At 38.3% G+C, this 144,179-nt stretch overlaps 2 protein-coding genes across 2 annotated transcripts; both read right to left on the reverse strand.

Moving 5' to 3' along the window:
* Window positions 1-3,477: 3,477 nt before the first annotated feature.
* LOC139711412 (sushi domain-containing protein 2-like) lies at window positions 3,478-81,897 on the reverse strand. The gene is made up of 23 exons (XM_071623327.1): window positions 81,648-81,897; window positions 75,179-75,303; window positions 66,697-66,786; window positions 61,133-61,269; window positions 60,364-60,460; window positions 59,024-59,161; window positions 57,640-57,805; window positions 56,322-56,585; window positions 55,033-55,170; window positions 52,309-52,468; window positions 50,353-50,500; window positions 49,733-49,896; window positions 42,928-43,193; window positions 41,871-42,023; window positions 41,205-41,360; window positions 40,126-40,271; window positions 38,142-38,268; window positions 26,422-26,685; window positions 18,746-18,907; window positions 16,221-16,382; window positions 11,785-11,946; window positions 10,865-10,974; window positions 3,478-4,655 (listed from the first exon to the last, which is right to left on the reverse strand). The coding sequence occupies exons 1-23, from the start codon at window positions 81,739-81,741 to the stop codon at window positions 4,596-4,598; spliced, it is 3,489 nt and encodes a 1,162-aa protein (XP_071479428.1). The 5' UTR covers window positions 81,742-81,897; the 3' UTR covers window positions 3,478-4,595.
* Window positions 81,898-103,635: 21,738 nt separating this feature from the next.
* On the reverse strand, window positions 103,636-128,593 carry LOC139707945 (sushi domain-containing protein 2-like). Its single transcript, XM_071619969.1, has 17 exons — window positions 128,587-128,593; window positions 120,552-120,670; window positions 119,463-119,570; window positions 118,216-118,455; window positions 117,406-117,552; window positions 116,051-116,222; window positions 114,061-114,324; window positions 113,368-113,680; window positions 111,637-111,781; window positions 110,644-110,792; window positions 109,304-109,575; window positions 108,833-108,991; window positions 107,864-108,040; window positions 107,144-107,289; window positions 106,368-106,494; window positions 104,576-104,809; window positions 103,636-103,847 (listed from the first exon to the last, which is right to left on the reverse strand). The coding sequence occupies exons 1-17, from the start codon at window positions 128,591-128,593 to the stop codon at window positions 103,636-103,638; spliced, it is 2,991 nt and encodes a 996-aa protein (XP_071476070.1).
* Window positions 128,594-144,179: the final 15,586 nt, after the last annotated feature.

Here is a 144,179-nt window from a genome sequence, read left to right on the forward strand (position 1 = left end):
TAAACGAACGTACACTATCAAGTCTTCAACTACATGTGTTTGATTTACAAAAACAAAATATAATTACTACGTGTACTAGTGCCTAGTATTCTTTAAAAGATAAGGAACTATAATATTGGCTGGTTTGGTCAACCAGAAAATGCCAAGAGCAGAACTTTCACTGTTGACATTTCACGATTAGTTACTTTCCGCTTACTGTTTCAAGTTTTTATCATTTTGCCCTGGTTTTCATTTTGGTAATACCTGAGCGTAGATCATCTTGCAAGTATTAAGTTGTTTAGCATAATCAGTAATTACATTGAAAAGGACACATAACTTTATTACTTCATTCTAACATCATGTTTCACACTTAATTGTTCTCTGCAATCTGAAAAGACACGAAAACCCTCGACTTCATTCGACGTACTCTTAAAACGGTCAATAGCATTTCAAATTTATCATGCATAAATATGCTTTAACACAGAATGCGGTAATGATTAAAATCTTTTCTCTTTTAGATCAGATTAACAAGACAGTATAGATTACTATGACCGCGGCAAATCGGTATTGATAAGTCTTCGCACTTCGTCTTGTTTGAAAGTAGATCACTATGAAATTGGCGTGATTGTCAATTTTTATATCCAACCACCCGATCCCGAAATGTTGGTATTGGTGAGTAGACCGGTCCTTTTCACTATTGTCAACGTCGTCGCGAGGGGGCGTCTTCGAAGGCGGTGCGCTGGAGTAACTGGTGCTGCGGCTGGCGTCGTCCGAAGACGCAATGCTCCGCGGGAGGGTCTCCGGAGTATTCGGCTTCGCAGCGGTGGGTGGCGACACGGACTTCTCCACCGTCGCGTCGCCTGCTGCGCTAGTGGTACCTTCTCGTCCACAACGTCACCGTGGTGACGGTCAGGTTCACCGCGGATTCTTTGGGTATCGCCTCAGGCTTCGGCGTGGCAGCGGCGGGTGCACGGTCTTTCTTCACTGGTTCCGGGCGGCCGTCATCAGGCAGAACTGCGTACTTGTATCTTCTTTAACACATTACGCCAGATATCGGATAAAGATTCAATGTTACACCTTTCTAAACTGGGATACACTGAGTTGCATTTTTCTTCTTTTCTTGGTCATAATTCAGGGGGGATCCAGGAATTCCGTAAAGAGGGGGCGCGTTTACAAATTAAAGTGGGGGGGTGCACGCACCCCTCCCCCATTTTTTCCTTTTATTTCTTTTGTTTCATCAAAAAAAAAAAGGGGGCGTGCGCCGGTTACAGTCCTCCCTGGTTACCCCCCTGCAATTGGTCTAAAGAATTTATTTCCAGCAAAAAAAAAAATGACAATTTGACCTTTTTAAGTAGTATGGCCTAATAATTACCATTCTAAAAACTTACGCAGTTCTGCCAGATTAAACGTCGCCAATTTTTTTGCGATCGTAAACTGGCAGAACTGCGTATCTCTCTCTATTCACGTGCCCGGGTTGATCAGCCAGAACTGCGTAAGTCTTCGGCCATGCGGGGGGGGGGGGGGGGGGGGGGGGGGGGGGGGGGGGGGTCAGGCAGAACTGCGTATCTCTAGCAGATACGCAGTTCTGCCTGATAAGCACGTGTTTCATGAGGCAGAACTACATATCTCTTTCGTCGTTAACCACGTGGTTTATCAGCCAGAACTACGTATCTCAGTCTATTTTCTGCGGGTTGTCTATCGGATTTTACCATCCATTCCCCTTACTATTCAGCGGATGCAGTGTCAAAACAATGAATATTTTAGATCGAGTACACATTTTTGAAATATTTGTTCACATTGTATAAAGTCATCATTATTGATTCACATTTAATTTCATTTTATCCATTCATTCGTATGTGAAAAATAACTTACTATCCCCAAATATTGTCCGTCTGTGTTCAAGTTGACTGGAGCGTGATGTCAGACAAGATGCAAACTATAACGTTTGTTAGATCTAGAAATGCTCTAGGTTTAAAAAACCCTAGATTGTAGCAAAACTTAATAATAAGGCAAACCGCATATTGACCTGTTTTGAAGCCTGCCAGTCGATGAAGGGAAAGAAAGTGGCAATTTCCCCCAAGAGTTGAGGGTCATTGCTTTTTGATCCATTGCTTTAGCGTGACTGTCGTCGCGTCTTTATTATATAGACCGATTCAATAAGCCAGTTCGGTGTTCCAGTTTGAGCATGAGCAGAAAAAGGTCATTTGTACCGAGAGACAGGTTGGTTATTAATTTCACTGAGACAAGCATCCTTTAATGCTATGATTATTCATGGATCCCTATAAATGGTGCCTGCCAGTACATCCACCTGACAGCAAGCCTAGTATTTGGCAATGTTAACAGAAAAAGTTTTGTCAACGTAGTCAAAACAGCAATTAAATAGATGAGCACTTCCCAAAGTGTTGATTGACGAACCATTCTGGGCACTTCATCTACACAGGTTCATTCTTTGTTAGAATATGAGTTCCATAAATTGCTATGTTAGGCAAGCTGCTGCATTATGTTGCTTTGAATTAAGTGAAGTGCCTAACCAACTGAGAAAAATGAAAGGTCATTTGTACCCATGTGCGCATGAGCTATTTCCGAACTGGCTTATTTCGATGACCTATTCATCTACCGCCGCTAGCGGCGCTGTATAGGTCGCCATAGCTGGGGGCCAACCGGGGCTTCCATTTTAGAAGACAAGTTCAGATCAAAGATTCTGATAATTCACTGATTTTTTTTGATTTATTTTTTTTAATGCTTGGTGCAATACTTATTAAAGTTAGAATACACTTCCTGGCTATACTACATCATTATGACAAACATTTTACAGCCTACACTACAGCTAAATATATGAAGGGTTTGTTTGCAAAAACCGATAAGTCCATTTTTGAAGATTTTGAAGTATGATCTCTGTCATAAAGTACAAAATAATACCTTTTAAATGATATATCGGTCTCTACATAAAAAGGTATATTTTTTTAGTTATGGTCAAAAGAAGCAAAACAATTCTTATTATTCTCTTTATTTTTCTTAACCTTTAATCGCAAATATCTCCATTTGGCAAATATGGACTTATCGCTTTTTGCAAACAAACTCTTCATATGTTTCAAGATGCGTGAAGTTCTCATGATGTTTTCACTTCTTCACTATAAAGTGTTCAGCATTGCATGACCATATTCAATTTTGGCCCTGAACTCTGAATTTGAATTAATTTTTGATAATGTGATACTATGAATATTAAACCATGAATGGTGGCAAACATCCGCTTCATAATCATATTAAGAATTATCATTATTATTATTATTATTATTATTTGGAAATCACTTTTGTATATTATATTAGGCGTTAGTGTGATTTTATGCAAAGTTACGCAGACCTAAAGCAGTAAAAGTGTTGGTTGTTGACATCAGGCGACGTAAATTAAGTTTATACGGCTTAGAAACGCCTAGATTTGTCTTCCGTTTGGTTTACTTAGCTAGGCTTGCCTGAAGTTAGCGACAACCGAAAATCTTGTCTGCACTCTTGCCTAGAATTCTAGACAAGATCTGAAAATCTTTAGACAGATTCTACCCCGCTGGCCCGAGTAAAGGAAAAAGCCTAAAAAGGTGTAAGTTAAATGATAAGTTGCTATTTACAGCGCCATATCTAGCTCAAGATTCTGATTCATTATTTGTATTTAATTATATCTGTTAACATCTCAACAGTCTAGGCTTACTAGCAAGACGTCTGCCTGCGCCTAGCCATACTTCTCCCCAGCGGTTTTTATTCTCTTACACAAATGTGAATATATGGGGCTTACACGCGTGTACCCAAGTCATCCCAAAGGAAATAGAGTCTACCTACACTCACGGATCGTACCGATATTTACCTTGAAATTCAAGTTTTGGCTACAGCCGTATGTCATCTAGCCAATCGCTCATAGTCGGTATAAGTTGATTAATTTTCTTTCTGTTTTTTAATTAGCTAGCGAAAAAAAGTAGACTCTAGTTGTTACAAGGCCAGATGCGTCGATCGCTGCCAGCGCCAGAGATAGCTTGCTGGCCGGCTGGCGCCGGGTGTTAAAAGCACTGGCTGCCGCTGGCACCCTTGCCACGCACGCAAGGAGCTTGCCGACCGGCCTGGATGGCCACCAGTTATGGCGTCGCCTTAAGACGGCGCACTTCCATGAACAGTCGCTCGAATCGGTCTATGCTCTGCCTGTGTCTAAGCTAGCTAGCTCTAGTTAGCTAGTTTACTAGGCACTGCTCCTACTAGCTTGCACTGCATGGTTAACTTCAAAATAACGCGCAGCGCGTTCGTCACTACCAACGCCGCGCACGCGCGTGTTAAGATATACCATGCCCGTGCGGGATGCAGGAACACATTGGTCCAAGCGTTGTCGTAAGTCGACTTACGCAGTTCTGCCTGATTAACATCGGAAAATTCATTCCGTATCTCGCCTTACGCAGTTCTGCCAGATTAATCGCCCTCTCTCCTCAGGAATTTTGACAAAAGTACTTTCTAAAAATAACCTTCTGTACCGAATCACAATTTATTTTTTGGCCCACTTGAAAGAGCATAAGAAAAAACACACAAAACACTCAAAACCTGAATATCAACCAAAATCGACTTATCAAGGGAGTTCTGCCAGATTACGGCAGCGGGAGCTCGGCACTTGGCTTCTTGGTGGTGGATGTTTTCTTCCCACTAGCCTGTGTAGAGCGAGATAGAGATGAAGAAGTATCAGTTAGATATGCTGAATCAAAACAAATCGATAATATAAAGTTTTTGGTCTCAAAACGAGCTCATTCTATTCTTGCCAATTTGAAATATTAGAGAATTTGTGATGCCCAAAATTACAATGTTAAGAAATGAATAATAAGGTATTTCTCATTATAACTGCAATAATATTCCTTATTATGTAACAAGTTAATGAGATATCACTGGAATTTGGTGATAGATTTACTTTAGAATGTTTAAAACTGGCATTTAACTCATTTTGCAATCAAACGTTTTGATATACACAACAGGTTCTGATACTCATTGACCGGTAACAGCAATGGACAAGCGATAGCAATAATTATGAAGCCAGGCAACATTACGGCTGAAAGACAGTGAAGAGAAGAAGGCAGACAAAGCACGCACAAAACACAATAGAACAGAGAAAGAAAATTCAGTGCCACAAGAATGACGTAACAAAGCCAACTCAGAGTAATGCGCCAATTAGAGCTATGTGCACTGGATAAGAGCGTGCTCATGGGAAGACGTCAAAAACATGCGGGCACAGGACAAGCATACATTTCGACTCTGCGAGACGATATTTGTATGACAGTAAGATAGTAACAATATCAAGATAAGTTATGTACTTTTCATTTTCTCACTTTGCTTTTAAAGTTATTGGCAATGAACATGATGAAAGTGACATAGCAATACATCGTGACAGTGTACATGATTTATTCTACACTACGGCGTTTTCCACAAAGTAATGGTCATGTCGAGTTTGATGAGTTAGACATGATGAATTCGTTGTGCTGAAATGCCCTTATACAATACATCGACAGAGTGATCAGTATGGTTTTGCTGGTAATGTAGTGAGCTTGCAGCATAGATGACCATCTTGTAGTTATCACACAGTTTTGTTACTTGCCAAGCGCTTGTTAGTTTGGCGTTTGAAAACAAAAATGTTGATGCAGATTAAATAACTTTCAAGAATATGTAGTACGTTGGCAAAGGTTTGCCGCCAAATGTCATTTAGGGGAGAATCGGATGGAAGATATCTTCGTAGAGATTTAAAACATACATATTCGCCCCCTATACAACAATTTTTGTTACCCTTATAACACGTAGATTACAGTAATACAACAAACTGAGATGAATAAAGAATGAAGAAATTTTCAATATGTTTGTAAAAGTTTACTTACGATCCTCATACCTATGCAGTGTACATCAAGACACACGTCATTCATCAAAATGTGACTATCCATCTGATTTTGATCCTTTCCCACCGAGCCCTCTATTGTTCTATCAGTTCCTGTTCTCTTCAACATAATCATCGTTGAAAAACTTTGTATCATTTGTGTCTTGCCCATAACGGGACTAACAGAGGCAGTCTGCTTACACAGGGCTCGACACTAACGGTAGCCCGGTGGCCCGGGGCCACCAAAAATGAAAGTCGGGCCACCAAATTTCAAAAAAGGGCAAAATTCAAATTTTTTTGAAAAGTATGTCAATAAATTCGTAACTTTTTGCGCCGGAAATTAGCAGTTAAATTTGTTCAAAGGATGGATAAAAAGGACTGAATGAATGCCTGAGAGTGAGTGTTGCAAGTTTGTTGAAGTTAATTTATGAGTAGATATGTCCAACTTCTAATTCTTACTATCATAAATCTTAAATATTTGACTCATTAAAAAAAAAAGGACTTTTAATGTTTTTTGTTGTTTTTTTCGGGACTCCAAATTTTTCTCTCAGGCCACCAAAAATTTGAAATCTAGGATTTTGGTGGTCCAATCGGGCCACCAAACAAAAAAGTTGTCGAGCCATGGCTTACATATATCAACAGGAGAGATCATTGGACGTGCAGCTGCATAATAATTACTAGCATTTTCCTTTTCTGATTCTGTACTTCAGATCCACCGAAATAAAAGAATAATAGTGACAGTCATTTAAAATGCCTAAAAAGAACTAGTGTATAATCAAGCACTTTCTATGACTTAGCGACTGCTTCTTTATCTTCCCTTTATAGTCAATTGTCATAAGTCATTACAATCATACCAGAGTTATAAAGCTTCATTACATCATAGCGAGTCTCATTTAATAGTTAAACCTTCACTAGTTGTATTGTGCTGTACAGTATTGCTGATTAAAGTTCTTAAGTGTTTGTAGTATATTGTATGTTCCTTGCTATATCCCTATTTACTTCTCAATGCGCCTCGGAACAGCTTTACTAGACATGCTAGATAGATGTCGCAATGTAAATGCGTTGTTAACATGGTTATCACTATTAAAGGTGCATAGTCCCGGTAGAGTAGAGGGCGCTGTCGATGATACTGCCGATCACCATCAGCATTAATACGAAGATTACCGAAGTTGAGCTGTCATCAAGAGGAAAGTGCGTAGGTGACATTGCTAAGTGTACGTTGCCTTCGTTGCCTTCGTTGTCTTCTCTGCGCATCGCGCAGTCTGTAGTAATGCCAGGGTGCGTGCATATGTCCTTCTTATTATGACATCACAAAAGAAATTTGCTAAAGCTGTCATCCCCCTCAGCCGAATCATGAGCCGAACTGTGATCGGACCACTGACTACAGTGAATCGGACTTCTTCGAACTCGGGGAAGCGGGCCAAAGCGTAAGCGCTATAAAGAGGAGTTGATAGCGTAGGTCTATATAGGAAACTTGCGCCGTGCGCCGGGCCGGGCGTACGCATTTGACTAAAACACAGGGACCATTCACCTTTAACTATCCATTATCATCATCATCATTTATATTACTACTATCATCCCTCTTAACATAGGGGATTATCCTTATCTCGAAGGGAATTGTATTGTTAAAGAGGGCATCAGGAACAGTCGCCTTTGTGTATCTACCTGGGCCATCGGAGTGGGTTTGTAGATTTGGGCCGACGGGTCTTCGTTTGACTTATACTTGGAGGATTTTCCCGACGCGTCAGTCCCGGTTTTTTTTTTTTTTTTTTCAGCGGCTCGGCAAGTTCCAGGTCCCTGGCATCGGTAGTCTTGGGTCGAGATTTGGATTTACTAGGGGTGCTCTGTGGTGGGAAGCGCCGAAAACTTCGACTTGGGATCAGCGGAGAGCAGGGGTTAGGAGTGACGAGTGAGGTGGAAGCGACAGGGCGCAGGAAGATAGAATGGTGTGCAGACACACATTCATTACAAATGAGGGAGCTATAGGGCGCACACATACACAGATGCGGAATTTGAGAAGTTCAGAGGCTGTTTATAATAGGCAAGAGGAGGGGCTTGGTGTAACGAAACATTAAACTCTCCTTCATCTGCCGTCATCATCTCAGAGCGTGACGAAAATGCTATGTATATTATATGAAGAGTTTGTTCGCAAAAACCGATAAGTCCATTTTTGAAGATTTTGAAGTACGGTCTCTGTCATAAAGTACAAAATAATACCTTTCAAATGATACATTGGTCACTACATATAAAGGTACGTTTTTTAAGTTAAGGTCAAAAGAAGCAGAAATTTTCTTATTATTCTCCATATTTTTCTTGACCTAAATCGCAAATGTCTCCCTTTGACAACTATGGACTTATCGGTTTTTGCAAACAAACTCTTCATATATATATATATATATATAGAGAGAGAGAGAGAGAGAGAGAGAGAGAGAGATTCTTACAGCATGGCTGGCTGCCAAGATGGTGAGAAATGAAAATAGGAAGGAGAGGGAGAACAAACAATCAGTGCATATGAAAGAAGAACGGACGATATACCACACAGAAGGCAGGAGAAATGAGCACGATTTTAAAGCGGATGCGCTCGGCCGCACAGTTTAAGGTGAAGCCGGCATAATTGGGCATGCACCTTTAGAGATAAACTCTTTGAGACTACCACATCAACGTTCTTGTCGTTCTTGTGTGTTTAAAGTGTTAAAAGAAAATGGACGATTATCTGCTAGCATTGACAATGGAGTATCATCTTGTTATGGTAATCAAAATGACTGAGCATTTTTAGTGAGTTTAGGCTTCAGGCTACTCTAAAGAAAGGTAGCCGACGACGGGCATCCGGGTATGTTGTCTGTTAAGACGCTCTTAGGGTAAAACCTTACCGGGTGAAGCCCCATGACGTCATCTTGGTCGGAAATCTCGAAAACAGATCTCGAAAACTGTTTAAGAAACAAGAAACAAGTATTTACACGTAAACGTATTTTAAAGAAAAATAGTTATTTAAGCGTCTGCGTAGCTAATACATGCCTGTACTACTAGCACACAAATATGCACAGTATACGCTTGCATGCTGCTGCAGCATCAGTAGATGATGTGATACGGGTTGTTGATGCACATTTCTCCCGTATCAGAAACGAACTGGCCAGGGGTTACTCAGTGAATTCGCTATATACAGTAACGTACCCGGAGAAGGTTTTCGAGCAACACATGTCAAGATGCATGTATCATCACCCGTGTTCTGATCATTTTCTTTTGAATGTTACCGGAAGACGTCCGGAGAACTCCCTGGTAAAGCCTCACATGACGGTGTACCAGACATTGAATAGAATACACTTTAATCGTAAACAAATGTATATTTTATGACGTAGTGACAAACATTTCCTGTAACGTACCGCATTCAAAGAGCGGGCTAAAATGTTTCGGTGCCGTTTTTTATGGTTTCTCAAACAGACTTTGTATTGAAAGTTACACTCTTATTTCTGCAGAGTCAAAATTTCAACTCTGAATCCGAGTCAAGAATGTTTCACTCCGATCCGTGTAAATTTAACACCAACCGTGTACTTTTGACTCAAATCCGAGTTATCATTTTGGTTATCGGACGTTTTACACCTGCGCAGAATCACATCAGAAATACCCAGCGCTGTGTACATGACATACGCGCGCTACAATTGGACAAAACATGCCATGTGTCCTATGTGACGTGGTACCCCCGCGAAAAAAAAGCGTCATTTCTCGACGATCCGCCGCGGCCGCGAGATGTCTCGCAACTTTTTGTCTTTAAGATGGACATTTTTGTGTGCACTTTTCTAGAGGAATGCGGAATGGAGGAATACATAGGAGTTTTCATCGGTGAGTACCCACCTCATTCACAACACTCATATGAATAATTGCCTGAAACATGGTCCAAGCAGTCAGTTTTCTTTAGGGCAAAATGAACTCTCGACACGGACACATTGACTGAATGGCGTTACCCGTAGGCGGCCGTACTGTAGCTCGTACCTTTTGTACGTAGCCCTGGGCTATAATATTATGCTATACGTTAGAACCAATCTACAATAGACGGGAACCTACCTAGCTATACCTCCTCTGTACATGCACAGAATACACATACGATCTTGATTGCTAATTGGAGCTACCGTATTTTTACGGCCGCCTACGGCTACGCCATTACCAGTCAATGTGTCCGTGTCGAAAGTTCACTGTGCCCTAAATAAAATTGACTGTTTAGACCATGTTTCAGGCAATTATTTATATGAGTGTTGTGAATGAGGTGGGTACTCGCCGATGAAAACTCCTATGTAGTCCTCCATTCCGCATTCCTCTAGAAAAGTGCACACCAAATCCGAGTCATTACTACACCAAAATGGGTTACTTACAATGCGGGAAACGACACCGTATCAGAGTGAAATTGTGATCTTTCCGAGTCAAATTTGACACTTTCCGAGTTAATTTGACGCCACAGAAATGACTCGGAAAGTGACTCGGAATCCGAGTGAAATCATTTGACTCGGAAGTCGGAGTAGCTTTCACTCGAAAGGAGTTGACTCCCAGCTGGCGCCATTTCCGAGTCACATTTCACACTTTCCGAATTATTTTTGACGCCGCAGAAATAAGAGTGTATCTTGATTCATATGAGTTTCAGGATCAACTAATAACACATCCTCTCTTCTTCCTATCTATAATTCCTTTAATTCAAATTCCTATAATTCCTTTCTATAATTATGCCACCAATCGAAAAAAAAAGAAGAAGAATACAATGATGCCTTCCAAAACTCTCTGTACCAATCAAAAATTTTATCGCAGCTTATACAATAATATCACGTCATTCCATATCACATTGTATTTCATCATATTGAATAAAATGTATAAAGTATAATACTTTTTTGTACATAAATACTTAGGGCTACATAGCAGTAGTATCATAATCTATACTTTTGAAAAGCTAATTGGAAACTCTCAATCCATTCCTTTTGTGATATTGCCATACCCTTGACTTCGCATAAATGAGGAGCTTACCTTGTTCTTGTTTCTCATGAACAAAATGATCATGATGACGGCTGCGATAACGACCATGAAGCCGATCGTGAGACCCACGGCCAATCCGACCACGTTGACACCTCCGCCAGCTGTCAAGACCAAAGGACAATTTTTAAGTCTAATAAGTGTCAGCCTTTAAACCCTACTTGCAGCAGAGCATCTGGAGTCTACACGTTTCCTTATAAGCATAACTGCATACTTAAAATACTCTGTTGGTAAAAACAACAAAAGGAAAAAGGCAAGCCGTTTAAAAGACAACCACCTCCTCCCTAAACTCTAGCACTTAATTGCCAAACAAATTGCTTCTATATGAGGCAATCTATACTACTAACATTGGAGGCATACATCACAGCAGTGTATTGTGTAGTTTAACGAAATTGTGGCATGAGCTCTTTTGCTCTCCTATGTTTGATATTTCTCATGTTTGTAAATAATTACGCTTCTATCTTCTAGTGCAATCGCAGAACTTTAGTTTCTTGCTTTATCAGAATTAAACCACAATCATAGGACTTTCTTGTGGAACAAAAATCACACTGGAAATGCCCGAAAGCGTATGTGTTTATTTAGATTTGATACTAGAGTGATATCCTAGTCATAAAGAGGCTTTGTTAAATAAGTGAAGCTAAATTGTAATATTGTATAACGATTTCAGATAAACTATAGTATAAATGATTTACAAATATATAAAAAATTTAACTCACTCATACACACTATGTAATGCTGACGTGGTTAATGCAGCAAAAATGAAATCAAATATGAAATGCACGACATCACACCGATTGTATACATTTACAACAGGTAGTCCTAATAGTCCACACATTGTTCATTTTTGCCCACCATCTGGCTTGTATAATCGTGAAGCATGTACACGTCATTTCCGTTTGAACTTTGACACTTACTGATGCAAGATGGCGTTTCACTAGACCACTGCCCGTCGAGACACTCGGACTGCCCGGATCCACTCAGGGAGAATCCCTCGTCGCAGCCGAACGTTGCCACCTGACCCGTCTCATCCAGCGTGATGAACCCGTTATTTGGAGGATCGAGGGGGCCACATGATTCTACATCAAGAACAAGAAACATGACAAAGACATTGAGATATGGAGAACGTCATGTAGCACTACCTGCTACAACTTACATAATCAATTAAAGGACAAGTCCACCTTCATATACGTAAGGATTGATAGAATGTAGCAATATTAGTAAAACAAAAAATCACACCTGATGCTCGTCGAGTGAACACGCTTTTTTTGGAGCTCTCTCCCGACACCCCGCAACCCAAGTATTCTACAAGCATGAGTAACCCAATAAAGAGCGGGAAAGGGGCAGCGAAGCGTCAACGACCAGATACTGGAACGCCGCCTAGCCCGGACGCGAACCTGCTACCTAGCATTCGGCAGCTGATGGACAGGCGGCTAAGTAAAATTCAGGAACGTTTCGAAGTCCTGGAACTGACATTGGAAAAACAAGTTAAGCGAATGGAATTTAAGTTCACTGAGCTTACGGAAGCCATCACGTTCTAGGTGAAAGAAACAGAAGAGCTGAAAACAAGAGTAAAAATGTTGGAGGCAAAACTGAGAGAAAAGGAAACAAGCCTTCAGGAAGATATAGACAGACTTTCTACCTATGTGGCGCGGGGGAATCTCGTCTTTCTTGGCATCCCGGAGAAAGGCGCGCCAGGGGAGGAGGACACCCAACGAGTAATGCGTGAGTTTCTCATCAACTCCCTAAAAATGTCTGCAAGCGAGATGGATGGAATTGAATAACAACGCATTCACAGAGTGCCTTCCAGGAACAAGCCTCGACCGATCAAGGCTCGCTACGTGCGCTTCCCGGACAAGGAAAAAATCCTCAAAAAAGCTAGAAATTTGAAAGGCACCAGCATGTACATTACACAGGATCTTCCACATCGGATCCGTTAGTCTCGGCGTGCTCAGATGCCAGCTCTGATTGCGGCACGGAAGGAAGGCAAGATGGCGTACTTTTCCAACAGCGAACCGGGTAAGCTTTTCGTGGATAAGGTGTGGGTGCCTGTCGCGGAGCAGTCAAAATTCAAAAATTATTAAAAATTCAAAATTACAGAATGTGTTAATGAGGCATGCTTAATTTCAGTTTAATCTGATAATCCCTTCATTGTTGTTACTCTGGTGGTTTACTTCCTGTTTTTTGTCCCATTTATCGCACAGCCAGTACGGTTTGGTAAAGATTAAGCGCTTGAATAGACACAGTACTTCAGTGCCTCTTTTCTCAGTTCACACTTTTCCTGAGTTTGTGCTTTCTTTCCAATATTTAGATAGGTCAGGAGAGTCCATTTGATTTGAGTTATACATCATTTTAAAGCTTAAAGTCTGCTCTTTGAGAATATGGTCTTAGCTAAGAATTCATGTCTGGCGACTTTTTGTTTGTTTTGAGGTGCAGGGTCACAATTAGATTATGGCAGCGGCTCCAAGTAGAGCGGTTTCAATACTTGTAAGGTTTTCCAAATTCCTAGGGAAGATCAATTATCATCAAAGGTGGTATAAGATTTCAATGTACTTTTATTTCTATCACAGTAATTATTTTGTTGGAGAAATTGGCATAATTATTTTCATTAGCAAGTGAAGAGTACTGCAATCTATTACCAGGGGTCGACGTAAGCGGTGGCCCTCTGTCCCCGGAGTGGCCCGGGTCCACTAAAAAATGATGTCAGACCTAAAAATGTATCTTTTGGTGGACCGATGGGGGGGGGGGGGGGAAATAAGATTCTATGATTGAAAGTGATAGTTACTTTGCTTTTATTTCAGGCCACTGCAGATCTCTTTCGGGTCTCTAAAATTTTAGATTTAAAGGGGATGGTAGTACAGTAACTGATCAGTGGGAATCAGTGGAAATGCTGGGGCATGATTGTTCCAATCCTTGTAGGATTCATGTAAGAGTACATAATATATCTATTGTTGTGTGAAAATTATTTGCTTCAGAATGGTCTCATATTCCAATAATGTGCAGTTTAATGTTTCCAGGTTAGCATGCCTGTACAGTGACGGGAAGATCGTAAAATTTCCCTATTCCACTTAGTGTAGAAAATACACAACAATAGGACTAGTTCTCTTAATCAGCATGACGTAATCTTTCTAACGAAAAGGTTTCGAGTAAAGTAATTCAGCATGGTATTTTTACACTTAAAGGCTAACTTCTGTGTGAAATCCATGATCTGTTGAGTCGTGTATGAGTGAGTACACAGTAAAACGAAATGGTCATTTCTCAAACTTCACAAGGATCTTTTCTGGGGGCGGGGGTCGGTGAAAGATTTTGACAAATTTTGTTCCTGGTTTACCTTTTAGAACTTTTGTTGTTCCGCCGTTTGACCCTCGAACCAATACTCGAGCATAACTCAAGAAGTCATTTTCATTTTCACACAGACGCTAGTCAATAAGTGTAGAAATATCGAATTGTTTCGCGCAAAACCTTTTGTCCAAAACTTATGCAACTTTGAGGACGGGAGTTTATTTCTTTTTGTAGTGTATACATAATCGCAGTGAATTTGCCATGATTGCTAACCTCCACTCAAATAAGAAAATAATGGTGTCGCCTTATTCAATCAGTATCCCCCATATTCACTCGTTACCTTTCTAGTGTCAGGCTTATAGCACGCAATTATATTTTTGAAATGAATTCAATAACCTTTACGCAGGCTGTTAAGAAGTTCGCATCAATGTTGAAGATATATATCCCTATGCTGCGTGCTATCTGATTGATTGATTGATTGATTGATTAAAAGGTCTTTATTCAAAATCATACTGAGTTATTTGATATGCTTAACTCTGAGTTGAATCACGTCAATGATTGGATTCAAAGTAACAATTTATCCCTAAAACTAAACAAAACTAATTTTATGGTGTTTAGTAATACAATCACTTGTTGACCTGGCTCAATTTAAATCACAGGAGTAAACTTACAACAGACAAATTCAGTTAAATTTCCTGGTCTTTTAATTGATTGTAAATTATCTTGGCAGGAACAAACAAATCATTTATGTAAGTTATTATCAAGAAATTGGGGTGTTATACAGAAGCTTATTTTCCCCATATTACGTACCTTATCTTCGACTTTGTTATTGCCGTATCTTCATTATAGCATACTGGCCTGGGGAATTGTTCCAAGTTACGCCTGGAGTCTATCTTTAGATTACAAAAGCGAGCTATAAGGATTGTCAATTGTACCAATTATTTAGCACTGACAAGCCCACTGTTCAAAAGTAATGACATCTTAAAGATTGTTGATATATATTCTTACTCCCTTGGGATATTTATGTACCAGTTAACTAGAGACGAATTACCTTATGCTTTCACTCCCATGTTTGTAAAAAATAAAGTTATACATTCCTACCCTACAAGACAAGAAAATTCATTTCACTTTTCTCCCGTGAGAACTGCATTTGCTCTTAAAACAATAGTACATACAGGTCCGACATTCTGGAATAGTCTTGACTCCGACATTACTGAATCGTTGTCACTGAATTGGTTTAAACGTAAACTTAAAAAAAATCCCTTGTGCAGGCTTATATCTAATAATACAACGACAACATGCAATCTTATTTGAACTCCCTCTTCTTTATCAGATTCGTTGTTTAGTTTAGGCGTTTTCACATCAGCCCGATAAAAATCCAAGCTCGAGATAGTTTTCGCAGAAAATAGTCAGCAAAATAGCGCGCTATTTCGAAACATCGGGCTGATGTGAAAACGCCTTATGTGTATTCCAGTTTAGCTTTTTGTTCTTTTTACTGAGTTATTTATGTCAAGGCTATTCCTGAATCTGAATCATTATGTATCATGTGCGTTTTTGCGCATTCTTACAGCTACGTAACTGTGTTGCTCGGGTGATAAGGAGTCTTGCAAGCGCAATACATGTGGCTACTTTGTATTTCGCTATGCTTTCGTATATTCTATTCCTTTCTCTTGCTCTTTTTGCTCTCTTTTCTTTTACGTCCCTTTCCTTCCTTTCATAGTTTTCGTTACTAGGTTGTTTAAGAAGACCAACACTTTCATATTATATACAGGGACCTATATATTACAAGCTTTGCTTTTAAGTAGGTCCCCACATATCATGTTTGTTGAATTGTCTTCTCTTGTATTCTTTGTAATAACGACGTTATGTTAAATCTTATGTTCAATCGATCGTATCATGTTTGATGTTTTGAGATGTGGAACAATAAAATAAAATAAAATCAATCAAATGATAATATATCTGTAATTGTATTGTGCTTTATTCTTCATGATTTCATGAATTTTGCCCACCATCTGGCTTGTATAATCGTGCAGCATGTACACGTCATTTCCGTTTGAACTTTGACACTTACTGATGCAAGATGGCGTCTCACTGGACCACTGCCCGTCGAGACACTCGGACTGCCCGGATCCACTCAGGAAAAATCCCTCGTCGCAGCCGAACGTTGCCACCTGGCCCGTCTCATCCAGCGTGATGAACCCGTTATTTGGAGGATCGAGGCGGCCACATGATTCTACACCAAGAACAAGAAACATGACAAAGACATTGAGACATGGAGAACGTCATGTACCACTACCTGCTAGAACTTACATGATTAATTAAAGGACAAGTCGACCTTCGTATACGTAAGGATCAGAGAATGTAGCAATATTGATAAAACAAAAAATCACACCTGATGCTCGTCGAGTGAACACGCATTTTTTTAGCTCTCTCCCGATACCCCGCAACCCAAGTATTCTACAAGCATGAGTAACCCAAGAAAGAGCGGGAAAGGGGCAGCGAAGCATCAACGACCAGATACTGGAACGCCGCCTAGCCCGGACGCGAACCTGCTACCTAGCATCCGGCAGCTGATGGACAGGCAGCTAAATGAAATTGAGGAACGTTTCGAAGTCCTGGAACTGAAATGGGAAAAACAATTTTACTGTTAAGCGAATGGACTTAAAGTTCACTGAGCTTATGGAAGCCATCACGTTCCAGGTGAAAGAAACAGAAGAGCTGAAAACAAAAGTAAAAACGTTGGAGGCAAAACTGAGAGAAAAGGAAACAAGCCTTCAGGAAGATATAGACAGACTTTCTACCTATGTGGCGCGGGAGAATCTCGTCTTTCTTGGCATCCCGGAGAAAGGCGCGCCAGGGGAGGAGGACACCCAACAAGTAATGCGTGAGTTTCTCATCAACTCCCTAAAAATGTCTGCGAACGAGGTAGATGGAATTGAATATCAACGCATTCACAGAGTGCCTTCACAGAACAAGCCTCGACCGATCAAGGCTCGCTATGTGCGCTTCCCGGACAAGGAAAAAATCCTCAAAAAAAGCTAGAAATTTGAAAGGCACCAGCATGTACATTACACAGGATCTTCCACATCGGATCCGTTTGTCTCGGCGTACTCAGATGCCAGCTCTGATTGCTGCACGGAAGGAAGGCAAGATGGTGTACTTCTCCTACAGCGAACCGGCTAAGCTTTTCGTGGACAAGGTGTGGGTGCCTATCGCGGAGCAGTCAAAGTTCACCGACTGCATGCATATACAACAGGTAGGCAAATAACCCATACATCGCTCATTGCTCTCTGTCAACGAGTAGCATCTCAGTCATTCTGTAACAGGTTACATAATATCATTATCATGATGATATAATTTTTTCCCGTAAATGTTGTGGCAAGAATTACCTCATTTCCGTATGTCACATTTTTTGTAGAGGCATGATGGTATAAGCGCAGTTAAGTTTTACCATTACAACCATGACAACAAAACTAGTGGTAATGTAACACGTGGTCCAAGACTATAGGATGTAGTAGGCGAGCTTAATACCTCCTTGGTCACACCATTCATTAGTAGACCATAAACGTATAAGCACATAGGTTATTACAACAAAATTAAGCCCTACAGTGAGTTGTATGTTCCATAGACAACAACACACTACAAACCGAAATGATTATCTAATTGTCCCAATAATTCTTTGAAAATGAAGAAAAAACTTGCAATATGAAAATTGTTAGTGTTTAATGTTTTTTTCAAGTGGTTTTATATCCCGCCAAAGTCTTGTCCACAAATTCCATCGGTATTGTCAGGATAGTATGTCGGATGCGGTGTATTACAGTGACAGCACGTTGGGAGTGAAAATCAAGCCGATGGATATCTGTGTCATCATCCGCTAAGATCCTGGATACCAGGTGAATGTTAGAGATTGCATGGTGGTAGGAGAATATAGGTCTGGTAACTCTCCGAGATATGCCACTCCCTGAAGGGGTTGTAAAGGGGTGGTATAGTTTTGGTTTAGATAGGGTTTCAGGTTTCCAACTCTTTTTGCGAGATGACGAGAAAACTATTGTGCAATATGAAAGAAATAAACAATTCTAAGAGTAAACATGGTAAAGCTTAATCAGATAAAAATCGGTTTTTAAATGGCTTAGATATCGAAAACAGATATCCAAATGGAAATTGGGTCCCACCTTTTATTGGGACCAATTGTTTTACTTTATTGTTGGAAATCTCGGCCATTTCAAAACCAGTTTTTATCACATAAACGTTGAACTCCTCCAAGGATTGTATGATCTTCAATAGTCCATAGTTTGCAATTGCCTCGCAAAAAGTTAAAACCTGACTCCTCATCTCAGGCAAAATCAAACCAGTATATCATCCCTTTAATGGATGACACATCGACTGTTGAAATAAATGCAAAAACAAATTCAGCGTTTACATAAAAATCATCCCACTGCCATGCCACAAGCCACTTCTATTGCAACATCATGAACATGATATATCTGTAATTATATTGTGCTTTATTCTTCATGATTTCATGAATTTTGCCCACCATCTGGCTTGTATAATCGTGCAGCATGTACACGTCATTTCCGTTTGAAATGTGACACTTACTGATGCAAGATGGCGTCTCACTGGACCATTGCCCGTCGAGACACTCGGACTGCTCGGATCCACTCAGGAAAAATCCCTCGTCGCAGCCGAACGTTGCCACCTGGCCCGTCTCATCCAGGGTGATGGACCCGTTATTTGGAGGATCGAGGCGGCCACATGATTCTGCACCAAGAACAAGAAACATGACAAAGACATTGAAACATGGAGAACGTAATTTAGCACTACCTGCTACAACTTACATAATAAATTAAAGGACAAGTCCATCTTCATGTAAGGATTGAGAGAATGTAGCAATATTAGTAAAATCACACCTGATGCTCGTCGAGTGAACACGCATTTTTTTTTTAGCTCTCTCCCTATACCCCGCAACCCAAGTATTCTACAAGCATGAGTAACCCAAGAAAGAGCGAGAAAGGGGCAGCGAAGTGTCAACGACCAGATACTGGAACGCCGCCTAGCCCGGACGCGAGCCTGCTACCTAGCATCCGGCAGCTGATGGACAGGCAGCTAAATAAAATTGAGGAACGTTTCGAAGTCCTGGAACTGACATTGGAAAAACAAGTTAAGCGAATGGACTTAAAGTTCACTGAGCTTAAGGAAGCCATCACGTTCCAGGTGAAAGAAACAGAAGAGCTGAAAACAAGAGTAAAAATGTTGGAGGCAAAACTGAGAGAAAAGGAAACAAGCGTTCAGGAAGAGATAGACAGACTTTCTACCTATGTGGCGCGGGAGAATCTCGTCTTTCTTGGCATCCCGGAGAAAGGCGCGCCAGGGGAGGAGGACACCCAACAATATCAACGCATTCACAGAGTGCCTTCACAGAACAAGCCTCGACCGATCAAGGCTCGCTACGTGCGCTTCCCGGACAAGGAAAAAATCCTCAAAAATGCTAAAAATTTGAAAGGCACCAGCATGTACATTACACAGGATCTTCCACATCGGATCCGTTTGTCTCGGCGTACTCAGATGCCAGCTCTGATTGCGGCACGGAAGGAAGGCAAGATGGCGTACTTCTCCTACAGCGGACCGGGTAAGCTTTTCGTGGACAAGGTGTGGGTGCCTATCGCGGAGCAGTCACAGTTCGTGGAAAATCTCCGGGATGAGGCCAACGGTAGAGATGCAACCTCGAGACCCAAGTAGTCTGCACCTAATGTAAGTCTATGAAGCCTGCTGACAAAAGGAAAGCAGCGATTAGTTTTTGAGTGAACGATAAATTCACTTTGAAGGAACCCGAGAAACAAGGTGCGTAATATTTACACTGGCCTCCTGTTTTTCAAGCCATGTTAAGCTGTTTACTTGGCGGAAAGAACCTAGTCTTCGATTTTGTATATAAAATTATGGTCTGCTATCGTGGGAAGCTTACTTTGCATATTTTGGAGTGATGATTTAGGTTGTTTCGTGGTATAATGGAACGATAATATATCTTTTGTGTCATTAAAAAGCATGGTAAAAAAGGAAATTATGGTTTGAGGGAAGCAGAAATGTGAATGTGACATATAATGATATTAAAGATTTAATGAATTTATTTCGTTTTGTATAATTCTGATGAATGATTAGATTGTATACATTGCCAGGTCTTCACAACCCTGGCATGTTTTCCCTCAAATGAACTAAATTTGTTGAAAGTTGGAATCATACTTCAAGGCAGAATAACTAAATTACAAGGAAAATATGAATATTGTGTATGTATTCAATTTTATACAAATTGAAAAGCGAAGATGACAGGGTTTTTGCGTGGTTGGGATCTGGCCTTTCATTATTTGGCATGGAAATATGTGACCGTGCACCTCAAAACGAACATAAAGTCCCACACACTGATTTTGCGTGAGGACTGAAAATAAGTGAAATGGGTCAACCTAGCAGAACTTGACTTTTTCAGATTTTCTGAAAGAGCGGGTCTTCTTTTACATTATGCTAAAATTTGGTATCATAAAACGGGCAGGAAAGTGTGTTTTTTAGCAGTTTATCTCGAACATTTTTGATAGAATAGTGTGATTAGGTGTGTCTTTAGAATCCCTTTTTCATTTCTGAAAAAAAAACCTTGTTCATACTCTTCACTTTCAAATCTAATAACTTTTGAAAGGATAGTGTTACTGCTTTGAAAGTTGGCATTAATTATGGACAGAATATGTTAATGAGGCATGTTTAATTTCAGATAAATTTGATAATCCCTTCATTGTTGTTACTCTGGTGGTTTACTTCCTGTTTTTTGTCCCATTCATCGCACAGCCAGCACGGTTTGGTAAAGATTAAGCGCTTGAAGAGAAACTGTACTAACAGAGCCTCTTTTCTCAGTTCACACTTTTCCTGAGTTTGTGCTTTCTTTCCAATATTTAGATAGGTTAGGAGAGTCCATTTGATTTGAGTTATACATCATTGTAAAGCTTAAAGTCTGTTCTTTCAGAATATGGTCTTAATTAAAAATTCATGTCTGGCGACTTTTTGTTTGTTTTGAGGTGCAGGGTCACATATTTATAGTGTTGTTGTTGTTTCTTTTTTCTTTCTGTCAGTTCAAATTACACGGTGATGCATATCTGATTTGTTGATGATTTTCCTAATTTTGAATGAACATAATAAATTGCTTATACAGCTACTCAAAAAAACCATCACACACACAAAAAGATCTGTCACACTTTACTGTATACTTTATATGCATGGCCAGTGAATTCGGTTATATATTTAATTACTCTATTACAATATGAACGCCAGGTTTAATTTTGCCTTCACGTTGCAGGAATTAAGTCAATGCTTTATAACAAAATACTGTTTCTCATATTTTTCTTTGAATCCTCCTCTTGGCAGCAAGGTTCATAACTGCAGCTACTAGTAAACGGCGCTATTACACAATGAGGAGAGTGGAGACAGAAGAGGACAAGGTGCAGTCCATCCCGTCTACGTTTTCAGATGCCCAGGACCAGGGCGCACTTGCAGTGAAGGAGTATGGTATGTCAAAATAGGAAGCACGAAGTCAAGTAGGTCTCTATGTGTTCATGGTTGTGTCTATGCGTGCTTGCATTTGAAGTATCTGTTCATGTCTTGTTGTTCATCTCTCTGTCTGTCCATTCTTTCAGCCCCAAGTTAGTTTCTGTGCGATAACTTCAAAACATTCTGTATTGGCCAAATATTGATAAATGTTGGTGTGTAGTTGCATCATTCTGAAATACAGGTCAAGTTTTAATTCGCAATGTGCTTGCAGAATGTCACGTCTCCTTACATGTGCATATTAGTTTTCCTTAATAAATTGAAATACATCAAATGGATTTTGATTTGTTAGTGTGTAGGCATTTCAATTAAAACTTTACTTAATGCGATAACTTGAGAAATTGCTAAACTGATTTTACTGTTTTGTTGTGAGGTACATCACACTAAATTAAACAACTTCGTGATCACAATCAGCAGGGGCATCCATTTACTATGGACACACAACATGTCTAGTTTTTTTCTTTCTTTCTTTCAGAGAATATGAGAGATGATTTCTACCCCTCACAAATTCTATAGGAATAGATAATGATGACTCTGAGTATATTTATGATTCTGTTGAGAGTATTATGTTCCAGATCTTTTAAACACTCTTTAGTAATGGTACCAATTTTTGAATTTTCCTAATCTAATCAGTGTTGTTTGTCATTGAGTGGCCAAATGATTTATGGAATGCTTGTGAAGCGTGCACAAACACACAATAATTAAAGGGTGAAGACAGGTAATTCCATTTAGCTTGATTAGTGCATTTCCTATGTGGAATAGAAACTTGAATTATCAAGTTAAGGGAACTCTCATCATATCATTCATATGCAATTTCTTAATGTTCTCCATAGTCTAAGCTAAGAAATCATTAATTGCAAGCAAAGATCTGAGTCATTTGCCGGAAATTAAAGTATGGAGTATGTGTGCATTTTGAAATTTTGAAATTTCCATACTTCCATTTCAGGTAGCATGCTCTCTTTCAATATTCCATTTCCTCATAATTTGTGTGCAGTTTGCCTCGATCGATTGGGTCACACACGCTAGGCCTGATGGATGCATCACGCTAATTGCTCGAGTCGTTTTCACATTATCAAATAGCGCGCGCTAGTATTCCACTATTTCAGAAATTTCCCGAGTTGGACTCAAGAAATTTTCTCGAGCAGAGCAATACAATCAGCGCGCTAATTTGTGTTCACACTATCAAATAGCGCGCTATTTCATGATCGAGTTAATTTCCCAAGTCAGAAAATAGCGCGCTATTTCGAAACATCGGGTTGATGTGAAAACGCCTAAATAGGCGTTTTCACACAAGCCCAATAAAAATCCAAGCTCGAGATATTTTTTGATTTCACAAGTCAGAAAATAGCGCGCTTTTTCGAAACATCGAGCTGATGTGAAAACGCCTAATGGTAATGTGAAAACGACTCCAGAAATTAGCGCGATGCATCCCATCATGCCTAGCGTGTGTGACCCGATCAATCGAGGCAAACTGCACACAAATCATGAGAAATTTTTTGAGAGGGCACACACATTACTGATGCTGTTTGCACATACTCAGCTGTCGAATTAGTGCGACAAAAATTCGGGGTAATTCTCTTCGGGCTGATGTGAATAAGAAATGAAAAAGCGCTCTAATTCGCAATCGCGAAAAATATATCGAGCTTGGATTTTTATCGGGCTGATGTGAAAACGCCTATCATGTAAGGCTCAGGCGAACTCATCCGGCTGTGAAGTTAGGTTACTAGGCGTTTTCACATCAGCCCGATGTTTCGAAATAGCGCGCTATTTTGCTGACTATTTTCTGCGACAAATATCTCGAGCTTGGATTTTTACCGGGCTGATGTGAAAACACCTAATGATATTCAGGAATATGATTAGGTGCTAGGGAAGTCTTAATTTAGTAAGTAGAGATAGTTTGCTTTGTGAGGATGAATTTTAAGGCATACTTCTGTATGAGTCATTATGTTAATTGATTTTAGCTGTTTGTGTATAAGTACGGACGATTTGAAAATATTAGCAGAGAAACAATTTGGTTAGCACGTAAGACACACATCCGTACGGGGATTGAACTAACGTAGGCAAGCGGGACTGTCATGCTGAAGCGACTACCGACACGAGCCGAGGGATGAACGTCGCTAGCTGAGCCACACCCGCTGAGCCACACCTACTGAGCCACGCTTGCTGAGCCACATCCGCTGACGACCTGTGGTCTACCGGGCACGACGCTGGCGCAGTACCAACTACTAGAGGGGGAACACGAACCCGGAACCCAGAGCAGTATAACCAAAAGTTACGTGATTATTTCTACTTTGTTTTGTATTTGATATTTGATATCAAATCTTCGACTTTGTAAACAAGAGCAAAACTTGATTATTATCATTATTATTATTATTATTATTAAACCATTGATTTAACTGTACCTAATCTGTTTCGACTTTTAGATTACGTGTCAAAGTAGCAGAGTAAATCACAAAAAAAAAACGTTGCTTATGTGACACCATATTACACTGGGACAATTTTATCCAAATAGCTTCTATCCTGACCATGTTTCACTTAGACAATTTTATCCGAACAGGTTGTACGTTACCCAAGCTTGATATACCCGATATACAGTATATATAGTACATGCCTTTCACTTTGACAATCTTATCCGAATAAGTATAGTTTGTATAGGAGATTCAAACTTAAAACGTTTTACTGTGACAATTTCATCCGAGGAGGTATAGCTTGTATGGGTATGTAACCATAGCAATACATGTACTTAAATAATTCGAAATAAATATACATATTTGTTTTTATGAACATGTATGATTTTTTTTACTAGACATCGATTGATTGAGAGTTGGATTTCTTGTGTCAATTTTTACATAGTTTTGATTTGTGTTTGTGTGATGGAAGATGAAGAAATAACTAAGTGGAGGATTTGATGGCTGGAGAAATAAAATGAAATAAAGAATTAAAAATGAAAGTGAGATGTAGGGGGAAAATGTGTAAACAGAGGGTGAAATTACATATTTGTTTGAATAAAAACTTATAGCTTTTTCCCCCCATTGAATAACACTGGTGATTAAAAGTTGATTCAGTTCAAGTGGTTTTACATTGTTTTTGAGATGTGTTTGTGTGATTGAGGGCGAGGAAGAGACAAAAAAATTAGAGGGTGATGGTTGTGAGATGTTTGTGTGATTGAGGAAGAAGAAAAGACAATAAGTAGAGGGTACGATGACTGCTGACAGAAAATGAAAGGAATTAGACGTAACTGAGAAGTCTGAAAAATAAAGAATGGGTAAGTAGAGGATGAAGTGACATGGGGGAAAATAAACTGAAGAATTTGAAACGGCCTTGAAATAGGGAAAGTAAGAAAGAAAAAATGCATAAGTAGAGGTTAAGATATGTGGTAACAAAGGAATAAAATCAAAAATGTTTAGAAATTTAAGTTCCTAGTTCTTAATCACTCTTTTTTTACTATTGCAAGATACGTTACCTTTTAAATTGGCTTTGTTGAGTATCATTATTTCACATCCAACTTCATTAAAACCTGAAATCTGCTCAAAAATGAGCAAACATTCATTCCATAAATATGAAAAGATACATTGTTTATGATGAAATAGCAACGAGGAAACAAAAAGAATTCAATGATAGAGGAAGAAGCGTAAACAAGACACGAAAACATGCTGAGTCTATTATTATTGGTTGAGTTTTTGATGACCTCTTCGTTACGAGCAATAAGAAACAAAACTGGTTGAGATTTCCCTTAAGCTTCACAAAGGATTTGCCACGTTGCGCTAGGTAAGGAGCTACAGGAGACTTCCTGACAATTTTTAAACTTTTGCATTCGAACATCCATAAGTTGGTTACACTGGATTGCTCGATAGAGAGTTTAAGAATCTTTAGTGTTGAAATGAGGAATGTGAATGTTTTCAAAATCTATAGCAAATCAAAACTGTCATCAAGGATGATCGCATTACAGCCTCACTTTAAGAATACGTGATCGGATGCTCAAGGAAGTAGAACAAAAGAAAGACGTATGCATAAATACTACATAGGTGAACTTGTTAACCAAGCGATACTGTAATGGGATTACATTGCTATCTTACTGGAATATGTCTCTATGTGAGCCTCCGATGTAATCATCCATTTTCAGTGTATTACGTTATGCTTCCACATGAAAGGTTTGTCTTCTATAAATTCTACAAAGGAAATTATAGACTACATTTCACAGTCGATGTACGTACTGTACACTCAATTCAATTCAATTCAATTCAAAGGTTTTATTTTCACTTCTTTCAACAGAATGTACAAAAAGATATAGATTCGACATGCGTTTGAAGGAATGATACATAGATAGCAAAGAATAACAATTGTCAATAGTCATTACAAAATTAGGCATTTTTCATACAGACATATTTATACATTTTGAGAAAAAAAGTGAAGGTACCCATTCAAAGGACTATGCTTGTACAACGTGGGCACCTCACAGGAGGGAAAAAAAGGTGAAAACTTAACTACAAGTGTGAGAGATGAAAAAAGAAGTGGAAAGGGGGAAAGGAAAGAAGCAGAAATACAAGTAAAGAGACGAGACAACTAAAAACAAAAAGCCTAGATCAATCGATACATTCAAGATGATGTGAAATGATAAACGTAGATTCTCTAGAATGCCCCTTTAATGAATGATAGTGACATCGAGCAAGAGCCATGCCCATTGTTCGACTTACTGTCCTGTGGCGCCCTCCGCATCCGCTTATAGTCATCGTATGCTTGCTTCGTGGCTTTCCCCAGCTGGATCAGACCCGTGGACTGGACGTCGTAGATGCAGAAGACGTTGTCGCCGCACACATCCATGACGTCCGACGCGTTGAGATTTGGCGGTAGGCTGCCCTCGGGGGTTTCAAAGACGGGCACGAAGTCGTCGTCCTGATAGTAATCGTGATTTTTGCCCTGCTCATAGAGGAAGAGACTCTCCGGGCTACTGATGGCCCCTGGAGAGAAGAGAAAAGATGACAATTTTTGTTTTACTATGTTCGCTTTTGTGCTGTTCTTCGAGTATGCAGCCTTGCTTAAGGTGCAATTTCTCCTTCACTGATTAATTGGCAGTAATAAAGACGACTGGAATCAGATAAACAGAAATTAAAATAATTTATATACCTTCATAGAAATTGGACAATTGAAAATGAAACGGTAGAGGATTTGAAAATTTCTCGGCTTCAGACACAATCACAAGGGAAGCCAACCAATTCTTCATTTCAATGACATAAGGTGCGCACATCATCGCACCTCAATTTATCCATTGAGTTGTACAAGAAATACTAACAGTTTGTAGTAACACTACTACTGGCGTCAATTACCGAACAAAACAAAAACAGAGTAGCTATAACTAGTACTGTCGAATAAAGCATTATCTCTTATTCCTCAAAACTCATCATTCCGAAGGTAAAACAAAAAATCTTCATCACGACCTCATTTCGGATAAGAGAAAGTCTGACACTTGGCAAACTAGGTAGATGAATATTCGTCGCCTTAATTCTCTGGGTTTTTGTTTCATTTTACGTCCCTGTCCTAATACAGTCCGACCTCTCCTTCCGGTCTCCCTTTATCCGGATCTCTCTATTATCCGGATGTGATTCTCGGCGTGTGTTAAAGCCAAAACATAATTCTGGTACGCCTGCAAAAGTTGTAAAACTTCGCTCCCAAGTGTGAACGTATGCCTAGGAAATGTGCGGAATGACCAATGATGACGCTGTAATAACAAGATATTCGATGGGCAACGACGAAAATACGAAATATCAACCAAGAAGGTTCAGTCTCAGAACTTATCCGAACGGGGTCAGGCTAAACTCGGACTTGGGAATAACTCGGCCTCGCTTTGACGGCGGGCTGAGTTGTAGTGGTTGTCCCTCTGGATTGTACAGTGTTGTCTAGTACTATGGGAGCGGCATGTATACAAGTATAGACTGCTACAGAGGGAGGTGGTAAAACTATTTGCACCGAGCAACCGGACGGCGCACTCTTGCTTGCGCGCGTACCAATGGCCCAGTCTGACCGCGCCTAAGTGTTAAACCTGCTTGAGCGTGCACTCCGTATAAGGAAAAAATTGCCCTAGCAAGATGGCGACACAACACGGTAATTTGGCTGCACGGTCTCGTGTAAGTTGGGAATAGGGACACGCATTCCGCTATCTTTTAGTTCGGTTTGAAGTTTGAAGTTTGATTTCTTACTCAACGACCCTCATGGGGTATGGGAGTACAATGGCAATTGAAAATACACAAAATAGAACAATTTCAGACAAGAATTAACATATATAAATGTATAATACAAATATAAACAAGATATCAAAATACTTTTCAGATAAAATCTGCATAAAAGTATGTAATAAATAATATACTATACAGATGTAAATCTATCACATGAATTACGAACAATGCAGGCACTGTCTGATGCAAATAATCACGCAAAGGGTATATAAAATAAACTAAATCAAACGAAATAATAAAGTGCAGTAACTAACTAAAAAAAGACATTATTACCTTACAAAACCTCGAAATGTTTGACAAAGTCTTTTTCTTAGTGGAATTAAACAATTGATCATATTTAAATGTGTTAAGATACTTCCTATAATACTTTTCGAGAAATCTGTTACGTTCTGTCTTAAAGAAGGGACATCTACAAACAAATAATGAAATTCATCACCAATATCATTTTTAGAACAATAAGTACACAAACGTTCAATTCTTGGAATGTTTTTGTAACGCCCAAACACTATTGGAAGCTTATGATTAAGGCAACGAATTTTCATTAAGACGAATCAGATACTTTTCAAAGCATAATTGCTGCTTAAAAATTCTATAAACAGTGCATTGATTGCTTAACTCAACATCACTGTGCCACTCCTGTTAGCTCATATCTTATTTTCTTTGTATCTATTATTGTTTTGAATGAAGATAAAGATAGATTACTTCCTTGACTCTTCCACACGTCAGAAAGGCCTAAGCTATCAAGAGTATTCTTTGTTTTGAGAATCCAACCCATCTGATTTTTCCCCTTCAAAAAGGAGAACAATTGTGACCCTGCACCTCAAAACAAACAAAAAGTCGCCAGACATGAATTTTTAGTTAAGACCATATTCTGAAAGAGCAGACTTTAAGCTTTAAAATGATGTATAACTCAAATCAAATGGACTCTCCTAACCTATCTAAATATTGGAAAGAAAGCACAAACTCAGGAAAAGTGTGAACTGAGAAAAGAGGCTCTGAAGTGCATTGTCTATTCAGGCGCGTAATCTTTACCAAACCGTGCTGGCTGTGCGATGAATGGGACAAAAAAACAGGAAGTAAACCACCAGAGTAACAACAATGAAGGGATTATGAGATTAAACTGAAATTAAGCATGCCTCATTAACACATACTGTCAATAATTAATGCCAACTTTCAAAGCAGTAGCTTTATCCTGTCAAAAGTTATTAGAGTTAAAAGTGAAGAGTGTGGACAAGGTTTTTCAGAAATGAAAAAGGGATTCTAAAGACACACCTAATCACACTATTCTATCAAAAATGTTCGAGATAAATTGCTAAAAAAACACACTTTCCTGCCCGTTTTATGATACCAAATTTTAGCATAATGTAAAAGAAGACCCGCTCCTTCAGAAAATATGAAAAAGTCAAGTTCGGCTGGGTTGACCCATTTCACTTATTTTCAGTCCTCACGCTAAATCAGTGTGTGCGACTTTATGTTCGTTTTGAGGTGCACAGTCACAATTTAAAGCTATAAATGCTGCTTGATAATTTAGCTGATTTCCCATTTACGACACGATACCAGAACATTAGCATTCGACTAGTGACAGTTTTTTTTTTTCTAATTTGTAGTGCCCAAGTTCACCGTAAGTCATACAATTGGGAGTTCTCTTGTTTATACCAGGCAATTCTTTACAGAACTTCAAATAAAACGTTTCAATTTGAATTACATTTTCAAAACCCCAAACCTCACATTCATATAACAGAATTGGCAATATCAATTGATTAAATAGCTCAAGTTGAATATCAACAGGTAGACAAAGAGATGCGATTTTGCTCTTCATGGAGAATAGCTCTTTGTGCTTGAGTTACTTGTTTATTTATAGCTTTTTTGAAGCTATTTTTATAGTTGAAAGTTGTTCCTAAATACACATACTCATCAGTTACACTTAAAGGTTCATTGGCAAAATAAAACTTCGGAATATTTCTAACTTTTCCTCTAGAAAAAAATAATAACCTTCGTCTTTGTGGTATTAACAGTAAGATGCCACAATTGGCAATAATCAGTAAGAGCGTTTAGAGCATCTTGTAAATCATTCGCACTTTCAGCAAAGTACAATAGTATCGTCAGCGTACAAAAGAGTGAACAAATCTATATAAATATCCATTCCATTCTCATAAAAGCAATCGTGAATTGATGTAGATAGAGAGCTCAGACCATTGTATCTCTCTTGTAAAAAAAAAAAAGATTCAAAATCATTCAGATACAGTGCAAATAAGATTGGAGACAAATTTTCACCTTGCCTTACTCCTACGTTACTCTGAAAAAAAGTCTGATTTCTTTCCGCCATATGAAATGCAAGATTTACCGTTGTCGTATATTTTGACTATTACACGCAATAATTTTCCATCAATCCCGTCCTTCAATCATTTCATCCAAAGCGAACTTCGATCAACTAAATCAAAAGTGTTTTTTTTTTTATAATCCACAAAAGCACAGTACATTTTTTTTTCTGCTTTTGTAAATGCCAATCAACAATTGCGTGCAATGAAAAAATATGATCCATCTAAGAATAACCTGACCGGAAACTTGCTTGAACTTCACCAAGTAGATCATAAGAGTCAATGAACAAAGTAATGCGCTCATTTATAATAGCAGTGAATAGCTTACCAACACAACTTAAGAGGGTGATACCCCTGTAGTTATCAGCAGCATCAGCTGAGCCTTTACCTTTGAACAAAGGTTTCATCAGGCCTACCACCCAGCTTGAGGGTATAATACCTGTGTCAAGCACTACATTAAACAGTTTAGTAACAAGTTTCAAAAGAGATTTAGAACTATTTCTTTAACAATTTGTTTAGAATCATATCATTCCAAGGAGCCTTGTCATTTTAAGACGTTTAAGCTGCTGTATCACTTCAGACTCATCAATTCTTCGATTCAATTCATAATTCATACCAATGCCATAATCAAGTTCTACGACATCAGTATTCGAAGCTTGATTGTTTAAGCTTTTAAAGTGTTCAAAGAAATCTTCTATTGAAATGTTCGAAGGCGCTGTAGTTCCTTTTTTGTTTCTACTTATAATAGTCCAGTACTCTTCGAGATTTTTACTTTTCAAACTCATTATGTTAGTATGTAAGTCAGCAAAGTATTTCTTCTCTTTGATCGCACAAAGTTTTTATAACTCTTGCCAATTGCTCTCTTTTCATCCAAATACTCTGATCTATTTTCTCGACTTTTTTTTTAATTTGCATGAATTTTTTCCTATATTCTTTGCACTCTTTATCAAACCATGGCTGTGAACTAGAGAGAGTAGTTTTGCTAATGTGCGATTTACTCTTCATTTCGTGCAGCATTCCAGATGAAGAAGCCGCATTAACTACACTACTTGCAATAGATTGATCGCTTTGTCGATGTCCTCTTGACCAACATTATCAACATTTATGGACTCGATAAAGGAATCTAATTCGGATATAATATAGCAAAAGCGTTCAGACCATCTACAAACTCAGACTTCCTATCGTTATTCCATTTAACCCTTCTCATTTTTGTGCTATAATTGTTATCATCCTTCTCGGAACTATTGACTGTATTCTCAATATTTTTCAAACAAGGAACAGTTGATGACGTTTTTACATGGATACTTAAGACGATCGGGCAATGTTTGTCGGACAAGAGTTCATCAAACATATCCACATAAAAGTTACTGAGGTTCATAAATAGTTCAGATGAGGCTATTGCGTAGTCAATGGTGCTAACATCTGCACATGTAACGCTACCTTTACCTTTATCATCACCAACTCTACCGTTAACAATATGTATATCTAAACATTTACACAGTTCTATCAATTTAAATCCACTGTTATTGGTTATGTGGTCCATGTTGTATCTGTCGGTGCAAATACCAAGAGACTCAAGCTCATTTCTTGCATTGAAAATCGAATCATTCATAAAATGCAAACCAGTTTAATTTTGGATATCATCCTCAATACTAACAAAATCTTGGAGACAAGCCGTCCTAGAATTAAAGTCACCAACCAACAGCAAAGGAATGTCATACTTGGCTTGGATATTGATGCAATCATTTATATGGTATCAAATACGTCACTATCAAAATATCTTGAACCTTCACGCGGAATATAAACTGCCCCTATTAGAGCTGAAAAACCCATGACTTGGTCCCCTCTATTGACTTAGTATACTTTGGAGAATGACAATTTCCACAAAAAGTGTGCTTCAGATCGCTTTATTTCAATTCTAATAACGCAAAAGCTCCGTCTTGTGCCCCCCCCCCCATCCAACATTCCCCCCCCCCCCCGCCTAAGCTGTACTACACTAGACTTTGTACATAATAACATAAAAATGGAGCACACTCGGAATAAGAGCTAAATTCCGTGATTTTAGCTTTAGCACTTCCTGAATTGCTTAATAGACAGCGTTCATGATAATTATTCATCGTAAAATTTAATACAATGAGATTATTAACATAATACCATTTCATAGGCAAATCGTTCATTGTAATATTCTGCTACCTTAAACAAGTGGGACTGTTTCAAGTCGATATAAAACACCCAAACGTGCATAAAATTGCACCATTTACAACATCAAAATGTAAAAGTTCTCACCGTGGGAGAAGGTACACCTCCCTTCCACCCCCCCCCCCCTCCGCTCGCTCGGGCTCGGTCGCGTTCATGACGTTCAGTGGGAGAATTGATACAAGAATTTTATTTAAATGATAGTACCATTGAAGGAAAATTGTTCAATGATAATCTTCATCAAAATATTCTGCGAAACAAGTGGGACTGTTTCAAGTCGATAAAACACGTAAAACATGCATCAAATTACACCATTTGCAACATCAAAAAGCAAAAAGTTCTCACCGTGGGAGGGGGAACATCTCCCACCCCCCCCCTCCCTTGAATTTGTATTGTCATTATTCAGAAAATTCCGATAAGTTGGGCCAGTATAAATAAGTGTGTTCTTAGCAAGAATCGTTCGTAAAAGAGGCAAGTGAAATTCATTGGAACGTCGAGTGGGATAATCATGGAATGATTGATTTCTTTGAAACATAGAATCGAAAATAGAGGGGAGTGAGTTGTTGCTGTATTATAGACAAATTGCCCCAAATTGAACAAGGAAAAGTAGAAATTACGCAGTGCGTAATATATGTCCCCGCCGGAAGTAGTATTTTGTAGCAAAATGTACAATACAGGTCAAAAATCAAGGTCAAAGGTCAAAGAAGTCAAAGGTCAAAATTCTGTGTACAAGTTTTGAAGCCCTCACCTAGTGCCATCACATAAAGCAAACGGAATCGAAATCGGGTTAGAAATGGCGAAGGAGTAGCATTTTGTAGCCATGTTATGTACAATATAGGTCAAAAATCAAGGTCAAAGGTCAAAGAAGTCAAAGGTCAAAATTCTGTGAAGAAGTTTTGAAGCCCTCACCTAGTGCCATCACATAAAGCAAACAGAATCGAAATCGGGTTAGAAATGGCGAAGGAGTAGCATTTTTTAGCAAAATGTACAATACAGGTCAAAAATCAAGGTCAAAGGTCAAAGAAGTCAAAGGTCGAAATTCTGTGTACAAGTTTTGAAGCCCTCACCTAGTGCCATCACATAAAGCAAACGGAATCGAAATCGGGTTAGAAATGGCGAAGGAGTAGCATTTTGTAGCCATGCAATGTACAATATAGGTCAAAAATCAAGGTCAAAGGTCAAAGAAGTCAAAGGTCGAAATTCTGTGTGCAAGTTTTGAAGCCCTCACCTAGTGCCATCACATAAAGCAAACGGAATCGAAATCGGGTTAGAAATGGCGAAGGAGTAGCATTTTGTAGCCATGCAATGTACAATATAGGTCAAAAATCAAGGTCAAAGGTCAAAGAAGTCAAAGGTCAAAATTCTGTGAAGAAGTTTTGAAGCCCTTACCTAGTGCCATCACATAAAGCAAACAGAATCGAAATCGGGTTAGAAATGGCGAAGGAGTAGCATTTTGTAGCTAATGTACAATACAGGTCAAAAATCAAGGTCAAAGGTCAAAGAAGTCAACGGTCAAAATTCTGTGTACAAGTTTTGAATCCCTCACCTAGTGCCATCACATAAAGCAAACGGAATCGAAATCGGGTTAGAAATGGCGAAGGAGTAGCATTTTGTAGCAAAATGTACAATACAGGTCAAAACTCAAGGTCAAAGGTCAAAGAAGTCAAAAGTCAAAATTCTGTGTAGAAGTTTTGAAGCCCTCAACCAGTGCCATTACATAAGGCAAACGGAATCGAAATCGGGTTAGAAATGGCGAAGGAGTAGCATTTTGTAGCAAAATGTACAACATAGGTCAAAGGTCAAGGTCAAAGGTCACAACTGAAATTCTGTGTAGAAGTTTCAAAGCTCCCATGTAGTGCTCTCATATAAAGCAAACAGAATCAAAATCGGCTCATAAATGACAGAGAAGTAGCAAATTGAACATTTTGATCACACACGGACGCACACACGGACACACGGACACACGGACACACGGACGGACACACGGACACACACACGTACGGAGCCCGTTTCATAGTCCCCTGCTCGAACTCGTTCGGCGGGGACAATAAATGCAATTTCTTAATTTTTAGCAGCTTATTAGCGGCAAATAGCATATTTGAGTGGGAAGGTATGAAAGGATAACTGATGACACGGAGAGCTTTCTTTTGTAGAAGGAACACATTAACCAACATCACAATATGTATAATGCTACCTTGAGAAAGTGGGATCGTTTCAAGTCGACAAAAGGCGCAAAATCATCCATCAAATTGCACCATTTACAACATCAAAATGCAAGAAGTTCTCACCGTGGGAGGGGGAACATCCCCCTCCCCCTGCCCCCTCCCTCCCTCGCTCCGCTCGCTCGGGTTCGGTACCGTTCATGATATTAAGTGTAAGAATTAATACAAAAAGATTTTTCAAAATGATACCATTTTGTAGCCAAATTGTTTTACATTATCCAACATCACAATATAATGGTACCTTGAACAAGTGGGACTGTAAGTTTCTAGTCAACACGCAAAAACATACATCAAATTGCACCATTTACAACATCAAAATTCAAAAAGTTCTCACCGTGGGAGGGGGAACACCCCCTCCCACAACCTCCCCTCCACCACCCCCCCCCCCCCCCCCTCCCTCGCTTGCTCCGCTCGCTCGGGCTCGGTCGCATTCATGATATTAAGTGTTAGAATTAATGCAAGAAGATTCATTGATACCATTTTATACCTCATCAAATTGCACCATTTACAACATCAAAATCCAAAAAGTTCTCACCGTGGGAGGGGGGACACCCCCCTCCCACCCCCTTACCCTTGCTCGCTCCGCTCGCTCGCGTTCATGATCTTCAGTGTAAGAATTGATAAAAGAAGTTTATTTAATTAATCACACCCTCCCCCTTCTCGCTTCGCTCTCTCGCATCTAACCGCTCCCCCTAAGATCAAATCCGGGCTACGCCGGTGATAGGCCCCACTATTTAGTAGGCCTTCACAGTGATGTCGCACAGGCGGAGCAAGAGCTGAAATACCACGATGTAGCCATTCAATTATTTATGTATATTTATTTTTCTTGCTTGTTTTTTTGAGAGGAAAAAATCCCAAATTTCACCAAAAGTTGCAAGTCGACAAAACGCGCAAAATCATGCATCAAATTGCACTATTTACAACATCAAAATGCAAAGAGCTCTCACCCCTCCCCCCTCCCCCCCCCCCCCATTCCCTCCCTCGCTCCGCTCGCTCGGGTTCGATCCCGTTCATGATATTAAGTCTAAGAATTAATACAAAAAGTTTATTCAAAGTGATACCATTTTATAGCCAAATTGTTTTACATTAACCAACATTACAATATAATGGTACCTTTAACAAGTGGGACCTTTTCAAGTCGACAAAACGCGCAAAATCATGCATCAAATTGTACCATTTACAACATCAAAATACAAAACGTTCTCACCGTGGGAGGGGGGACACCGTCTCCCACCCCCTCCCCCTCGCTCGCTCCGCTTGCTCGGGCTCGGTCGCGTTCATGACATTCAGTGGAAAAATTAATACAAGAAGTTTAAAATTTTAAAATTAAAATTTCAAATGATACCTTAAGGCAAATTGTTCAATAATAATCTACATCGAAAATATTCTGCTACCTCTACCTTCTCTCCCCCCCCCCCCCCCCCCTCCCTCCCTCTTTCTGCTCGCTCGGGTTCGGTCCCGTTCATGATACTAAGTGTAAGAATTAATACAAAACAAAATATTCAAAATGATACCATTTTATAGCCAAATTGTTTTACATTAACCAACATCACAGTACCTTGAACAAGTGGGACTGTTTCAAGTCGATAAAACACGCAAAAACATGCATCAAATTGCACCATTTACAACATCAAAATTCAAAAAGTTCTCACCGTGGGAGGGGGAACACATCCTCCCCCTCCACCCCCCCCCCCCCCCCTCCCTCGCTCGCTCCGCTCGCTCGGGCTCGGTCGCATTCATGATATTAAGTGTTAGAATTAATGCAAGAAGATTCATTGATACCATTTTATACCTAAATTGTATAATAATCATCGACATCGAAATATATTGCTACCCTAAACCAGTGAAACTGTTTCAAGTCGACAACTCGCGCAAAAACATGCATCAAATTGCACCATGTACAGCATCAAAATGCAAAAAGTTCTCACCGTGGGAGGGGGGAGGGAACACCCTTCCCCTCGCTCGCTCCGCTTACTCGGGCTCGGTCGCGCTCATGATCTTCAGTGTAAGAATTAATACAAGAAGTTTATCTAATTGATGATACCATTTTATAGGCGAAATCGTTCAATAAAATCTACATAAAATGTACTGCTACCTTAAACATGTGGGACTGTTTCAAGTCGATAAAACACGCCAAAAGAATGCATCAAATTGCACCATTTACAACTTCAAAATCCAAAAAGATCTCACCGTGGGAGGGGGGGGGGACACTCCCCTCCCACCCCCTTCCCCTCGCTCGCTCCGCTCGCTCGCGTTCATGATCTTCAGTGTTAGAATTAATAAAAGAAGATTATTCAATTAATCACACCCTTCCCCTTCTCTCGCTTCGCTCTCTCGCATCTAACCGCTCCCCCTAAGATCAAATCCCGGCTACGCCGGTGATAGGCCCCACTATTTAGTAGGCCTTCACAGTGATGTCGCACAGGCGGAGCAAGAACTGAAATACCACGATGTAGTCATTCAATTATCTATGAATATTTCTTTTTCTTGCTTGTTTTTTGATAGGAAAAAATCCCAAATTTCACCAAAAGTTGCAAGTCGACAAAACGCGCAATATCATGCATCAAATTGCACTACTTACAACATCAAAATGCATAAAGTCCTATCCGGTTATGGGCTTGTGATTGTGGTGATGGTGACTATCGCCGATCACCCCCCCCCCCCCCCCCCACTCCTCAGTACGGATTTACGCCGTTGAGTGTGCGCCTATCAAGCACCTCTAAAACAATCAAAGACGCTTCATAATCAACTACAAACACTTCAAAGACAGCGCGTCTCAGCAACTGAGGTGATGTGCGTATATGTTTGAGGACCGCGCGCTGTCCACTTATTTTGTACAGGATTAGCACGCACTTTCCTGTCTGTTCAGTTTGGCCTCGTTTAGTATTATACAGTAGAATATGGCGATCGCGAAATGCGTGTAAATTGTCTGAAATGGGGTCAAGTTTTCCCTGAGACCGAGTTAGTCTGGATCCTTCTGGAATAAAAGTCGATTTTCCCACTTTTATTATTTCTCTCAATGTTGGGCCTACTCCAAAACGACTCATCATCCCGGCAAATCGCATCGGCCAGGTAAGTTTCTTTGTAGACTCTTTCGATATATTGCAAGCAAATATGAAATGGTGCCAGACGGGTTCTAGAACCCTTACCAAAACCGTGTTTTCACTATAAACCTCGATTCTCCCATATTCGGCCAAATCCCTTATCCAGATAAGCGCCGGTCCCGACATGTCCGGATAAGAGAGGTCGGACGACATAGTCTCTCTGTCGTGAAAGAGTGAACAATCGAGTTGTGTATAATATTATATCGTCACACATTAAGTCGGCATACTTCGACATTTCTGGCCGCTGTACTTGGAAAATAAACTTTAGAAGAAAGATCAAATTAGAACTGTACGTTGAAATCCAAATTCAATTTCAAGAAGTCCCGGACAGGTGAGCTGCTTACACGACTTTCCGAAGTTGTTGTAGATCTCCTCTGTGCTAGCGTTGGGACTGACCATAGTACCATCAACAGAAGTCAGATCATCGTCGGGGAAGTCATTGCAATTTCCAAACAGACCCTCAACGGCATTCTATGGGAACGGGATCAGAAATCGGAATAAAATGGAGAGGAGAACAGATTTAGAAAGAACAGAAGAATGCTTTTAATTTGGTAATGCATCTTTTTGAAGTTATAACTTGAAATAAAATGATAATGTCTGTTAGGTTTAAGCTTGGTTCATGAGTTCTTTACAATAGCACATGGCTGTGTATACCAATGACAAAGCTTTGACTGTGAATGCGACTGGGTATGTGAAGTTAATAAGGTTTAAACAGAAGGAGCGTGATTGTAGTAGCAGCAATAATAAACATCATACTATAATTCGAGCAACGTCTGTCTGTCTGTCTGTCTGTCTGTCTGTCTGTTTGTTCCTTTACTCCTCCCAGGTCCTTGGTCCGATCTCCATCAAACTAAGTGGGTGGATGCAGGTTCACCCTTCAAGGGTTCATTTTTGAAAAGGTCATGCAAGGTCACTGGGATCAAAAGTCAAATAACTGTTTTTCGCTATACTCATTGGGATTCCCCCAGAAATATCCTTAGTTGGGATTTCCCCGGTGTAGGCCTACTTATATGGGGATTCCCCTAGAAATATCCTCAATGGGGATTTCCCAGGTGTAGGCCTACTTATGCTTCCAGCAAGTTGGGCCAAGATCGGACCAAGGAGTAGCGCAAAACAGTTATTTGACCTCCGTTGACCCAGTGACTTTGACCATTAAGCCCTTTTTACACTTGTGTTTCTTAACCCCGGACTTTCTCTGACCCAGGACTATCGTTAGTCCCGTACCAATTTTTTCAGCTTTTTACACTGGCCAATTAGTCCCGTACTATCTCTTGTGCGGGGCTAAGGAGAAAACTGACCTTTTTACACTCGTATTTCTTAGCCCCGGACTTTCCAAACCACATGAATATTCATGATTACGCTGTGCACTGTACACGTACACGCACGCACCGGCAGCACTTGATTACCTCGTTTCTGATTTTTCTGATTGGTCAGTGGGGGTCGGACTTCGTCTCCGTCGCTTAGCCCCGGATTTTTCGTTCTGTTTACACTCACTTGCTTGGCACCGCAATTGCGGTGCTAACCCTGCTATTTTGCAGGGCCAGATAGTACCAGACTATCGGTGGGGCTAGCCCACTTTGGCAAAAACGAGTGTAAACAGAAAGTGGGCTAAGGATAGTCCCGTACCAACGATGGGGCTAAGTCCCCCCCCCCCCCCCTTAGCCCCACCGTTGGTATGGGACTAAGCAAAAATTTACAAGTGTAAAAAGCCCTATAGAGGATTTCTGGGCACTGGCTGAAGCCAAACAAGCATGATACGTGTACTTTATCATAGCCCCCCACCCCCATGCCCCACTTCGGCTGATTCAGCACTCCACGGGTACATTGACTAGTTCTAATAATGTGATCCTCTTTACCCAAGGTAGCCACTTCATTGGGGACGGTGGTCTGCCGGAGGGCTCTGCCATTGTTATTACTCCAGCGATGCCAGCTTCATATCTACATATCTGAGTAGACAGGGACATTTTATTTAAAGAAATCAAACTTGTCCAAGGACGTAAAATCTTGGTTGGTCAAGGATTCGAACTCGGATCCTCCGATCTCGAGTCTGGATTCGAATCCACCATGCAGTAGGAGGCAAAGAGCTCGATGCAATGGGGAGATTTTGTGAGAGTGGATTGGGAGGTGGGTGAGCGGAAGGGGCGGGACAGTTAACCCGTTTAGGACGGTTTGATTTGGCTACAACACGCATTTCCCATAGACACCTGCCCGAGCATACTTGGGACTCGCCCTCAACGGAGAGGAGCAAGTTGGGAGCGGAAGGAGGGAAGGGGGGGGGGTCAAGGAAGGGGGTGGTTGATGAGATTTCCAGTCAGCGATCTCCTTCACCTTGAACTCATCTGGGATGATGACCTGCACGAACATGCCTTCGGCGGTGCCGTTGATCACGACGCCGATCTTGGAGTCCTGGAAGGTGACCACCACCTGGGTAACGTTACCGCCCTCGTACTTCTTGGGGAAGGTGAGGTAGAAGCCTGGTTGTGGGCAAGGAGGAAGAGAGATAACTTAAGTTACGCTAATTCCATCGTATGTACTTTTTAAAATGTCATATGTGCTTTGTAAAATGAACAATGTCAGCTTTTTAGCTGCATGTTCTTGTTTTTTGAGAAATAAACCTCTACTGAATTGAATTGAATTGATTTGAATTGAGTAATTTAAATGGAGGGAGAGAATGAGAAAGAGAGAGAGAGAAAAATATAGAGAGAGATAGAGAAGAAAAAGAAAGGTGCTCATCACACTTGGTATCATCTTTCTTTCCTGTACTTCCCATGCAAACTGGTGTAAGTTTTGTAATGATTAATGTTGAGTTTTCTCTTTCCCATAAAAATCATGTCAATACAGCAGGATTAAGCAAGAAGTCCCTTGGATAAACTACATTATTCTGCTCTCCTCTAAGACTAAGCTTTGTTTGGGAGAATAAGATTTGAAATTGATATTTACCTCAAGACCTTTTCAAACTCTCGAACAAAACAGAACTAATCGCGGAGAAACTGATAAAATGACGACGGTCACGAAAGGTGGGAAATCAAGCACACTCTCAAATACCCAGGTTGTACATCAGAATTTAAAAGACACAAAATGTGTTCAAGCATCACACACCATTGATTGATTGATTGATTGATTGATTGATTGATTGATTGATTGATCGATCGATCGATCGATCGATTGACAGACTTATTAAATTGATTGATTGAGTGATCGATCGCCCGGTCTATTGAATGATTGATTGATTGATTGATTGATTGATTGATTGATTGATTGATTGATTGAATAATTGAATAATTGAATGATTGACTGATTGGTCCATTGATTGATTTCTCGATTAATTGACTGATTGATTGACTGGTTGATTTACTAATTGACTGGTCGATTGATTTATTGATTGTTACGCACAAGGAAGTCCTTACCATCGTACCGGAGCCTGGTCTGAGTATCGATCTTCAAGTATTCCCACTGGTAGACCACCTGTAGGACGGTCTTGGAACTATGCTGGATCTCAATGTTGTTCCCGTCCTCCTCCTTCATCACAATGGACGTCAGTCTGGTGGCTCGGACAATGTCTCCTGTTGACCGAAAAAAAAATGGGATGGTGCAAGTGTTTCCGCTAGTTATTACTTCCTATTTGGCTTCCTTTAATTCTTTGTTCCTTTCTTTTAATATTCCACTCAGTCGATTTTATTTATTGTCCTCAGACAGTTGCATTTTTCTCAGGCAGTATAAATAGTAGTAACAAACGATTGAATCCACATAATGATAGTATTGTGATATCGAATCTGTGATCGAATGGTTTATAGTCTGTTCCGATAGTACAGCAACATCATTTATAAGTGTAGATAAAAATGCATGAAAATTATTACTTGAATCATTGAAGTTAAACAAAAGAAAAGACAATAAAACATACCAATTTCTGAAGCAGTAATGCAACATTTTAAGAACTAAAAGTGCGCTAGATGCTTAAAGGCAGAAAAAAAAAACAGCAGCAGATTTACACAAACACACACAAAGAGACACAAACAAACATACAAACACACACATACTCAAAATGACGCTATAGCAACACTAACAAAACATACCTTCCCAGTTCGGCATCTGCTCGGTTCGGCCCTGCATCACGAAGCGGTTCTGGGCATCGTTAGTGGACTGCATGAGAATATACTCGCCCTTGCCGTTGAACGTGTACTCCACACCGTCAAAAGTGACGATGTGAGGGTCTCCGAATATGACGGCTGCAAAGGATTGAATTAATCACAGTGTTAACAAGAGGAAAAAAGGAAGAGGTGTTGATACAAATTGATAACAGCATTATTGAAGTGTTAATACGGGGCATTGAGTCTAGCCAAGGATGTTTAAGAGATTTAGTATATTCCCTTTGACTCCATATTGGATACCGCCACTCAAAAATATCTGAAGTTATATGTGCCAAACTGGAGATGTCCCACAGATAGGAAGACAATTGATTCATGGGTCATTTCCATAAAGACTAGTCACTCTGTAAGGAAGGTAAGATGTAGTTACTTTTGGCGTTCATTCTCATAAAATGCTAGCGGTAAATACTTGTACTGGCTTAAAGACACGGGTGTGTGCGGATAGAAATTGCGCGAAGATCGATAAAATAGAAATAAGAATTACTCGACCTTATATGCCTTTACACTAAAATGACAGATCAATTAATAAAGAATGTTCTTGAAGATCATAGATTATCAGTTTCATTTGTTGGAAGTGATCGGTAAAATTAGAAATCGGCTTTCCAGCAAGCAAACTGTTTAAAATACGTTTACAGCATAGAACTCAGACATAAATTTGGTCACGTATTTCTGGACGGGAGTTACTTTTGCTCAATTATGTTTATCATTAGGTAATCTTTCATTTCATTTGATAAATAATCAAGCAAAATATAGCCAACATTACGTTATCGTTCAAAATTGATTTTGAGATTGCTGAGTAAGACTGCGTCATCTACCCCGATAATCAAAAGCACATAATGCACGTGTAAAATTGTTTTGTTCTTCCAAATGACATGAATGAAACTGACCATGCTAACAGCTATTTGACTAATTACAGACAGCTGGAACTCCAGCTCTTGACCCTCCTTGGTCCAACATTGGAAAGTCCGTGATCGGTGAGACTCACCCACGCGCGGAACCCCGTACCAGCGGCAGTCTCTGGTGGGCCGATACTGTTGGTAGTATTCGCACAGGTCTCCAATGATGCAGCAGGTATAGTAGGGGATGATGTCGTTCAGCCAGGTCGACATCTGTGGGACCGTTCCGGGGCTGTTGTAAGGCGGAACGCCGTTGGTGGTGGTGCGGTGCGAGAAACTACCGTAGTAGCTGTCGCCGGAGTAGACCAAGTTCTCCTCGTAGTCATAGCAACAGACGGAATCGGCTTTCTGCGGACTGTAATAAACATGATGGCGATTGCACTATGGCTGATTCGTTTCTTTTTTTAATCAATTGTGTCACCCTACATACAAATGTATTTCACACCCTTAAAAAATGGTTTAACGTTGCACCTTGCAAATGTCACACTGAGAGCACTTTTATGGGTGCATCTTTGTTCCTTTCATACCCATGTCACAATGGGATCTCCTTTAAATAAGGATGCAACTTTGCACCTGTCTGGTCTGAAAGGTGCAAAGTTGCACCGTAAAGGTGCTCCCAGTGTTGCTTTGGTCTGTCAACTTTAAAAGGTGCAAAGTTGAACCTATTTTTCTTAGTGTGTAAGATCCTTAACCATAACTAGGCCGTATCGCAATCGCAAAAAGCTATCGCCGCGACGTTTCATGAAGTTTAATTTTTTTCTTTCGAGTCTCCCGCATCTTTTGACACCAAATTTGCGACGCCAGGGCGCGCGTTTCCAAAGTCACGCATAAATAAGGATTTTTTTTTTTAATTTTATTTCATTGTTCCATATTCCACATTTCAACAAATACACAAAACATAAACATCACAATACAAAAGCATGGATGAATTGTCAAGTAGGCCTACAGCTTATAAGACAATAAAACATGTGAAATATGAGGAATCTACATAGAAGCATTGCTTGTAGGGTGTAGATTCCCAGATGCGGATGTGAGATTATTTCTTAGTTGGTATATAGAAAGGAATGATAATTTGTGAGTTGGTGCAATTTAAACGTCGAAAAGTAAAAAAAAAACAAAACAAAAAAAGAAAAAGAAAAAGAAAACAATGTCCGCGGCACAAGACTTCTTGAGAGTTGCGTGATCACCCGAGCGAGGTACAAGTCAGATGCAGTGTGTAGCAGAGATACCAAGTGTACAAAGGAAGTTCAGGAGATAATGCATAAATCACGAGCGAGGCACATGTTACACAATCAATAATGTCAGTAATGTGAAGTATGAACAGAGAATGTCGAGGTGGATTGAAGAATAGCTATAAATATGAATTCAGAAAAAGTAGCTTGTGTTTATGCTTATATGAATAAAGAGACTGAGATTGGATTATTTCTCTATCCAACTCATTCCAAAATTTTGGTCCTGTAGTGGTTATTGTTTTTAAAGCAGATACGGTCCGTACATGAGAAAGATGAAAAGAATCTTTTTGTCTAGTAGGGTAAGAATGAACTTCAGTATTTTTGACAAACATCGAAGAAAATACATCAGGGAGACCACCTAGGTTTAATTGATACATATATGACCCGATATTGAAATGATATAAATCCTGGATCTTAAGTGTTCTACTGGAAAAGAATAAGACATTAGTGTGTTCCAGAAATGTGGCGAAGTTAATTATCCGTATTGCTCTTTTCTGTATCAATAATAAAGAATTGAGTCTAGTTGTTTCCCCATGCCAGGATTCCATAACCTATATAAGGCAAAAAAAAAAGGAATAGAATACAAGGAATGCAGAACATGTTTAGGAAAATGTTGTTTTAACTTATACATAACACTTACATTTTTTGATAGTAATTTACGCAAAGAATCAACATGAACTTTCCATGTCAACTTACAATCAATATAAAGACCAAAGAATTGTACATAATCCACCTGGTTCAATTCCACGTTGTTTACGGCCAACTTGCCCGGTAAAATATTGATTATATTCAATTCAATTCATTTCAATTCAAACTTTATTTCATTTTTCGAAAAGAACACAAACATTTCACTTTCATTGGTAACTGAGAATAAGGTTACATATAATCAAAACAAAGTAAAATTGAAAAGAGAACATAATTGTGGAACCTTGGGGTAACAAATAATGTTGTAATGAAAATTGACTGAAGTGATATAGACGATATAACATTACACAAAATATCGAAAAATGGAGGGACCCACTAAAAAGGCAATGCTTGTAGAATGTGGGCCCCTCAGGTACAGAATGTCAATAGAAAATGAACTGATGCAAAAAGGGAAAAAAAGGTTGGGAATAAAGTCAGACTAAAAAAAAAGTCTGGAAGCCCAATAAGAAGACAGAGTAACGGACAGACACACATACACAGGCGAATGAACATAAAACGAGACTGAGACGACAAAACTTATGAAAGGGGACTTAAATACAAGACAGAACGAGACAAGGTTGACGTAATAGGAAGACAGTACAGCGGACAGGAAGGAAAAACAGATCCAGCGATCCTCGACAGAACTATATCGAAAAAATAATGGGATGCGAGGAAGGGATACATAAATATGGAATAATAGAGAGAAATAGATGCGGAAGTAATACAAGTGGAATCTACTCAGTAAGAGTCTCAGGACAACATGGACGAGAAAATATGTGAGAGTATATTATTGGTAATCAAAATTCTTCGGAAAAAATTAAAATGAGCCAACAGGCTGATTCGCTTCTGTAGGAACATAACATTGCAATAAAAACAACTTTAATCTCCTTTTAAATGAAAATATAGAAGGTGAATTTCTTATGTCATTATTCAGAAAATTCCAATATGTTGGGCCAGTATAAATATTGCTAAAGACCATAAATTTTGTCTCGGTCAAATTCAGTCACAATTATTTATTAGCCTGAATCCACTTAGATACTGATTTTAATTCAGTATTAATGGTATTCAGTAAAACATGAGGGTTTCGACTTGAATAAAAAATGCTGGTGTCATCGGCAAAAAGTAAAAAAATAAAACAGAGAGGACGAACTGCGAAAGTCATTCATATAAAGGATAAACAATAAAGGACCTAAAAGGGATCCTTGCGGTACCCCACAAGTTATAGGCTGTGAACTGGACACATGGCCATAAATACATGCATATCAGACCAAAAATTGCTCAAAAACGTGAATTCGTGTACAATTTCAATGCAAACTGTGCATACAGGCAAATTTCATAAAAACATGATTATTTGGAGGCTTTATTGGTTAAAATCAATGAATAACATATTTTCTTGTTCGGAGCGATGTCGCGGACAAATTTCATCGAATAAACAATGAAAAACAAAAAGTCGGAAAAACAAGAGAAAATACATAAGAAATTAAAAAAAAAAACAATAAAAAACCTAAGAATTGTTTCTGATATCACAATTTTTTTAATAACATTTACTAAGGACACTAAAAAGAATATTTACACTCAAACTGTGCCTGTTTTGAGCTGTATTTAGTGATTTATACCAACATCCAATTCATGCATCATTATGCATAAATTAGCATAATTTAGCATGAATGATAACTTTATGAAAAATTAACTTCACGTTATTTTAGATTACATCATAGGCAATGTGTGTGCCAATTTTTGTCGCGATCGAGATCTGGAGGGGGGCCTGGGAGGCCCACCCCCCCCCCCCCCCTCTATCAACTGCCTAAATAGCCCGGCCTAGTTTATAGGGTTAACGGCTAATCTACAGTTTTCACCAAACATGTCGGATAAAAGGAACGAGTAGGATTTGAACCTGGATGAAAATATTTCCTCATCTAACGCTCTCTGTTTTTTCCCGGCCAATATGTTCCTTTCTTTCCACCCTGACAAAATAATCATTATTTATCGATTTCAATTGAGGTAGTTCTTTAATATGTGACACTGCACCACAAAACCAACAAAAAGTCGCCAGACATGGATTTTTAGTTAGGGACAGATTATGAAAGAGCAGACTGTAAGCTTTGCATGATGTATAACTCAATTCAAGTGGACTCCCCTAACCTATCTAAATACTGGAAAGAAAGCACACACTCTGGAAAAGTGTGAACTGAGAAAAGAGGCTTTGAAGTACATGGACTATTCAAGCGCCAAGCCGTGCTAGCCGTGCAGTGAAAGGGACAAAACACAGGATGTAAACCACCAGAGCAACAACAATGAAGTGATTATCAGATTAAGCTGAAATTGAGTATATTTTTTCCACACATTATGTTCATGATTAATGCCAACTTTCAAAGCAGTACCTTTATCCTTTCACAAGTTATTAGACTTGAAAATAAAGAGTGTGCAAAGGATTTAAGAAAGGAAAAGGGGCCTCTAAGACATACCTGATCATTCTACTCTCCTCCAAAAAAGGGTCGCTGCACTGTAGCGACCAGTTTGCATGTCATTTCGTCTCCGGATTTGATATTTGTTTTTCACGTATTTTGTGATCTTGTGGAGTATTTGTGCTGGTGTGAGATGAACTTTTTAGATTTGAACACATCAAAAACTAAAGAGATGATTATTGATTTCAGAAATCGCAAATCCATGGAATCAAGCAGTCGCCCAGTGAATATGAACGGGCAGAACATTGAGATTGTACACTCTTACAAGTACCTAGGCACTGTAATCAATGACAATCTGAAATGGGAAGACAATTGTAGGGAGTTGTACAAGAAAGGTCAGCAGAGATTGTATTTTCTTCGCAAATTGAACTCTTTTCATGTCGATTGCTCCATCATGAACTTATTCTATAAAGCTGTCATAGAGAGTATTCTTGTACATGACTGTGTGGTTTGGTTCACCGCATGCCGAAAGGTAGATCTCTCTTTGATCAAAAAGATTGTCAGACAGGCGGAGAAGATTCTAGGGGTACAACTACATTTTGAAGATCTTTGTAGGAGTAAAATTGTTGAAAAGGCCAAATCAATCATGGATAATGGGCTTCATCCTCTTAATGATAATTATGTAGTGCTGAGGTCAGGGAACAGGCTGAGATCGCTTCGATGTAGAACAAGTAGGTTCCTGGACTCCTTTGTGCCGAGCTCGATTAGAATGTTGAACGGAGGGACATTTCTCAGATTGTAATATCTTGTTTGTGTTGAGTTTTGTGTTATGATCAAATCTGTATTATTTCAAATATCAGATATATGTATATCATTATTGTGTATGAGTGGATGAAGCCGTGTTTATAAATATTGCCCCAAGGTTGGTTTGTTTGCTCGTATGTTTTAAATTCAGTGTATATTTTGTCATTCGACAAAGATTTTATAGGGCAAGTTCTGGGCTATTTGGTCAAAGGCCAAAGGTTAAAGTCAAGTGAAAATATTAATTAAGGAGTATATAGAATGATTATGACCGTGGTGTGATGTATATATATATTTCTTTTGTCAAAAAACACATAGATCCATATTTTTGTACCTTCACATACATGCACACACACACACACACGCACACACACACACACACGCGCGCATGTATCCTCGAAGATTTTTAGACAATCATTATTTACATATAAACATGCATTCATTTGTATTGTTTATATTTCCTATACAGTTATTATCAATTGACACATATCTATACACCCGCATATATTATATGCACACCACATCCAATACAATGTTGACTCGTACAGATTAATACTTCTTTAATGTTATATATCTATGATAATGATGGTGATATTGTATCGCTGTATATCTTTTGTATGTCTATCATGTCTATGTATCTATGCTACAATGTATGTGTGTGCTTTGTATAATATGTATAATGTATTGATGTAACCGGATATGCATTCAAACATACCAACTATCAATTGACACATATTATCTATACACCCGTATATATCAATTATGCACACCACATCCAATACAATGTTGACCTATACAGATTAATATTTCTTGATGTTATATATATATGACAATGATAGTGATATTGTATTGATGTATATCTTTTGTATGTCTATCATGTCTATGTATCTATGTTACAACGCATACGTGTGTTTTGTATATGTATGTAACCGGATATGCATGCAAACAAAACAAATTTCCAGAAACGGACAATAAAATTGAATTGAATTGAATTGAATTGAAATTGAATTGAAAAAAAAAAACTGATGAAAACACACTTTCAAATTCATGTTATGATCCCAAACTAAAGAATAGTGTAGACGAAGGATAGCTCTTTCAGAAAATATGAAAAAACTCAAGATTGACTCGATTGACCCATTTCACCTTTTTTGAGTCCTCTCGTAAAATCAATGGGTGCGACTTTTTGTTCGTCTTGTGATGCACGGTCACATATACTCCCGAGTTTATTTCTGCAGGACCGCAGTCAGTTTGCACTCATAACCTCTATCAGTATCTAATACAGCATCTTAAGATAACATTGGAAACCTCTTAGAAAAAGGAAGGGAGGTATATTATGCGACTCTTCTACCAGTAAACCCTACCCCCTCCCCTCTCCGCCCACCCCTCCCTCCCTCCCCTCACATGTACGGGACATTGCTGCTTTCGATGAAAGTGCGGTCAGTGGTGAATGTTGCTCTTTGATTTACGTTAAACATAAGGGACGGAAGAGGGGGTAATATTACCAAGGGGTGATTGAGATGTGAGAAAATGAGAGAGTGAGAAAGAGAGAAACAGAGAGAGACGGAGTGGAGAAAGAGAGTTAATAAAAAGAGAGAGATAGGGAGTGATTCCATAAAGGCCTACAGAGTACTGAAGTCTTTTGTCAGTGCGTGTTATTATACCTTCGGTTGCAACCAGGGACGCGCACAAACAGGTGAGGTTGTTTACATCACACTTTGTTACTTCTATCACCCCCCTGCTAACGTCGAGCACCATTGTGGCCGGTGTCGTACCTGTTGATGATGTCGATGACGCAGTGCTTGATGCCCTCGCGCAAGTAGCAATAATCCTCGTCGTCGTCCTCCCCGGCCATCGTCATGTCGCACTTGTCCAGGGGTCGGAAGCGAGCTCGGTCCGCCATCGCTTGGCTCAAGTCGCAGGGACACGGATTCAAGTCCTGTTTGGTCATCACATGGACATACACTCTTAGGCAATGTATAAACAATTATTGCTTTCTCGAAGATCAAGAGACGCCCCATCAAAGAAATAACACCACGTTCCGGTTCACTAAAAAAACAAAAAAAAACAAAAACAAAAACAAAAACAAAAACATGCTCTAACAGTTGGGAGCAACAGCCAACGTGTTTTTATTACTGTTGCTGTTTTTGTTTAATTTCATGGCGTTTTCCATTCTGAGGGGATTATTTGAAACTTTAATTTCTGATTTATTCTCTTAACAGCTGTTTTGGTAATTCCTTAATAAACCGTGTTTAAATGACTATTTACTATTTTCCGCATTCCTCCCCCCCCCCCCCCCCCCCTCCCTTAGCCTTGATTCTACAGGCGGGCGATGTACTTCCCGTCCAGCTTCTAGCCAGTCCATCGACTGGCTCATTGCGAGACAGGAACTCACCTGGGTGTAATTCCAGACCGGTGCAGCTATTTGGTCCTCGTACCAATCCTCGCATCTTTGGTTTGCGTACACAGCGGGCGCCTTTTGGTACTTATCGTTCATCATGTAGCCCATGTAATGCACGTCACTCCAAAGCGCCACCTCATCTCTGTGAAGGGGGGGGGGGGGGGGGTGGGTGAGGGGGCGAGGGGAGTGGTGGTAAAGGATAAAAGGAAATTGTCAACATGTAATATAACATTCTCCCCCCCCCCCTCTTTATCTGTCTACCCATCTATCTTTCTTTCTATCTATCATTATTTCATTTCATTTCATTTTTATTTCATTTCCGGCCAAAGCATATAACAATAAATGACAATTGCATATAAACAAAATAAGTACAATGTAACTTTTACATATCCAAATGAAATTTAAATACACGTCATTTGTTTACATGAAACAATAAACATACTTTAGTTGAAGAAATACATGGACAACATGTGACTAAATCATAACATGGAAAAGGTCGGAAATGGAGGAGACTACTTTTATTATGATTATGATTATTATCATGATTATTATTTTTTATCATCATTATAAATACGTCTTTCTATCTATCTATCTATCTATACATACATACATAATATATCCACCTATTTATCTGTCTACTTATATCAATATGTTGCTTTGTTATTTAATCATGACTTTATTCAGGTATAAGACAATGTGTATGAAACATAATAGACGATACCATACGTATATACATGACCTCAGGTCCACAGTTTCATGCAAAATGAATGGCAGGTTAAAACAAACAAACTGTCAAGACTTGTGATATCAAAGCACAAAATACATCGGATACATCAATCCATAATCAGAAATCAGTATCTATAACCGATGATATTACGGTAATACAATAATAAAGGTAATATATTGGCTGGGCAATTGAAGCATTCTCGTCGAATATAATAGTCTTGATTATGTTGTATTATACAGTATATGTAATAATGTTGTGTTGTGTCATCGTGTTATGATATGTTATATTATATAATATATTGTGTATGTATGTTATAAATGTTTATCTATTTATAAAATTATGTTATATTATATTATGTTATATTATATTATATTATATTACGTTATATATTGTATCATGTTATATTATTATGTTGTGTTATATAATTATGTAGTAATATTACAACAGCTCAATCTCCGAACTCCTTCAAGAATAAATTAAATTCATTTTTATTGAAATTTTAAAACATCCAACCTAGTTATTTTCGTTTTATCATCTCATTCAAGTCATCATTCTTTTTTACATAAGTCCCCCTTATAATTATGTTCCTGTCAGTGTTCTGCATATATCTATGTGTCTTTTCTCTCTTTCTTCTGCGTTCTTACCAACATAATAATGTATTTAAAAAAAAAAATGTCTTGCATTATGTTCAATCCAGGTTGTATTCATAACTTATTTTACATTATGGAATCCAGATTGCTTGCGTCCATGATGGCGCGTGCTGTAGTTTTTTCCCCTTTTTCCTTTTTTTTTTTCTCTTTTTTTCCTTTTCTTTCTTTTTCCCTTTCCAATCATCTTGCTGTCAGTTGACATCGGTTCATTTTACTTTGTTTTGTATTGCTGTCTTTTTTTTTATTTTCTGAGGGTCCCATATCGTACAAGCTCTGCTTCTTTGTGCGACCCTCCACTTCCATCCTCATCCTTACAAGAGTAGTTGACTTGTATTTTACGTGTTATGAATATATTAACAAAGATGTAACTGCATTTGTTCATCTACTTCTAATTTTCATATGCACTTAGTCAAATTACATTCTAAAAGTATTACAAATATCCTGTACATATGCAATGTATATAATTTCCTTGTTTATTTGGTGGAAGTGAAAATAAATTTGAATCTTGCATCTTGAATCTTGTATTATACTGTCATAGTACAAATCTGTGAATTACAGCGTTTGCAATATTACCTTTTCCACTGCATTGTTATCCGGATGACACCAACAGCGTTCTCCTCTGTGATATTCCCATTGGCGCGTGGGATCCACTCGTAGCGTCCCGTGTTCGGCACGTTGGATTCAATGACCTCCGTCTCCTCCCAGCTGGGCGACCCGTCCGACTCCGTGTACGCTGTGCGAGGCACAGAGAAAAGAGAGAAAAGGAATTTTGCACATAAACTATGCTAATAAAACCCATGTACATTCCCTCTTTCTCATTCTCTTCTCTCAGTTGTGTGTGAGTGTGTGTGCACGCACGCTTGTCCAGGTGCACTTGCGTGCGTCGTGCGTGCAGTAAGTTTGTGTGAGTATACAAATGATGCACAGGGTAGAGTGCGTTAGTGTAGGGGTATAGTGCACTTGAGGGTATTTACAAGAGATTGTGAAACATGCACGAGGCGAAGCCGAGTGCATGTTGCACTACATTGTAAATACCCGAGAGTGAGCTATACGCCTCCACTAACGCCACGAAATAATCCTGTGCATCATTTGTTTTATAAAATGGGTCGAAAATTCGAAAACTGACAGCATTTTTCAGCGTTTTTCACGTACCTTTGTGGGTCAAGACGTCCGAAGATGTTCGTCCCAAACATTTACGCACGTCGCACTCGGAAATCCCGCACATACAGTATAAGTATGATGGGGGGTTGGGTTTCCGGACACTTAAGTTCCCGCATGAAAACTTACTTATTTTACATAGAATATGCACCCTTTACCTTAAAGACTTGAAATAGACTCCTCACATAGGCCTACTATAGTCAACATACTCTGAAAACGGCGTGAGAATTAACCTGCTAAATCGTTGGATTTGCCCTTCAAAGTGACTCCATGTATACGTCCGGTCCCACAACGCTTGGTCTACTGTACACTGTACGTATGATACGTACGCCACACATGTTATGCACAAGGGAAGGCCGGACTAGAAGTTGTTTACAGAATTGACAGCGCGTATGCATGCAATTCTCGCTATCGCCAATGACGTAAAAAGTACCCGGATGTTGATTTAAGCGTCATTTACGGTGCATTATGGGATAGTCCGGTAGCAAAGTCACTTCCGTTCGTACGCGCGTGATACGTGACTAATGCTATTTACACACACAACCGACTGTATTCTACGTGTACTTCCGGTTTTCTCGACTTGAATTACAGCTTTAATATGATTTGAAATTTCTCCATTCTTAAGAAATTGCTGTTAATACGACTTTTGGTTGTTGCTGCGAAGCTGCCATGTGTTGTTCGCACGACAATAAATGAAAAAAATCTGCAGAAATAGGACCCTTACTGGCATGCGAGACGTGACGTGGCCGCGTGGGTGAAGTTTGCGGGTGACTCCACAGCGCAGTACGTGCACGCGCGACTTACTAGTAGTGGTAGTATATGTACTCAGTAGTAGGCCTAGTGCCTACGTACATTGTACGTACTTACTTGGAAGAAGTTGCTTCGGAGACAGGATAAGTTCGAGATCACTGTTCGTTCCCGATTGTGTTCGCGACATTTCGACAGAGAACAAAAAAAAAAAAAAAAAAAAAAAAAAAAAAAGATGGGCATTCCATGACGATATACTGTATATCCAGGTGGGTGAATATTTTCCAGCATATTTTCAATGTATGCAGAGATGACTGATCTGTGATGTGCACATCGATCGCATGATCAAGCAGTACGCTACCGGTATGTGTTAGCTTATGCGCTGCGTGCAGAGTGGTGCATGCTAACTGCAAGGCCGGCCGGCCGCCGGAGGGGACTACAGTGTACGAGTATGACAGGCCTGGCCACTCGCTGGCTCGGGCGGTAAAGGGGCCTACTGTACTAGTACCCGTGGTCGGCGCTGCGCTATAGGTAAGGTACACGTACGCGCACGCTAGCGTTGTGCAAATTATGCTCCGTGCCGGAAGTGCCCTTGCTACCAAGTGTACTACATCTTGACGAAAAAGCCACATCCGGGTTCTTTTTACGTCATTGGCGATAGCGAGAATTCAAAGGAGCCGCCGCGCGCACAGACGATCGGCAATAGGATTTAACACGCAGTGCAATGGGACTGAGTAACGAAAGCACAGGTGACTCATTTCAGCGCTTCCTATTGGCTACATTCTTGAACCCATTTTATAATGTAACTTACTGTGTTTGACTTTTTTTTTTCTGGGGACCTTCTCTCACAAGCATGTGCTTCTACATAGGTTCCCACTGCACACAATTTTATTCATCCATCATGAAGGCAACGTATTTGAGTTTGATTTCAATTGATTTTGTGTCATGTATATGATGTAATGGTCTTTGTGTACTGAACTTATAATTCATGTGTTACTTTGATACTCTACATCGTCAAGGATGTATGTTGCAAATATAAGAATGTATAATTTGTGTGGAAACTTAATAGATTCTCTTTTCTATCAAAGTGCTTAACAATGTGATGTGAAACTGTGCACTTTGTATTTTGTATAATTTCATAGATGTATTAGTTTTCTTTGATGGAAATAAAGTATAATTGAATGGAATGAATTGAATAATTAACGGTTTTTCAATTGTTCGTGTATTAATACAAATTTCGCGTATGTATCATTTTTTTCCTGATGTTTGATTACTTTTGGATGACAGAAAAATCAAATTGTGTTAAGTCAAAAGTGAAATTACTGTTCTATCATATCAAGTGCTAGGAAAGAAATGGTTCTTGAAATATGTGATAAATGGCGAATAACTCACTTAATACATCTATGTTAATCATGGTATAGTTGATCAGGCTCGGATCCCACTCGATAGCTACGGGACGGTCGGCGAACAGCCATGACTCGCTCTGGGGACTGATTCGCTTGATCGTCGGCGGGACGTCATCAATGTCGACTTCGTTGCCCAGATGGAAAGGAACAGATGAAAGAATTGTTAAAAGATGACGTAGTATGACGTAAAAAATACCCTTGCGAACAATATTGCAATGGCAGTGTGTAGGCTGACAGGTTAATTAAAAAGATAAACTCCCGCCTTCGCTGAAGAAAGAGAACATGCATAACACTACTGTTTTCCCGTGAGTTACAAGTTCCTTCTGCAATAGTTTGAATTTAAGATTCGTCATGAGAACAGTCGTTCTGTACTTGATTTTTTGACTGATATCATTGACTTTATAATCGGTGAAAGCAGCAATAATGCTAAAGATCATAACAATCATGACCACTTGATAATGACTATTATGCTGAATGTGATGCTATCAATCACCATAATCGTTATCGTTGTCATCATCTTCATCATCATCAATGCCATAATGTTACTTTCTGAAAAGGTCAAGTTACTAAGCAAACATTTACTTTTCTACGTTTAAAAAGGCCTTGTTTGATGGACTAGTTCAGATTTGGACGTCAGCAGATTATATCTTTCAGGAGTGTCTAGTCCTGGGGCCCGTTTCATAAAACTTGCTATTGGTGACAACTGCCACATTTCTATGACAAATTTGCTCTCAGCCAATCAGATGCAAGCTTGTCACATCTCTGACAACTTGTCACTGATGACAAGTTTTATGAAATGGGCCCCTGACCAGAGTCCTGAGACGAAGATGTCCACTTGCTATGACTGCTCTTAAAGGGACGGTATCTGATGGATATGGGGCTTCAGATTTCAAACTTTCCGTGAGATAATGAGTGATGAGAAACATCTTCTGAAATAGAGCATACTTTTTCTCAAAGGAACTCAAAATTTATTTGATGAATCTTGGTTTTGACATGGCTCTGAGATATCCAAAAACAAATAGGTCCTAATAAAAAAAAATGACCTACCATTCATTGCAACTTAATCTTAATTGTTTTATATATATTTCAGCTATTTCAATCCAACTTTTGTCAAATAAGCATTGAATTCTTCTCTTTTATTGTATGCTCTTTGATATTTTGTACACATGGGTTTCTGATAAATTATCTCCTCAAAAATTACAATCTGAATCCACCGTCTCAACCAAAAACTATGTTACCCCTTTAAGACTAGCGGAATTGTCTCGCGCGACTCACCTACGTCGAATGTGCCCGTGTAAAGGAACGTGATCGCCTCATTGTTCGACACGTAAATCTCCACACAGCCGATCTGGTAAAAGGTGGGGACAACGCACCACGCCTCCTGCGCACTCATGTAGGTGCAGTTGGTGATCGTGATGGGGTTCTCCTCGGGGCCGAACCGGAGCCAGATCTCCTCCTCGAACTTGAAGCAAGGTCCCTGGATGAACAGGTACTGGTGGCCGAGCATGGAGTCAAATCGAGGGAAGGTTTTCACCTGACCTATTTATATTTGTCAATGTGAAAAATGAGCAAAGGAAATATGACTCTATCTACAGGAATTCGAATCCGAGATCTTTGGACTGCTAGACCACGTAGACGAAGCTGTTAACATTTAGGGGAGAAAAGTGGCGAAGTGAACGAAAAAAGAAAGAAAGAAAGAAAAGAAAACTCCAACAAATGAGGTCGCCCTGTTTTGATTCTTTACGACCTTCATGCAAAACTGTATTTACCAAAATCACCTACCGCCGCATGTATAATTCAGATCAGCCAGTTCACTTTAGTTCGGTTCCCTTCAGTTCAGATGATGATCTAAAATTATGAATCTGTCACATACGTCTATGGAACTTTGGAAGGTGTATGCAAATCTTTGCGGGTTACGTCACAAAAAAAAAAAAAAAAACCATAAAACAACACTGAGTTCTGAGCTCACGAGGGTCTCTACGCCGCCGTACCTTGACGGTGCCGATACAATGAAGCCTATAGGTAACTGCAAGAAAGGAAAAGAGGTCTGATGAAGTCTTTATACGTGTCTGTTCCACATCCACAGTAGGAATTGTATCTTGAAGTTGACCATAAGTTATAGTCAAGGTAGATTTCCCAGTGCAGTGGTACCTTGATTAAAATATATCTACTCAAATGTGCAAGTAGCTACTGGTTGTGTAAGAAAGGGATTATTGAGTAGAGGGGTGAAGGATGAGGTGTGAGTTTTCTTCAATTTGTGTCTCTCTACAAATGGATTATGTAAGATCGCAACTGCTGATCTATAATTTTAACAAACATGTCGGGAAAAAAGAATTACTGGACTCGAACCTGTCATCTACTGCTTTCCGGGCAGCGACACTATACCAGCTCCTCGTTACCGGCTGTGACACGATGAACTTGGAACAAATGCCCAAGCTACGACATTCCGACATTTACGACAATAGAAATCGGGTTTGATTGGTTTCATGTCAATGTAGCTAAGGGCAACTCTGAGGAGAACATAAACCCTCTCCCACCCTGGTGATAGATGGTGACGTAATGTCGTAGCCGCAATCAACGCCAAACGTCTTACCTGCCGTCGTGCAGCCTCCATCATCGATGCTCACGGAGCTGACATGGTAGAGCCAAACACCTGTTATCTCGATGTTGGACTCGGTGACGAGCTGACCGAGCCTGTTGCCGTCACGCGAATAGAAGTTCGTCCTCGCCTTCGAGCCATCTCCGGCGTTGAAGCCGACCTGTATGTTTTGAAGGGTTGACGATTCTGTCAGTATTGCTGAGCCTGAGAAATTCTTAAGTCTGTCTTAAGAATGTCTTAAGTCTACTCTTACTATGAAGCGTAAAGTGTCAGATGTTTTAATGAACTGATGTGTTAGCTGCAACCACATGTGTTAATTAAGATATAAGCTAGGATACCACGGCTTTAGACGTTGTGCTTTGAATTGCACATATGGTTTCTCATACTATTTTTGCCGTTGTTCCTGGCGTATAACAAGAACGAAACGTCTCATATTGTACTAATTATATTCTTGTTTGTTTGTTTGTTCGTTTTCCATTTGAGAAGATGGCTGGATAGCCCTTATTCAGCTATGTTAAGCTGGTCTTCCATGGGGTCCAGTTGAATGTGAGGTGGGGCCACTTCACCGGGTTAAACACCCTGCTCTCTGCGATGAATAAATGAAGCGGGATCTTTAACGTGCATGAGTTGTGACTCTCTCACACACGGGACCTCCATTTTATGTCCTATCCGAGGGACTTAATGTATTGCTAAAGCATAATGGGTCTAAGGAGGTAGTTATGCAATCACTGAATATCCAATAAACACGTTTTTTTTTTGTGAAAGCCACTTGCGAAGTGATAACATAGCCTCAAATGATTTACGCGTGTGGCTGCATGCGAATAACATCAGCACTCAATGAAAACATGAATCTATACAGTTCCTTCAATTTTCTTATGTTAGGACTGATCTGGAAGAAACGTGCAGCATTTGCCTATCTGATTGTAGTTTTTCAGTAACTATTGATAATCTTTGATAAAGTTCAAGGACAAGAACAAGGACAACATATTTAGTCCCGATGGAAAGAACTTAGTGTGAAATGCATTATCAGAAGCTGGAACGTTTTGATAGTTTGAAAACAGTGACCCACAGTGCGCACATATTGTATTCACAGAGTTGACGTTATATGTGAAGACTGTGGGACGCTGTGTTCCTTCCAGCAAAGGTTGGGTCAGTAGGGTCTTGGATTAATATCCCAGGGACTTCCATGCTCCCTAATCGACTCTGTGCAAATGAGCCACTTTAATAATTGACCATGTCCTGCAGAACCATTGACTGTAAATCTGAGATGGCCGATCCAGGTTTATTTGTCCAAAAAAATTCAAACCTATCCGCAAAGGGCTTCTCAAGCTTCCCGCACTCTGTGCGCTGGTAATTTTCTCTTCGGTCTGCCCCTTACCTGGGCCGGAGTTCCTCCGACGCCGGTTTCTGGCAGTCCGTTACTCTCAGTACCAGTGGTCCACTCCAACAGGTCGTAGATGAACAGGACAAACGTCTCGAATTCATCGGTTGCTATGACACACTGGAAACTGTTTTTCTGTTAGCAGTAAAAACGAAAGTGACGTTCGACTTGTGGAGGTAACTGTCGTATAGAAAACAAGGCTCTCGACTTTTAACCCTTTCTGTTCCGGGGACTTTGGACAGTGCTTTGTACAACGCTTTGGGGTTTGGGGTCAAAATCACTCGTAATCTTGCCTTCAGGTATCTTCAAAACCTTGTCTCTCTTCGCGTCTCCTCTTCTGCTAGACCCCTCGGTTCATCTTCCTCTCTCCAATTACTTCATGGCCCACTTACAAAAACTCGTTATGGTGACCGAGCCTTCTCTTCCATTGCCCCCACCCTTTGGAGTAAACTCACTCTTTATATTCAGAATGCCTCATCTATTCAATCATTGAAAATCCTTCACAAACATGTCAAAACTCATCTATTTAACCAGGCGCACACAGTCAGTAGATTGTATCACTGAATCACATGCAATTTTTTTCTTCTTCTCTCGTGACTGTCGTTTTGGATTTGCATTGTGCTAATGTTATTGTGTTTCCTAGTCTTTTTTTATATAAATTGTACCAGAGGGCTTAGAAACACCAGTATAAAGCGCCATATCAATACAAAATATTATTATTATTATTATTATCATTATTATTATTATTATTACTACTACTATCATTATCATTATCATCATCATCATCATCACTATCATTAAAGCACTCAGAGGTTTACACAGGATATCTTGGGTTTGATTATGGCAGTTAGAAACACGGGTGATGCAAAAGAAGTTTTGCCAACAAGTTTGGCCCAGAAAACCTCTCTCGACCGGAATGAACAAACAAAAATCCAGATGGGACCTACAGGCCAAATTTTACTGGTGAGGTCTTTTGGAAAGAAGAAGTGTACACAACAAGGGCTACTCTAGGTGACAAAATGCCGTTTGTTGTTACTATTTTGTAAGCGTGCTATCATATTCGATGAAAGTTTCGTAACCTCTATTCATGATTATCACCTTCAGCGTTACTACCATAAATAAAACATAACCCTTTAACATGTTCACTTTACTTGTCCATACAATCACGAGCATGCAGGATTTTCGAAACCAGAACTACTGGTAAGAGTTTCTGGTAAGCATTTCTAGCGACCGACTTGCGTTACCACCAAAATTGTTTTATCGTCTTCGTTAATGCTGCTGGCCGTGTGTGTCACATCTCCACGTCACACCAAAGGGGAAAGGCCAGAAGAACTCACCGGATTTGTCTGGCCAGTGTCACCGTAGAATCCCACCTCCAACCACGTGGCGATGACGAGTACTTTTGGCATGAAATCTCGGAACTCGACAAATCCCCTAGACAATTTAAGATAAAAAGAGTAGTCGGAGTACCAGAGTTCGAATCCCGTCAAGTGACTACGTCGTTGGACAAGATGTTTATTATCAACGTCCCTCTAACCCAAATGTATAATGGGCTCCTGCGCCAACGTTACGGTGATAATAATGACAGAGCCCACTAGTGGAGTAGTGGTAACACTGTAGAGGCTGTCCTTGATGAAAGTAATCATATAATTTTCTTATAAGTTCTTGTTTTATTGTTATCATATACTATTATTGTTATCATTGTTATTGGCATCATTATTACAATTATTATTATTTCTACTTTTATTATCATCATTATTAGTAGTAGTAGTAGTAGTAGTAGTGGTGGTGGTGGTAGTAGTTATAGTAATATTATCATCATTGCCTAGATTGCCCATGACAAATTAGTGCATGTGGGTCTTGTTCCCATTTCAGATATTCGTAGCTTCATTTTGGTACGCTGCTTCTTTTTACAACCCCAGTTTACTAAACCCATTTTTTGCATTTTGTCCACATACGGTTTTAACCGTATAGTATTCTAAACACTCGGTGACACTTGATTTTATTTTGATAAAGTCTCATTCACCCATATAATGCATACATATCCAATTTGATTTCGATTTTGCCGCCTTTTTTTCTTTGGATGTTCTTGAAAGAGATACATACTTGTGAATTTCTCCCGCCGCCCGCTCGAGGAGATGTTCTTCCGTCGTCTGTCGATAATAGACGTACCCTCTCTCAGTCATATCCACGTTGGCCCAGTATGGCGCGATTAGGATCCGTTCAAGCGGATTGTTCGGATCCTGGAAAACGAGGAGACATCAATGCAACCATCAAAGACTTTCCCTCCAGGAACCCAAGTCCCTTTGATCCTTCCTGAGGGTATTTAAGCCGGATTTTCACCTCAATTGGTCATTCCCTTGAAAACGGCGAGAACATGCTTTAATACCTAAACGTCGGGAATGGGTAGGCCCTTTTCAGGGCCACTCACATACCTTAAAAAGAATACGTGGTGCACCGTGAAGCCTTCTACCACCCAACGTTCTACCACCACGGAAGCCTTCAATGATTTCATCAATGCAACCATGTTTACCTTTTTTTATGGGTTAATTATATAGGCTTGTCAGGTCGGCTCAAACGAATAGTTATATCAAAAGTTTCATTACTGGTCAGACTGGCAGAGCGTCATTTCCAAATATTTTTCAGCAAGTCCATTATTAGATAAAGCAAAGTGAAACCTAACGTGCAATGAGACCGAAATATTTTTGTAGTGCTGATTAAAAATATCCCATATTTACTTACAATTTCCTTTACTTTTTTAGCAGTTTTGACGCCGAGTTCAGTTAAAGGACACATACAGATAAACACACACCAAGCTTAAATCGCTGGAATTTCTCATTTTTTTGCTGGCTTTGTGACCCTAATGTGGTGAACATCTCTGTGTAAGGGAATGAAGAACACTCGCTGCTGCACATAAGGCTGGTTTGCTGTGGAAATGAAACAGAAAAGGAAAGAAATGGAGAGAAAATCCGATGACGGAGAGAATCCATCCTCTGAAAATCGACATAGCGAGAGACTGTCCGCCCGGCACGGGGACGCCCCCGGCCGAATTAGCACTGAGAACAGCAATGGTTCTTCCCTCAACGCAGCTGGTCAACCAACCATCAAGGCGAACAATGATAGCAGCAAAGCCATTGAAACTGACCATGAGCATACAATGGCCATCAGGGACCACATAAAAGAGGTAATCACCCCTGAGCCAATTCTCAACAAGCTCGTCACCCTCATAGCCGACGCCATCATGGATCGAGTTTCGCAAAACATCTACCAGGCTCTCAACCACGATATCGCTGCGAAAGAGAACGAAGTGTCTGCACTCAAGAAAAAGGTGAAGGACCTGGAGAAGTCCCTTGCTGATGTGCAAAACATTCAGGAGGAGCAGGAACAGTACAGTAGGCGAGAGTCCCTCAGGATCTACGGAATACCTGAAAAGCAAAATGAGAAAACAGATGAAGTAGTTCGTGGTGTCGTGAAGGAGCACCTTGACATTGAACTTGGCCTGTCAGATATTTCACGGAGTCACAGGATCACAACGAAGTCGAGACCGGGAGCGAGATCTACTGAAGGGCCAAAACCACTCATTGTCAAGTTCAGCACGTACAACACCAAGCGAGCAGTGTTCGACGCCAAGGCCAGACTTCGTGGTACAAGGATCTTCATCCAAGAAGACCTGACTCAACATCGACGGGAACTGATCAACGCTGCCAAGCAGAAATCAACAGTGAAGAGAGTTTGGACAAACGATGGAAAAATCACAGTGTTGCTGTCTCTCCCTGGATCACACGACAGAAAGATCACCATCAGAAACTCCAGAGATATTGAGAGACTGGAATGATTCGAGGTGAGAATCAACATTACTCAAAAGAGCAAGGAAAATAGACAGGATGGGACTAAGCTATCCATGCATACTCTGTAAGAAAATGGTCAGAAATAATCAAAATGCACTTCTTTGTGTTAAATGTCGTGAATGGTGTCACTTAGACTGTTGTGGTGAAAGTAATGACGTCTTTCAAAGTGATATAGATTGGATATGTACTCGATGCTACTTAGCAGAATTACCAGGATATGATGATATGAAATCAAAGGACCCTGAAATACAAAGTGATATTGACATCTCAAAAACAAAAGAGAGATCGTTGACTGTCGAATCACAACTTCAATCTGTAAGAGCTGAAAAAGGCTTGAAATTATCTCATTTGAATTGTTTGTCCCTGACTAAAAATATTGATGAAATACGTAAAATTGTAGATTTGTCTGATATTGATGTGATGACTCTAAGTGAGACACATTTGAATGAAGAGATACTTAATGCAGAAATTGATATTGATTTATATGATGTGATTAGAAAAGATAGAAATCGCATGGGTGGAGGAACTGCAATATATATAAAAAATGCGATTCGTTATAATGTAAGGCCAGATTTATGTGATGAATCTTTGGAAATGATTGCAGTTGAGGTTAAACCATTGAATGTAAAATCAATTGTTGTTATTGTGTGGTACAGACCACCGAACGCTAATGCACGAGTGTTTGATTTGTTTGAATCTGTACTTCATAAACTGGACGATCTGCAACAGGATTATATCATACTAGGTGATCTGAATTGTAACATGCTTACAGGTCATCAGTCCTGGCAAAGTAAGCATCTGAAAGAGTTGACTGAAGCTTTTGGATTAACCCAAGTTGTATCTTCACCTACACGAGTTACTGTTGGTACTTCTAGTTTGGTTGATGTTATATTGGTTAATAACCTGGATAAAGTTGGAAGAGTAGATGTGAATCCAGTCTCATTAAGTGATCATTATATGGTTTTCTGTACATGGGGTAAACAAAAAATGTGTAAAGAACACTCACATAGATTTAAAGTTAGCAGAAATACTAAAAAAGTAGATATTGTTAAATATGCAGAAGATATAAGTAAATTGCGCTGGGACTGTGTATATAATGCCACTGATGTTAGTACTGCGTACTCTGCTTTTGAAAGAGAACTCTTGAAAGTAATAGACCATAATGCTCCACTGAAACGTAAACGTATTAAGAAAAAGGAATCCCCATGGATTACTGATCATGTGCTACAACTCATCAGAGATCGTAATATGTTGAAACGCAAAGCTGGACTGACTAACGAAAAAGACGACTGGGATCGATATAAAAAGGCAAGAAATTGTGTAACAGCTGAAATACGTAAAGCGAAAAGAGATTTTATTACCAATACTATTAAGGCAAGTAACGGTCAATCCAGTGATGTATGGCAATCGCTAAGTTATGTGATGCCTAAGAAACAAAGTCATGAAAGAATAGATGAAATTGAACGAGATGGTGTCCGATACTATGGGAAAAAAGCCCTGGCTGAAAACTTCAACGATTACTTCGCGGAAATTGGAAAAACACTTCAGAATAGTATCACTAAGAACGGCGTTGATTATGTTGATCTTGACAACGACCTGTCCGATCATTGTAATGAGTCATGTTTATCATCATTTAAAGACATAGTAGAGCATGAAACTCTTGAACTAATTATGGAGATGTCAGTGAAAAAAAGCTTGTGGAAACGATGATATCCCAATGTCGCTCATCAAACCGGTTGCTCATTTAATTGTTAAACCTCTTACACATATACTGAATATGTCAATTAAACAAGCCTCTGTTCCAGATGAACTGAAAGTTTCTAAAATTACACCTGTCTTTAAAGGTGGGAATAAAATGGTGATTGGAAATTATAGACCAATCAGCATTTTACCTGTTTTTGCCAAGATTTTTGAAAAGATAATATTTACTCAACTATATGATTATTTGACCAGTCATCATCTTCTCTGCGACCAACAGTCTGGTTTTCGCCCTAATAATTCGACTTCCACTGCACTGTTAAAAGTAACAGAGGAATGGCTAGACAAGCTCGATAGAGGTAATCTAGTTGGGGTAGTAACATTGGACCTGAAAAAGGCTTTCGACACTGTTGACCACAAGGTATTGTTATCCAAACTGAAAAGACTGGGTGTCACCGGTAATGCACTGAAATGGGTAGAACACTATTTGTTCAGTCGCGTTCAATATACTGTTGTGAATGGTGTAAAATCCCCCATGAGAGTTATTGAGTGTGGCGTTCCACAAGGGAGCACCTTAGGTCCTCTGTTGTTTGTTATATATGTCAACGACCTGGCGGAATGCCTTAATGAATGTAAGGTGTCTCTGTATGCTGACGACACCTATACACTGCACATAAGAATGCTGAATCTATGGCTGATACTCTCAACAAGGATTTGGAAGCAGTAAATCACTGGCTTAAAGAGAATAAACTTGTACTTAATGTAAATAAATGTGAATGTTTATTGCTTGGTACCAAAAAACGACTAAAAAGTGTAAAGCATTTTAACGTGCATATTGAATCATATGAAATTAAACGAGTAACACATATTATATATCTTGGCGTTATTATTGATGAACATCTAAATTGGGAACAGCATATTAGAAAAATATCAAAGGAAATAATAAGTAGAATATATTTATTGAAACGGATACGACCTTATATAACACAACAGACAGCACTGATATATTATAAGAGTATTGTACAAGGAAGATTTGACTACTGTGATGTAGTGTGGTCAAATTGCAGTAAAATGATGATTTATAAATTGCAAAGATTACAAAATCGGGCACTGCGTACCGTTCTGAAGGTTAATTGGAGGTTTTCAACACAATTGATATATGATCAGTTAAGTATTTCTACTATTAAAATAAGACAGAAATATAGAATGTTACATGCAATGTATAAAATTGCTCATGGGGTTTACCCCCAAAGTCTGTGTGAGTTGTTTTCATTTAAATATACAAATCATTTTTTCAGATGTAATATGTTAAAATTTGAGTTATGTAGATTTTCAACCAATTTCAAACGTAGGAGTTTACAGTACAGGGGATGTAAAGTGTGGAATGATCTCCCAGATAATATCAAGATTATGAGTTTTAATAATTTCAGGTCTTATTTGAAACAGCAGCAGTTCTAGTTTGATATCCACTGCATTATATATCATATTACATCATATCAATTATCATAACGTTTCCTATTATGTTACGCGATGAGTACTATTGACATTTGTTTCTCTTGTCAATGTCTGTATCTTTTTTATTCATATGCTGTTATATGTAGATATACCTTTCCTTTTCTTCGTGATTTTTTTCTCTTTTTTGTTCTTATTTCAATCATCGCTATATATTACGCTGTTACTGAATCTATGTTTCGTTCTGTTATAATGTATACATGCACGGACTTGCAGAATAACAGCCGATGGCTGAGCAAGTTTCCTTTTTATTACCGTGTTGAAATAAAATGAAAATGAAATGAAATGAAATGACACACACACACACACACACACACACACACACACATCGACGAAACAGATTAGCACACATTTACAAATACCTAATAGACCTAGTGTAACGAAGTGAAGGTGTCACAATCTTTTATAAATAGCTTGGTTTAAAAACAGGGGGAGCATGGAGAACAACAATAGTGTTCTCTTACCGGCCAGACAAGATTGTTTAGAATGAGTTTCCATGGCGATAAAATGTTACTAAAGACATCACACTATGGTATTCTATTATCAAAGCACACGCCATAATACACAAAGTATTTCTAACACTCAAAGAAGTGTATCGCATTTTGCCGTTACCTCCTTGTCTTCTGGGATAGGAAATACAGGTTGCGGTCCTTCGTACTTCGTGTAGGGGTTGTTGAACGATATTACGCCGTTGTCATTTACCTGGTCGACACATAGAATGAAATGACGAAGCAGAAACGAATGTCAAAGTGTCAAACAAACAACATTCTCCTGATGATGTGTAGTTAGGAATTAAGCTGTTTTTTTATGAAAAATGTATGGGCTTTAGAATCTCTGCAACCTGATTGGTCAGTTATCACGCATTGATTTTTTTACTAATCCATAATGAGAAATGCGTCCTGTAAAATGCGAACACATGTATAGTATTGCAGGTGTACTGGACGCATGGTGGGTAAAAAGTGAGTTAAACGGTTCGAAAGTTAAAGCAGAATACTATTAAAAGAAAACGCATATTTTGTTGGATTATTCCCCCATTTAAAGCTTAGAGCATGTTAAACTCAGCGGCCTTTAATTCATCCATTTAGAAACGTGCGTTCTGGAGAACGGCTGCTTAGAAAAATTATTGTATCCTGAATCATGTCAATCGGAAGATCCATGGTTACTTTGGGGGCGTGTCCATGACGTCATGGGGTGAAGGGCAAACCCGGAAGTATCACACAACAGCCTGAGCTTACCTATGTATGCTTCCGATGAGAGCGAGATGTCGAGGCTCGTACCCCGAAATCCCAAGACATTTTTTATCAGAATGTCACAAAAAATGAAATACAATTGTCTTCTACTTCAAGTCTCCTGTGAAATCATACATTTTCTCGTTTAAATAAAGTCTGTTACGTGTTATTTAGGCCTCGAATACAGAAGTTGTCAGGCCTAGTGCCTGTAGTGGGTGCTTCGTAGTCGATCAGTCACATGCATGCGCCCATCACCGGCCGCATATGTCGCAGTGCAGTAGCCTTCGTGTATCAAAGAGCGGAGAAGCCTGAGCTTCATACCTCTTTGGTAAGTACGCTCAGCAGCTCCTTGGTACTACTACAGCTGTGTACGCCATGAATTTAGCGAGTCTTTTCTTTTTTCGCGAACCGGGACTTGCCAAGCATTTCGCGAGTGCTTAAATTCGTGGTTGTGGAGTACACTACAGAAGGGGGGAATATATACAGAAAGAGAAATATTTTCTCAAAAAGCACCAGGTTCGCGAAATTGGCGAAAAGAAAAAAACCTCGGTTCGGCATAATGATGTGGATCGCTAATACTAACGTTAGATACTACGCAATGCGCGGGCATCGGCTAAGTCGAAGTCTTGACTATAGGCCGGCCGGCCTATCTGGTGATAAAATAAACGACACAGAGCACTGCGGTTTTCATCGATAGTGATAAAACTTTGATGGACTCGGTGAAGTAATGAATGGGTTGTGCAGTGAATTTGTGAGGGTTCCTAGCTAGATAGAATGCTGATGAGCTGTGACCGGGAGTACGGAGTGAGTGTAATGTGATAAGATATGATACTACTTAGCCCGACCAGACGCTGCGCTACTTACAGCGACTGGGCTGTGTATAGTTAGAAACTAAGGTAGGCCTACTAATCATGATCTACAGAGCGTTGTTACGGGCCGAAATCGCCAAAAATGCGACACAAAAATGTAGAAACGCTAAGAAATTCACCTTAATTCACCTCCGATTTAGAAGATGTCGATATATCACAAGATTTTATCGCGAAAATTGTTCGAAATGCTCATTTTAGACCTTCTACTGCACAGTACAATACCAAATTCACATAAGCACCTATGCAGTTGTCTTTTCTTGATTACATCAAAACTCCCCAGATATCTTCAATTTACCCAATTAGAAATTAGTTAGGGCTGATCGTCAAGGAAAAAGGGGTGGCGGTGTTGTGTTTTACATTGCGCAAAATGTACAGTTCAAAATCCGTTCTGAAATCACATTACGATATGCAGAACCGTTATTCATTGTAATTGATAACAGAATTTCTAAAAATATTATCATAGGTTTGATTTATCGACCCCCTGATCTGAACTGTGAATTATTTTTGGGTGAATTGGATTTATATCTCCATAAGATAGATTATGAAAGTAAATATGTTTTTATTTTTGGTGATTTTAACATTAACTTTTCCCCCACATCCGATTACAATTATTCCCTTAATTTTATGCATTTAATGTACTCATATGGTTTTGTGTCGATTATCAATAAACCCACCAGGATAAATCCGCACTCATCAACTCAGATTAATAGTATTTCTCTAATGTATATAATGATACAATTACGGGGGTATATTATGTTCTGAAGTTTCTGATTATTTACCAATATTCTCAATTTGTGAATGTAAATTGGGTCGTAACAAATTACGTGATAAAATATGGTACTATAAAGAGTCAAAACGCAATGTGGAATTGCTGAAACAGAATTTATTTTTAGAGGAATGGACAGATATTTATAGTATTGATAATGTTAATTTGGCATATAAATGTTTTAATGATAAATTGTTGTTTTGTCATGAATATAATATTCCTTTATGTAGAACAAAAACTAACCGAAGTAAACCAAGAAATCCTTGGATTACAAAAGGCATTTTGAAATCCATAAATACTAGTAATTCTTTGTATAAGATACATATTCGTAACCCAACTGAATTTAATTTGAATATGTATAAAGTTTATCGAAATTAATTGACAAAATTGATTCGTTTATCCCGTAGATTATTTTTTTTTCCTGATGGAATGAAAAAGGTTTCTTCGAATTTTAATGCAACAAGGAAAATCATCAAAGAGGTCTTAGGTAAAAAGCCTGATTCTCCGCCAACGGATGATATCGCATTAAACGGCATCAAAATAAATTATCCCAATACGTATGCAAACTCATTTAACTCTTTTTTCTACAACATCGGTCCGGAACTTGCTACTAAAATTAGCAATACTTCTGCTCATTTTACAGATTATCTTTTTGACCAAAACCAAGAGTCTATTTATTTCAATCCAACAAGTCCCAGTGAAATTATTAATATCACCAAATCTTTGAATAGCTCTAAATCTTGTGGTTTTGATAAAATAAGTATGACGTTATTAAAAGAAATAGTTTATCCACTCGCAGAACCGTTAAGTCATATATTTAATCTTTCTTTATCACAAGGTATTTTTCCTGATCTGCTGAAAATAGCTAAAGTTAATCCTATTTATAAAAAGGATGATCCTCATGAAATGAGTAATTATCGCCCCATTTCTTTGTTGCCTAGTATATCCAAAATTTTAGAAAAAATGTTTATAATAGACTTCTTAAATTTGTTAATAAATATGATTTACTTATTCCCAGTCAATATGGTTTCAGAAAGAATTATTCAACTGATTTAGCATTAATACAAATTTATGAAAAAATTACAAGTGCTTTTGCAAATAAAGAACATGTGGCAGGTATCTTTTATGATTTGAGTGATGCATTCGATACTCTTGACCATTCTATTTTACTCTCCAAACTTAGTCATTATGGTATTCGGGAACGAGCACTTTTATGGTTTAAAGATTATTTGACTAATAGAAGACAATAATTATGTTATTTTCAATGGTTGTGAATCTGATCCTCTTTTAATCAAATGTGGTGTTCCTCAAGGCTCAATTCTGGGCCCACTATTGTTTCTTCTTTATGTCAATGATATCATTAACACATCCTATCTTCTCTCTTTTGTTCTGTTTGCTGATGATACCAACATATTTTATTCTCATAAAGATCTTAAGATTTTAAATGATACTTTAAATATTGAAATTAGTAAAGTATCAAGTTGGTTTAAGTCTAATAAAGTTTGTTTGAACATAAAAAAGACTAAATTCATTTATTTCAAACTTCATTCTCATAATGAAGATACGCTGATACATATCAACATTGATGATATCCCATAAGAAAAGAAAACGAATTCAAAATTTCTGGGAGTATAATTATATAGATGAAAGTTTGAATTGGAATGAACATATGTATCATCTTACAATGTGTATTTCTAGAAATATAGGGATTATTTTGAAGTTTTTTCTTCCTCGTTCAACTTTATTTCTATTGTATAATTCCTTAATTCTTCCATATATAAGTTACTGCAATGTTGTATGGGGTACTTGCGGCTCTACCAAAATAAATTTTATATTTAAATTACAAAAGAAAGTTTGTTGTACAGGATCGCATTTTTTGGCTCATACTGATTCTTTATTTCATGAGCTTAAAACATTGAAGGTTTTTTATTTGAATATTATTCAAGTAGCAGTAATTATATTTAAATATATACATGATCAGCTTCCATCATCGTTTAATAACATGTTTAGGTGTAATACTTCTGTCAATTCGTACCATACTCGTATATGTAGAAATTTCCACCGTTTGAATCCCAAATTATTAGTGCCACATAAATGTATAAGACATTCGGGTCCGGATATTTGGAATAATCTCCCGGATAATATAAAGTCCTGTTTAAGTATTTATTCTTCGAAAGCTTCACTAAAACGATAGTTGATACAATTATATTCTTCAAACCAATTAAGCTAGCAAATATTTATGGTAAACGGTTGTCATCTTATTGTCAATCTCTATTTTCTTCCTTCAACTGCATCTTGCACTCTCACCTGCAACAGCACTGCACTCACCTGATCACCTTCCTCCAAGAGAGTTGTGTCGTTGGATTTTCATTTTATGAGGCCTCCATCCATTTCAAGCTTAATCGCTTACGATGGTGGTCTCCTGCATTCAATGATCTCTGTTGTTTCCTGAAAAAATACTGTATATCTTATTTTATATTTCTGTGTACTTCAATTGCTCAATGCAATCACCTATGTGTATCTATTTATGTACTGTAATCGATTTATTTCCCTGCACTTGTTATTCTTTGTCTTTGTACTTTTTGAAGTTTGTATTCAAATTGTATTTGATTGAATGCAGAAGTAAAAACAAACAAACAAATTTGTGATTTTCTCTTTAGTTTGCTCGGTAGAATTAATGGGTAAAGTTGCTGTGGTGTATCGTGAAAGACGTCGATTATTCCATGAAGAAAATCGTCCTGAAGTATAATGCGATGTTTACAGAGCACTACAGTAAAAAGATAACTTTTCGTAGAAGGGTTAATTTGCAGTCTATTATTCCAAAAATCAGAGTGAATGATTAGGCCCTAGATCTTTTTTTTTTTTCGTGCGCCCGTGGTAGCTGTAGTATAGCCAAGGTATAGGCGCCTATATTTTTTAAACCGACCGCCCTGCCGTTTTCCCATTGAAAAGCACGTAAATCTAGTGAATGGGCAAATAGACCGGTGTTAACAATAATTAGGCCTACGTGTATTTAGAGTCTACTACCTTAACGAGGATATTCTTCAATTCTATTTCCTCCTGTTTCCTCATGTTATTTACATGTATCCCACTATTTTTTCTTGATTTGTATTCATGTTCCAGCGTATTGCGCCCCGGCCCACGCGTATTTTTGATTTTATACGAGAGAAAGCCATGGAGGGAGGAGGATGGTCGATCTTCGATGATTAGGCCTAACGTTAGGGCCTAACGTTATAGTAACAAAGGTCAGTGTACAATCTTTGATAGTAAGTCTACTGTAGTAGACTTACTATCAAAGATCTTTGTTACTATACAATTCCGGAATCCACTCTTCTTAACGTAACATACGGCCGAGCTGCGAAGTTGAGATTGCGTGAAGGATAACTAGGGCTTGGTACTGGGCTATACACAGCCCAGTTGCTGCACAGCTGCGTCTGGTCGGGCTAGGCCCTACGTATGGATATAAATTAATGATAGAAAGCCTAGGCCTACAAAACTACAGTAGTGTATTGAGATGACACTGAGACCTGAGTCAAGAACGATATTACGAAGTTAATGTGTCTCACATTTACATCAAAGCTCATCACACAGCCGAATTTTGACATGGACCTCTATTTCCTAAACGTAATTACACCTAGCTAAAATCTTCAGTTACAGTAGACCCTAGACCCAAGTTTAAAGGGGCATAGTCCCGGTAGTGTAGATGGCGCTGTTGATGCTACTGCCGATTACCGTTAGCATTGATACGAAGATAGCCGAAATTGAGCTGTCGTCAAGAGTAAAGCGCGTAGGTGTTGCTAAGTAACGTTGCCTTCGTTGTCTTCTCTGCGCATCACGCAGTCTGTAGTAATGCCAGGGTGCGTGCATATGTGCTTCTTATTATGACATCACAAAAGAAGTTTGCTAAAGCTGTCATCCCCCTGAGTTGAATCATGAGCCGAACTGTGATCGGACCGCTGACACAGTGGATCGGACTTCTTCGGACTCGGGAAAGTGGGCCAAAGTGTAAGCGCCCAAGAGAAGTCGGTAGCATGGGTCTCTATAGGAAACTTGTGCCGTGCGCCCGCGTACGCATTTGACTAAAACACCGGGACCATGCACCTTTAATAGTACAGCGACCAGCCCGATTTAATATTGTTAGGCCTAAGTACTGCTGCTCTGAAGTACGAGTTCTAGTCAGCACTAAGCTCGGTTCATTTTCTGTTCAGAATAAAAACAACTCTCACCAATCTAAATTTTGGAGTCTATCTGGCATTGGTCCTGCGTCACCAACATTGTCCCCTGGCCTGCCGTGTGGCAAGGGCTCGTACTGCCAATCCAGGAAGTTCGTCCGCCTCAACCGGACCGCCCGGGCCTTCCCCTCTAGCTCACCCGCAGCGTTTCCCTCCTGCGCCCCGCTGTGCGGCTCGTCATCAACATCTACTACTCCAACTTCACCAGGGTCATCATCACTAGTTTCATCATCGCTATCATCACTAGTGTACATCACTCAATTCATCATCGCTTCCACATTCAACACGACCACCAAGAAATCATCCTGATCATCGCCGATGTCATTATCGAAAAACAAACTTTCAAAACTTTGTTTTTATATGCAAATACCGGGTATCTACAACAACTTGCATAATCTATACAATGCATGCATTATGCGCGCGGGGGCCGGCCTGCGGCGCTCGAGACCTTGTGCGATTCCCTTCACCCCATGACGTCATCGGCAAAGCCTCGAAATTTACGCTGTGACCTAGATTTTAGGGGGGTGACAGGTGTAAATCTTCAATATCCTCTAACTCCACTTCAAAAAGTCCATTTTAAATGATGTAAACGACAAATTGTTCTATGTGTCCCACTCTTTGACTTCATTGGTTATATATGATATAAAATCTTCAGTATTCCCCTTTAAATTTGCTTTTCCACTCAGTCTGTCCTTCGCATCATTTAATGATGAAGTAATCGTAATCGTTGTAGGTCTGACAACATTCATTCCTCCTTGCAATGAAACAGTATTTCTATCACCTTTTTGTTATTTTTTTACAACACAAACAATAGTAAAAGATTAACTGTCGGAGATCTGTATAAAAATGGTGATGGATTCCTCTATCAGAACAAGGAAAGATATGCTGATGTCGAATATAATACGAAATGTCGAGGTTCTACAACTAGAACTTTGTAAACTTCACCTCAATAGATAAGTGTTAGATGAATGAATTAATGACTTGTTAATTATTTAATCAATTGTTTAATTGATGAATTTACTAATCACATAGAAGCTTAACAAATAAGATTGAAAGAAGAGATGTTTGTGAATAGGCCTATTTAAAAAGAAATATTGGATATGGTATTTTCTCTTTCATATCATTTTCTTTGATATTAGGAAAATAAAGTCTGTAATTTTAATCTTAATCACTGAAGAAAAAGATCCATCGCTCGCTGCAGGCTCAGTCTAGAGTCTACCCGACCGACAGATAACATAATTGGACTCGCGACGAATATAATTATCATCGGATTTACTTTACGGTACGTGATTCATACGCCCTTTGGAACATGGCGCTGCAGGTTGAGCATATCAACGTATGTTAGGTGTAGGAAGTGGTTCCACGACATTTGCTCCTGCAACAGTTATTGCTCTCATGAAATATAATATCCGCACGCTAAGCCAAACATATATTCTGTCTACGACCCTACCCCCCCCCTTATTTTCTTTCTTTTTTTTTTTCTTTTTTTGCGGGGGGGGGGTATTTGTTTGTTTGTTCATTTTCCCTTTGAGAAGATGGCTGGATAGCCCTTATTCAGCTACACTAAGCTGGTTTTCCATGGGGTCCAGTTTGATGTGAGGAGGGACCACTTCACCGGGTTTAACACCCTGCTCTTTGAGATGAATGAATGTTGTATAGCGTGATGTCTTACGAGCATGAGTCCTGACCTTCTCACGCGAGACCTCCATTTTATGTCCTATCCGAGGGACACAGTGTTTTCGACTTTTGCTAGAGGGGACGGTATGATTACACCTTATAATGTGACTACCGCAGGCAAACTTAACCTTTTTAAGTTTAGAATGACATTACCGCATTCAGGACATGGACAACATTTACAGTATACAAATTTTATCTATTTCTTGCCCTGCTCAGCTTTCCACATTAACAATAGATATGTTTAGATAAATGAATTAAATAGAATTAAAAAACATCAAGCTATTGAAGTGGCTTGGAAAACTTTCAATCATTAAAACTCACGAATAGGCTCCAATATTTAACGTTGTAGAATGTCATTCCCCCGCTCAACTCAATGGCTGGGGAGGAGACGTCGTTGCCTCGCTGGATGTAGTCATCACGATTACCCTCACCAAACGGGTAGAAATCTAAAGAATGATGATATTAGTCATAATGATGATAACGATAATGGTGATGATGAGTATTATGGTAATAACTATAATAATAATAATAATAATAATAATAATAATAATAATAATAGTTATAATAATAACAATAACAATAACAACAATAATATTGTTGTTATTAATATCATTATCATTATCATTAGTACTACTACTACTACTATCGTTATTATCAATATTATTAATATTGATATCAACAATAATACGAAGAAAACAAGCAAGCTTTTAAGAAAATGTAATAGATGAAAATCAATTTGGATTTCGTAAAAAGCATTCCACAATTCATGCTATTTTACTCATGATAGAGAAAATTATCAAAGCGATCGATGCCAAGTGTCATACAGTAGGTATCTTTCTTGACTACTCCAAGGCCTTTGACACAATCAACCATGAAATATTATTATACAAATTACAACACTTTGGGATTCGTGGGAGGGCCTTGGAGTGGTTTAGAAGCTACCTTACTGGAAGAACTCAATTTGTTAGTTTGAATGGCCATGTGTCCAGTTCACAGCCTATAACTTGTGGGGTACCGCAAGGATCCCTTTTAGGTCCTTTATTGTTTATTCTTTATATGAATGACTTTCGCAGTTCGTCCTCTCTGCTCTATTTTCTACTTTTTGCCGATGACACCAGTATTTTTTATTCAAATCAAAACCCTCATGTTTTACTGAATACCGTAAATACTGAATTAAAATCAGTATCTAAGTGGATTCAGGCTAATAAATTGTCATTGAATTTGACCAAGACAAAATTTATGGTTTTGAGCAATATAATCAATATTTTACCGGGTAAGTTGGTTGTAAACGACGTAGAATTGAACCAGGTGGAATATATAAAATTCCTTGGTCTCTATATTGATTGTAAGTTGACATGGAAAGTTCATGTTGATTCTTTGCGTAAATTATTACCAAAAAATGTAGGTGTTATGTATTAGTTAAAACAGTTTTTTCCTAAACATGTTCTGCATTCATTGTATTCTACTCTATTTTTGCCTTATATAGGTTATGGAATCCTGGCATGGGGAAACTGCTGTACAACTAGACTTAATTCTTTATTATTGATACAGAAAAGAGCTATACGGATAATTAACTTCGCCACATTTTTCGAACACACTAATGTCTTATTCTTTTCCAGTAGAACACTTAAGATCCAGGATTTATATCATTTTAATATCGGGTCATTTATGTATCAATTAAACTCAGGTGGTCTCCCTGATGTGTTTTCTTCGATGTTTGTCAAAAATACTGAAGTTCATTCTTACCCTACTAGACAAAAAGATTATTTTCATCTTTCTCCTGTACGAACCGTATCTGCTTTAAAAACAATAAACACTACAGGACCTAAATTTTGGAATGAGTTGGATAGAGAAATAATCCAATCTCAGTCTCTTTATTCATTTAAACATAAACTTAAACTAGTTTTTCTGAATTCATATCTATAGCTATTCTTCAATCCTCCTCGATATTCTCTGTTCATACTTCACATTACTGACATTATCGATTATGTAACATGTGCCTCGCTCGTGATTTCTGTATTATCTCCTGAACTTCCTTTGTACACATTTGGTATCTCTGCTATTGTACACTGCATCTGACTTGTACCTCGCTCGGGTGATCACGCAACACTCAAGAAATCTGTGCCGCGGACATTGTTTTCATTGTTTTCTTTTTTCTTTTTCTTTTTACTTTTTGGCGTTTATATTTCTCCAATTCAGAAATTGCCATTCCTTTAATTACATACCCAAGTAAGAAATAATCTCACATCCGCATCTGGGAATCTACACCCTACAAGCAATGCTTCTATGTAGATTCCTCATATTTCGCATGTTTTATTGTCTTATAAGCTGTACGTGACAATTCATCCAGGCTTTTGTATTGTGATGTTTATGTTTTATGTATTTGTTGAAATGTGCAATATGGAACAATAAAAAACAAAACAAACAAACAAAATGAGCAAGACCAAGTACAATTAGAATAGTAATGATAGTGATAAGAACTTTGCTAATTATTAAGTAATAGATACATCAGTCAAAAGACACGTCCAAACCGTCAAAGTAATGATGATAATGATAATGGTGTAGTGCTAAAATGCTCGATAGCAGCATCGAAGGGAGTCATAAGTTTTGACACAGTTAGGTGGAGTAGCAGTGTCTGAATTCAAAATTTCAATTTCAACTTATTTCTGCAACTTGTTAACGAATATAATACACAAACAAAAATACAACATTAACAGAAATATTTTGTTAGGATAAGATCCCCCCCCCCCAAAAAAAAGAAGAAGAATAAATAAAAAATACAGATATATGTTGCAAATAAATCATCTGGTTACAAGACACAGTAATTTGTTGCTCTTTCATGGCATGCTCCACGTTTCAGGAGCTGTCACATAAATAAACGTTGGTATTAAGTAAGTACAATGATTGCTGGATGAGATGACAACCGTTTCCTTTTAACAAAACGACTAGAAAACTAGTCTTAAGGATTTACTCTCACAAGGAGGGGAAAAGTACTACTGTGTATGAGGGGAGGGGGAGGAATGACCTGGATTGATTTCACTTTTTAAAAATGTGAAATTCGGATTTTAACTTTTAGCGAGATGTCTAGAAACCACTTTATGAATTATCAAAAAGACTATAATACAAAGAGAAATTCTAAGTTTATTTGATGAAAATTTTGAAACATCGTTCCTCTTTGCTTTGCTTGACAACGAAAATAATTATTAGATACACATACACATGCACACATACGTAACAATACAAAGATTAAGAACAAGGGCATCTGCCTAAACATAATCAACAATATTACTGTAATAGCCATTTTTCTTACTAGGTCAGCTATGCAAAATCACATTGACTATGGCAAAATTATGAGGGAGGGCAAACCTTCTCATAACCAAATTACCACACAAGAAAACATTCCCACCCACCCCCCCCCCCCCACACACACACAAAAATAATAATAATGATAATAATTTCATCAAAATGAACACAAAATGACTTATTATTAGATCGAGGAATGCTACACTATTACATTTCTTTTTCATGAGGCAGAGCAATCGATCACATTCTTGTGATGTAATAAATATCGCGGTCATATACTAGGGAGCTTTAGATTTTTGACGCGCGGACGTTCAAAGGGAGAAACACATGGTCTGAGCGTGCGCACAAGCGCACGTCAAGTTGCCGCTGGTTGCCGCACGCCATAGAGATGTACGCACACTTCTGCGCACGCTCAAACCATGTTTTTTTTTTCCCTTTGAACGTCCGCGCGTCTAAAATCTAAAACTCCTTAGCCCTGGTCACAACTCGCAGTGCGTGCTTTTCGTCCGTACGTTCCTGGCGGAGGCCACGGCGTTCACGTTTTTTTCTAAAAACGTGGGGAGGAAGTGACTAGCACAGGGAGGAAGTACGTCAACGCACGACACTCGCACGGTTGCGCAGGATGTAAGTACGTGGCCCGCACGCCACGCCTGGCCATGAGGGGTTACGTGCATCGTACGTTGTGCACGTAGTAAGTGAGTTGTATGTGCTTACAACTTACAATCTGCGTGAAATTGCTACGTTCTCTTGCGGAGGCTGTAATTACACGTGCTGCTCACGTAAGGTATCCCTACTCTGTCGCATGTTGTAAGTGCGTGCAAGTGCGATGAATTTTTTTTTCTCCCCGTCAGATGCTAGGGGTAGGCCTAATTATAGGACCACCTTCCAAGGTTCTTCAGATGCATAATCATACTTCTTCTCCATAGATGTATATGGTAGTTTAACCTTCTGTGTGTCATATTCATTTCATGTCTATAGGTTTTTATATAATCTGTTGAAAGAAATGAGATTGAAATGAATAAACTAAGTGAAATATGTGAAATGTGTGCATATTTGACTCATTGACAGAGAAAGGGTTAATAGGCTATATCAGGTATAGGACCATAGAGCTGTACAGCTCTAGGACCTATGTATAGGACCTAGGTTACATCACATATAAAATGGCATTTACCTGATGTAGGCTAATAGGCTAATGTCAATATCAGGTATACAATGACATTGTATAACATTATTTGGATTAAAACATCCTAACACATTGGCACTTGAGGTGAGATGCGTATGACTTCCTGTTATGACGTCTGCCATCTTTATACCCAGTTTCAGAGGTGGTGGCATTTCAGACATGGAGGCATTTTTTAGCTAGATTTATCAGCATATTAATAGAACAATGAATGTAGGGCTATGAGTTTGCAGTTTCATCTGAGACTAAAGGTGTCACGTTTGGAATTAAAGTTCTGTATATTAGGTGATACTGTCAAAGAAAATTCTTCCTTGCTTAATTTCAAAATATACACATTTTCAATTTCAGAGAATGGTACTGAGTGTATCACTGTTCTGCATATACAATGATGATCAATGCCTTTTAACCACGCTTGTGCAGATCTTAAATGTAACTTTTTTTTAACTCCAAAAATCTTGTCACTTCATGCATTGACCATTCAGAGCAAAGATTTCTATATGTTTTGCTTCTTCAAGAAGTTTTTTACTTTGTCTTATGTGTCACAAAATATGGTACAAGTGTATACAAGTGTGTGTATATACATATCGCCTACCAGGCAGAAGGGTCCTATAACATAATCATTTTGGTTTGTGACACAATTCGAAAGAGTTTTGAAAGCCCTTTCAAGTGATATAACAATCATTTTAATGTGTATGCGATTTTTTCGATCCTATAATCCTTACAGGGAATTTCTGCCCGGTAGGTGAAATAGAACAGTATGAATATATAATTGCCATCATCATGACATCTTGGAGACGGAAATGATGATACTCGTCCGTCGGCTCGGTTCGTGTACCTTGCAGAGATCACTGCGCACAACTTGCGTTTTAAGTGCGGAGCAGGTGCTTATTCGGCAAGTTCGGTACGGTCTGCGTGCATTTACGTATGTCTGTATGTGTGTGAATGTGTGCAAAAATTCATGTGCATATGATCACATTATAACGCTAGCAAGAGTAGAGTAAGAACTGGTTAGAGTATACATATACACCGCTAACACATAGTCAGGTTGTCCTATAGAAATAAATACAAAAGCACGTAACACAGCGAAGCAAATGAAATGTACAAATTTTGAAGCAGAGTATCTCACTGTATATGAGAATATTGCCAAGGAATGTATGATATATATGCACTAAGCTCAATGGATTAAGCATTAAAACAACCATCACGATAACGGTGCTTTTGGTATTCTTCTTACACAAAAGCCCAACAATAAACCACCGCTACCAATGTCCTTTTTTAAAAGGTGTATTGCTTTCATGAAAGGTTTGTAATGGTTATACTTTGAGTCAAATGTAGGCTATAAATTTGCATTGATGTTTACCACGATAAACATTTACTTAAAATTTGGATGCATGTTTAACAAAGCCATATTTGTTTCTGTCTGTAATAATTCAGAAACACAAAAATATACTCTTTTAAAGTCATCCATTTCCAACGTTCTACTCTAGACCTTTGCATGAAATTAAAAATCATTATTTCTTTTAGGAAAAAAAAAATGATCACAGCCAATGATTATCTATTACCGATATGACTTTCAAATATATTTTGAATGAGAATCAACGATCCAAAACGATTATCACCAACCTGCCTTCTACATTGTTATCAAAAGGCGCCATTTTTTTTTCCCCGAGCACAATTCGTGCGCCACAATCTGTATTAACCCTAACTAGGCGTGAATTCGTGTACAATTTCAATGCAAACTATGCTTACAGGTAAATTTCATAAAAGCATGATTATTTTGGGGATTATTGATTAAAATCATTCAATAACATATTTTCTTGTTCGGAACAATGTCGCGGACAAGTTTCATCGAAAAAAGCAATGAAAAACATAAAGTCGAAAAAACAAAGAAATACGTAAGAAATTAAAAAAACAATAGAATACTTAAGAATTTTTTTTCAGATGGCACAATTTTTTCATTTATATTTGCTGAGGACACTAAAAAGAATATTTACACAAAAAAGTACCCATTTTGAGCTTTATTTAGTGATTTATACCAAATTGTCTGATTTCATGCATCATTATGCATAAATTAGCATAATTAAGCATAAATGATGATTTTTTTTTTAGTTGAACTTCATGAACTTCGACGGCGGAGATCTGGAGGAAGGGGGGGGGGGGGGCTGGGAGCCCTCCCCCCCCCCCCCCGGCTCTATGATCTACCTAAATAGCCCGGCCTAGCTAGAGTTAAGTTATCTCCGATGACATCATCAAATCAAATCATCGAAAAGAATCAACATTTTCTGAAGAAAACTTAAAGATACTTACTTTCTTGATTCACCGCTTCCACCGTCACCAATGTCAAAAGCATGCATAACAATATCGCTATCCTAGTCGCCATGTTTTTTGCGATATTGCACATTAAAGGCGAAATAATCCAGGCGGAATCGCAGTGCGTTTCCACGGCGGTTACCGTCAGTCTTGTTCCCGCCTAAGATATTATATTCTCTTCACACACTGGGGCTATGTTCGCCCATTATTACATATAAGACATGCACGTTCCCTTTGCTCCTTACAGCAAGTTGCAAACTCTAACCCCTACCGCAGAAATATGCAAACACACTCACATATCTAACGGTAATACAAATGTCAAGTTAAATATCAATATTGAGAATAAAGTGAAGTGTTTGTTCGCAAAAACCGATAAGTCCATTTTTGAAGATTTTGAAGTACTGTCTCTGTCATAAAGTACAAAACAATACCCTTTAAAATAATGATGTATTGGTCACTACATATAAAGGAACATTTTTGAAGTTATGGTCAAAAGAAGCAAAACTTTTCTTATTATTATCTTTATTTTTCTTGACCTTTAATCGCAAATATCTCCATTTGGCAAATATGGACTTATCGGTTTTTGTGAACAAACTCTTCAAGTGTTGATGAGATTACTTTGAGCGGTAATATTACTCATCTTTATGAAGTGTGAAGATTCTTCTATGGCTAAAACAGGGTAAAAATGTTTCAACTTAACCCTAAATGCACGGGGGGGGGGGGCCTCGGAGGCCCCCCCCCCTCGACATTTTTCACGATTACTCTGCAACACGCAATGTTCTCGCCGCGATACTCCATGACTTTTTTCTTTTGAGTTTCCCGCACATTTTGACGCCAAATTTGTGACGCCTGGGGGTACGGTTCTGAAGTTACATGACTTTTTGTACATGCACGTGAGGCCAAAAATTGCTTTAAAAATTTGATTTTGTGTACAAAGTCAATGCAAACTGAGGTTTTTCACATGGTTCATATAAATATGCTTATTTTTACTCGCAATGGCTAAAATTAGTTTGTTTTAGGAGTATTATGCTTCAAAAAGTGTCTGTGATAATTCTGTTACAAAAAAACAACAAACACAGAAGGTCAAAAAAACAAGGAAATACATAAGAAATTCATGAAACAATAAAATAAATAAGAAATTGATTCTGATACCGATTTTCTTTTCAAGTACATTTGCTAAGAATGCCACAAAGAATATCTATGCCAAAAATGAGCACTTTTGGAACTTTATTTACAAAGTCTATACGATAGTCTTACAAAAGAAGACTATTTTGGAAAATTTAAAAACACGATCTTGTAGATTACATCGCACACTACCATTGTGCGAAGTTCCGCTGCGATCGCGCGATCCACGGCCGAGATCTTAAGGGGGGGGGGGCTTTAGGCCCCTTCCCCCCCCCCCCCAGTCTTTCGAGCTACCAAAATAGCCCAGTCTTTATAGGGTTAATGAAGAGCATACTATCAGTTTCTATCAGCTTTCAATACTGCGTTCAGGGAATGAATTGTAAAGAATGTGTCCGTTGAGGGAAACTGAATGATGATTATGGTGAAAAGAATGAAACTCCTTACGAAAATAGTAAACAGCCTCGTCGTGCCCAAGGAATTCATTGTGCCCCGAATAGCATGGCGGTGTGTGTACTTTTCTGGTAAATGATTAACTTTGATATGACCGCGTCTTCCTCATTTGCATGATAATGGTAAACACATCGAGCTTCGTACCCGGCCATCGTTATGGAAAGCCAACATCATTTCAGTGAATTATACATATCCAGGAAATGATGATTCTTTGCCTGTATGGTGTAGATGATGCGTTTTAGGAGGCAATGGGCATTCTTCAAACAGTATAAATGTGCATTAGAGGTCAAATTTCCTGTCTAGAATTTGATACTAATCAGTTCGTTTTGTGTATTAGGTGGTCGCAGTGATGCGTATATGCGTCGGATGTTGTGTTATTTATATCATTCTGTAATAATGTGACCGAATAAAGCTCTCGGTATCGTTATTATTATCACTAAAATTATCACAAGAACATTATTTTGATCGATATAGTTCCTAATAGTGTTGACTAACTGAATAAAAGCTACAGCAGAATTTTAGTATTGTAGTATAATAAGGCCTATATCAAAGTAGTGGTAGATAATATTATGTGAAATGATTAGATTGACATATTCTAACACTGCTGTAATTCGTGGAATTGTGTTATCATTACAGGTATAAGCAGCAGTAAGGATGTAATCTAACTCGGTACTAACTATGGCTTATATTTGTTGATATGGTTGTAGTGGCAGCATACAATGTTTGTGGTTGGTTGTAGATCTGTTGCAGAAATAGCAAAGGTGCATATCATATATATCTTCATGTATAGAGGGCCAGCATATATTAAGAGTATATTAAGAGTTTAAAGCAAAAACAGGTACTTCCCTATCTATCAATTTCAGATATTTCAAAAAAAAAAGAAATGTATGATGACAATATTCGTGGTATCTTCAAAATTCTTTCAGTGTAATGAATGCAATATTATTGAAAACATTTTTTTATATTTTCTGATGACTTTAAAAATCATAATAGAATTTCTCTTTTTTTGCATTCAAACTTTCTATAGTTGGTATATATATATATATATATATATATATATATATATATATACACATATATATTATATATATCAGATCAAGTTTCTTTGTGTTTACTGGAGATTTTTTCACGGCGATATGTTTTAATTTTCCTCCTCTGTACCTATCATTACTTTTTTTTTACTTCATTCTGTTTTGATAGAATACTTGTAGTTACAAAATAGGATTACGTTTTCTTCGTTTTTCCTTATGGTTGATTTCTTGTTACTCTTATCATAAGCCATTCCCAGACACGTTCAGTCGATATCACACACTGCATAGACACACCCAACTACTCCAACCACCTACACAACCACCGTCTTTAGCCGCTGCAAAACACCCCAACCGTGGTGACATATCATGATGGGGAATTTTTATGTGATGCGAGCATTCGTTTCATTCCTTGCGTGGGAGAATGATATGCTAGCAGGGATTCCTCATATTCAAAAGAGAACAAGCGAGAGATATATACAAATTTGTCAGACAAGTTTGCTCCCAGCCAGCTACATGCGAGGATTTATCTAGCTTTTCAGATGACAGTTCCCCCCCCCCAAAAAAAAAACAAACAAACAAAACAAACAAACAAAACAAAACAAAACTTTTCATGAAATGTCCTCCAGGAGCATAAGTGTCATGACTGTCTATTACACGTACTATCGTTTACGCCATCCTAGACGACCCAAACTCAACTTTACAAAAGAAAACAAAAAGAACAATAACAAAACATAGAAATATCCAAATAAATCCAGATAAACATTCTGTGTTTAGTAATATTTATAACGTGCTGGGAGAAGGAAGAAAGACCAATTATTGGTCTGATTACATTTTGAAATCTGAGTCAGTTACAAAACTACTTGTATGAATTGAAATATTGCAATTTTTAGTACATAGTGGTGACATATCATGACGGGGAATTTTTATGTGATGCGAGCATTCGTTTCTGTTCTTCAATTATAGTAATACTTCGACATCCTTACTTCTTAAGGCCACCGCACACTACACGATCAGACTGGTCTTAAAGTCTTAAGCCAGGCTGGGTCTTAAGACCAGTCGTACGACTGAACACCGCACACTATACGACCCGACTGTAAAGCGCGCGCAGTGCGCACTGCGTGCGCTTGCATTTTACTGCATTGTGAATGGCTGAAAGCCTACGACCAGTCGTAGAAATTCAACATGTCAAATCTCTACGACTGGCGTTAAGACCCAGTCATACGACTGGAAACTGGCAAGACTGTGACGTCACACTTCTAGTCTTAAGGTCTTAAGACCCGTGAATCTGGGCAAAATCGTGTAGTGTGCGGCTGGCTTTACACTCATGCATTCAGCTCATCAAATCACAAATTGAGACTGATGTACTTTCTATATTCGGTTTATTATCGAAAAAAAAAAACTCCGCGATGAACACATCCCATCATCATCGTACAGGCTTCCAGCTAGAAAACTGCTGGTAACAAAAACGCTAGGGGAATACAAAAGATATGCTCCAATATCACAAATAGTAATCAAAATTCTTTTAGCAGTTTGATTCTCACACACTTCGTCATTACTCAATTCCTTCAATGATCTATCGTCATGCAGAATTATTATCCAGCGTTGATCCAACTTCTGTTTTCTGAATCGAATGTGTTTTCCAAACGATCTGACTTGGGGCAAGTTGATCGTGTAGGTACATAGTACTGACCGTTTTTTTTTTTTTTTTTCGACGAGCCGGTCGATAAACGCGCATGGGAATAAGATCAATCTGGTAGCAATTATAATCTCCCTACATCGCAGAGATAGAGAGAGAACTGGGCAACAAACAATAACAATATATCTCTCTCAGTCGTCTGCAGATTTTCTGACACGTCTCGTCAAGTCTCAAAAATGTAAACAAACAATGCCGTCATGTTTGTCTTTGTTTTGTTTCGTTTTTTCTGGTAGAAAGAAAGAAGAAAAGGAAAGCAAACAAGATAATATATACAAAGCAGCAATAGCAAATGCAAACTACTTCTCCCTTTCAAAAGATGAAGGTCTTCGCACTCATGAAACTCGTCAGTGAAACAACTGTGTGCAAATAATTCTATTTATGATATCATATATTTCCTTTTCTGGTGGAAGCATCTATCAATTTGTGTAGAATCTGGTTTGAGTATCAATTACAATTCAATTAAATTGAATTATATTAAGTTAGAATAAAAAATCTTTTCTTTCACAAATTCTTTTGGATACAACAACTGCATGGTAACAATTATCGTATTGATTTAGTATCTTCTAGAATACAAGACTCAAAGATGCAGGGCACCCTCACAAACTAGCGGTGTTTGAGCTGGGAGCTTTGAAACTATAAGATGGCGTAAACATAGATTACGCTGTATTTATCTCATCCACATAGTGACGCCTTAAAATAGCATAAGACAAACATACAAACGATCATTTTCGGCATCTGTATTATATCCGTGTCTTAAAGTTATTATAAGTTATTATATATTTGTACAACTTTCACACCATTTCTTATTTTGAAATTGGGGTTTACAATTCAAAATCATAAAGATGGTAATCTTATACTATCGCGTACACTTAAGATGTCAATCATACGTAATTTACATTAAAATAGATGACTATAACCTAGCATTATAATGAAACACATTCGGTATCAGACGATAAGATAAGAATCTGTATTCAAAATACAACATCATCTAATACGTCCGGCAGATGTGCTTTAAAAAAATAAGAAAGTCCGAATGTGTTTCTTTCTTTCATTTGTTTGCAAGAAATATACTTGCCCATGTTCAATTTGCATGTCAACTCAATATCAAAGGCAAAGGTATCTGGACAACGTTGATGTAGATGCACGTATTCAGATGAGTGATCATTATTAGATATAACAAGGCAAATGTATTTCATAGGCAGTTTACTTTGCTCTGTTCACGGCATAAACGTACATATACTCTCAAGTCTTCAACTACATGTGCTTGATTTACAAAAAAAAAATAATTACTACTAGTGGCTAGTATTCTTTATACAAGGTAAGGCAACTACATGACAGGCTGGTTCTGGCTACAAGAAAATGTCAAGAACAAAGCTTTCATTGCTGACATTTCATACTTGCTTTCCGCTTTCTTGTTCAAGTTAGGATTATTTTGTGCTTGTTTTCATTAGGGAAATGCATGTACCTGCGCGTAAATTATCTTATCTTACAAGTGTTGAGTTGTTTAGCATCATCAGTAATTACGTTGAAATGGACGCATAACTTGATTACTTTCGGTAGGTTCTGTTCCCTTGATTTGATTTACATTCGAACATCATGTTTCACATTTGATCGTTGTCAGCAATCTGAAAAGACACGAAAACTCTCGACTTGATTCGGCGTACTCTTAAAATGGTCAATGGTATTTCAAATTTATCATGCATAAATATGCTTTCACACAGAATGCGGTGATGATTTTCTGTTTTAGATTAGATTAACAAGACAGTATAGATTACTATGACCGCGGCAAATCGGTATTGATAAGTCTTCGCACGGCATCTTGTTTGAAAGCAGATCACTATGAAATGGGGGTGACCGTCAACTTTCATATCCAACCACCTGATCCCGAAATGTTGGTATTGGCGAGTCGACCGGTTCCTTTCACGACGTCAACGTCGTCGCGTGGGGGCGTCTTCGAAGGCGGTGCGCTGGAGTAACTGGTGCTGCGGCTGGCGTCGTCCGAAGACGCGATGCTCCGCGGGAGGGTCTCTGGAGTCCTCGGCTTGGCAGCGCTGGGTGGCGGCGCGGACTTCTCCACCGTCGCTTGCTGCGCTAGTGGTACCTTCTCGTCCACAGTGGTGACAGTCGGGTTCACCGCTGGTTCCTTGGGCGTCGGCTCAGACTTCGGCGTGGCAGCGGCGGGTGCAGGGTCTTTCTTCACTGGTTCCGGAGGCTTGGTACTTGGCTTCTTGGTGGTGGATGTTTTCTTCCCACTAGCCTGTATAGAGTAAGATAGAGATGAACAAGTATCATTTAGATACGCTGAATCAAAACAAATTGATAATATAAAGCGATTGATCGCAAAACGATTTCATTCTATTCTTGCCAATTTGAGATATTTGAAAATTTGTGATGTCCAAAATTGCAAAAAAAAAAATAATGAGGTATTTCTCATTATAACTTCAATAACATTCTTCGCTATGTAACGAGTTAGTCAGGTACAACTTAAATTTGATGATAAATTTACTTTATAATGTTTCAAAATGGCACTTTACTCGTTTTTGCAATCAAACGCTTTGATATACACAACAGGTTCTGATACTCATTGACCGGTAACAGCAATGGACAAGCGATAACAATGTGAAGTCAGGCAACATTACGGCTGAAAGGCAACATTACGGCTGAATTTAAGACAACGAAGAGAAGAAGGCAGACAAAGCACGCACAAAACACAATAGAAGAGATAAAGAAAAGTCAGTGCCAGAAGAATGACGTAACAAAGCCAATTCAGAGTAATGCGCCAAGAGCTACGTGCAATGAACAACAGCGCGCTCATAGGAAGACGTCAAAAACATGTACACCATGGGAAGAGGGTACAAACATGCATTATAGTTCTTCGAGTCGATATTTGTATGACAGTAAGATAATAATATCAAGATAAGTTATGCACTTTTTCATTTTCTCATTTTGCTTTTAACGTTATTGGCAATGAACATATTGAAAGGAATATAGCAATACGCAGTGACAGTGTACATGATGTATTCTATACTACGACGTTTTCCACAAAATGGTCATGTCGAGTTTGATGAGTTAGACATGATGAATTCGTCATGCTGAAATGCCCTTATACAATACATCTACAGAGTGATCAGTATGGTTTTGCTGGTAATGTAGTGAGCTTGCAACATATATGACCATCCTATAGTTATCACACAGTTTTGTTACTTGCCAAGCGCTTGTTAGTTTGGCGTTTGAAAAAAAAAATGTTAATGCAGGTTAAATAACTTTCAAGAATATGTAGTACGTTGACAGAGGAGGTTTGCCGCCAAACATCATTTGGGGAGAATCGGATGGAAGGTATCTTCGTAAAGTTTTAAAACATACATTATTTCCCCCTATACAACAATTTTTGTTACTCCTATAACACGCAGATTACAGTAATACAACAAATTAAGACGAATAAAGAAAGAGGAATATATTCAATATGTTTGTAAAAGTTTATCTACGATCCTCATACTTATGCAGTGTACATCAAGACACACGTCATACATTACAATTTGACTATTCATTTAACTTTGATCCTTTCCCATCGATCCCTCTGTTGTTTTATCAATTCTTGTTCTCTTCAATGTTATCACCGTTGAAAAACTTTGTATCATTTGTGTCTTGCCCGTAACGGGACTAACAGAGGCAGTCTACTTACATATATCAACAGGAGAGATCATTGGACGTACAGCTGCATAATAATCATTACCATTTTCCTTTTTCTGATTCTGTACTTCAGATTCACCAAAATACTCAGTAAAAGAATAAAAGTGCCATTCATTAAAAATGCCTAAAGATAACTAGAGTACAATCAAGAACTTTCTATGATTAAACGACTGCTTCTTTATCTTTCCTTTGAAGTCAATTGTCATAGGTCATTACAATCATACCAGAGTTATAAAGCTTTATTACGTCATAGCGAGTCTCATTAGTAAAACTTCATATATATTTTAACAAGTTGTATTGTGCTGTACTGTATTGTACATAGCTGATTAAAGTTTTGAATTGTTTGTAGCATACTGTATCTTCCTTTCTATCCCCCTTTAGTTCTCAATGTGCCTCTGAACAGCTTTACGAGATAGATGTCGCGATGTAAATGTTTTTTTAACATTGTTATCATTATTAAGAATCCATTATCATCATTATCATCAATATTACTACTATTATTCCTATTAAGGAGTATCCTTATCTAGGATGGAACTGTATTGTTAAAGAGGGCATCAGGAACAGTCGCCTGTGTGTATCTACCTGGGTAATCGGAGTGGGTTTGTAGATTTGGGCCGCCGGGTCTTCGTTTGACTTATACGTGGAGGATTTTCCCGACGTGTCAGTCCCGGGTTTCTTATTCAGCGGCTCGGCAAGCTCCAAGTCCCTGGCATCGGTAGTCTTGGGTCGAGATTTGGATTTACTAGACTTGCTAGAAGTGCTCTGTGGTGGGAAGCGCGGAAAACATCGACTTGGGGTCAGCGGAGAGCAGGGGGTTAGGAGTAGTGGAAGAGACAGCTCGCAGGGAGAGAGAAAGGTGCTCATACACACATGCGTTGTAAATGAGTTTTTATAGGAGCGCACACGTACACAGATGCGGAATTGAAGAAGTTCAGAGGCTGCTTAGAAGCAAGAGGAAGGGGCTTGGTTTAATTTAAAAAAAAAAACTTAAACTCTCCTTACTTGTAGTCATCTCAGAGCTTGAAGAGAATGCTATGTATATGTATAGAGACATTCAAACAGCATGACTGGCTGTCAAACACTGGCAGGTGTCAAGAAACATTAAAAGGAGGGAGAGGGGAACAGATAGTTAGTGCAGGTGGTATAATGGAGTACACATCACACAGACAGGAAGCGAAATGAGCACATTTCCAAGGGGATGCGCTCGGCAGCAAAGTTTAAGGATGCAGGGGAAGCCAGCATAATTGGGCATGCACCTTAAGAGATAAAATTTTCTACGACTGACTATACCACATCAATGTTCTTGTCGTTTTTGTGTGTTTAACGTGTTATTACAAGAAACTCGACGTTCATCTACTGGCATCGACAATGGCGTATTATCTTGTTATGGTGATCAAGATGACTGAGCATTTTTAGTGAGTGTGGACTTCTGGCTACTCTTAATGTGAGGTGATTTAAAGTAGAAGACGTTAAGGTAGAATTGGTTTCAACGTTGTCAGATTTACCTAATACATTCAAAACCATGTTTCGAAATTTTCAGGTAGCATAAAAAGAGGATATTCAAAATAATTCGCTTCTCCTTAAATAATATCAAACCTCGCCTAACTATAGCAACAAAAGAGACACCCACGAAATATTCTTTTTGTGTGTGTGTGTTATGAGCAAAATGGAAACTTGTCAATGACAATTTTACCAAATGACTCTATTATTTCGAGGTATTTCTGGTTACTGAGATACTGAGACTCGTTATTTCAGAGCAAAACAATGTAACCAATACTTGGTGGATTTGTGGGGATTCGTCATTACAGAGTAACTTGAATTGCCGGATGTCCTCTATTCTTTTAGTTCTCTAAATGCTTATTGATGTATAGGTGTGAGCACGAAAAGTTATCGAGCATTAACGCAATGAAAATCGATGATATGAATGCATGCCATACAGAATGAATCAATGTCTGATTGGTGATCACTAAACTACTTGAGAAAGGAATAAATCCACATGTATTTACGCCTGAGATTTACCTGTTACCGGTCAAAAGAGTAAAGATTTTTTTCTTTTGGACTGAATATAGTTTGAGCTGTTGTTCACTCCTTTGTATTTTTCTTTTGTTCTTCTGTATTTTTCGAGTGCGCGAATTTTCTTTTCGGTAATGTCTGAGAAAACAAAGAGTATTACGAAAATTCATGAAGCCTGTACTGTATATCTTCAGCAATTTTAGCATCTTTTGAAGGCAGCATCTCGTCTTAACAGACCACAAAACTCGGGGTAGCCTCCGACGGACACCCGGACAACAATTTTACCCCGTGTCTGTTACAGCGCAACACAGAGGTCGGGTCTCCGCGTAGTCTCGGGAGGACCTCGGGGTAAAATTTACCCTAGACCGTCTAGGGAACAGTCTGGGTAGCCGACGACGGGCATCCGGGTATGTTGTCTGTTAAGACGCTCTCGGGGTAAAGCCTTACCGGGTGAAGCCCGATGACGTCACCTTGGTCGGAAGTCTCGACGGGACTAGCGCGCGCATTGAATGCTACGAGTCGAGCTTTATCCTCCGTCGAGTTCTGCTTGCAAACAATGTTGCTGATATTATGATTTTCTTTCTTTATTTACGAATGTTATCTTTAACAAACTGTTTGAGAAACGAGAAACAAGTGCAGTATTCACATGTAAACGTATTCTAAAGAAAAAAAAAACAGTTGTTCGAGCGTCTACGTACACGTAGCTAATACATGCCGGTACTACTAGCGCACAAACATGCACAGTGTCGATGATGTGATACGCGTTGCTGATACACATCCCCCCCCCCCCCCCCCGTATCAGAACCAAAGTGGCCAGGGGCCACTCGAGGAGTAAATTCACTATACAATAACGTACCCGGAGAAGGTTCTTGAGTAACACCTGTTAAGACGATACATCTATCATCACCCCGTGTTTTGATCATTATCTCCGGAGACGTCGAGAGAACTCCCTGGTAAAGTCTCTCAAGATGGGGCATCAGACATTGAATAAGATGCTATAAAACTTTCATAAACAAAGAGCTTTTTTTATAACGTACTTAGAACTTCTTACTGAAATGTACTGCATTCAAAGAACGTACTAAAACGTTTCGCTGTTCCTTATTCAATGGTTATTCAAAACGGACTTTGTTGAAAAGTTTTCTTGATTCACATATAGATCCAGATACCGTCATTCAAAAAGAATACGTTATTTCATTCCAAACTGTCTTGACCAATCAAATGCTCGATTCTTTATTGGAAACTATTAGTCAGTTTTTATCATTTGTAGCTTATCAAGTCTTACAGTATCACATTGTATTATGTCATATTGGATAAAATGTGTTCATGTGTTTTTGCGTCCAAACATAACGGTAGTATTATAGTTTATAAATTTTTGGAAAGCTAATCGAAAAATGTCAATCCACTCCTTTCGTGATATTGCCAAACCCTTGACTTCGCATAAATGAGGAGCTTACCTTGTTCTTGTTTCTCATGAACAAAATGATCACGATGACGGCTGCGATAACGACCATGAAGCCGATCGTAAGACCCACGGCCAATCCGACCACGTTTACACCTCCGCCAGCTGTCAAGATTAAAGGACAATTTTTCAAATTTAAGTGTCAGTCTTTCCACCCTACTTGCAGTAGTGCGTCTGGAGACTACGTTTCCTTGTAACTGCCTACTTAAAAGACTATGTTGGTAAAAGCAACAAAAAGAAAAAAGGCAAGCCGTTTGAGAGAGCTCCCCCCCCCCCCCTCCTCCCCAAACTTTGGCACTTAATTGCCAAAAAAAATTGCTTCTATATGAGGCAATATCATTGGAGGCATATATCACAGCAGCGTATTGTGTAGTTTAACGAAAGTGTGGCGTCAGCTGTTTTGCTCTCCTATGTTTGATATTTCTCATGTTTGTAAAAATAATTACGTTTCTATCTTCTAGTACAATCGCATAACTTTAGTTTTTCTTTATCATAATTAAATCACAATTAAAGGACTTTCTTATGGAACAAAAATCACACTGAAAATGCCCAAAAGAGTGTGTGTTTACTTAGATTTGATACTAGAGTGATATCCTAGTCATAAAGAGGCTTTGTTTAAAGGGATGGTATAGTATTGGTGGAGATGAGAATTGGGCTTTTAACTTTTTGTGAGATACCAATAAAACACTTATGATATTGTACAGAGCATACCATTTTAAGAGGAATTCAAAGTTTATTTGATGAAAGTCGGGTTTGGAATGACTGAAACATCCAAAAACAAAGTAAAACAAAGCGATCGTAATAAAGTGTGGGTCCCACACTTTATCAGAATCGCTCTTTTTTGGATATCTTAGCCATTTAAAAACCAATTTTCATCAAATAAACGTTGAACTCCTCATAGAATTACATGCTCTTTCATAATTTCGTAGGAAATTTCTCATTATCTCACCAAAAAATGTGAGAAACCTGAAATTAAGTCTCAACCAAAACTGTACGATCTCTTTAATAAGTGAAGCTAAATTGTAATATTGTATAACGTACTCAGATAAACTAGTATAAATGATCCACAAGTATATGAATAATTTAAGTCATTCATACACACTATGTAATGCTGAAGTGGCTAATGCAGCAAAAATGAAATCAAATATGAAATGCAAAACATCACACCGACTGTATACATATACAACAGGTAGTCTTAATAGTCCACACATTGCTCATTGCTCTCTGTCAACGAGTAGCATCTCAGTCATTCTATAACAGGTTACATAATATCATAATCATGATGATATGATGTTTTTTTCCTGTAAATGTTGTGGCAAAAATTACATCATTTCCGTATATCACATTTTTGTATATCGGCATGACTGTATAAGTGCGGTTAAGCTTTACTATTATTATAAACAACCATGACAACAAAACCAGTCGTTCACCATATATCAATCAATAATAGACTAAACGTATTATCACAAGTGTTACTAGACCAAAATTAGTGCCTGTGTTCCATTGACAACTACACACAGCAGTAATTATCTAATATTGTCCACATAATTCTTTGAAAATGAAGACAAACATTCGATATGAAATTTGTTAGTATTAAATCCCCGTTCCAAGTCGTTTTATTGCCAGCCAAAATGTTGTCTACATCGGTTATGTCAGGGATAGCATGTCGGATGTGTTGTATTAAACCGTTGAGAGTGGAAATCAAACTGATGGATAACTGTGTTATCATCTGCTTAGATCCAGGCTACCAGGTGAATGTTAAAGATTGCATGGTGGCAGAAAAAAATACAGGTCTGGTAACTCTCTGAGATATGCTACTCCCTGAAGGGATTATTAAAGAGGTGAAAATGGTTTGGTTTAGACAGGGTTTCAGGTTTCCATTCCATTTTTTTTTTTTTTTTTTTTTTGCGAGATGACGAGAAAACTATTGTGCAATATGAAAGAACATTCTAAGAGTAGAGCGTATTAGATAAAAATCGGTTTTGAAAGGGCTTAGATATCCAAAAAACAGATATCAAAATCGAAGTTGGGTCCCACCTTCTATTGGGACCAATTGTTTTACTTTGTTTTTCTTTTTTTTAGATATCTCGACCATTTCAAAACTAATTTTCATCACACACATTGTGAACTCCTCCAAGAATTGTATGCTCTTCAATATTCCATAAAGTGGTGGTTTGCAGTTGCCTCGCAAAAAGTTAAAACCTGAATTCCCACCTCAGGCAAAGTTATACCATGTGTTATTACACGTCATTATACCATTCCTTTACATGGATGGCACAGCATTGGTGGAGATGAGAATTGGGCTTTTAACTTTTGCGAGATACCAAGAAAACACTTATGATATAGTACAGAGCATACCATTTTAAGAGGAATTCAAAGTTTATTTGATGAAATTCGAGTTTGGAATGACTGAAACATCCATAAACAAAGTAAAACAAAGCGATCGTAATAAAGTGTGGGTCCCACACTTTTTAGAATCGCTCTTTTTTGAATAATCTCAGCCATTTCAAAACCAATTTTCATCAAATAAACGTTGAATTCATCATAGAATTACATGCTCTTTCATATTTCATAAGAGGTTTCTCATTATCTCACCAGAAAATGTTAGAAACCTGAAATTAGGTCTCAACCAAAACTGTACGATCCCTTTAATGGATGACACATCGGGTACCCGTAACCACTTCACTTCACTTCACTTCAGGACACCATATTCATTAAGAGTTCGTTCGAATAGTGTCCAGAACAAAACTTCCATGGAGAATGTTTTACACCCAAAGTTACTTAGATGAGGGTTAGTGATTTATTAGATTATGGCAGCGGTTCCAAGTAGAGCGGTGTCAAGAGTTGTAAGGTTTTCCAAATTCTTAGGTAAGATCAGTTATCAAAAGTGGTATAAAGATTTAAAAGTACTTTTATATCAATAGATATTTTGTTACGAAATATACATAATTATTTTCATTAGCAAGTGATGAGTAGTGCTACCTATTACCAGGGATCAACGTTAGCATTGGCCCTCTGGACCCGGTGGCCCGGGGCCACTAAAAATTGGTGTTTTAGTGGACCGATCGGGCGACCAAGATTCTATTTCAAGTGATAGTTACTTTGCTTTTATTTCGGGCCACTGCATATCACTTTTGGGCCGCCAAATTTCAGATTTGAAAATTTTAGCAGCCCGAACGGACCACCAGTCAAAAAAGTAAGATGTAACGATAAAACGATGTCTACTATGAAGACCCTGTAGATCTCACGGAACCACCACCTTTATATACTCAAATGGTCATTGACGGTGAATACAAATAAGTAGCAGATGGTAATGGCTGGGTTAAACTTGATGCTGTGATGACGTAATCGCAATGTCCGAACCTCTTTCCCGAAAGAGACCTCAATAATGTTTTGCGCATGAACACTGCTATATAGTTACTCATCATGACATGGCGTAGATGTGTAATACCTAGAGTATTCTGGCAGTATATACTATGATATCGCATGAAGGACACATAAATCACCGTTAGCTCTGTGAGAGGCATGGAGATTTGTGTATGGTAAAGACGAATGTCTGTTGTTAACGAAATGTGTAAGTAAGAGTGTTCTATTTACCCGAAGAGGATTCATCTGCTGTAACTAAAGAAACAAAATAGGTAAACTTTATACAGCGCACTCCCGTTATAACGAACCCTGTTATAACGAAATTGCGGTTACATCATTGTAAAAATTCAGGCTGCAACATCATCTGCTCTGTGTATTTTTATTGTTAATTTGTTCGGGTATAACGAAATTTCGATATAACGAAAGAAAACTGCCGGTCCCGAGGACTTCGTTATCCCGGGAGTCACTGTACATGTCTATGACAGTAATTTTGCTTTCTGATGTTTCATTTTGAAGAAAATCGTATCCAACAATACATAACGAAAAGAATCCTATGGCTTTGTTGTGTCTCAAATTAAGAGTTCTAAGATAGTGCGGAAGAAAGTGAAAATTTACAAAGATTTCTTCCCAATTAAAATTGTCTTCCTTTATGTATGCATTAAGAATGTCTATAATTTAGAGTAAATTATTGCAATTGCTCTATTTTAATTCTGTATTCTCAAAAATATGAGTGTAATGACGCGTTATGGAAACATCACGATGAATGGACATACATGGATTTATTTACAGGAAAATGCACGTAAAAGCGTGTAAGTCATATTTTCTATGACATGTCTTCGTGATTTAGATGTTTCGGAGACAAAAAGAAAGTCATGTAACATCATTCAGCGTTTTATAAAGAATTTGTAATCATTTTATTATTTACAATCCAGGTATTTACCTATAAATCTGACAAACTTGTCTATGTGTCTTTACAGTGAAGTGTTCACCTTTCCTATTATAAACATCTTTAAGATGAAATAAACGTCATTATTCATTACTCATTGCTAAAAATGGCAAGATAATCAAATAATTACTTAGTCTATATTACAATGATAAAATTTATCAGTGGCAGATCAACCTGGTACTAATCGTTAATACTTCATGCTCCAATTTTTTTTCATTGGAACTTATGTTTGCCTAACTAATGCCCATGGGAGAGTTGACTGCACAATAACTTCTCAGTTGTAGAAATAGAATAGATTCACCTCGAATATGTCCATATTCCATATGTCAGCTTGGCCAGTAAGCGAGAAATTATTAGACAAACTTGAAAACACACTGTATGAAGAGTATAAAAAGTCTTTGGTATTCAAACTTGAAGATAGTCATGGTTAAAGTGTACTGTGTATCATGTTATTTACAGTGTAGAGAAGGAAAACATGTCAACCATTCTAAGTTTAACATGATAAACTATTGTGCATACCGCCTATCTTTCTAAGCACTTCAAACATACTGAGCTAAAAGCATATTTTATGTCACTGAATCTAGACATCTTTCGATGTACATCCACGCCCTACTGATAGTCAAGTAGTTTCAAAAACTCGGTTGATCAGGCACTCAGCTACGTTACGCTTACAATGGCGAGAACTTCCAAGTTTTTCGGCAGGTCACTGTCCTTAGGTCAAATGACACGTACTGAGTTAAAAGGACCTTTATTGAAAGAATGCACTGGAACTAAAATATCGTCCATTGTACATAACCTAGTCACAACTTTCTAAAAGCAAATTGATGACGCACTCCACTAATACGTCACGAGTTTAACTGAATATCACCGCAAAACTCTAGTCTCTTTAGCATCTCGCTGTTCAAATTTTCCGAGATACTAGAACACAATGAAAAATGTCAGCCAGATACGCGCAATATCCATTTCACTGAACAAACTCCTCATACTCCTAAAATTCACTTCTTGATATGCAAAAGCTATGAATACTCCAAGTGACAGGCTGAAACCCTGCGTCAGTATATGGGTGAGACGATGTATCTTCCACCAATTCAATATAAACTTTAGTTCTCTTTCAATAGAGCAAAAAATAACATGATATGCATATGAGATGACAATAGAGTGAAATAGATTACCGAGAAACAAAGTGTAGATTTGATAAAACATTTCAAGCAATCAACTTCCGTTGATATTCCTATTCTATTACTTCAATACAGTATCCGATGCTAATCGTAGTTCGGATCGTTAATATTGTTTGTTAGACAATAAATCTTGTTCTCTTTTCTTCTTCTCAAACAACAGATATATCAAAAAGACTGCATATTAAGGTTAAAGTTTATGACATAAGACATACCATTCACATACCCGTAAATCATAAGAGGGCTCTTTTCTTACGATCATAGCATAGACCAAGCACAATCATCGTCAAAAAAGCCACATCAAAGTATTGAGAACAAAATAATTGATCTAACAAGATTTAAGAAAATAAGAATGTTCCATTTCAAAATGCACTTGTCAACTGTGATGAAGGTTTCCCGACATTTTCCATATCTTTACATATCGTAACCACTTAATCAAACAGAAACGGAATAGACAGAAATAATTTATGGTAATACGCTCCGAACAGATATGATATATACACGGATTTCTAGTGAGGAAATGATAGATGTATTTGATGATGATGATACGTGTAAAAAATGTCCCTGTGTTGAAAATAACGTGTACAAAAAAACATTCCCTATTACATGTAATTGCACTTGTACTCTAAATATTTGTGAGGCAATAGTAAGGTCAATTTTATATTTTGTCCCGCTACTAGATTATGATCGCGCATACCATTTAAAACAAGGAATACGTAATGGTCCATTGGAATACTGAATTTGTATCCATCCCTTTGTTACGGAATTTCTTATTACAAGACTGCCTTCTCAGAACTTACCGAGAAATTTATGCATCTCAACGGGTTTCCAGTGGTTGAAAGCTTTTAGAAGAAAATTGAAAAGTAATTAACTCTAAAAGTCCGTGTGGGAGAATTTAATGAATTTGAATAAGTAATAATCTGAAGATACATCACCATTGGAAGCAGCCTATTGGTTCCAATTAGTCACGAAAATGTAAACAGTTAAAAGTATCGATCGAGTTTCCTCCAAATTCTCGCACCTATATGGATTTCAAATGGAGGTGTCAGTGTTTGGTCCAAACTTATGTTATGCGGCCTAGGTATTTCGTGGATGACATAATCTGATTCATTGCTATTTCCGTTGTTGTATGCTAAAAGGACACATATACGTTAATGAATATTCTACAAGGCTTTCTACAAATATGGTGTCTCGTTCGACGGTGGCGGTGTCTTTGACGGCACGCTGCTCGCGTCCATTTTCTCGATGTCCTTGGAGTCGTTGATGTCGTAGTCCATGCCCCAGTTGATCTCGGCGTTCTTGTCGGTGACGTGGGGTCTATGATAGGAGGAAGGGGAGCAGACGAGAAACGGGAATGGCGGGAAAATGGACAGAATGCTGCGGTACTCGTGCATTAATGAGAGGAGGAACGGTGGATGGTGCTCACGTATGAATGTAAAAACTTACAGGCACACACATGCACTCATACACAGACAACACGGTCACACAGCTGAATCGTTCATGTTCATTAAGACTCTCATAAATCTACGATAAAACCTTTACTCCAGAATTACGGTATGACTGAAAAAAGGAAAATACTTATTCATCAAAACCATGAATTAAAAATGATACAGGCTAAAGAAGAAGTACTGTTAGAGCTATTATCGCCATTGCTTCTCACTCGACTAGGCGTGACATGTTATATTCCCGAGGTAAGACACCTAATTCTTTGTTTCAAGATTGTATCTAACTTCCAATTTACCCCTTTACAACAGTATTAATCTTTATGAGGTTAATGTTTGAGCACAAAGCTTCATGAGGAACTGGGTATCATCTTGGATTTGTAACTCTTTCATTCTCATCTTGTACCAGATTTCCATCAACTCCACAATTTCATGGCAACCATCATTATTTTGTAGATTTTCCCAATCCCTTTCTCTGTACAATATATCCCAGTCTTTGTTTCTTAAAATTCCATCCATGGCGAATGTTTTTGGGGTTTTCCCCACTTGGAAACTACAAATTGTGTCTCCAAACAACATACTTAATGCTTCGTACATTTCCTTCCACAAAACAAAAAGCAGTTATCTTCTCTTCAAATAATCAACAGTAGGATACCATACCAAAAAAAAAAAAAAAAAAAATTTGTAGAACCTCCTCTTTTCTTGTTCTCGCTCTCGTGTTCCGACAATGATGAAAAGCTTACATACAAATACTGACGACATAAACAGATGATTAAAGAAATAAAAAAAGTTAAGAAAAAATCTCAAGAAATGAGACCACTTACCCTTTTTCGAGGTTGGTCGATCCGTACTGCCAATATTTGTAGAATACGAGAGCGCCGACGACTAGGAGAACGATTAGTAATGTGCCGAAAACCACGGAGAGGGCAATGGCCAGAGTGTTCGGGCCACTACCGGTTGGTTCTCCGGGTACTGTTTGGGCGGCGAGAAAGGGGACAGAGAAAGCTAAAATCAACGGAGTGGGGTTAGTTCTTTGTCCGGAAGAAGAGAAGAGGGAAGCAGGTGTGGGGTGGTGTCAGGAGAAACAGCGATGACAGCAGATGAAGAATGACAGCTTTCTTAAATGCACTGGCTTACTCGCTGTTTAGTCGGAATTGGATATTCAGTGGGTGACCACTCACTGGAATGGCGCCAGTAACCATGGTAACGTAAATGCACTGTTTACTGCATAACTGAAGAGACACTAGTAAATAAATGTAGAATATCCCTTCCAAATTGTTTTGCGCAAAAACCTTTCGTCCAAAAGTTACGCAATTTCGAGGAGTTTTCTTTTTGTTGCGCATACTTAGTTGTCGCAGCGAAATTGCCATGCCTACTAACCTCCCATCAAATCTAAGTTTACTATGCTTCGGAAGATATTGACTGAATTTCAAGGTATCTAATTTTTTAAAATTTATGGTCAAAAGCAGAATTCGATATGGCAAGCTTATTGAGGAATGAAATGAGTGGAACAATGCACGAATATAATGGTTGTGACGGCTCAATCAAAAAGACCGCAATATTTCATTCATTTATTTTTTTTTTTGCCTATTGTGTCCTTGAAATAACTTCCCGAAGTTCACTTTAAGCAAGGGGGCTAGTGGATTTTTGTGTCAATGTCTTATCGTTCTGTGTGTAAATTTTATTTCTCCATCATCACGAGTGTTGATGACCTACGCAAAAATATTACGTTTCGTGGTTCCTTGTTTGTGTTGCAAATGAAGCAAATTACTAGAAAAAAAAGAAAAAACACTCAGAACATTCTCTCCCTCTCTCTCTCTCTCTCTCTTCTCTCTCTCCCTTTTTCTATTCTCTTCTCGGCCTCTGTCATACATACGTAAATTCTGTGATTATTTCATGTATAAATTTATGAATATATATGTATACGTATTATTTTCTCTCGTGGTCAGGCCCAATTCATTTTTTTAAAAATGTTTTCATGTACAACTTAGTCCTTCCTGGATTGTCGATCTATTGTGATAGTTTGCCGCAGATCAATAGAAAATAAAACAGCAGTCATGATGTTTAACAGTGGTCACTAAGGGTTTGTAATGGCCAAAGTAAAAAACGTCACATGCCACAATCGGTTTCAGCAGCAGATGAGTTAATGGGATCATAACATCCCTCCCCATGCCAGTGTTCTGGAAAGACATTGGCAAATTGCGACGTTGCCTTATTTAATTATTTCCCGTGTTCACTTGTTACCTTTACCATGTCAGGCTCATAGAACGTTGGTTTTTTTTAAATAAATTCAGTAACATTTGCGCAGGCTGTTACAAAGTTCGTATCAATGTTGATTATTATGGTGTGTCGCCTGCATCTATGGGAAGCTGTTTGTTGGTATGGTTGGAATGACACGAATGGGTTGATGAAATATATGCAACAAAATTCAGCGTTTGCATAAAAATCATCCCACTGCCATGCCACAAGCCACTTCTATTACGTGATGATATATCTGTCATTGTTATACTTATAGTGCTTTCATTCTTTATGATTTCATCAATTTTGTCCAACATCGGAGCTCTATAGTCATGCAGCGTGTACACGTCATTTCCGTTTGAACTTTGACACTTACTGATGCAAGATGGCGCTTCACTAGACCACTGCCCGTCGAGACACTCGGACTGCCCGGATCCACTCAGGGAGAATCCCTCGTCGCAGCCGAACGTTGCCACCTGGCCCGTCTCATCCAGCGTGATGGACCCGTTATTTGGAGGATCGAGGCGGCCACATACTGATTCTGCACCAAGAACACAGGAAGAACTTTATGTAGCACTGCCTGCTATTATACAGCCTACGTGTACGTCATTAAGCGTTAACTGTTTGTGACCTACGCGCAGACGCACGGGCGGAAAATTCATTGCACATGCCTACCCAAAAGAGCGAGTACGATTATAATATGAAGTTATAGTGCAGGAAGTCCGCAGAGAGTTATGTTCTAACATTATGACAATCATTTGTTTGTTTGTTTTTTTGCTCATATTTCACAGTTTCCAATCTCTCAGAGGCATAATCATTAACCTTGAGATTACAATAGTCATAATACAATCGACCTTGCTTTGATAGGTCGCCGTCACTCGAGTTGAACATTCCGTTAAGTCGAAGAAAAATGTTCCCCAGATATATACGATCATGTTTTAATTCTATTGTTGAACTTATTCCTTCGAAAGTCGAACATCATGTAGGATGCTCTTCTGCTCCTTTCGATGTAATCTAGACTAGGTTGAATTTAAAAGTTATGACAGCTATACTATGATAACAATGATTGTGGTAGTATTGATAGTAAAAATTATGATTGTGCCAATAATCATGTGTGGCGACTGAAGAGAAGGAATGGACACCTCTGTCATTTTATATGTAAATAACGATGAAAATTCAGTGTGTATAAGCAACTGTTATATTTCATCAACTATCAAATCAAGAAAGTTATTACATAATAGCATCACATGCGAGTACTGCATGAAATCATTCACTAAGAAATTCATCGTCGATTTTTTTGTTCTTGTTTTTGTTTTTGTTTTTAGCCGCTGTTTTCTTTTCTTCAGGCGACTGTTTATTTACCTATGCATTCATTGTCTCCTTCAGTTCCAGTCCATCCCAGAGTGCCGTCCTCTCGCATCTCACACCTCCTAACCACCGAACCTGTCAGGATGAGGTTGCCAAGGCAACCCAAAACGAGCTCCGCATCTTCGAAGTACAAGTTGGTCGGGTCGGAAGGAGTCCTCGTACCGTTCAGGGGAGTTGGCATATTAGGGCATGCATCTCCTGTGGATAGAATGCGGATAATTATGTGTGCGGATATGAAACGGTCTCTATTTCATGTTCAGTTTGAAATTCTGAAACTATGAAAGTAAACAAACAAGTAAGCAGATTAGCATTATCAACATTACACGATGTCAGCAGCCTCAGCATGAGCAGGAACAAATATTACTGAGTCTACGAGAAGGGTCTCATTAAAAAAAAAATAAATAAAAAAAGATGTTGTAGCAGCGACTTTTGCTTGAACACCAGTTGTCATGGAAACAACATGTATCAAGCTTCCTTATTGGCTGTTTGTATGGGAAGTTGTCGTACCATTAAACGTTGCTATCCAAACATCTTTTTATGAAATGGGGAACAGATCTTCTGAATCTAATCACACTGGCAAATATTGTAAAGGATCTTAAGCTATAAACTGTCTTCATTTACCAATCGTACCAATCGCAATCAGAAACCAGACGATTTCATTACCATCATTGCTCGTAATTTTACGTCCAAGAAATATATTGCAATCGGCACTCAACATATAACTCCGAAATTTTTATCCTCGTGGTCAAAACTATATAATAATGGTAATAGCAGTTATTTGGATGAATGAAGCAACGAATGGTCCAGCTGTTGAAAAGGACAAGCAACCAATCAAAACGCAGAATTCTATCAAGCACAACTGTTTCGTGACCACGTAGTGGGAATTTGCCTACACATGACGTTTAGTACAAAGTGCTCCTGCTCACGTTTCTGAATGGTGTCGTAGCTGGTTTGGAACGCCGTGTACGTCTGGTAAGTAGCATCGGCCAGGGTGGGGTTGAGGGATACGGTGTAGTCGAACAAACACTGTTCGACACCGTAGCACTCGTCGTAGCTGTAGAGGCCGACTTCGAGCGCGGGCACGAAGGAATTGTTATGGTAGGAGCTGTGTTCATTGTTCCCCGTGTAGTAAAAGAGCTGATAATCCTCCTCGATTTCCCCTTGGAGAGTATATACAAGTAAAATATGCAGGGGTGGGAGGGGAGATAAATTTCATTAAGAAATAATAATCATAAAAACAAGATATTATCAAGCAGAAGGGTGAAGGTTGAGGTGTCAGTTTTTCTTCAATTTTTCTCCCTCTACATCTCTTTACGTTGTTCGTTGATATCATAAATCAGCAGTTGAAGAGTTTGCTCGCAAAAACCGATAAGTCCATTTTTGAAGATTTTGAAGTAAGGTCTATGTCTTAAAGTACAAGATAATACCTTTTAAATGATGTATTGGTCAGTACATAAAGCTATATTTTTTGAAGTTATGGTCAAAAGAAGCGAAAATTTTCTTATCATTCTCTCTATTTTTGTTGACCTTTAATCGCAAATATCTCCATTTGGCAAATACGGACTTATCGTTTTCGGGGAACAAACTCTTTAGTTGCAATCTTACAAATTTCATTTATAGAACTCAATTCAATTCAGTTAATTTATTTTCACATTTCTCATTTATTGGAATTACAACAGAAACAATAAAACAAGTTCTTTTACCTTGTTAACATATGCAAAAACAATCGATATACATGGCAATGGCACAGCAATTGTAGTAATAACTGGTCGAAATTGAAATGGGAAATGTAAGAAAATTCACACCTCAAGATTAGCTGTACCTTCCTTGGTAGTGTGTTAGGATCAGCAGTTGATGTTTTTTGAACCTCTACACATTGTTCTTGACATTTCCGCACCGAATATCTTAATTATTCGGGGTTATGAGCCTTATTAGATAAGTTATGTGAACCCGCCTGGCAAGAGCATGTTAAAGGGGATGGCTAGTAACTGATCAGTGGGAATCATTGGGAATGCTGGGGATGATTGTTCCAAACTTGTGGGATATTTAAGAGTACATTATGTATTTGTTGTTCGAAAATTACTTATTTCAGAACGGTCTCATATTCAAGTAACGTGCAGTTTAATGCCCCGTCACTGTACAGGCATGCTAACCTGAAAAACATTAAATTGCATATTACTTGAATATGAGACCATTCTGAAGCAAATAATTTTCACACAACAATAGATATATGATGTACTTTTAAATGAATCCCACAAGAATTGGAGCAATCATAAACCAGCATTCCCACTGATTCTCACTGATCAGTTACTAGCCATCCCCTTTTAAGGACTAGAATACCAAAACGTGTGACTTTCCATGTCCATTCCGAACCTAAACTAATCGTATTACATGCATGCATGTGTATACAATGTACATTGTATATCAAAACAGATACAATTACGATTTCTTAATTTTGTTACTTAATATCACATGTGTTTTGTTAATCTACTTTTTTGTTATTACACTGCTTACACATTGTATATGATTTTCTCTGTTTATTTGATGGAAATGGAAATAAATTTGAGCTTTGAACTTTGACGAAAATGGTCTTTTATTTATATTGAATGCCATAACTAATAGATATCAACTTTTCACTCTTTCTTTGTTTGTTATTTGGGCGATTCTTTTATTTTTGCACTGTTTACGAGACGAAGTGACGTCACAAAAGGAACTTACAGGTGAGGCCAAAATTGTGGATCTCTTGGTCGGTGGGGTTGTCGCCAAGGAGTGTGCCGTCTCGTCTCACCAGGTCATTGTCAGCGTTCCCGTCCATGTTGCCAAGAAGTCCATGTAAAAGGTTGGGCTGTTTGAAAAGTTGGGGCGGGGGGGGGGGGGGAGAAGAAGAAAAGAATGATTAATGCTTGAGACAAACCATATAGCCTCTTCAATAACACCCCTCCATCACCGTATTCGTGTTTCCGTCCATGTAGCCAATTAGCTCCCCAATTAGTAAGCTCCAAAGTCTATATGATTCTGCTTAAAGAGCTCATAGAGAATAAATGAATCAGTTCGCATCATATGTACTCGGATGATGTCAAAAATTCTTATTCTTATTCTATATCCCAGTTCGTTGTCCTTCCTATTCTGCCCCTTCCCCCCCCCCCTCTCTCTCTCTCTCTCTCTCTCTCTCTCCATCGATCTCTGTCTCTACCATCTCCTTTTAATCGTTGTAGCTGTTTAGTTCTTTGTGTTTGTTTCAATTCAATTCTATATTCATCATCTGTTTACGTCTGTCATTACTGAACAATATTCAAAGTGTAGCTTGTTTCTTTTTGAAGTTAATTAATACATTTGTATCATCTTTATATAGGCCTACTTTTGTATACTGTGAGACCGTAATATATTGACTAACACAGTATTACTACTAAAGCCATATAAACAAGGAAAAATGGCAGCGTAAATCCATTACATATGTCTAATCTATTCAGTAATTCAAGTTCGTAACTGCGTACGTTTAGCGTTGATGGTAGGATTGGTCGCACGGCCAGCATGCCTTCTCTGTAGGAGACGTAGATTCCGATGCCAGTCGTTTTGAACATTGCAATGGCCCCGATGATCTCTACATTTCGCTCGAATTCGGTTGCACCGACAGAGCAGCCTGGGAAACAAGCGAAGACAAGTCTAGGACGTTCGATATCTCCCGACATGCAAACACACTGCACAAGAGCATGTTTCTTTCTGCTTGTGATTTCACAAACATAAATTTGAATGAATAATTTACATGAACTATTCTTTCTGAATTGGCCTCCTTCGGTGCAATTTATGACATATCATATTTTTGGAGAGTACTCTGTGTTGTCAGCCTGTATTCTTACACTCCCACCATGTTAACACGTCTTCGTAATGCACTTTACAGATATTCACATACCCCAGTATCAGGCTGTTTTTAATGATTATTTTTGTCTTAAACTTTTCTTATCACATTGTTTGGTCTTTACTTAAAGTTGTCGGCATGCGAAACCTCGCTCATTTAATCACCAAACACATTTCTGGCCTCCTATTTTTGTGTTATCAACCAGCAGCAGAACTATTAGGTACAAAGAACAGATGGAGGGAAAAAAAGAAAGAAAGAAAACAAAACGTCAAAAAAAAGTTCGGGTAGAAAGAGGGATATATATAAGGGAAGGCGTGTCCCAATCAAATCCTGACGTCATAATAGAGCACTGCGTTACCTTGGAGGTCGTAGAGCGTCTGCTGTGAGAAGGAGACCTTGCTGAACGTGGATGTCTCGCCCGGAGGTCTGCGGTAGATGGACATCCCGTTGTTGGGGCTGGCCTCCATGAAGATCACGTCCGAGTCTTCCGCCTGCATGGCCACCGCCGAAAGCTGCGTGACGGCAATCGGGTTGCCTGGTAACACGGACAAAGCGAGCGCAGCGACCGCCCAAATAAGTTGCATGTTGTGAGTAAAGTGTGTGGTGGTTTTTTTTCAGTATCAATTATCAATGACGATTATGATTACATGTTATTTCAGCATGTTGCGTTGTCTATTTCTGATTAGTAATGGGATCCATCCCATGTCAGGAAAAATGCTTCGCAAAACAATACGCAACAACGTAAATGCTTTGAGTGTCTTCAAAGACTGCTTTCCTTTGTAAGTCTCGAGCAATAATTTCTTTATTGCATTGTAAGTTTGCTCGTTTGTTTTGTGCTTGTCTTTCACTGAGACATCATTTCGCAAGTAAACCAAACTCGACTAAATACAGTGAAATGCGAGAATAGCCTTTAACCCGTTGAGGACGTGTCCCGAGTATACTCGGAAATACTGGGAAATGCGTGTTGTAGCAAAATCAAGCCGTCCTCAACGGGTTAAAGAGCTAAGATGTATCGCATGAAACATTTTACAGCAACTTTATTGTGCATATTCACCAAAAACAGATTACCTTTAGTCAGAATCTGGTTAGGTTAGCATCTGCGATGGTAAAAGTTACGATTGTTGACCGCAAAGAGGTACTCCATTACGCCTAGTATTCACCCTGCGTGTTAGAATCAATCGGTGTGTGTCGACCTGACTTATACTCTAATGTTCAGCGGCACGATTAGAAATACCACAACAGCGTTGCAAAAAGACCCTTTCAAGGGTTATAACTGGTATGTTTGTTTGTGTTTTTTTTTTTCACTAGAAGGCGATAACGCTCTTACCATCGGCGTTCTGCGATCGCACCTGCCTGCCCTGAAGCTCGAAGCTGAATGCCCCAGTGGAGGACGAGGCATACCGGAGGAGGGTGAACTCGCCTAGACCGTTGAACGTGTAGTTGAACCGATCCATCGTAATGTAATGGGGATCGCCGAATGACAACGCTGTTTAAAACAAAAACAGTAACAAAACAAATAAGACAACAAAAAAATCATGACTTGAGGCTTAGACTCCCCCGTCTATCTTCAAAAAATACCCATACATCCATCCTTGCGGTGTTCAGTTGAGACATACCAAAACTATCTTCATTCTTTGCTCCAACACTTCTCAATATATGTGATGTAAGAAGAAACCTCAAACCACAAAATCAAATGGTTGGTAAGAATGAGGAAAAGGTCAGTAGGCATCATTACAGTAACATAGCGTTGTCACATTAAATATTATCAAAGGTAGGTTGTAAAAGAGATTTCTCTTACCAATGTTTGGGGGCTCGTAGCCGCTACAGTCCGTGGTAGGCCTTCGGGTGCGGTATTCGTAGCACTGCGTTTCCGTGGCCCACTCGCAGCAGAACTCTTTGGCGATCAGGTCGTTGGTCCAGTGGGACAGCTCGGGCACCAGGTCGGCCTGTCTGTACGGGCTGGCTCCCCGGATGTGCGAGCGGGCTGACATCCCAGCATCCTTGGTGTTTCCGGCGTACATCAGCAGGCCGTTATTGTCGTAGCAACAATTCGTCCCCGCTCCTTCATTCCTAATCAGAGAAAAAAAAAAAGGTAGAGAAGGACAGAGAGTGAACCAGAGAAAAGACGAGGAAAATAAGAATTGTGCCTATGACCTATTGACCGATTCGGGTTCGTTGAGGGCAGCAGACATTTCATGGCACTGCGCGCAGCCATAATGGGTGTCTCAGCCGACCCCCCCCCCCCCCCCCTGCTCTCCCCCACCCCGGGCAACATGTTTATCACGCACTTGTAACAAAGGTTAGCGCACTAAGCAAGCATTCGCGCACTCAGTACGAGACGCCCATTGGCTAAAGCAGTTTTTCATTCTGCGCGCGTGCTAATGTAGGGAGAGGGGTAGGGAGTGGGAAGGGGGGGGGGGGTCGGCTGATACACCCACTATGGCGCTGCCCATGCCAAAAATACACATAGCGCGTCACAGAATCGGTCAATACAGCCAACGAGCTAGTGCACAAGGCCCATTAAGAAAAAATAGGGCCACGAGCGATACGGTCAACCAGCTTCACACTAGGCTAACAAGGCCCATAGGCTCGACACATGCACAATAATCCCACGAGCTCGAAACTATGCAATCAAGGCCCATGAAACCTACATTACTTCAAAGGGCTTAATGTACGCAGTGTCGGTCTTGTGCGTCTCATTTGCCTAGTGTCGAGCTGATGGGTCCTTTTTTCCTATTGTCAAACTCGTGGGCTGTACGACTCATGGACTTTATGACTCATGGTCCCTTTATTAACGTGTTAGCACTGGAAGGTGTCAGGGTTTTTTTTTTCATAATTTAATTGTGTTTCGTGAAGTCATTCTAATTTGACGCTTACAGTAAACTGGACATAAGACATTGACAATCAATATTGGCCATCTTCCTTTGAGCTTCCCTATAATTCATGGCAGCTGAGGTCTCCTTCCTAATGGAGAAAAATAAAATTGTGAAATTCAATGGATAACAATGATTTTGTAAACCAAAAAAGAAATAGTTTCAACATCACCATGATCACTGTAGATTATTGAGATTATAGAGACTCAAATCAGAATTCGATTAGAAAAAATGATCAATCCTTCACGAATCTGTTCGTACTTACGAGGCGTAGGAGCTAACGATGCAGTACTGGGCTTCACCATGGCCTTCACAGTCCGACGTTTCACCATTTTCGAAGCAGTCGATGTCGACCACGAAGGCGCCGATGTCATCCCTTGCTTGTTCGACGTCACATGGGCAGGCTGGTAAGCCCTGCCGTGCGGTAGATATGTAAGAAAAAAATGGGCGCTTTTCAACTCTTCAGATCCGGAACTTCATTTTCTTATTGACAGCAAACACACACACACACACACACACACACAAGGATCAAAAACTGTTTAAATCCATTAACCTAAGGAATCAGTACCAAAGGTTTATTTACCAATCGGTTTATACATAGTGGTATTGCTTTCTTCCGAACTTTATCCTTTTCTTTGCCACTTTTTCAACGGAATTTCAACATAATAATTCAATGGATTCAGAAATTTGCCAGCCACGACACCACGTTCACACGAATATTTGAGAATATAATAACACCACAGTTGTGAACATGGTAGATCAAGCTCAGTAGTTATTGTCTCAAAAATACTGCACGTCTTTAATTCATTGTGTATTATTTTAGCACACATGATATCATAATTTGAATTGAAAATCAGCTGAACTCCAAATCAAAATTCAAACCCAAATTCAAACCCAAACTTGTTGAAAAAACCCAAACAAAAGTTGAAAATCATTCCAACAAAACGAATGCCAAACTTTTACTCAAGACCTAACTCAAATCCATAACTCATGCAAAAACCTATACTCGAATCTAAGCCCAAAGCCCACCCAAATTCAACCTTAACCTCAAGCTCAAATTTAAAAACTCATATACAAGTCAAAATTCAATCTCAAATCTAAGCCTAAACGCGACCCAAATTCAACCTCAAACTCAAGCTCAAATTCAAAACTCATACACAAATCCAAACTCGGATTGAAATCTAAGCCAAAAACGAGACCCAAATTCAATCTCAAATTCAAATTCAGAACAGAGGCAAAACTGAAGTTCAAATGTTACGTTTTGAAACGATGTGCCCTTGCTGTCATCTTCTGTGATCCAATCGTTGCATTTTTCCACGGCCCACTGCTCGGGGGCGTCCTGGTAGTCTTGTTCCAAGAGGTATCCTAGAGTGTGGATGTCGCTCCAGAGAACTCGCGTCACACTGCAAAATGATGAGGAGGTGCAAAATTGTACATCTGTTCTTTTCTTTATTGGAGAGATATTAGATTAATGATTAAACAAAGTTTTGTTTGTCTACGAGAGATGATTGTATTGAGGCATTTTATAGAGACCTCTTTGGACATTAAAGAGAAGAATGCATCTACATAGATACAGAAAAAAAAACATAATATCTATACGTTGTATACGATCACCTCTCGTCATCTAGGACAATCTATGTACAATTGTAACAAAAATAATCTTCCAAATACATTTGAAACAATGTTGCAAAGAAATCAATCCGTTCACAATTATCGAACACGGTGATCAAATGACTTCCATTTGCCATTTCTGAGAACTTTGTTGGCTCAAAACTCATTCATCTACGATGGGCCAAAGTATTGGAATTCACTTCACAACAATATTACAACAGCTCAATCTCTGAACTCCTTCAAGAATAAATTAAAATCATTTTTATTGAAATCTTACAACATCCAACTGAGTTAGTTTCTACTTATCATCTCAGTCAAGTCATCATTCTTTTTTACATAAGTCCCCCTTCTAATTATGTTCCTGTCTGTGTTCTAAATATAACGATGTGTCTATTCTCTCTTTCTCCTGCATTCTTACCAACATAATTACGTATAAAAAAAAAATGTTTTGCATTATATTTAATCCAGCTTGTATTTCATCACTTATTTTACATTATGGAATCCAGATTGCTTGCGTCCATGATGGCACGTGCTGTAGTTTCCCCCTTTTTCCCTTTTTTCTCTTTTTCTCTCTCTTTTTTTCCCTTTTCTTTCTTTTTCCCTTCCCAATCATCTTGATTTCAGTTGACATCGGTTCGTTTTATTTTGTTTTATAATGCTGTCTTGCGTATTTTCTGAGGGTCATATATCGTACAAGCTCTGCTTCTTAGTGGGACCCTCCACTTCCATCCTCATCCTTAATTGAATTGTACAACTGTATTATACGCTTTATGTATATATTAACAAAGATGCAATTGCATCTACTTCTCATTTTCATAGTACCTTGTCAAATTACGTTCTGCAAGTATTACAGATATCCTGTACATATGCACTGTATATAATATCTTTGTTTATTTAATGGAAGTGAAAATAAAGTTGAATCTTGAATCTTGAATCTTGAATATAGATTAGAGAGTGCTAATTTCAAAAAGTGGCACGTCCTATCGATTTGTTGTTGTTCTCTTACTAGTTCTGCCAATGCGTCTTGAATTATATAACGGAATATGACCTCTACATCGACATGTTCTCAATATTAAGAAAGTAAATAATTGAGTATGTTTTCGAAAACGTTGATTCTCACCCTCTCCCATCCCCAACCCCCCCCCTCCCCCCCCCCAAAAAAAAAAAATGAAAAAACGAAAAAGGTGAAATGAATAGTATGGTTATTGGATTCTCATCTTTGCCATAGTTACCCTGAAAGTGAATAAACGATATCCATTATGATGATATGTTTTTGTACCTGTAATGATGTCTTTCTCTACGTTTTGGTAGGCTTTATTGTTATCCCTACGAGTATAGCCCGTTACGTATAAATAAGACAGGAGAAAAGTCAACGAACTCTGCTGATGTAGTGGTCATTTTGATGACGCCAAACGCGTTTTCTGACGTCACCCCACTCTGTGCAGTCGGCTCGAAATTCAGCTGGCCCTCCTGGGAAAGGGTGTTGTTTGAGATGAGATAGACTGTCTCCCAGCGCGGCCCGGCGCTCCCGTCCTCGCGATAGGCCAGGACGCTCGCGGTCAGCATGTCGTTGGCGCCAAAACTGGATGTGTCGGGGGTCCACGTGATCCTCAATGAGTTGCCCGCTGTCCGCCATGAACTGGACGTCGAGTCTTGTCGCGTGATAGTAGGAGTCACTCTAGCGCTCTCGACTGCCGGATAGAAGTCATTGCAATATTAAGATACAATGTATAACGCTGCGGCGCTAAAGTAGGCCACGAAAAAAGAAAGACACAAATGTTTTGTTTTGTAACGAATGCAGGTATAATAATTATAATATATCTAACACAACCCAAATGTTGACGCTCTGTCATAACCAAAGTGCCAAGTATGTTTTTCAACACTATATATTTATAAATCACAGCATTCAACGTAAATTTTGCGTTTTTAGTTATCCCATTATGACGCAAATTTTAGCTCTTTAATTTTTACAAATCTAGATGTTTTAAACTGCATTAAACATACGGCCCCTAAATCAATGTAAATGGTTTCTCCTGTGGGCGAGGGGGCGTGGCAAAGGGGTGATACGTACTTAGTGAATACGATGCCGATTTCCCGCTGGAAAGTTCTGCGCCGTGCTCGATGACCACCACCTCGACTTCGCCGACCAGGAAGAAGGGCATGGGGACGCAGTAGGCCTCTTCGCTGGACACGACGGTGGCGTTGACGCGCTGGACCTCCTGGCCTTCGAAGGTGAAGACGCACGAGGTGATCTCCCTCGAATCCCAGCACGGTCCGTACAGGTAGACCCTCTCTCCTCCCAGCATCCCGCCACGAGTTGGCGTGATTGTAAGATCTGACAAGGGTCAAGTGCAGAAAGACTCTGAGAGGCTGTTTCATGAAAAGCTAAAATCTATCTCGAAAGTTCATTTCAATGACCTTAGGGGACAATGTTGAGATCAATCTATTATCAGGAGTAAGGAACTGTTTCACTATTTTAAAGCCAATTGGGAAGAATGATTTCTGCCCACTTTGCATGGCGCATTATAGTATATATCTTGAATGTTTTTATGTATTCGTTCCAATAAGATTTGATCTGAATCTATGCCAACTTTGGGTCATTGTTTCGCTCGATATAGATCATAAAATATTATATTGGTGAAGTAGGGCCCTGGAACGCGTTTGGGGAAATGTTTGAGCCCTCATCTGAGTACTCTATCGCCGTATGAACAAATCTGAACTCATCTATCTCAAGAGTACAAGTTAGACATGTCAGAGCAATATACAGTGATTATGGAAACTCGATATAAAGAGATTTGCTATAACAAAAAACCTGATATAACAAACTAATTTCTCCTGTCCCAATGAATTTATTTCCTTTGTTTTGTATGGTTTATTGACTACTGATGTAATAAAGTATCTGATAATAAAGATGTTTTGGTTTGATTGTTGTCTTAGCATGTTAATACGAGTTATGTACATTGATTCACGGCCCCATTGAAAAACAGCTTTTGCTGATTTTTTTTTCATCCCTGGTTAAAAAAAAAATGAATGAAATGAATTGAAAGAACAAAAGGTCTTACGGTCCCAAGGATCCCGTTATACTGAGTTTCCACTGTTCCAGTAATTCAGCTTGCAACCTGGTACCCCTCCCCCCCCCCTCTCTCTCTCTCTCTCTCTCTCTCTCACCTACACACACGTTTTTACACACACACTCACTCTATCTCTCTCTTTAATACTCTATTTCTGCTACCCCGTGCCTTTCTTTCTACCTTTCTTTATATTTCTTTTCTTTTTAATTTACTTCCTTTCCCACTTCCTTCTTTCTCGTTGTCCATACTAACATCCCATGTTTGGCATGTTTGGTGTGTCTATCATTGTCGATCCCTCTACCGATGAATCTGATATCAATACAACTTATATAATATCTTCTATCATTATATTAATTGTTTTCATTGATCAGTTATCATCATTTCACAAAACATATAATATCTTGGGAAAGCGGCTGGGTGTTGTATGGAACCGCGAACCTGCCACTAGGTGCCGGCGGAGAGAAAGCCACTTACGGCAAGTCGCCTTGTAAGAAGATGCGAAGGCTGCTTGGATCTTTACCTCACCTTTGCTACCTTCACTTCCCCTCCCCGCTAGACGGCATTGCGCCTCGAGTTTGTAAAGGTCGCCAACTAGTCACAAATTTACTGATCAGCATCTAAACACCTAAACAAGGCGCTGTAGCGAGTTTAAAGCAGTGGCCTTCTCGGCTCTCCCTCTTTTTATAGACAACACGCCTAGGCGACTCGAACCTGTCATCTACTGCTGCTGCTGAGCAGCTTTCCGCGCAGCGACACAACAACCAGGCTATTCCTGATTGCCGGTAGTGACACAATGAGCTTGGAACAACTCCCAACCTCCCAAATGCAAACATTGTCATATTGAGTAGTTCAAGGCATATTAAATGAAAGCAATATATTATTCAAAGGGGTGAACTCACACTTGAGCCTTCAACCCTCTGAATAATATCTTGCTTTCACGCCTGGCCAAGGCGAGTCGACAAGACATGTCGTCGTGTAAAAGCTTCATACCTTTTTCGTTTCCGCACGTTGGGTCTATGACGCTGCCACCATCCACTTTGAAGGCAAACTGGCCGGCCACGTCTACATTTGTAGACGTGGGCAAATCTACGAGCTGAGCATCGTCACGGGAGTACGGTTCGAGTATGAAAGATCTTGTTCCCAACTGCATGTTAAAGCCGATCTGAGATGGACGAATAAAGAGAGGAACGCGTCATAAGTCTGGTTGCGATGATTCAGTTGGAAAGATTACGATCTCATAATTTTGAGGTACGGGATTCTTGCTCAAGCTATTTAAAGGAAACCAAAGTCCAAATATGAATGTGGTTTGCCTGAAAGCAGTGATATAAGTACAACACATCTGTGATAATTCGGCGAAAATCTGACAATCGATTCACAAGTTAGGAACTTTTATAGTTTCGGTGCAGTCGTAGATTGCTGGATAAGAAGACTATCGCAGTTGATGGTGTCATTTTGAACAACAGTATAAAGAAATATAAGGAGATTCGACAATATTTCATTGTTCATGAAAAGTAGGAGGTTGTGATCTACACATCATTTAAGTGAAAACGTGTGAATCTTCAACTTCAATTATGATAAATTTTGTTTTCGATGTAGTGAATGAAACTGGATTAAACTTTTACCGCTCCGTTTGTTTGAATCTAGTCTGATCTTCAATGTTAAAATGAACATGACTATTAGACTTTTGGGGCTAGACTTTAGATATGAAGAATGGTAACTGTTGGTACGTGATGTAAGGAACTAGCGAAAGCAGTTGATGGGACTGAGGAAATATCTTGCCGACACGAAAATGCATGAAGTGATGTAAGTACGAGACAACATCAAATATTGCTCAACTATTTATTCTTTAAAAGCTACATTTATGACATTTAAGCAGTATTTGTATTTGATACAATCATAATTATTAGGCTCCCCCACACATTACGTTAAGATTACAGATATTTTTAGTAAATGGTTGCTATTTTTTCAATCTCTGTTTTTTTCATGCAACTGCATTCTGCGCCCACACCTGCACCTGCACTGCACCCACGGTAACCATTGTTAACACTGATATTTTACTCCGAGAGAGTTGTGTCGGCGGATAGTTTTTTTCTTCTTCTTCTTTATAGTATAGAGGCCTCAACCATTTCAAGCTAAATCTTTTACGATAATGGTCTTCTGTATCCGATTTTCTCTGTTATTTACTGAAAATGATATCTCATTGTATGTTTCTGTATGTACACTGCTCAATACACCTGCTTATGTGTATCTATTAATTGAATTCGGAAATAAATCAAGTCAAGTCAAAATTGAAAATAAAAAATAATCAAAAAATAAGGAGAGTAACGTGTAAGAGGACTATTCACCAGTGCAGCGCCAGCCCCTCCCGGGTCAAGACCAGTTTGCTCATCTCCTCCCATGATAGTGCCTATTGTCCAATCGATGGTGTCGTAGAGAAAGAATACAAAGGATTCCTGGCCATCAGTCACTAGCACAGCCTGGAATGTATCCGTCTGTTTAAAACAATACAATAAAAATTATGAAAGTAATAATAATAATGTCTTCTTTATCCAGGGAAGCCTTTTCAGTGCTGCCACTGCTCTATACCAGAGGGCCACGCCATTATCATAACCAGCACGTTGCCAGGTACCCATTTAGACCTGTTCACCTGGGTCGAGAGTGAAGTGATGGGGTAATTTTACGTTATCCAAGGACGTATGGACTGGGCGGGAATCGAACTCGGGTCCTCTGATTGGGAGTCGGGAATCTTCTCCACTGTTGTATAACACCCCCATGAACAAAACACATAAGCATATTTATTCTATTTTATGATACACGTATATCTTCTATCGTCGTTCTGGTTCAGGTCGATGACTTTCATAAAAACACTGCCTGTAAATGTGTACCGGCTTACGCAAACAACATGCTTGTGAAGACATGATCAAGACACGTAAAGAGCTGCAGCTAAAGACTTACCCCATATTCTGGCAAACAAACAAACAAACACACACACACACACACACACACACACATACACACACACATACATGCATAATAATAACATTCTTCATAACAATAAGGGACACCGGCACTACGGTTGGTTTTGTACAGCGTTTATGGACTATCTTGTATAGAAAACTAGTTATGGTAAGGTGAGTTTTTTGTCACCAACTTGCCGGATTTGCGCCGTTTTGGTGCTCATAGAACGAGACGTCCTCCCACGTGACAATGATGACGTCAGCCGCTTCGAAGTTCATGTTGCTGCGGAAAAAAGTTTGCACCTCTGTGCTGGCTCTGGTCAAGACGGCCGAATCCGTCGTTTCCCGGTAAAAGATGTTTCCCTGCGTGGTGATGTCCACGTCTGACCAGAAGGGCAAAATGGCATCTGGTTGTTCATCGTTATTTCCATCGCCATCCTACAAATACGTCAAATCGGCAACGGGTGTACGTTACGAGCTCACGAGATCACGAGTCATACAGCGCACTAGTCGTATAGCCCAAGAGTTATTTATCCCAAGGGTCATACAGACCACGATTCATACAAAGCAAGATTTATACATCAGCCAGTGAGTTATACGGGCCATGAGTCAAACATCCCACGAGTTATACAGCCCGCGAGTCATACAACCCACCATTATACAGCGCACGAATCAAGCAGCCTACTAATTGGAAATCGACCCATGAGTGTACGTTTGGAGCTCACAAACCCAGGGGACATGCAGGACTTGAGTCATACGACCTAGAGTTAAAATAGTCCAAGAATTATACAGCCCACGAGTCATACAGCCCAGAAGCTAGATATCGACCCTTCCCGAGGTTTCTCATCTGTAAATAAAGTGGACTCCTTCCAGGATGAGTTGTCAATCTTACTGTCTATAAGGAGTGAAATATGGATTAAGTTTGTACAGCCCACGAGTTATACAGCCCAAGAGTCATACAGCCCACGGGTTGTACAACCTACGAGTTATAATTATCTTACATTACTCTTCACTGAGCAATGTAGGGAGGGTTTGATTAGTTGTCTCCTCCAATCTTAACTTTAAATATACTCCAGGGCCTCTAATTATTGTGCATGAAATGAAATAATTCTTATTATCAAGTAATTCTGCAGTACCTTCCCTTTTACGCTTTGTGCTATTTCAAGATACATTTTTCGTTTGTCATTGTACCTCGTTGACGTGCGGGAAAGACAATTTTACAATTGGCAACATTGTTTTACTCTCTTGATCAAAAATATGTACCTAAACCTGTAATAACCCCGGCAAAACAGATCAATTAAATAGGAATATTACAATCGCAAAATTTAACAGGATTGAGAAGTTCACAATCTCTACAAACACAAATAAGTTCTTTGAATATTGTATAGCATGCCCGGTAAAGCTAGTTAGATGTAATGTACTGGCGAATTCAGGTTTGCACTTACAAGGTCGTAGTAAAATGGCAAGTTTCTAAATATAGATGGAGTTGGGGAAGTTCCAGAATACTCGAGATTGGCGGGCTCGTTGAACGTCAAGATGCCATTGTCATTAATCTGTAAGAGAAAATAGGAAATTATCGTGTGATATAAAGAGTTTAATCACAGGACGAATTAAGGACATTTTCTGAACATTTTAAAGTAAGTCTGTCGTCAGATGAAGCGACATAAAACCTTTCCAGTGATACTAAAAGTTTTGCATAATAGAACACATTCTTGAATTTATACTTTTAATAATTCGTATTGTGTTATTATTTGTTTGTTTTTGCGCAAATATATATTTATATATTATCATGTCTCAAAATTACAAGAATGCAGTGAACTCCTTTTCTGATCAAAATCTTAAGATTTCACACCTTCATTTTAATTAGTTCAATAATTAGGTCAATAAGCAAAGGTCAATTGCTAGAAGAAAGCAACATTAAACATACATGTATTATGTGCATTCTAATATCTTTGGTTTACACACAAACACACAAAATATTCCTACACCTACTAAATCATCATATCTTGATAGATGTAAGATCATATTTTAACACGCATATTCATCAAAAATCATGCCGGAATGTTGACACCATCCAAGGCTTTTTATTCTTATGTGTTTTCTGCAGTGTGCTAAGGTAGAAGCAGTGAATTTCTCTCATAAACGACTCGCCTTGGTGTCTCCATGCAACCTGTTCCCTTCGAGGGGCTTCAATGTCGTAGAAATTTAAAATGAGAAGTGGAGAATGTAAACTAAACTCCCTCAACTAAAACACGCATGTGGCCTTTTCATGCAGTCATTGTATAGGCAGATTTCAATATGGGTTTGCGGGTTTTTTATCATTTTTTTTTTCGATTACAGTGGAAACTCGATATATAGAGATATTCTATAGAAAAATACCCGATAAAAACAAACTAACTTTTCCGGTCCCAATGAACTTATTTCCTTTGTTTTGTACTGTCTATTGACCATTAACATAACAAAATATCTGACATAAGTAACAAATTGTTAAGGATCTCGTTATGCTAAATGTCCACTGTACTTTAGCCACCTACTAAAAGTTCATTGTAGAAGTTTTCTCCAAAAGGAAAATCCTGCTGTAAAACAAGCGTCTGGTAGATGTCATTGTTATTGGCCATAGCAGAATCCCCATCACCTGTGCCATAGGGATACACTGTAAAAAAACACAAAACAAGCAAAAAATCAAAGTTCCATTGATTAAAGGCATTATTTACCATTTGCAGATGGAAAAAAAAAACCTGCTTCAATGCTTTGAATAGTTCTAAAATGTGAGTTAGGGATAGAAACAACCAATTATGATGTATTTTTTTTGATCAATATAATCAATGTTAAATATTGTTGAATATAAAAAATGTGAACAATATCATCACAATAGTTTCTCTAATAACCCGTTTATATAGTTATGGTTAATTTAGTAAACTGTATATTAATTTATATTTTTGGCTTTATTGCGAAATGTTGTGTGTCGGATGTTTTATCAGTAAGATGTTTTGCATCAATGTGATAACTCGAACATTTTTTTTCAATCACTGTTCCCAATGATAAACAATGTCTGTAAGTGCGTGTGTTGCGGATGGTACTGTGTTATACTTCCGTCCTAAAAGAACAAGCACTAAATGTACAAATCAATCATGTCAATCAATCAGAGATGCGCGTAAAAACATGCTATAAGTTTGTGGTGGAAAGCCCTATCAACTGCATGATTCTCTTTTGCATTCTAGATGCGCTTTCTTTTTTACATTATCAATTCATGTCAAACGAAAACAAAATATGGAGTTCCGGCCGTCAGTGGCGCAAATAAACATCATCAACAAAATATCATACAGAAGCAACTGGAAGGTAACAGCTCACAGCACGTGCAACAGAGGATGTAACTAAACATAGGCCTACGTCAGATTGTTTTGCAGCATACATGTTGCAGACGCTGACGTAAAAACAACGCATGGCGACATTGTTTTTTTTTTCTCTCTCTCTTTTATATGTTTTTTTTATCTTTCATGGTTCGTTCATCAGCTGTTTGGTTGTTAGATTTTTTTCCCTAATTCCTCTGTCTTCAAATCATGACGTGTTTGTTTTTGATGTGCAGCATGACGGGAAGCGGGGTGGGGACTTGACCTTTATGTACATTAGTTATGGGTGCATTAGGGAATAGAATGTATCTATTTCTTCCTCAATTTATGTATATAATTATTATATATTTCGATATATGTAATATATATATATATATACATATATATATATATATATTCTTTCTTCATGCTTTGGCTTGTACACTGACACTCTTTTGTTTTAATTGAAACACATGAAATGGAATGAAATTACTTATTGTTTGATCGTTTGATTCGCTTACTTCTTTTCGGGGGGCAATCGTCATAGATTTCTTGAGAGCTATGCTCAGATAAACTTTACTTTTGGAACAAATACAACCCCCTCACTTCATAAAGAAGTCAGCGTTAAATCGTTACAACTCCCTAACAATTTCTTCGTGGATTGATGTCATGATATTTGGTAAGCAATTGTGTGAATGCAAGAAGAGGAATTATGACGCCTTCACGGTTTCACTTCATTTGTTCAAATATATTTCATTTCATTTCATTTCATTTTATTTCATTTATGTTCTTTTCCAACGAAAATGCTATTGCAGTGAAATACTTCGACATAGTTGTATAATATCATTACAACACTATGGATATGAAAGGAAAATACTGTGAACGGAAATATAATTGTATGCTGTCACTAAAGTGTTGGAAATGATAAGAACTGTTAAAAAAACAGGGCTTGTAATTAACTAATTGTACATGTGACTTTGATCGATGTAACTGGTGTCTGTGAATGTTCTCAGTCAGCCAGGTAAAGTATCACATGAACATGACGTGAAACGTCGCTACTCCAAATTACAAGTAAGTCCAGTTGACTAGATTTACCGATATAGTTCATTTCTACTTTGGTCCAAATTTATTGATATCCTCTTCGTCAATTTGACAATAGAGTGGACTTAACCCATGAAGTTGACCTGTAATTAACTCTTTTACGTCACTATAGTATCCGCTCCATTGTTCAATATTAAAAAAGGTGTATATATCATTTTGGTTTACTTTGGGTTTATTCGTATCCGCTCCCATGTTTATACATCATATTGGTTTACTTTAGAGATAGCATGACTTGAGAGCTTTTGTGATAGGTATCACATTTACGATATCCTACGACAGTAGAATTATAAATTTGGGGAACTGCGAGACAACACGCATCCCCCGGTATTCAGTGTATAATGTAAGAAAGAAATAGAAGAATAACAAAGAATGGTACGTTCCGGCAAAATAATAAGGGATCGATTCATATTCATCACCAAACTATAGATAAAAAGAACGCTTTAACTCGCTGACATCTGTGTACACTAAATCTATACCCACCTATATAGGCATAAGCATGTATTGCGTTATCACAATGAAACATTATTTTATATATATTAGTTCATTACAGACAATAGATCGTAAGCGATGAAATAAAAACATGCTGTGTATGTTCATGGGTAACCTTGCTATAAATAACCATTGCCTACGGAAGCCTGCTGGATCATTAATAAAGTTCAGAGGGGATCGTAGAATCTCTTTAGATAACAGCAGGAAGTTACAAGACAGCTCTATGGTAACAGATTACTATATACCTTGTACTAGCTGCCGTACATCAAAATATAATCTTGTATTACATGATTTAATAATGATTAATTTTTCTTTTCGTACCGAAGTTAATTGAGCTTTCAGCTAACGTAGATCATGAATGGAATCTGAAGGCGCACGCTGTTTGTATTCAAATCGGTTAAATTGATAGTCAAGTCTGAATTTGACGAACGATATCCAGTATCAGACGCCATCTGAGGGCAAAATTTGAGCAGGGAAGTGTTGCTTGCATTATTTTTTGGATAACACGCTCTGGAACATGTTTAACCCTTTGTGTGCTCTGAGTGTTGATTGGCACATGGTACCTCATAGCATCGCACTCACTCTCTAGAGAAAGGGTTAAAGGACAAGTTCACCTTCATAGACATGTGGGTTGAGTGAATGCAGCAATATTAGTAGAACACATCAGTGAGAGTTTGAGGAATATCCGACAATCCGTTCAAAAGTTATTAATTTTCAAAGTTTCTGCTCAGTCATTGCTGGATGAGAAGACTACTGTAGCTTGTGATGTCACATGAGTACAACGGTATAAAGAAAGTATAAAGAAGATTCACCTTATTTTCACTTTTCTCGCATAACAAAAGAACACTCAACTTCTCTCTTTCAGAAGGCAAGGGGAATAATATTATCCTTAACATACATCAGTAACAAGTCAAAGAAATGTGCACTTTATTCAAAAAGTAAAATTTTGTGAAATTCTCCTTTTATTTTCATCATATCGTTGTAAGCATGTGACATCACACACTGAAGTAGTCTTCTCATCCAGCAGTAATTGCGCAGATACTTAAAAAATTCATACCTTTTGAACGGATTGTCGGATTTTCATCAAACTTTCACTGATGTGTTCTACTAATATTGTTGCATTCACTCAATCCACATGTACATGAAGGTGAACTTGTCCTTTAAGCGATATTCTCGAGAACAGGTGAGAATGGTGACTAAACAGGTGCAAATACAATGAGTCACCACTCAGGTATGCGCCCTGCATTTAAAGTTACTTGGCAAATTCCAGCAAAGTAGTAAACATTGTTAATTTCTTTCGTTGTGGTGTCAAGTGTCAAACTGATTGCAATCCATGATATCACTAGGCGACGTCACTCTATTTTATGACTTCCGTAACCTATGTAAAGCTGATTCCCAGTCTATTTGATAGACTAGCAGAAAAGTGTAAAATGAAAACCCTTTTTTTCCAAGCAGATCTTTACGCAATTTCTACAACATCAATCTATATTCCGTAACTTATTATGTTACTTTTTTCTCTTTTTGCACTTAGTTGAAGTCATGTTGCAGTAATTATGAGCAGTGAATGATAAATTTTTAAATTTATATTCATCATGTTCGTAAAGACTCGTTAAAAAAAAGAAATTTGAGTGTCACAAGTTCATGCAAGACAACACACCCAAGTCTCGTTTGAATCTGATACCACTGCAAATTCTAAGTTGCAGTGGTATTAATCATGGAAACAATAGATCAGTGAAACACACGGTGCACATAAAACCAAAAAACAAACAAAAACTATCAATTTTGCATCTATGTATGAAATAGAGAGGAGGTCCATAGTTCTTGTTCTGTACAGCTATTTAGCCTGCATCATGTGCTGTGTATAAGATAAAGACTGAAAAAGTCTACTGTAACCAAACATGTAGTCCCGCTCATTCACATTTTGTGTGAGAGCTTTCTGCTCGTCTTTCAGCTTATCGAAGGTTTAATATCATGGCAACACAACAGAAAAAAAAAAGTATTCATGGCACAACATAAAAATATATTTTCATCCAATTTCCTTCCCTCCCATTCTCTCTCTCTCTCTCTCTCTCTCTCTGTTTCTGTTTGAAATATGATGGCTTCTGTTAAAGGTAGGGGATACCTTTTACAGACCTCCCAAAATGCAGCAAAACATTAAATATGAACCTCAGGGGACTTGCTTAGGCCACTGCTGAGAAATTTGGAAGTCAACAGTTATCTACAATTTGAATAATGCACAAAACTCAACTACTCAGTAGTTCTGTGTGTCAGCCACACTTAAGCCTTTTTGTTGCAGTCTTCTGTATTTTTGTATCTATAAACACAAATCTAAAAGTATAAGAGCTGATGTAATAACATATAGAGTGTGTGGCAAGAATGTATATAAAAATGTTTGTAAGTTGTGATGAACTTTCTTCACAAAATATACATGATGGACACACATGCAGTGCATGGGTCTGCAAAGGTAGCCTAGTAATGTACTGGAATTTACGGTGAGCCCCGAAAAAAATTCAATTCAAAATCTAACGGTCAATAAAAATGTACTAAATGTTACCTTCCACTTTCAATACTTTATGGGAGTTTCTAAAATGAGAGTCTCTTCAACATACCACTGTATTTATACAACTCTTCATTTAAGGCATGCAAATGGGATTCCCTACCTTTAATGTCAACAAGATTTGTTCAAGAAATCTTACATTTCTTCAAGCGCAAAATGCAAATTACTTTTCTAACGTTCGCATTATCTTACATGTATGGTGCTTGTAAATTGACTTCTGACGAAAGCGACCTTTTACACATTAATGTCAAAGGCGAACGTTAATGCGAATCGTGCTTGTATGAACGCTAACATTAATTATACAAACGAAGAAAATGGTTGAAGGTAATTCTAGCATTATCCTTGACATTGACGTTATTCCATAAAAAGAAAGGGAATGCGAATGTGTAGTTGGTTATAGATTTGATATCAGTACTCTTATTGATATACGCTGTGCTTTTTGCATGCACAAGATATTATTATACCTAAGATGGAACAAACAGCAATAACAAACAAACTTGGGTTTAGTGTTGGTGTTGAATCAGCGTTCCTATGACATGTGTAATACACTACAATGTTCATGTCTGTATTAAACTATAATGTTGTGAACTATATTTTTAGCACACACAATAATAGCTTGGAAATATTTGTGATGTCTCTGTTTACTTGCTCTCCATGTGCATTTTTGGTGCAAATGAGATTTTGGTGTAATGATGCAGTATAGGCCTATACATGGCCATGTATTACAGATGGCTATGAACTTATGAGCATACAAAAAGGATCCGGGTTTGTATGTGCATTTTACGGTTATTTGATACATCAACGTGTGATATATTTTAGATAGTTATACTTCTTCTTTTTTGTTCTTATTTTTCAGTTCATGAAACAAATACAGTATTTTTCTATTGACGGTAGTAACAAAATAGATTCAATTCAAATCAATTTATGTGCATAATCTGTGCACATTATTTATGCATAGATATTATACATTAATATAGCAAATGTTATTTCTTTATCAACATACATGGATCACCTAAATACACATGCGCATTTAAATGTATCATCTACATGATATATGGTATGCGTATTATACAGATGTTTTTTTCTTCTTTTTATCTCTTCTTCTTCTCTCCGTATTCCTTCTTTAACCTGTTCGTCCTTTCTGAACTTGGGACAAATGAAGCAGGACCTGTGCTGAACGTAGACAGCTTCCGCTTGTGGGCGTGGCGAACTATAAAATGTTTGAAATTCGCCTTTGTGCCACCACGGTGTGGTATCGAACCTGTTAACACACGTGATCAAACAAGTAATTTTAAATCACGCAAATAGTCTCGTTATGTGCACTTTGGATATCTGAATATCGGTGAAGTAGGTAGCTAGACATTTCTGCGCAGTAATGTAGGCTATAATTTGCAACATGGCACTGTACTACGTTACGATATAGGTCTAGATCTAATTCAGTATCGTGCAAAGAATACTAGCAAGAAATATTGAAAGGTTGCCAGTGATCGGTAATAAATTCTGGATCGTGATTGGAATGGAATCATATTTCCAAATCACAGAGCGTAATGGTTTCCACTACTCGTTTGATAACCTCTAATGCAGTAACATACCAAGAATTGCTTATTTTATTTTAGCTCAGCTCAATAGAAACATCGTGTGCTATAACACTCCAATACAGAGCATTAATTAGTCCTGTAAACGCACGCGTGGTTTTTCTTGCAGATAAGTAATATTGTATTCAAAGTTGCGTGAATATATAAGCTTGGAAATATGTAAAATAAAATCCACATTGGTTAATGGTCAGAAGGCTGGAGAAAAAAGCGTTGTATGACGATTTGGGGAAAAATGATAAGCAAAGAAAGATAATTGTTTCAACTGCAACTAACAGATATGCTAACATCTGTACTATCCAGGTGAGATGAATATTTGATTTACATTCATAAGCTCAGAACGGAAAAAGAAACAGAATAGAGAGGTAGAAATATATTTCTTTAAATTACTCACGTTCGGCACTTTGTATTGTCCGAAGAGCACACGTGATTAAAAGACCGATTATCCATGTTGGGCCGCAGCGTCTCCTTCCCGCCATTTTGAAAGACACCAGAGATAATGTTCAGTTACGATCGGAATGATCAGCGTGTGATTACGCTTGTTTTAATCCACCTTGTTCACCAGTGCTATAGATACATTTGTAACGGTCGTCTGCTGAAGTCCAGCCGAGGAGAAACAGGCGATCCGTTAGGAACCTTTCACCATCCCAGCAAGGATCACACACGCTGCGTTATCTTCAACCGAATCCTTATTGCAGGTGCCCAATTTGCGAGAAAAGAGAAAAAATGGCGGCAACGCGACCACTAGTAAGCTTGAGGGCAGAGGGCATCCAAACTTCGTTTGCATACAGCAAACAAGATGATCAAATTTTTATGATAAGTTTGATTACAAGTGTGTGCACCTTGCCGTGCCATTGGTACAAGCGTTTTGGTAAACGTATAAATGATAGGGATGCAGACACTGGACCAGACCATTTTGATGCGTAGGGGGAGCGTTTACTCAAAGGGCGGAAAAGTTAATGGATAACGGACAGACTATGGAATGCCTGTTGAGTCATTATACTGCTGATGATTCGGACGGACATTATTTTGAAAGCTATCGTCTTCCGGTCAAAAAAAAATACTGGTAAAGAGGATTCTACCTATATTTAATTCTCTCCGACAAGTATGACATTGAACATCTGTAATAGTTTTTGTCACATATTCTGAAGACGATAAGATGAACGTCGTTTGTTAAATTTGGACGATACGTTCGTTTGGTTCAGATGAGTAAATGAATGTGTTGTGACCCATTTGCTTAGTGTTGGATCCTGGAGATGAAGTGTCCACCCCATAAGTGAAATTATTCTCTATCTCAGAATTAATTTTGACATGAAGAGATTAGACATCGAACAGAAAGAAGTCTGACAGTTATATCGAAAAGGCAAACACAAAATTGGAATGTCATCAAATTTCAAAGCTTCGCGTGATTTGATGACACAGTGACATCAGTCGTATCACCAAAGGAAGAAATGAAAAATATGCAATTATGAGTACCCCATGGGGAGATAATTATACTTACCTGACATGTTCTTCATTTACTCACGGACACATTCTTTACTTCTTATTCGTCTTTTTACTGATATGAATTCAACACGACTAATAACCTATATACTCAAATGCTTTACTGTGATTATTCAAAATTTAGTTAGCAGTGGTGATTATTTCACTCTTAAATTAGTACTAAAAAGTATTGATTACTATACTGCTGTTAAGTCTAAATAGAGAGAGCAGTCGTTAGGAGGTTCCTTCATGTTAAGAAATGTAGCCGGTGTGATGTGAATTTGAATGGTATCACTATTTTTCGAAAACCCATTACAAACTTCCATGATTTTTCATAATTTTCTTTCTTTTTCGAGATTTGGTTGAAACTTCACTGTTCTGCTATTCTACTCGGGTAGTCTTTACTTTATCAACCAATCAGATTTGAGTATTTAGGACATTACCACGGCAATTGCTCTAGTAACAACTGGCAACATTGTCGCTAGCGCCGTCATGAAATTACTATTGATTGGTACGATTGGCATAAAGCATCTTCGAGATGAAATATGCAGCAAGACAATTATGTGAGTAATGTCATAACATCGTTGTAATGTTACAACATTGTTTCAGTGTAAGTGTGGTTGAGTGGCGATGGGGAGTGTTCCTGGACGTGTTTTTAATGGATTTGTTAGTGATTCATACATGGGAATATTTTGCCAGGGGGGTGCGCAGGAAGATAATATCATAACTTATTAATGAGATCATATCAAGCGCGCCATTTGTCACCGGTCAACTTATCACCACCTAGACATGCATTCATGATGACCGGCCGATGGACCTCCAAGGGTCCTGTTTGGTGTTGACATTTCGTGTCGGTTACTGCAAGGACAAACAAGGAAGCGTCTTTATAAAGTTATAGAAGGCTTGTAATTTCCAAACCAACAAGGAAGATCGGCAGATAAGCAGTTTAATGAGCAAGCTTAATCAGTTAGATGACTGTATGTTTTCGTTCGATTAGTTGCCCTGAATATCACGTGACATAATATGCCTGCATGTTGGTGGGTGTTTATAATGTCCAGTTGTATGAAACGCGCCACGATAGTAATGTAGTTGATCCTGTCAACTTTGATGATGATTAACAGAATAATTCAAATTCCGATTCAAAAGATTTTATGACCTGACAAAGTAATAAAAAGTAATATCCATAACGCTTACACGAGTACACAATATTTTAAGGAATTTTTAATCACGTAAGCTTCAACGAATATTGGATACAATTATAGAAATATTAACTTTGTGTTTTGATGAATAAACAAGTACGTAAATACAAATTTCATTTTTAATTGTATATGGGAAAAAAAGAATTTTCAAGAGAAGCAGAGCTTTTAAATTACTGAAAGAAATCATTCTAAACTTTTTTGGGTTGCAGTTAACAGTTTCTCTTGGAAATTTTTAGCACTGCAACAGTACCAAAGCCGTAGTATGCTGGCTAATGAGACTTATCTCTCGAGGAAAGTATATTCATGTATTATAGTTTCATAAATTCCTACAAGACAAGTATTTGAGTAATAGATGTAGATAGATCTATGTTACAATAGTTGGCAAGTGCATTCATATACTTTTCCCTTTCTTTTGTGAAGGGATAGGGGGATTCGATCCCACTACGCATGAATTGTGTAGGTCTTATCTGTTATTTTTTGGCACTTTATTTACTTGAAACCCCTAACCTTGATAACGGTACAATTATTTTCTAGCATGTGCCATTACTGTGAACTTTTTGCAAATGTTGCCCGTGCGTTTCTATGATTTTTTTTTTCATTCACAAACAGGTGAGAGGAACCGAGTTTTGCTCAGCAAATTGATTATTTATTTTCATTGTAATTGCAACTCCGGTAACTACATCATAGGAGGAACAGAAGGCGTCAAATATTTGTGTGTATTCTGCGAAAGAAATAACAATCATGAAATCACCGCATATACGTGCTAACTATGTTCTAGGACGATATCCGTACACACTGTTTGTGTTGTGCCGCGTAATTTGTTTCATTATTCAGATTCTTCGTGCTATTTAGATAGCTTTATATTGACAGCAGTTTCCGTACGACACGTTATACCTCACAGTTTTCACTGTATGAAGCAGCTTGTAAACTACTCATCAACATGTCCCTATAGAATGTTACTTTCATTTCAGAGAGTCAGGCAAAGTAAATATTTAAACACCACTTGTAGGTGCCCTGAAAGCCATGGGTAATACTTTGGACTGGCACATCAGTCTTATACGGTTCCTTATACTTTGTTCATAAAAAAAAAAATTACATATACATTTTTTTCTTCATGCCTGTATTTTCTTTGTGTGTGTGTGTGTGTGAGTGTGTGTGTTTGCGTGAAAACCTGTGTGTCCCTGTACGTATTGTTGTTTTGTCATCATATTTTCGTGGTACACATGACTTACTGAACAGTGATCTATACCTTAACATATTTATGTTCTTCTTAAATCTATGTTTTCTCGTACTACAAAACAAAGAGTGTTTACGATATGTTAGCATTATCTTTATCATTGCAACTGATTGACAAATTGCCCAACACTTGCTTTCGGGCGAAAGCTCGGTGGTCTAGTGGAGATGACGCCTGTCCGGTGATCAGGAGGTCGTAGGTTCAAATCCTGCTCGAGTATGTACGCCCATGATTTTTTTTTTATCATGGCTACTACTAAAAACACTGATCAATTCAGTGCTTATTTACGTCGATGTAGGGCAATTTGTCAATCAGTTGCAATGAAAACATCTCGACGGAAGAAAATCATGAATTTGAATTATCTTTATCAATTGCATATGCTTTAACGGCACGTTGATAGACTTACTTTAAATATACTTGTATATGTTATTGGTATATTATTATCTTTTCGACTGATCTAATACGTCTTCAAAGCCTCCCTCCTTAGTAGATTATTCTTTTCCATCACTTTATTTATTCTCTGTTACCATTGCAAAGTGTGTATTGCTCTCCAGTTATATAATCGTCGGTACGTATATTCTTATTTTATCTCATGACTTTACTTGATACTGCTCAACAATATGAGTCAACCCCTTTACTTGCATTATGTAGTACTGTTGTTTGATGGATATAATTTGAATTGAATTGAATTGCATTGACATTGAATTAAATTGGATTGAATTGAATTGAATTGAATTGGATTGAATTGAATTGAATTGAATTGAATTGAAATGAATTGAATTGAATTGAATTGAATTGAATTGAATTGAACTGAAATGAATTGAAATTGGAAATATAGCTACAGGTATCGGTTGCCAATTCATGTTTGCATGTGAATATGTTAGAATTAATGTATCATTCATCAATTCAATTCAATTATTGAATTAAACTAAATTTTCATCAAACAAAAGATATACATCTATAAAAACAAACATACATTTGACAAATATGTTGTTGAATAGTTTGTAAGAAGTTCAATTCATATAAAGTTTAATACAAAATGTATGTTGAAATGCATGTGTACAATAACTTTTCAGTGGTGACAAAAAGTAAATACAGCGATTGAAAAAAAAAATATCTACTGAAAAGCGAAGCTTGTAAGACGTATATCACTCGAAAAATGTATGTATTTATTTCATATATTCAGAATATACCTTGGTAAAGTCATCGCGTTTGGTAACTGATATGATGCAGATGATATGAATGTTATTGTAAACAGTATTTCTTTTAAAGTACATAGGAAATATAAACTTGAAATAATATTTACATCTTGATCCCTTTCTTCGTTTCCCTACTGCCATCGTTATTACCATTATATCATTGTCATCGGCACCATCAGTTTCGTTGTTATTACTATCATTACTATAATATTGTCATTATTATTATCCATATATGGAGTAGGTTGCTCAACTACCTCACCCTCCTCCTAAACACACCACACACACACACACACACACACACACACAACGCACAAAAAATAATAAGCTTAACATGAACAAATTCGATAGGTGAAAAATGCATGGGCTTGTTTTTCAAATGGTATCGACCCACCTTTATTCTGTACCACACATGTAGGCGTTATTCTGTATTTTTGTACTTTTACGCTAAAACAAACTTATGAGTAAGTCTTCCGTACAAATCTTCTTCAAGACTCCATACACTAAAGGAAATAGGACTCAGTTGAATAAAAAAAAAGAAGAAGGAAAGAAAAAGAAACTGAAATAAAGTGACCGCAGGCTCAAGCGGTACTACCCGGTGACGCAGACTTTGTGGCAAACAACCCACTTGTTTTCCTTCCTCCTCACTGTTGTTTGCTACGAGGGTTAATCTTTAACACGGTAGCTCCAATCACGTAAAATACGTTTTATTGCAGTTTGATAGTGCAGCGCCATTGACGGCGCTCTCAATACCATCGCGTATACAGTATACACCAGTCCCTACCCAACAGACGCCCCGATGATACAGGCGTGGATTGCGCTGTTATCGCTGTTAGCTGTTAGTCGTGCGTGGGCGATTTGCATTTTCTATTCGGCCTTCATACTAGTCTATTCCGATCTCGTATATCATTTATTGCTTGTTCAATAGAGCAAAAGGAAGAGCAACATCATATCAAGGATACTTACAATTTCCTTATTTTGGTATATATTCATTTTTTTTTTTCATTATGTTGTTGAGTGGGGTCTTTAGATTTGCTAGTCATGCTGATGTACACCTGACTGCTGTAGGTGTGTGTTTGATTAACCGGTTCGTGACAATCTGCGAAATGTACGAGTTGAATAAACACTTTGGTGTATGTATGTCCGTATGATAATAAATGTATATATATATATATTGTTTCTACTGTCCACACATTCCTGGCATAATATATATAACATCATATGCAGACGTACAGGAAATAGATATTTTTCATTGGTCTTCGGATCTTTATCCACTGGAAAAAAACAATTTGGACAGTAATAAACTGGGAATCAAATTGTCGCATTTTGGTTAGTGCATTATTCACGTAACATACGTTCATCACAAGGTCTATCCCAAAATGGTTCAATTGACAGAATATTACCTTATCTAGTCAATATCAGGCCATTTAGTTTTGAAGAAAAAAAAATTCCATGAGAATTTACTATTTGACCCTCATAATTATGAGTATACATAAATGTCAATCCAGCGTTACGTGATATGTTCTCCCAAAATTGTGAATTAAGCACAAATTCTAAAAGATCGCGTATTTCAATTCAATTCAGTTCAATTCAATCAATCTTGTAGATATTTGAATCAATCTTGTAGACAACTCTCATTAAAATGTTCTAAAAGATCAGTATTGGGGGTAATGCACACTGGAAACAGAAAGTAACTTGACATTCGCAAAAGACACCTTTACTGTGGAACAACATACAAAATAAGAAAAGGTACAAACAAACACACACAGCATACACATGACGAATACATTGCAAAGCTGACAGCACGCTGTTAATCTGTGTATTTATAAATTCATTACAATTCAAATCTAACATTGTTGGAAAGGGAGAGGCATATAACAGGCCTATTTCTACCAACGACTGAGGTTGTATCTATTTACTATAGACATAGAGAAAATCTTGCACTGGTTTTGCCCCGGCTGCCAGATGTTCGTTTAATAAGTGCAAAATGAGAAAGACTCCGTTGTTTATGGATTTGATATAGAGAAATGCTATAGGTAGGGAAAGAAAATGATGGATGGGCATTCGAGGATCAAGCTTGTTTTCAATATATACAAGAATTCGAGAGTTTACAATTCTGTGTACCTAAACGGGGGAAGAATTTCAGGACCATCGTTCATATTTACCGAAAACAAACATTGAGACCTTTGTCCGTCGTGTTACGGGCATCTTAACTTCTTACTTCCTAGATTTGATAAATGCCAAAAACATAATCTGGGCACATCCACTACCAGTCAGCAACAATTTGATGCTATCCCCCCCCCCCCCTCTCTCTCTCTCTGTCTTCCACTCTCTCTCCCTCTTTCTCCCCCTCTCTCTCTCTCTCTCTCTCTACCTCCTTTTTTCATTTCTCTTCTTTGCTGTTTCTTTAATATTCTCCTTTCTCTTGAAAATAAACATATATGGAAATAATTACCATTTACAGGTCTATAGTAATGATATTTGAAATTTCATTAAAAAATGCGCAGACTGAGGAGAAAACAACTGACGTACACGCAAAATGACTCTGAATTAATTCTAAAGGTACTTCGGTGAATATTGAAATTATACAACCATTAACGTCTAAAAGTCTGCTTATATACTTCATGTCCAAATTGAGTCTATTTCATAATTTTGCTAAGAGTCAAATCAAACCAGTGACTTGGCTATGTCATCGCTTTATGCAGACGTAATACTGGGTAAACGATAATGGAACACTGTGTTAATAGTATCAAGTGGATATTATTTGCAACTATACAATCTAGAATGATGTTGGTCGTAAAAAACCCACAGATTGATACAAAGGGATTGAATACAGGAGATGATGACGTCATCCAAAGTAAAACTTTACTATTTGTTTGCACACGTACACACACACACGCACACGTACACACACACACACACACACACACACACACACACACACACACGTACACACGCAAGATATCTTTAAGTATAATCTAATAGCCAAACCCCTTGCTTTTTTAGAACGCAGGCTATAGGTCATGAAAACGATATAGTGATAAATTGATGCTGATGACAGAGGGTTGATATTCTCTTTTCTTATCATGAACAAAAATATGAAACATGAACGGAATTCATCTGATGAAGATTTGAGTGCATGATGGAGGTTTGGTTATACCTTGTAGTGTGATTGAACTTTTAGAATGGACAGACCCATTCTGTTCATTTTCGTACACTTTCAGGCAAGGCATGAGATACGTACACCTCCTAAATGATAATGAGGGCGAAATATTATCTCTCTTTGATAATTATTGTCGCAGTTAAAAGACATACGCCTGCATTATTGCCTTATCTTAAAAATGTTAGGTTCAATAGATACTTGTACTTTATTCATTCAGTTTGCTCATAACTTCAGAGGGTTCATCTTTGTATGAATAATGATAATCATTTAAATTCAATAAGTAAATCTAGCCTTCAGCTAGTATGGTCTGTCAGCATATTGACAAAAGGAACAATGTCTAGGCCACGGGGGTTAAATGTTTACCAATGAAGTTACAGCACAGTAAACGACCATCTTTGGCTACATGGGGCTGTTAAGATGGATATTTCGTGCGTGTTGGTTATTATTTTATGAAATGATTCTGATGTATTTGACTTTGTAGCGCTCTATAACGCATGATATAACTTTATCTTCTTGTGTGTTATGATGGTTAGATATGTCTTGAATTTTATTTGGTTCTTCTCTGCACCATAACATAATCATTAGTGCAGTATCTCTTGTTACTTTCCTGTGTCAAACGGTAAGTTTTCTTTTTCCTGAAGTACAAATCTATCATTTTTCAGTCTTACTCTCATTTCCAGTTATTAGATGTGATTCCCCTTACACTTTCACTTAATTTCTGAAACATCAACGTCTATTCTTCTTCCTTGAATGAAATTACTTGAGTCAGTGCAACAACCCACAACCCACTATAAATAATACACACAAAGGCAATAATGAAGATGAGTTGAAGACGTCATCAACATCATAACTTTGCCATTCGTTTGCGCGCCGCGCACACACACATACCACAACACACACACACACACACACACACATACACATGGCTAGGAAATAGAACCTGCGTGAAAGCCGTCGCGCACACGGTGAAAATGACGCTGCCACTGATCTCTAAAGAAAATCTTATTATACAGAGATCAGTAGACACTACCTAGCGCCATCTTGTTTTATGCTCAAGGGGCGATTTTCACATGATCATAGTGCAGTAATTATTGGCACTTTGGAGAAAGGAAAATGAGGAATAGAAACAACGGATAAAGGATTAAACAAAACCGGATTGTCTACATCACATGAATAGCCTCATTCTATGCAAGTTCTTCTTCTTTGAACCTTGTACATTATACCGGTATTACAAATACCAAAGCCATCCAATTATAGCCATGTAAGCACAGAACTCTTACACATAGAAGAATCACACCCATTCACAACCCGCTGAGCTCGGTGTCGCCACCGCGCCCCCCCGGATGTGACGCCTCAGTGCACACGCCGCCATGTTGCTTAGCGGAACCTCCGCAGCTCCTCGCGAGTACGGTATACGGTCAACTCACTGATCGGGCAGTATGACAGCCGCTATAGCCCTTGATATTTACTTGAACTTGTAAACTGTCAAACTGGTACTTCTCAATCCAGCGTTGACTACAGATTCATGTACTCATTTATGTTATTTATTTCACACTCTTCCCTGAAAGTTGTCTGTATTGAAACAGGTGTTTTTTCCCCTTTTGGATAGATCTATTTGACTTCGGAGACGTGATCTGCTTTGGTATAAAATAATCTAAGACGCGCGCCTGTCCTTGTCTGTGTCCTGCCATTTTTCTGATACCCCTCTCAACCCTATGTCTTGCATTTTCCCCCCTCCAATGATATTGTAAGAAGATGTGTGTTCGTGCTTTTGATTTTTCTCCCATTAAACAGGTCAAATTAAATTTCCAGTCAGTCCAGTTGTAAAAATCAATGATTTGTGGATATGATCATGTAATACATCTTCCCCATCTGACATATACTCGTTCAACATATTAGAAATTTGGAAGACAACATCACCTTAATTATATATATTCCTGCTGTTATCATTATCATTAGCAGTGTGTAGTACAATGTAGTTATCACTATTACACATATTGGTATAGGAAGCAATAGGCATATACACTGTATATCTGTATACATGAAATAAAACAGAAATCGAGTTCATGCTAATCACCGACAATTTATTTCACCACACCAATTTTTGAGCGATTTGCAACAACACTTGAGAAAGAGCGAATCGCTCAAATATTTGTGTGCTGTAAATAAATTGTTGGTGATCAACATGAACTTGGTTCCTGTTTTATTTTCGATATCATGATATTGCTGCACCAACATGTAGACTACCCGGTACTCAATCAATATATATATATATATATATATATATATATATATATATATATATATTATATATATATATATATATATATATATATATATATATATATATTATATATATATATTATATATATATATATGTATTCACACACTCACACACACACACACATTACAAACATGAACTCCTTTCAAGATTGTCTTCCCACAAAAAAACAGGAAGTTAAGTTGGACAGAGTTAATTTTCCTGATTTTTTACAATTTATTTGACATTTATCAAGGTCAAAGTTGATTGCTAAGAATCAACCACAGTACAGTTATACAATGTATACCATTTGCTTGAAGTACCCGTACCATTATCATACCTAATACGGCGGCTATAATCACAGGCAGTACATGCGTCAGGAACATGTTATGCAAATGATAGGCAAGACCACCAGTGTCCCAAATTTGTGACAAGTATTGTAATCACAAAAGCAAATGCATATACATTTGTATATACATCTATAATGGACATGCACTAGGGCAACAACATAAAATTCATGAATAATGAACACTGTCTGGCAAGATTATCTAAGGCAATACATCAACATAGTGCACAATTTCACTTGAACTTGATAGCTTCAAGCGTGATTCAAAAAGAAAATCCTAATGAGTGTAAAAACGCTCTATGGTATAGTATGAAAACATATTGTGTTGATCCGCATACACTATGGCAATATAAATCTACGAATTATGGACACTGAAAAGAACACCAAAGGCATTCCTGGTAACAATATTAAAGGCAATACATTTGTAAATGTAAGATTTCACTTGTACTTGTTAGCTCAGCATGATTCAAAATCAAATCCTCAGTAATGAGATTAACAAAAACTACCCCATACACTGTATAGTATGAAAATATAATTTGGTAACAACATGTAAACAAAACAAGTATCACAGATATATACAACAAATGTTGTATATCACGAAAGCAAATGCCTGTATAATCAACTATCATGCAATATAGCAACAATATAAAATCCATAAATAATGAACACTGTCGGGCAAGAATATCAAATGCATGCTTGGCATAACAATATCAACTAAAGGCAATACATGAACATCTGTATAATGCAAGATTTCACACACAACCGTTTGCTTCAAACGAAATTCAAAGTGAAATCTAAAGAGTGTGAAAACATACTACACTGTATCTCAAAGTATGTACATGTAGGCAAAACAAGTGTCACAAATATGACAACTACATGTCTTGTATATCATAAAAGCAAATGCATGTACAATCACTTAGCATACAATATGGCAGCAAAATAAAACCATGAATAATGGACACTGGCAAGAATATAAGAAAAATATCAAAGGCAATACCGTATAATCCATGATTTCACTTGCACTTGTTCGCTTCAAGCGCAATTCAAAATGAAATCCTTATGAGTGTGAAAACATACATGTACTATGGTATAGTACGAAATGTTAACATGGCAACAATATGTAGGCAAGACAAGTCTCGCAAATACATGTATGAAAAATATTGCATATTGCGAAAGCAATGTTTCATGAACATGCATTAAATTGGCAATGTGGCAACAACATAAAAATAAATCCATGAATAATGGACACTGTCTGGCAAGAATATGAAAGGCATTCTTGGCAATGATAACAAAGGCAATACATTCATATACACATGTAGTGCAAAATTGCACTTGCTCTTGTTAGGTTAAGCACCATTTAAAATGAAATCCTGCAATATACAATGTAGTTTGAAAGAACAGAAGTGAATGTGATAAAAACCTAAAATGGCAATAGACCTCAAAACGCTTTATCCTGGCAAGGAAAGCGCATTATTTAGAAACAAGACACCAAACAGGTTAGTCATCGCATTCTTCATCAGCGACCAGGATGCGATGTGATGGTAGATTAAAATCCGTTTCTGAAGCAGACATACACAGAAGGGTATTATGTCTGCTCCTGGTCGGACGGATTTCAAAACTAAAACTCAAATTTCAAATACCTAAAATGCAAAATTAAAATTTGTTCGTCTGCATGTACCCTCATGAGATGTTGTGGAAAGTTGAATAAAGTTGGTACCGTACAGCATCTGCCCGCAGCCTTGTTATCTGGCCGGTGTGATCGAAGTACTTCTCTTCAAAGTGGTCAGAACACAAGGTAGAGTATGGTTTGGGAATCCAGTGGTCTCTTCTCATGTTCACAATCCATCTTTGGCGAAGAGCAATACCCCTTCTTGGAAATCTAGGATTTTTAACACACAGAGAACATATGATACATGTGAAAATTATTACCATATCAGATTTGTATAGACCTCATATTCATAATCATAAAACATGTGTACCTACAATACAACTATGGCAAGCATGATGATGATTGCATGCATGGACATGGTCCATGGAAAGCTCCTGATAATACCACAGTACACAGTCAGTCTAGACAAAACGACTGTAGAGTGTTGTCACTGACACTGACCCACCACTAGTACTGTGACTCTAGCTAGACAAGAATCTACGTGTAAAGTTTACACCTTAGCTCAAATTTACATAAATAGATAGTACTTTTTTCATGTACAAAGCTGCTTGCCCCAACACACAACGTACAGAGTGTATAGCCCCAGGGCCTAAATTAGGCCTACTTGATCTTTTTTATTTTGCATATTTTGGTAGTTGGTGGTAAACAGATATGTCGACGGCAAACACAAAATCCAGTGTCTGGGACTACTGCGCTCACAAGAAAGCCAACATACGACCGATCCGCCTAATTGTAACGTTACTTGGGAAATTAATTACTTGTTATTCTCATCATGGCTTGGTGTCAAACTTACCTGTTTCCAAATCCTTTTGTCAAGTGATTTGTGCAGTTTACATCCGCACAATACGGCATATTAATGCCTCGCTCAGTGTCTCGGAACGTCAGAAAAACACGGTGCAACATGCAGTCACTGTATGTGGATGGCGTCTGCTGGGATTTGCACGCAAAAAAGTTCCGCTAAGCAAAATGGCGGAAGTCACGTGACAATGAGTCGAGCGACGGCGACAAAACGGGTGGCGAGTGATTCTAGCATTCAAGAATAGTAGCTCGTGAACGCTAGGTGGCGCTATGCCACGAATTACAGCTGAGCGTCATCGCGATGCATTCCAAGTGTACCCTCAATCACAATCCCAGAAATTAGAAATAAGAATTGGAAAGGATGTGCAGGAAATGAATATGACAATTTATTTCTAACAGGTATAATTATAATAATCAGATTATATGAGTATCTGAATATAAGAACGACCCAAGTCCAGGGAACACCATTTCGAGTAAACTTTAAAAAACTTCATATCTTTTTTATTTGTCCAATGATATTCTATTTAGCTGTGATGGGAAGGCAACATTGTATATACAAATTGGAACATATTATTAAGACAATTAACATTTACATTAATTGTGGAGAGGTCATTTTGTGTGATGGACTTGGGTCGTTCTTTGAATCATATGGACTTGGGTCGTTCTTTGATTCATATACATGATATTCTGCTATAGAGATGAGAGAAGGATGAGAGAGGGCGCTATAATATGAATGTAAGAATGACCCGAGTCCTTCATTCCTACATTCATATAAGATTTAACTCATTCATTTCAGTCACTTCCGGGGGTAATTAGGATTTATCATTTATAAACAAGATAAGTCCATGCATAAGCTACAATTTCCCATGTCAAACTGAATTTGGCCAAAAATTGGACTTTGGTCGTTCTTCAGGTCTTCATATGATTTATTTTTTTTTTGGGGGGGGGGGATAGTGAAGCCAAACTGCACTAATTTGCTCTATCCTTTTCTCTTTTTCCCCCTCTCGCCTAAGTGTCTACGACTTCAGTCGGATATAGGACCTAGTACGTAATGACTTCTTTTGACAATAATGAACATCGCCATCGTGATGGCATTATCTACATGAGAAATACAACTCTTCTTAGGTGCAATTTTTGTGTTTTGGATAGTGGGCTGACTCTAAAGTTGTTAATTGCTGTCAGTTTACAATTCTCAAATATCCCATAACAGGGAGTGCATGCAACCGTTACATGTACTCGTATATTATTTTACAGACGATCGCTCAATAAACTGTATTGTTTGGAACGCATGCTGGCGCTGCATCCTGAGCGCACACTCTCAGTCTCTCGGTCAGATAGTATTGGTCTTGTCACCAGAGCATGTCTAGGGCTCACACGGGTAAAACAATCCCCATAGAGACGTGTGTTAAAATTCAAAATTCAAAAAATTCTGTAAAATAGCTGGGAGAAATGAGGTGTTTTATCTTCACTAACCTGGATAAGGGAGCTATACCCTGTCATCCATCAAATTTCCAAGGCAGGTTCTTCAGCTCAAACTCTGTCCAAGGGTCCGCAAAGCCAGACTACGAGTTCTTTTCACTCAAAAAAAAAACAACAAACACCTCTTTTCTGTACATGCACCCAATGAAATATAGTCCCTTCAAATTCCATGAGAAAAGCTTTCATCTTCAAACCAAAATGCAGTTTGTACAGGAATTCATACTCAATATCTACAGCTATTCAGTTTTGGGCCAAACTGCATTATTGATTTTTAATTATTTTTTTTTCTTCATTTATCTTGGTATCTTTGGTACGAATTTGTGAAGGGGTCTGGGACATTCCACTTTATTTACAGGTGTGAGTCCTATAGTGGAGGTCATATTTCTTAGTTAAGTTTTTAACATCATAAATGTGTTTTTGATGATATTTGCCACTACATCATATGAGAAATTGCACATTGAAAGGTTGTAAAGCTTCTCAAAGGGACACTTTTGAAAATGATGCCCTTTGGGTTTTTTTTTTCAAAATATATCTTGCAGTTTTCATTAAGCTTTCATAAAATGAATACATAGATGCAGCAGGTATCCTTGATTAAGGGATGTCATCATCACCTTATGGCCTACAAAGAACTGTAAAACACTTTCATTTATCAAACACATTAACTTCATGTATTTTGAGCTGTTTCATCAGTGGTAGCCCAAACAAAGAAATACATTAAAATGCCACAATCATTCAAAGTTGTGTGATACTGATGACTACTATGTACAAAGATCTAGTACCACAAGAACTTAATATGAAAACAAATTGTATTTAAGCAGAGTTAGGGGGATAGGGGGAAGGGGGGTACAGGAGGAGGGGGTAGCGGGGGAGGGGAGGGAGGGAGGGATTTGACAGAATAGATCAAAATAAACTAGCAGAGCTTGTATGGGATGAATACTTCCCATAAACTTGTATGTATTGCATGCATTCTCTATAGGACTCACACGGGTAAATGATTCCCCATAGAGACGTGTGTTAAAATTCAAAATTCAAAAAATTCTGTAAAATAGCTGGGAGAAATGAAGTGTTCCATCTTCACTAACCTGGATAAGGGAGCTATACTCTGTCATCCATCAAATTTCCAAGGCAGGTTCTTCAGCTCAAACTCTGTCCAAGGGTCCGCAAAGCCAGACTACGAGTTCTTTTCACTCAAAAAAAAAAAACAAACACCTCTTTTCTGTACATGCACCCAATGAAATATAGTCCCTTCAAATTCCATGAGAAAAGCTTTCATCTTCAAACCAAAATGCAGTTTGTACAGGAATTCATACTCAATATCTACAGCTATTCAGTTTTAGGCCAAACTGCATTATTGATTTTTAATTATTTTTTTTCTTCATTTAGCTTGGTATCTTTGGTACGAATTTGTGAAGGGGTCTGGGACATTCCACTTTATTTACAGGTGTGAGTCCTATAGTGGAGGTCAAATTTCTTAATTAAGTTTTTAACATCATAAATGTGTTTTTGATGATATTTGCCACTACATCATATGAGAAATTGCACATTGAAAGGTTGTAAAGCTTCTCAAAGGGACACTTTTGAAAATGATGCCCTCTGGGGGTTTTTTTCAAAATATATCTTGCAGTTTTCATTAAGTTTTCATAAAATGAATACATAGATGCAGCAGGTATCCTTGATTAAGGGATGTCATCATCACCTTATTGCCTACAAAGTACTGTAAAACACTTTCATTTATCAAACACATTAACTTCATGTATTTTGAGCTGTTTCATCAGTGGTAGCCCAAACAAAGAAATACATTAAAATGCCACAATCATTCAAAGTTGTGTGATACTGATGACTGCTATGTACAAAGATCTAGTACCACAAGAACTTAATAAGAAAACAAATTGTATTTAAGCAGAGTTAGGGGGATAGGGGGAAGGGGGGTACAGGAGGAGGGGGAGCGGGGGGAGGGGAGGGAGGGGGGGATTTGACAGAATAGATCAAAATAAACTAGCAGAGCTTGTATGGTATGAATACTTTCCATAAACTTGTATGTATTGCATGCATTCTCTATAGGACTCACACGGGTAAATGATTCCCCATAGAGACGTGTGTTAAAATTCAAAATTCAAAAAATTCTGTAAAATAGCTGGGAGAAATGAAGTGTTCCATCTTCACTAACCTGGATAAGGGAGCTATACCCTGTCATTCATCAAATTTCCAAGGCAGGTTCTTCAGCTCAAACTCTGTCCAAGGGTCCGCAAAGCCAGACTACGAGTTCTT

Source organism: Diadema antillarum, unplaced genomic scaffold, assembly GCF_040938485.1.
Source record: "Diadema antillarum isolate AM-2024a unplaced genomic scaffold, OU_Dant_1.0 scf00000004, whole genome shotgun sequence".
Classification (NCBI taxonomy): domain Eukaryota; kingdom Metazoa; phylum Echinodermata; class Echinoidea; order Diadematoida; family Diadematidae; genus Diadema; species Diadema antillarum.

Excerpts from the sequence above, each read along its gene's own strand:
- LOC139707945 (XM_071619969.1), bottom strand. Across the intron at positions 119,571-120,551 it reads ACTTCTACAATGAACTTTTA|ATTAATGACAATGGCATCTT; the intron begins GTAGGTGGCTAA and ends TTTCTCTTACAG. Across the intron at positions 113,681-114,060 it reads ATCGGCATCGTATTCACTAA|TCGAGAGCGCTAGAGTGACT; the intron begins GTACGTATCACC and ends TCTATCCGGCAG.
- LOC139711412 (XM_071623327.1), bottom strand. The coding sequence starts at position 81,741 with ATGTGCAATATCGCAAAAAACATGGCGACTAGGATAGCGATATTGTTA. Across the intron at positions 60,461-61,132 it reads GCGGCGGGAGAAATTCACAA|GGGATTTGTCGAGTTCCGAG; the intron begins GTATGTATCTCT and ends TAAATTGTCTAG. Across the intron at positions 49,897-50,352 it reads CGGTCTGGAATTACACCCAG|GACTTGAATCCGTGTCCCTG; the intron begins GTGAGTTCCTGT and ends ATGACCAAACAG.